The 130,791-nt window shown below is 40.8% G+C and overlaps 1 protein-coding gene across 3 annotated transcripts; it reads left to right on the forward strand.

Moving 5' to 3' along the window:
- The first annotated feature begins 48,591 nt into the window (after window positions 1-48,591).
- On the forward strand, window positions 48,592-117,896 carry DCBLD2 (discoidin, CUB and LCCL domain containing 2). 3 transcript variants are annotated; one of them, XM_050987638.1, is made up of 15 exons: window positions 48,592-48,841; window positions 80,790-81,017; window positions 86,266-86,403; window positions 87,567-87,618; window positions 88,971-89,043; window positions 91,800-91,933; window positions 92,601-92,641; window positions 94,741-94,956; window positions 96,169-96,293; window positions 100,090-100,237; window positions 100,648-100,818; window positions 101,820-101,913; window positions 102,292-102,341; window positions 103,214-103,306; window positions 104,361-107,078. In XM_050987638.1, exons 1-15 carry the CDS (start codon window positions 48,730-48,732, stop codon window positions 104,801-104,803), a joined length of 2,118 nt encoding a protein of 705 aa, XP_050843595.1. In that variant the 5' UTR covers window positions 48,592-48,729; the 3' UTR covers window positions 104,804-107,078. The 3 variants fall into 3 exon arrangements, with proteins under 3 accessions (XP_050843595.1, XP_050843596.1, XP_050843594.1); XM_050987639.1 differs by lacking the exon at window positions 104,361-107,078 and adding an exon at window positions 117,312-117,896 and having other exon boundaries at window positions 48,593-48,841; window positions 103,169-103,306; XM_050987637.1 differs by having other exon boundaries at window positions 48,593-48,841; window positions 103,169-103,306.
- Window positions 117,897-130,791: the final 12,895 nt, after the last annotated feature.

The raw sequence follows: 130,791 nt of genomic DNA on the forward strand, positions 1-130,791 counted from the left end.
TCACGCAATCTTAACCTGGCCTTCCAGATCAGCTGAGCTATCAGCTCCTGTGGCTGTGTGATGGTTTTGGATCTATGATGGGAGAGGAAAACCCACTCTATGATTAGAAGTGGATCTTTTTGTACTTCAAACCACTGGAATATCAATCCGTGTATGTGTGGTAACTTCCCTAAAACAATGAATTCGAAAGGCAGCTCGGGCTTATAACGATGAGCCTGCCTCTCGGCCAAAGCCTTCTGAACTTTTTGGAGGGTGGTTTTTGCCTCTGGGGTTAGTTCCCTGGGAGAGACTAGCTCTCTCTCTCCCTTCAGTAAATTGAGAAGGGGAGCTAGGTCCCTGTTAGTGAGACCCAGCCAAGGCCTGACCCAGTTTAAAGACCCACACAAGGAATGGAGATCTGCTAGGGTTTTGGGATCACTCTTAATTTCCAATTTCTGCGGAACAATGGTCTGCGCAGTGATTTGCAAGCCCAGGTAGTTCCAAGGTGGCATCCTCTGAACCTTGTTTTCCTGCAATTGAAATCCAGCAGAGGTTAAAACTTTAACCACTAGGTCAAGTGTGTCTTGGAGTATTATGTCATCGGGGGCACACACAAGCACATCATCCATGTAGTGTAGGATGATTGCCTCTTTTTTCTGGGCGCGCACTGGGGACAGCAATGAAGCCACGTACCACTGGCAGATGGATGGACTGCATTTCATTCCCTGTGGCAATACTTTCCAGTGGTAGCGCTTCATTGGGGCTTTTCGATTGGTGGTAGGAACAGAAAAGGCAAACCTTTGAGCATCTTCTATGTGTAGAGGGATATGGAAGAAACAGTCCTTGATGTCTAGGACAGCCAATTGCCAATTTTGGGGAAGCATCGCTGGGGAGGGCATCCCTGGTTGGAGAGACCCCATGTCCACAATTTTTTTGTTTATTTCTCTTAAATCTTGGAGGAGCCGCCACTTATCCTTCCCTGGCTTTTTTATTACAAAGACTGGGGAATTCCAGCAGCTAGATGTCTCTTCAATGTGTCCTTTAGCCAATTGTTCTTCCACTAGCTCCTCGAGCGCCTTTATCTTTTCATTACTGAGTGGCCACTGTTTTACCCAGACTGGATCATCATTCAGCCATGTTAACTTGTGGGCGAGGCGCTCCACAGTGGCCGCTTTTAAAAATCCTGGGGTGTCTTAGGAATGACCAGTTTGACTCCCCACTGGGACATGGTGTCTCTACCCCACAAGGGAGCTTTGTAATTAGTAACAAATGGACGGACACTGGCCAATTTTCCGTCTGGTCCTTCAATTTGTACTATTTGTACTATATCTAATCCTTCAATTTGCTTTTTGATATCTTTGCCAATGTGACTCCTCCTACACCTTGGATTTGGCCAGCCACAGGCTGCAAATCCCAATGTGACGGCCACAACCTTTCGGGTATGATTGTCACATCTGCCCCTGTGTCAAGCAACCCTTCCACGTGGAGATGTTCTGTTCCACGCATCAGGTTGCATCCCATGATGGGTTTGTCCTCGCCAACCACTTCTGCCCAGTATACACTAGGTGCCTTGTCATCTACCGAAATGTCTGCTGGGACAGGAATGGCCTGGGCGATGATTTGCCCCTTGGCCAAATAGAAGGGTGGCTGTGGACAGCGCGCCAGGAGAATGAGGTTAGGTATCTCCCCTTTGATTGTCATGGGAGCCACCTCAATCTCCATGGGTGTGTGTGCAGTGTCCCCAGTAACAAAGTACTCACTGTCCAATTTTGTGCAATCTTTTGTCAAGTTCTGCGAGTCCTCAGGTGGGCCCACTCCAATGACCATCCACTGGGTAGACCTGAAAGCAAAAGCTTTGGTGGTCACGAGCTTGAAACGCTTGTGAGACCACCAGATTTTATCCTGTAAATGGCAATGTTGTTTTCCCACATCCCACTTCCCTTCCTCCCCCCTTTCTGTTTTGAGGGAGGCTTTCCCTTCAGGGAAGCCCGCCGCATTTATGTCGTGGCGCTGGATGGGTTGGCGCTGACTTCGGAGTTTTTTGGTGTGAAGGGTGTCTTTTGTTGCTGGTTTTGAGGGCTGTCCTGGGCAAAGTGTCCTGCTTTTTTGCATATGAAGCAAATGACATGTTGAAGTTGTTCTGGTGACATCTGTCGCCTCCTGACTCCCGGAGATACAGCTGCCACCGTCTCTGGGTTTGTTGGCCTTGACCACGCCTCCCGTGCAGCAAACAGTTCCGCCTTCCTAGCACAGGCTTCGATCATCTCTGCCAGTGTAGGCGGGGGGTTGAGAGGCAGTCCCAGGAGCACCCTGGTGCAGACTTCATTGGCATTCCTCTGTGCCATCTCTTTCACTATTTCCATTTGTGTCTTGGGGTCCCGTACTTGTCGCTCAACCTGTGCACGGAGTCGGTCGACAAACTGCAAGAAACTTTCTGAAGGAGACTGTTTAATGTCAAGAAAACTACCAGTAGGTTCAACAGTTGGTAGGTGGTTAAAAGCCTTGTATGCAGCTTTTGAAACCTTATCTAGAATGAATTTGGACAACACCCGAGCTTGGTCCTCAGGCTTATCCCACTCCCCCTCGCCGCATAAATGTTCATAGGTAATGTTATTGTTTTCTAAATCTTTGGCACCCTGAGGGGTTTGTTTGAGTTCCTTCACGAGATCTCTGAGAGATCTCTTCCAAGAGTTTTCCCATAGATCAAACTCTGACTGTGTAAGCAGGCACCGGAAAAGATCCACTATATCAGTAGGAACAAATTCAAGGGATGATAATGTAGCTCTCATCATGCTTCTAAAAATTTCACTACTTCTCCCAAATTCTAATTGACTTTTGCATAACTCACGCTTTGTATGATATGAGAAGGGCTGATACGTTCTAGGACCAGCCCTACCACCTGTGTATTGAACTGGGACTACTAAGGGGATTGCTTCTTCCTCTCGGCTTTTAACTCCAGGGTTTCCCTTTTCAGCCCCACCCCCGTGGGACCCAGCAGGGAAACCACCCTGTCCCCAAGCCCCACTCCCATGAGAACTGGAAAGGGGCCCACCCTCTCCCTCAGCCCTACTGTCTTGGTAAGCAGGCAGGGAAACACCCTTCACCCCACCCCCATGGGGAATGGGAGAGGGTGCACCCCCTGCCCCCCCCACCCCGGTGCCTTGGTAACTAGGAGGGGGACATCCCCTCCCCCTGCCCCACCCTCGTGGGAAACAGGCAAGGGCCCACCCCCCCAGCCCTCAGCCCCACCCCCCCAGCCCTCGGCCCCACCCTCTTGGGACCCAGGCAAGGGGGCGTGGGAAACAGGCGGGGTCACCAGTTGACGTAATGGGGGGCGGGGAGACAAAAGGAGGGGGAGGAGCGTCCGAGGGAAGGAAAGGGTTGTGAGACCGGAAGGGGTTGGGGACAGGTGGGCGAAAGGGATTGTGGGGAGAAGAAGTGGAGGGCTGAAACACGTGGGTGCCGCCATTTTGGGCTCCGGCCATGCGGTCAGCAGTATCCTGAATGCCAACCATGCGGTCGCAGCCATTTTTGGAAGTGGGGGGGTGAGAACGCGAGCTCGGGATAACAGAAGTTTGGTTAGACGGGTGCACTGAAGGTACACTGTCAGCCTGTGCACAACTGCCAGGGTACTGAGAGAGAGGTGGGAGGCCAGCGAAGCAGTGACAGTGCCAGTTACCCTGAAATTGCCGGTTAGCCTCGCTTGAAGTTCTCAGTTCAGGGGCAGAGGGAGTGGGAGGAGCTGCGGGAGGGGAGACTTGTGCTGGCCGTCCTTTAGAATCCCTCTTTAGGACTGCTTTCCGAATCACCAGGAACACAGGAAAAAACTGAGACACTGTTCCATCTCCCTCTTCCGCTTTGGCTGTTAACAAGTTTCCTATTTTGTCCCAGGCAGAAACTGAATGAACATTCTGCTGGGTAAACTGAGGGAAATGCAAAGAAATCCACCGAACGAACCGTTTCAAAACTGCTTTGGAAACTGTAACGTTTCCACTTCTCAGGGTGTCTAAAACTTGGGTATAAATGCCTCTCTGTGTAGCAGAAAGCTTACCACCCATTTTTGCTTTCTGCAGCACTCAATCTACCTTTTATACAGCTAGAGCAAACAAAACTGAAAGCACTGAGTCCACAGCCAATCCGGGAAAGAAGCCGGGCAGCCCCCCCCCACCCCCCTCCGGGGGAGAGACGAACTGCTTACGTACAAACCGCGCGGCTTTTAAAATGGCGGGCGCCCGCTGCCGACTCCCCCGCGCCACGTGACCGCCACGCGGGCGTTCGGAGCCGCCCGTCCCGGTTCGCCGCCGCTTGCTGGGGTCTGCCGCTGCCCGGGCGCGACCGCTCACGGCAAAAACGCAAACCGCGGCTTTCCTGCCGCCGCCGCGCCGCCGCCGCTTTTGGGAGCCGCGCGCCGCGGAAACCCGACCGACGGAACCCCGCTGCCGCCGAGACGGCACACAGACAACGCCGGACTCGCTGCACCCGCGCAAACCGCCCGGAGTCCGCAACCCTCCTCGGGACCGGGCTTTCCCTTTACCGGGAGCTCACCCCCACCCTCTGGGGGCTTCCCCAGAGTCCCACTAACACTCGCGGGGAATACTCACCCCGCCTGGGGACTGTGACTGGCTGTGAGAGCCGTATAGAAGTCCTCGTCTAGAATCGATCCGCCGTGGGTGCGGCGGGTTCTCGATCCCACCCTCTAAACTTCTTGCCGACAAAAACGTGACGAAGAAATCAGAGGCAGATGATAGTCCCAAAAGCTAACGTAATCCACTAGTGGAATTACCAGCTGCTCCGTGGCCGTCGTGGGAGACGAACACGTGGGGCGCCACCTGCGGTAATCCGTGTTTTTCCTGGGCCTTATATGAGTCCAAATCCGGCTAGCATAAGACTCTAGCCCACATGGATCCGCATAGACAAAGGTAAAAGACGAGAGGCGCTCTTCTCCACGTGGGTGCAAGTATCCTGTTTATTGGCTTGGGGCAGGACACAGGTGATGGGTCACCCAGGTACAAAAGAGGGGTTGGAGCTCTCACACAGGAGGTTTTATACCCTAGGGGATTGGGGGCGGGGGAGAGAGAACCAGAGCCAATGGGATACCTCTGGGGAGGGGCGAAGCACCTGAGGGACAGACCAGGTGTGCAGGGGGGAAACCCTGAGATAAGGGAGGGGGAACCCACCACCAGTGCAACAACCAAATAAACTATTTACTGCAATACAACATTTGGAGACTGTGCCTTCAAAACATTTTTTAAGAGACTGACAAAGAGTTTGTAATAATCAAGGCATTTTGACTGAAATGCAGACAAACTCAAAGAACTGCCTTTTAGTGATTGTCTCTGATGATACTTGAAAAGACCTGGAACAAATATAAGCATTTATCCATGCCATGCTTTTATTCCTCTACACAATGTGGAAAAGTTAACAGTTCCAGATTGACTACAGGGAGGTTTTCTTAAGGATAGATGGAATCATATGAACAGCATTATGCAAAACATATACTGAAAACTGCTTTAGAATCATGCACCTAATTACCAGAGAGTGAGCTCAGAAGCAATCCTACAACTAGGAATATTGATTAAGAAGGTATATACATTTTTTTTAATGATACCACCAAAAAAAAATGAGAGTAGTACACAAATAGCAAACTAGATAAAAGACAAGTTTTTTCAATCTATTTCCACTGAGGAAGTAAAGGTAAAGGACAGGGTATGTAGATAATTTTTTAAATCAGAGTTGAACTATTTTTTTGCAGAAACACATGTTTCCAATAAACTCTCGCCTTTCAATCTGTGGACACAATCCATCAATGGAATTAACTGCTCACAGAATAGATTCAAGCACAGATTCAAAAAGTATATCTACTTCATTATTATTAAGTGGATTTTTCATATTAATACCACTTTGTCCTGCCCTTTCAAGCATATGAGAACCCTCTTTTTAAAATTACCTTTTCAAAAATTCTCCTGTGTAAGCTATTCACATAGATTTAATTTCCTAAAACTTCCTCTAATTATTTCTAGGTATTTTGTCCTCTCTACCTCTCTACATTGACAATATTTTTCTTGGTCATAAACAGAAATGGACATTTCTGGATTTTATTTTATTCCAGTCAAGACAAGAAGAGCACAGAAGCTCCAATAAATTGTAACTCTGAATAATGCTAGTTATAAAGGAATGGCAAAACTTCTTGGCGACACATTTGCGAGCCTGAGCCAGAGAACCAGAAACTAATGTCTAGTAAAACATGTCAGATTCAATTCTTGTTGCAAATGTCTGGTGAAACAAACCCCTGCTCAATACATGATTTACCTCATATGACCCAGGTGGCCCTCAGGGAAATGTTGCCTAATCATCATAAAGATAGTGCAGGTAAATTGTAAGGAAGGCGTGTAGTACTTCCCATACATTCCACTTCTTGCAAATTGTTGTTCTCTGGATTTTAAAACTGGACATTCATACATTACAGTATTGTCAGGGGATTGTAGGAACCTCAGTCTGCTGAAAATAGTGAAATGTTTGGGATTTGAAGCATTGCTGTCAGTGGGTGCTTGCCCATTAGATTCAAGAGAGCTTCTGCATTTCTTCACTGATGCTCTATCTCTTTGACCTCATTTTCATAAGGGAGGGAAATCACAAAGTCCTTGTGTTTCTGTGAAGAGAGTAACTTCCTTTCCCTTTGGCTTCCCCCAATGGCATCAAAGCCATATATTGAATTGTACAATGGTATATTAAGGGACAGAACACATGATATCTGTCAAACACATGAAACAGAGCTAGACAGGTTTCAGCTCTTGTTCCATAAAGTTGGGATACTGTGTGCAGGATTTTGGTGGCCTATTGGAGCTCAGCCCAGGAGCATCCATGGAAAGGCACTCACCAGTACTAACTGTGATGGAGTGGCATGAGAGCAAAAATAGCTAAGGTGTTTATCCAGTTAGGGGCAAATTGGCAGTAACAGGAGCTCATATCCCAGAACAGTGACACCAGGTCCAAAGTGACATTTCTGCATGTATGCCTTAGATTGTCCAATAAATTAGAGATGTTGTTTTTAAAATGTGATTTTTCTCATGCTGTATAGGAGTTATTCTCTCTACAGTAAGCTCAGCACCCACAAACTTTGACAGCCTGGCAAAGGCATGCTGCCCAAAAAAGTCTGAAAACAGTAAGTCCCACCTTCACTAACTTCTCCTGAAAGGGCGTCCACCAGGCAGTCCATTACTTTGACAGGTTGATCCTAGCAAGGCCAATCAAATGTCTATTTCTAAAAATCAGGTACCAGCACATCTGCCTTGCCCTCCTTGACAAAAGAAGGAAGATAAAGTGCAAAGAAAAATTCCTGGTCAAGGACAAAACAAGCAGGTTGAAATTTATGCCATTTACCATAGAAATTTCAAATAACGTGAATACCACCTGAATTCCCTGAATAGCTTTTTAATAATGTGACAACACAGCTCTACAAAGCCAAAAGATAAAATCAAAGCAAGGAAAAATCGTCCAAAATGAAGTAGTACTAAAGCTTGACCAATTAACACTGACTGGCAAAATGTTAATCAAGAACAAGTTGCTCAGGGGTTGCATCGGTCAGCAGTTTACCATTCAACAGATTATTTCTCTTTGTGCTCTGCTTGAGCAGCAGCAGTTTCTGGGTCATCAGGGAGACCAGTCCCCATTAGGACTGCCAAGGATGTTTAGTCCAGCTGTTTGGGGACATGCCCTTAAAAAAAACCCAAACAAACAGAAACCCCCCACATTGTTTTTGATGCTGCTTGGAGTATTCATTCCTGACAAGATTTGTGACTGACTGTGTGACTCCCACATAGCAAAGACACAAAGTTTTCAGTATATAAAATCTGATGAATAAGCTGTCCCCTGGGGTTTGGCAGGACTTAGTAACTGCCTGAGTTCTGCTGTAACTTTCTCCACTTGGCCTAAACTCTCTGATATGGGATGCCTGAAAGTTACAGAACTAAAAGGCATCTTTAACCACTCAAAAAAGCAGGCTTGTTTAGGGACTCTGAAAACTACAATTTCAGCAGAAGCATATGGGAACGCTTGCTGTGAAAATCAGGCCATTGTCATAAATGACTGCTTTAAACACACACATCTGGAATAGAAAGGCCAATAAGCTGAACAGTATCATTAGTGAATGACCCACCAGTTGCATTTACTCAAAAGCTTGGAGATAGCAAGTTTAGATTTCATTCATTAAGATTAGCAGTAAACTCATTTTCCCAGTTGCTATTTAAAGAACATTATAGAGCAACAGTGAGAACTTGGAGGTTTTTTCAGTTTGAGTTCTGTGCTTTGAGTGCTTATTTTATGAAGCATATGTTTGGCTAATGGTTGAAATTTCATCTCAGTGGCCTCTTTCATGACATGCATTTTTGTCATAGATACTTGTACTGATGGAGTGACATGTTCCAGGGTTAAGTGGGTCCTCCAAGACATAGCTCTGACTGCATGCTACTGGGGTCACCAAACTACTTCTGTGGGTTTATTTTAGCTCCCTGAAGGACATCCCTTTTGATGGCTTTAACTCTTAGCAACATTCTTTTGCTTCCTAAAGATACTTTCTAACTTCACCATGTTACAGATTACAGCGTTCTAGCAATTCAATCCTGACTAGTTTTCATTTTGTTCAGAGGCTTGTAATTAACCATATCCATGGGTTACATGTTGGTTCATCTCCCAAAAACCAATACACAGCAGCAAGTGAATATTGTTAATTAAATTTCTAAAAGCCAGGGTGGTCTCCTAGTTTGCATCCATCTCATGAAGAGATGCACACATCTCCATTCAACATTGGAAAAAGTTTGCAAGAGAAGAGCAGTCCAGCTGCCCACTCTAAGTCTCCAGGGACTGGTGTTCAACTCACAGTTTATCCATGCCATATTCTTACGTTTCTCTCTTTGTCATTTGATCTCACAGTGTTTCAGATCCCTCTGTGTCTAATGAAAATACTAGAGCTTCTCATATCTTACAATCAGTTGTTTTAAGTTATAACTTTTTAAGGACTTCTGTCTATGAAATGGTCTATCTATGTTTGTGTATCTCCTACATTTAAGGAAATTTGTTCCTAAGCAGTCAAAATTCTCATTCAGAATCAGCACTTGTCTCTCTTTAAGGATGCAAGGAAACCTTACTATTTTTGCCCTCTAGGTGTTTGTCTACTTCCCTTCAAGTTCAACTCCTCAAGTTCAGGTTGTGATGTGTGAGAATAAGATAAGAGCAGATCCATGTAAATCTGAGATGCTCATCATTGTCCTCTTTGTCACAGTGTACAAGTACTTCATAGTCCCTAGGACAGCTCCCCTTCCTTCACTGAAGTGTGAGCTATCTGTTCACTGGTAACAATCTTTCCTAAGGTGGGTTCTGGCAGTAGATCTAGAGGAGCACTATGAAACGGTTTCCCTGTTTTCCAATGGAAACAAAGAGAAGAGTGCAGACCAAGTGCATAATGTCCTTAGCTCTGAAGTGAGATTTAAATGGAGTTTAGATGCCAAGTCCAGGTGTGGAATCTGACTCTGTTAAGCACTCACATCCTCTAGCCTTGCCAAGAAAGGATCTCCCAAGCACTAAACCTGTGTTTCTGCATATGCTCAGAAGACCTTCTGATTTGGCAAGACTCATCCACTCCTAGATCTGCTGTTCAAGAGTTTAATCTGATGTCTTTGGTAATTTCCATCCCAGCCTTCTACTACAGTTTGAGTAGAATTTGCAAACTGACATTGGGTATTGGAGATCAAATCAATTTTTAGTGTTAATAATGTTCCTGTAGGAACATTAGGAGATGTCTAGCATTTCCTCCTCAATACTTAATCTAGTTTATGTGAAATTATTGAAAAAATATGTATTTCTTTTACTCATACTTGATGCTCAGATATAATTTTGGCTAAAGAAAAGCATCTGGATATCCTGAGGGCGTTTACATTATATTCTCACTAGACAGGCATTACTTCCTGTAGGGCAAAAATGCTCAAGAATAATTTGTCCTTATGCAAGTCAACAAGTATTTACTGAACCAGAAAGCACCCATCTACACAAGAGAAGATATGGAAGAGAAGGAACATACAGCTATAGAAATGGCAGGTTCTTCAATCTAGGATGCACAGAGCTATGTTTCAGGACCTGAAAATGAGGGGTCAGAAAATAAATGGAAGCATTATATTCCCATTTCCTATCAGATGCAATAAATAAATAAATAAATAAATAATATATGACATTCCTTTTGCCCTGTATTTGTTGAGAATGGGGACTAATAAACTAAATCTACAGATTAAAGATTCTGGCAGTTTGAAATACACTCCATTAATTGAGAGAATGGATGGAAAATATTCTTAGTCCCAACACCTGCTGTTGAATTTCCCTGCTTTTCTGTGGTTTTACTATAACACTTTCCAATTTTAAAAAAGTGAAGCAGACTAGACAGAAGATATTGTCAAATGCCCAAGGCAAATAAACTGGAAAAATATTAAGAAATTTTTATATGAATTTCTGTAATAGCAAAGGGAATATTAAGTGAATAATGTTAAATTAAGAGACAATTCTGAAAAGTAAAAAGTGTAATGGCCTCCCTTTTAAACAAATATCCAAAATGACCACTGAATCCTAAGGGGTGAAGTCTTTGTGTGTTGCTTCAACACAAAGTATGGAATATGAATCAATCTTAATTTATGGAGTAGATTAATTACACATTTTTAATGTGAATCAGATCTCTTGGTTTCTGCATTTATAAAAGTCACCCTTACTGGCCCCATGTGAGAATTCAGTGCCAAGACCACCCACTGACTTTACTATGAAGGATGCAGGAAACTGTAGAGTCTTAAATTCTCATGCAAACGCTGATTCTCAAATTCCTAACTTTAAAAATAGGAAGATGGAAATGCATAGCACATTGCAATAGAAACACTCTTTGCACCTAGAAGAGAAAAAGTCACTAGTGAGGTTTCCTTCTGTTTTCCCTGTGTTTCTCTAGGATGTCCCAAAAAGTGAACAAAAGACCTTTTATCTTAAAGACAAAATGACAAATCCAACTCAGGGCATTAGGTTTGCTCCTGAGAAACTGCATCATTAAATCCCTTCTGTGCTTTAGGAAGGGAAAGACCTAAATTGGAAAAGAAGGCCAGTACCATGTTAAACTACTTAAGAGGTCAAATAAAATCTGACTGCAGCCAGCAATATTTGGATTTTTCCTTTGGCTCAGTGTCATCGTTTGAGCCTGGTACAATGCCAGTGCCCCCACGAGAATACCTCTTTCCCTGGTATCTACTGTGAGATGTGATCAGAGACAGAGCAGAGCAGGCTCCAACTTAAGATTGAAAGAAAAAAAGAACTTTATTAACCTAAAACTACAAAGAAAAACACACAGAACACACAGAACACAGGATGAAAACCTTCCAAATTTCTTCCTTCTCCCCCCAATAAATTTCCAATTCCATTACCACCCTTTAGATAATCAATTCTCAATTCCTCGAGAAGAGAGGAGTCCCTCTTGCACTACAGACGTCCTCAGGAAACAGTTGAAACTTCTCGTGTTTCCGTGTCATGTGTGGCACCGCCCGGAGAACATTTGCCATCGTGACTTCTTCCTTCCATGCCTAGTGCTCTCACCACTGCACATGGACCAGAGCTGCTTCTAGGGTTTTTTCCTTTAAGGATGCTTTGTCCAGTTCCAAAAAAAAAGAGCACAGTCTGTTTCCTTTTGGGACACCTGTCCCCCCCAAATTTCACCCCCTGAGGCTGAGGGGTCTCTTGAACAGAGATCATCTTCTTCTTCTTCTTCTTCGAAGATGGAGGGCACCACCACCACCCTCCTCACCCATCGTCTCTGTTCACACACTTTTGCATCACCGCACTCTCCTGGCTCTGAGCCATTGCCTTCCCCTAGAAGGCAGTCGCTGTGTCACAGGAACTCAAGGGTTCTGTCATGGCTATTTAAGAAAAGTCTAGCCAAAGGCCACTCCATCATCTCCTCCCACCTAGGATTCTTCTCAACTTCTCTTGATCTCATTAACTTCAGGAGGAATCAGCATTTGCAAGGTTTCCATCATCCCAAGAAGGGTTAAAAGTCTCAGGCTCTGCCGGTTTGGTTCATGAACTCCCATGGCTGGCTGCTCTGCTGGGCACCCCCCCCCCCTTCTCCTTCACGCCAGCCATGCTATCACAGGCACAGGCTGCTTTCTCTCTCTCTCTCTCTCTCTCTCTCTCTCCCCCCGGGAGAGAGGAATGGGGGATGGCTGCCGAAGCCCTAGCACTGTTCTCCTCTACCCTTTGGCCCAGGCCTGGCCTACCTCCCTCCGGCAGCATGGCTCCCCTCCCCCCCTGCCCAGCTCGGAGCTGGGCAGGGGACAGTCCGCTCCGTTCCAAACCGGAACCCAAAAGGAAATTCTTGTGGGAGTTCACAGCTTTTAACCCCCTGTGTTCTCAGAGGCGTATCCATGCCCTCAGTGCCAATATTAAAATCTGAACACCGATTGGCGTGACCAGACCATCACAAAAACTTCATTTCCTCTCAAACCACAACACTCAGAAACAAGCTGTACATCATCCAGTAAATTTACAAGGGGTTAGAGGAAAAAACACGTCCCCATACTGGGCAGCTGCTCCAGTCCCCTCTTGTTGTCAAATTCCTAAAAGTGCCCAGAAGCATCTAGGCTGACGCATCAGGTCTCCTGCCTCTTCTTGGGCTGCTGGGTTCATGTCCACCCAGACCCTTGTGCATTAAATGTAACATGTAATATGCAGAGAGAAGGGGCAAAGCACTCATTAAATATTTGTTTGTCTTTCCCCTGACAAGGCCACAACTTTTAAGTTTTCTATCCCAATTGGATGTGGATTGTAGAAACTGTGGAGAGGGAGACAAAGCTCCTCATCCCTTTGCTTGTTGCCTCAAGTCCACACACTTAAAAATCAAATACATTCCAGCCTCACCCTGAAGAGAATTTGTCTACTTGCAAGAAAGGAGATAAAATTCTCATCTCAATGGAGAAAATAAAGCCACCTTTTTCAGTAGAAAAGCCGGCAGAGCAGGAGGTGGTGAAACCTTCCTGGAGAACATGGCAGCATAGGAAACTTACATGGCAATGGGAGGGGTAGTTGCATTAACTCTTCCTGACCCATGTTCTTTCAGTAAATCTATATTAAAATATCTACATAGATTTGTGTCTGTTTATTTGTTGCTCAACAAAGCCACAAAAAATTACAACGTTTTACAGTAACAACAGGGGTGGACTTTCAACAAAATCAGCTGTTCTGAGACAACAAAATCAGCTGTTCTGAGACAATCTGGAAAGGAGAATCATATTGTAAGTATGGGGAAAACCTTTTTCACTTTCATATACTTGTAGTTCTACTGCACCTGGGGCTTATTTCTGGGAGGGTAATACAAACAAATATAAAGAAGAATCCTGTGATGTATTAAGCATGCTGAACTTTATAACAACCTGCACTCATGACATTCTTAGTGTTTCACTATGGTGTGGGGTAGAAGTAATCTGCGAAAAGGATGGAGATAATGTCTCAATTTTTATTTCTTTTGAATGTCCTATCTACCAGCCTGACCTTACTAAAAAAATTTAGATTGGAGGTGGCCTAAGTATTTGGTTAAAACACTGGCTTCCTGCCTTCACCTTGAGCTTTTTTCTTTCCTGTAGACTTAGAAAAACTCAGCACTCTGCTTAAAAATGAAGGTGTCATGACACCTAGTGGTGAATTAAACACCAATCATTTCTATTTCCTTCAGGATTCATGAGTGTTTTCCACAGGCATGTTGTTCTTGGTCAGACTGCAGACTGTGAGACGGCTCTGGACATCCAAGCAGCTCCTCATTTCTGCTACAGTCCCTGGCAACGTGTGTGTGTGTGTGCCTTGTTGCATCAGACTTCCACATGTCTCCACAGAAGGTGGCATTGTCAAAGCCCCTGTGCAGCCCCAGGTCATGGTCCTTATTGAACGGGATATTTTGAATAGTTATTTATACTGAGATCACTTCAAGTGCCTTGACTTTGGAGACAAAGGGAGCATGCCAGAATCCTGGCATAAGACTAGCTGGGAATTTCAGACTCATTTTCTTCAAGTACTTATTCATCAAGGGTGTTTTCAGATGGTGACTCAAAAATGTATTGTATGGCATGCTACAAATTCCTGGTAGGCTCCTAAAACTGACTCAGTTACTGGCAAATTCTTTTGCTTTTGAAAACTTGTCAGAGTTTGCCTTTGTCAGCAGCAGTCAAAAAGTACATACTGGTTGTTACCAGCTGGCTGATACCACTGATACCATGACAAGAAGTCACACTGAAAAGCAGTAAACCAGTCTAGACATGTGCAAAAAAATTATAGGTTCTTTCCAAACAGTGGCAAGCCTTGGGGATTTTTTAAATTTTTTTTTTTAGGGAAGCAGAACAATGTACAGTTGTGCTCATCGTAACTAGGCTGCAATCTCCAAGTGGCCAGATTTCTTGGCTTGTTTAGCCAACTGGCTGGGGAGTGACCATTTTTTATCACACGAATGAGCTTTAATGCAAAAAATTTCAAGTGAAAACATCATTGTAGGTTGTTCAGGAATCTGAGTGAATGCTTCTTTGCATCTGTAAGGGCTGTTAGCAGTGCAGCCTCACAACTTCATGTCCATATTTGTGCATGCTATATCAAGCATACTTTCCACTGCCTTCAATAAGACAAACTCCTTCCTCCTCCTCTGTCGTGCAGAAGAGATGCATGACAAAAGTGCATGTTGTAACTGAGAAATGGAAACTAAATTACTTGAATATGCAAGGTTTGCTTCATCTAAATATTTGTTTTACCACATGCATTAGTACCTGTAACTTCCCCACTTTGCTGTCTTGGGTATAAGTAACACTTATATCGCCAGAGTGTCAGAATATAAGGCAAGTGAATATAAAAACATCAGTTCTGTCCAACATGTTCCAGTTTCTATCCCTTGAATCATCAGCATGTGATCTATTCTGTGCCGATATTAATAACCATTGCTCATGTCTTTCAAATAACTTAAACTATTTAAAAATTAATTCTGTTTACAGTGCCTTCTAGAGGAAGTATTTTGTAGAAGTGAATAACTCAAACTGACTAGTGGCTACCCACAAAATATGACTATCCAGTAACAAAATGAATAATTTAGAACTTAGTTGGCAAGGAATGGACATATTGTTGAACAAAATATAAAGTGGAGATCAGCTAGAGAAACAGGGACCCCTAGGTTCTTTTTCCACTGTACCATACATTTCCTATGCTGCTCTGACAAAAGCAGGCCCAGCCTTTGTCATCCTAAATCCCACTGTTGGCTTTTTTAGTATAGAGCTGCAACCTGTCACCTGTGGGGGTGACATTCAGCTGTCACTCCTAGAAACACTTGTAGCCATGAGTTGGAGGCCATAGATTATATTTTGACTTCGGTTTCCGTCTATAAAATGGAGATGGCCACCACCTGGTGCGTGACAAAGTTGTTTGAAGTCCCTGGTGTGGGCCAAGGGCTAGTCTTCACAAAAGAGAAACAACATATAATAGAAAGACAACACTAATGCTGGCAGCTCTGTAACCTGAAATAGGTAATGCAGTCATGGACAGAACCAGTGAAGGCAGAGTTTTTGAAGTGCCAAATTGAAAACATGACTTTGGTTTGTAGATCCGGCAACAATGATGTGTTGGAACATTCTTATGCCAGGCAGGACAACCTGCTGCAGTCTGTGTTATATGCGTACATATCCTAGAACCTCTTCTATCTCTTGCTCTTGCATTTTCACAATTCTCCTACTGACAGATAGGACACAAGAACTGTAAGGTAGAAAGCAGCTGCCAGAGACACAGTGAGGAGTAAATTTGTAGGTGATATTCACTCACATAGGAGTTTGAATGCGCAGCTAGGATGTGATTTTTAAGCTAGTATCTGTATTGAGTGCAGCTGAGATGTGAACAATGAATCCCTAGTGTATCACGCTCACTTGCATGGCTAAGCCTGCAATTGCAGAATCACACAATGGTTAGGGTGAAAAGGAATCTCTAGAGATTGTTTAGTCTAAATCCCTTGGTTAAAGCAGGCTCAACTATAGCAGATTGCTCAGGACCATACTCAATTTGGTTTGAACATCTTCAAGGACAGAGACTCACAACCACACTGGGCAACCTGTGAAAATCCTGAACCATTCTTCAGTTAAAAAAAAGGTTTCTGATGTTCAAATGAAATTTCTTGTATTTCGGTTTGCGCTCATTGCCTCTTTTCCTTCCACTAGATACCACTGAGAAGAGTCTGGGTCTATTTTCTTTACACCCACTATATCAGGTATTTTTCTTCTTCTAATCCTACTCTTACCGAAGTCAAACAATCCCTGCCCTCAGCCTTTCCTACTATGTCAGATGCTCCAATCCACTTGTAATTTCTGTGGAGCTTCCCTGGACTAGCTGAATTATGCCCATGTCCCTCTTGCAGTGAGGAGTCCAGCACGGCGCCCAGTGCTCCAGGTGTGGCCTCACCAGGCTCAGTGAGGAATCACCTTCTTTAAATTACTGGCCATGCTCTTCCCTATCACAGCAACAATAGCTACCTTTGCTGCAAAAGCACATCTCTAGTTCAGATTCAACTTTTCGTCTACCAGGACATCCATCTGATGTCCAGTTCCATATTAATGGCTAGTTCCAGCTGTAGCTTTCTTTAGCTTCCTTGATTTAACGGCTTGAGTTGCTCTTTAATACAAAGGTAAACCTGCCTGGTCTGTTGCGGATCATGGACTGTTTCTGCATAGCACTGGGAGCTCTAATAAGGCTTGACCAATTTCGCAGAATGGAATCAACCACCTAGAGCTGACAGAACTAGCAGCACATTACTGTGCTTTCTGGTGAACCTGGGTAATACCAAACCTCTTGCTGTGCCATAAGCTTTATTGGCATCCTAACACTGCAGAATCGCTTGAATTGAGGGAGGAGTTGCTTTTGCTAGTAATCTCATTGTTGTCCTTGTGGATAAAACAATTCTGTGATCTCTACATGCATCCTTGGAGCACGTCTCAGGCCTACATTTCTTTGCCCTACAGCAGGAAGGAAAATTCACCCTTTCCCTAGTAACTGAGTGAAATTCTTCTACAAAAAACCCAGCTGCGTTCTTCAAAAGGCAACAAAAATGAACACTGTGTTAACACTTCAAACACAGGAAATAACCCTAACCAACACTCTATGTCATAACGTAACCTAGATTTCAGATGAGAATTTGGGTGAAAATATAACATATGTTCACCCTTAAACTTCTTGAACATTTGTTTGGACAAAAACTATCTCTGATCAACTCACCATTGTAAACAGGTCTATGCTTCAGACTAAGGAGTAAAATGTTATTCCAAGGGCTTGCATTCCAGGGAATCTCTCCTTAACTTTGATGAGATTTATTTAATGACACCCTCAGTATTGGTGTCTGTACTTCAAAGACTTTTATGTTCAGTTTAAATTTCAGAATTTAATAAAAAATCTTGCCTAAAAGGCGAAAAGCACTACCTCTAAAAATCTACCATTTGTCCCTACTCTATTTGCAGTTTCAATATGCAATGCTGTTGCATCTGGTTTGTGAAGAAAGAAAAAGCTCTTTCTTCTTTCATTACCAAATGGCAGATGCATTCTTTGCAGTGGAGCACCCTGGAGAGGCTTCCATTCACCATGTAATTTTTTTACAATATACAATATAGGACCCTATAAAAATTAAAGAAAAAATGAGGAAAATAAGCTTGGCTTATTTAAGGAAAATAAATGATACATCTCAGTTGTGTCAGCTAGTTCTGGGCACAACTGAATGTATTTCATTTATGTTTTAAAATCTAGGCACATAAACTATCAACATTTTTAATTGCAGAATATTGGTGCAGTAAAATAAAATATGCAATTTCCTACAAGCTCTTGCTCTCCACAGTTGGTCTCTTCATATCTTTTTGTTTCATACCAAAATAAGAACATACAAACAGCTTCAGTCCGGCCTGTCCAAAGGCAGTGTGTGAATGGGGAGCAAGGCTCTCCTGGAGTTGTGATCATTGCAGCTTCTTACTGACTATGAATCTTGCCCAAACTTTTCTGTCTTCCTCTCTGCATTTGTAAAATGTAAAATATATCTAAAAACCATCCAAGAGACATATACTTACTCATGTCTGGGGAAGTTAGCTCTTCACAATCAAAAAGAGTTAATGCATTGATTGTTTGAAGGTTAATCCAAGGCTTTAAACTGTTTGATAGGAATTCATGTCCAGATAGAAGGAACCCCAAGTTTGCAATAAACATAGCCATTAGAAATATTTATCATTGAGTCAAAGCATTGAAGAGGATTAGTCCCAGCTGCACCAATGCCAGAAGACAGTATCTTAATTGCGTTATATATTTTGGACACTGTCCTGAAATGCTTCTGAAGATCATAGAGATAAAGAACTTTTGAGATATGGGTTTGTTTTGCTCTTAAATCTGTAATTCAGTTTACCCAGGATGATAATTTTAAGGATTTCTTACAAAGTTCTGCATTCAGTAGCTGTGAAAATGGTACAGAAAAGAGTGTGTTCAGAGACATGCAGAGTAATAAGGAAAGTAGAAAACCTAGAAAGGATAGAGTAAGGGAAATAAAAAACAACTATGCTGGCTCTTAATATTTCAAATCTCTGAAGGAAAAAGAATAGAGTTACTTTTGTAGCCTGCAAAGAGAATTTGGTAGCTTTAGAAAGATGACATCTGGTGTAAATTACATGGTTTCTTCTCTCTGCTTTTGGCAGAAATTTTACCTCGCAGACAAACATGCTGCCATTCCACTGCATTTTGATGTTTTAAAATGCATTTAAAAGCTATATCTGCCATTCTACAGAGCTTGCCATTAAAGAATCAGAAATCCTGACAAATTAAATGACCTGAAGTCAGACCTCCCCTTCCAGTTCCAAAATTATTAATGCCACCCCTTTTTCATTTGGACTTCAGACCTATTATACTGTACTGAATAGTTTTAAGTCTCCAATACACTGTTTTTTTCTGCCAAGTATTACTCTGAAGCTCCTCCATCTATGCAGTTTGGCCCGCCACAATGCTGTCATGACAAAGGTTCCTTCAGAGATATTATATCCCATTATATCTTCAAGTAATTGAGATTCATAGAAGTCTAGATTGGTTGTCTAGAGTTGTTGGAAATTACAAAAATCCATCTTTGCCTGTTATATAATCTTATTTTGAAAGCAAAATGAAATTAGAAGCAGATAGGTTGGCTCATATAAAACAGATAGATTAAATCAATTGTGACAGTGAATACTTACAGCTATTTGGTCATGCAATGATTACAACAAAGAGAAAAATAGGAGGAAATATTTGTAGCTGAAGTCACTAAAATGTACCATAAGTAATGTTCCTGGAATGTGTTTGTCAGCTTTCATGTTGTTTTTCTGAGGGTCACAGAACAGAGGTGGAGGAAAACTGACTGGGGAGAGCTCTTATGATCATGGATGTCATCCTAACATGTCTCAGAGGGATCCATTATCACACTAACACACTTCTAATAGAAGCCTGCTCTGATGCTAAACCTAGATTTTGGCTGCATTTATTTGGTGAGAAAAACTCCCTGGGAGTCATCATTTCCTGAGTCACTGCTATCTGAATAGCTCTGGGGACAGCAATGTTAAAGGTGTAGCATGTGAGGTCTTGAGCAATTATTTTTCAGAATCTGTACAGCTTCAAGGCTCCCTCTTACAATTTGAAAACTCAGGATTCATTCTTTCTAGACTTCTATATGTAGAAGTTTAAGAATGTAAACAGAGCCAAAGACCTCTGAGTCTACATTAAAGGTAATTTTCATTTGATACTGCCAAAATCTAATGTTTAGATTCTGGGTTTTTTTATATTTTCTCTTCCAAAACCATCTTCATATTTCCTATCCTGCCTTCTTAGGTGCTATTGTTTCCTTTGTCCTGTCCAGTCCATCACTCTTCAGTGTCCATCCTAAAGAAAACCATGACTGTGAAAAGCTCCAGAGTTCAGCAACATGGTATCACAGAATCGTAGAATGTCAAGTGTTGGAAGGGACCTTAAAGATCATCCAGTCCCAGCCCTCAACACGGGAAGAGTGGAATCATCACGAGAAGCCCAGTAAGCTGACATTGTAGAAATGCTCTGAAAGAATCTGGATTATTTGGAAATAGGATTTTAGCCATGAAAAAACTTCTCTATAATTGGAGAATTAAGCTGGGCAATGAACAGTTTAAATGTTTTGGGGTTTCTCTTACACGACACATTTTTTTTTGTGTTCTGCTCTGTCATGGATAAAAGTAAAACTACCGCAATCTTCATACCAAACCTACATCTGGAGGATTGTGTAAGTCTTTTGGTTGCTCTGGATGTTAGTGGTTCAATAGGTGAAGACTTACAACAGATTTATTATATATCTGCTAGTTTCTGTGTAATTTATGAGGGAACCAAAAGAATTATATAATTTCAGGCAGGATTTGGATGGGGTATTTACCTAAAGCAGTATGGACTGTTACACAAAAAACTGAGGTGATGTGAAATACAGACTGTGCAAACTGGGCCTGAAACTGTTTACAAACTGCTGCATCTCAGGTTTGAAGTGATCAGTAGTCAAAGTGGTCTTGATATGAAACACACAGTAGGGGAAACAAATTTATTTTCTCTTTTGTTATGGGGGTCATCTGAATTTATTTCAAATTTATTCCATACACAGTACTGGTAGTAAAAATATAAACCCACTTGATGCTGTATCTGAATCCATTGCCCATTTCTGAGTATCTTTGGAGTGTTCAAAGCTGCAATCTGACTACTCATCCATTGCAAACGGGCCTGTCTCTCCAATGGGCCTCTCAGTGATCAAACCCAAAATCCTGACTCCAGCTTTCCCTGGTTTGAGGACATTTCCCTGTTAATATCTGAATTTTGCTGCATGAGCTTGCCATGTCTATCTGCTGCTGATAGCAGGCACCTTTTCATTTTCCAGGAGCTGTGTCTTGCTCAGAGATAGCAGCCAGACTGTTCTCAAACTTTGTTCACGGTCACACTATGGAAACACCCTCCTGGAAGCTGTCTGGCTCCTTGTTCCTTCCATCAATCTAAAATAAATGCCATTGAAAATATCTCATTCCTCTTTGTGTATGCAAAGACCCTGGGAACGCTTACAAATCACTCTCTTTCAGATGCTGCATACAAAATTAGAGGAAACAACAATGTTTAGATCTTGCAAGAAAATCTAAAGTGTCCAGATTTCTTTGGAAGACATTCCCACTTTGTTTTTCCAAGCTGAGAATCATGGAAGTGCCTTTTCCACCTCTTTCTGCCCCCCTGTCACTCATAAGTAAGGCTGATCACACTTGGAATGAGACAAAACTTGAAAGTGATGGAAAAACACATCCAGCTGACCCAAAGAGGAACTGCATCCTCTACCTGCTGCTGTCTTCTACATGTTTTACCTTTTTTCTGCAGGTTGAATCACTACATTCTTCTGTCAATTACTAAACTTCTGTTTTCTCTGTGTGCACAGCAAATCTCTGATGCTCATGAGACTGTTCCAAGTTCAATAAAATTTAATTTTTTGAAGACTATAAGATTCTTCAAACTCCAGTCAAGATCAGCAGCCAGAAGGCCGTCCAGACTGCATAAATACAAAGTTCTGCCGCTGGCAAGTGACACATATATCTCACTAATAAAGTTCTCAATCTGAAAGTGTTATTTTCTATGTGGAAAAAGTCATCCTAACTGATTATAAACTATTGCTGAAATTTTAACTGGAATTATGCACACAGTCCTGGCTGGTGTAGGCAGAAAATATTTACACAGATATCCACCATCCTGACCCACAGACAGAGTTCAAACAAACACTGATGGGAAAATTAAATTAGAAGTACAGGATATTGTCCTTCATTCTCTGCATTCAGCCTACTCAGATGGCAGAATCTGAAATTTATATGGCATTTTAATTGGTCATAAACAAACTCAAAATTCTTCCAAGGTTGGATCTGAACAGATTTCATACATGAATATTTAATATTCATAATGCTTGCCAGGAGGACTATTCTGAATGTTGAAACTTTGCATTCATCTGCAAAAAAAGGAAAACAACAAATGTGAACAGTGGAAGCTTGGGCAGAAAATCCCATTAGCACACTTATTATGCTCCCCTGTGCTGTGCCATAGTGATACATCAAAAACCTGAAGTGTTTACTTTGTCACTAATACTATCAATGTTTATATTTTTCTCTTTAATTTTTCTGTCTGTATCTGTCTCCATACATGAAGTTAAATCTGGTATGGCAAAGGAATTTAGCACTATGAAAGAGGATTTTAGGATATTTAGCCAAATGCAAAAGTTGGGGAGAAATATCTATTTTGGAAAACCTGGCACAAGAATTAAAAAATGACCAATACTAAAAGCAAATGATTTGTCCCAGTCATCAGTATTTAATATAGTATTTAGTTTAAAAAACACTTTTTGACATTTTAACATGTATATGCATTTCAAATAAAATAAAAAGGAAAGAACCTTTAAATTTTCAAATAAAACATGCATGAATGGGATGAAACAATTGCAATGATATTTAGCAGCCTCACAAACAGCTCCAAACTGTGACTTCTTGCTTTCTTGCTTTTCTTTTCAGCACATAATTCTATCCAGTCTCAAAATAATCTATAAAGGAATCATCTTAGCCTTCATCAGACCACTGTTAGCACCTGCCCCTCTCCAAAAATAACCAGAAGGTGTAAATCCAGTGTCCATCCCAAAGTCCAATCCCTATCCTATCCCAAAAGAACTGGCAACATCACATTTCTCCAGATCCTCCTTTCCAGTCATACTGAAATGAATATTAATTAACCTTTCTTGATGTCAAACTTTACCTCAGCTTTATCAAAACTCACGTTGAACATGGAGCAACTATTGAAGACCTAAAGCAAATCCAACTTAAAACCTTGTCCAGAGTTTTATCCATACCCCAACTTCTTTCACAGATTACAATCCTGCTCTTCATGACTTAGATCAACAATGAAATGGGAATTATAGGTCTCAGAGAACCCAGGCACAGAACATGTTTCTCAGGTTTTTTTAATATAAAACACAGCACCAGCTGTTGCACCCCTCTCAGCAGAAGCCTTACTCACCCATGCAGAAAGCACATACCCTTCCTAACCATGGCTTTTATCCTGCCTAGAGAACTGAAGGACTCCAGTAATAAATTGGCCTCTGCTGCTCCTGCTTTCCTGAACTGCAGTTTTAACATTGTCTAAATTTCTCTTTGTTCTAGGTCTCAATGTCCTGCAAGAAACCACACTAATATTTGAAACCATACTATTATTTAAATTTTACTCCACAGATCCCTAGTTTCAAATCCAATCCTATTGGTTATCATATTCAAAACATTGTCAATATTTCCTACCATTCACTACTCACAGGAAGGATCAGCCACAACCTCTCAGGATCCTTTAAGAAAATTTTCTACATTCATTTTTCTTTACCTTAAACATAATGTTAGCCAATAAACAAAATAAAAATCCACCAACCCAGACACCCTAAAAATTAAGTTTTTAGAGAACCATACAGCTCACTACAACTAGTAGCTCATACATGATTCCTACAGAACTTTGTAGGTCCACATATTAACTTGCTCTTGTAGCCTCTCCTTTCCTGGACCATAACATTCAAGATCAGGATGTTTTTTCAAATACAATACCAATAAGTTCTACTGAGTTCATACCACAATGAGTGGCTTATCTCATATCAAAGTTTGCTGGTTTTCCTTAGCTTTTGAAGAAACTAATGTAAAACCAAGACCTTAGCCATCTTGTACTGGACCTGTGATCCTAAGCCACCTAAGAGCATTTCTGACAGTGAATGCTCTTGCATCCTTAGCCCGGTCACTATTTTCTGTCAGAGGATGAATTACACATTATTCATTGCTGAGAGAACTTGTCCTGAAACTGTTGGTCTAACGTTCCTATTGCAACTAGCCAGAAGCTATAAATCCTTGCCATCACCAGTCCTCATCCTAGACACACCACACTGACAAGGTCCTACAGTAAATGTATTTTTCCAGCTCTTTCTCTCCTGAACGCTAACCCCCACTGTAGCCATATAGCTCATCCCTGCCACGCCAGAGCATCAGCCATAATTGTAACCTCAGCTGTAACCAGTCCTCTCCTCCACAGAATTAATCACCTGCAGACTAATCATATCTCCACTGCTAGATGGAAAACTTATGAAATTAGGCTTACAGGGCAGCAAAAATGCCAATACAGGAAAACTGTCTTCCAGTGACATGTTCCTTTTTCTCAATTGTTGCTTGAAAACCATTTTTTAAGGTACTGATGTCAGTTGTAACTGGTTTTGTTTGAAGAAATGAGTTTTAGTTTTAGTGTAGTTTGTCAGTGCTTTTCCAAACTAGGGCTAACAGAAAATCTTTATTTGCAGCTTAATATCAAAAGGAAAAATACATGAAGGCTTCTTCAATATCAGAAACACTATGCAAGGACAAATATACTCTCTCCAGTAAATGTAAAAATGCTTTACCAGATCTAGGAGCTGTATAGAGCTTTGTTGGATGGGATTTTTATCTTTGTCTTTAATTGCATTTGTATGTGTTGGAAGATATTTTCACTTATTGCAAAAAAGATTAAATTATGAAATCATATTCTCTCTTTTCCTCTGTAAAATTCTCACACTTCTAATCCCATGCTAATTTAAAAAGCATGATCTCCGTTAATTTTAATAGGTTCTGGAAGATACTGTAAACCAGTCCCTTATAAAATTACCAGCATAACAAAATAATTTTCCAGAATTAACATGAACACTTCTCTCTATATATAAATTTCTTTGACAGTAATTTGGAGTTTTCTACAAGTTTGCCTAATCATATTTCTTTTTTGATAATGCAAGAAGTCATTCCCCAAGGGCAGTATTTGTTCTTCTTCAAATCAAAGATAAAAATTCTCTTGAGTTTCATGGGAACAAGAGCATTATAAAAATAAAATTCCTTCTCTGATAACCTTTAATTGATTGCGTTTTTTCTCAAAAAGCAAATGCAACAAAGATGACCTTTGCATCAGTTCCATTTCTGTACAGTTCAAGGATCTGTGAAGGCAGGTTATGTCATCTCATGCTCTCTCTGGATTGCCCTGAGGCAAAATTGTCCCTTTCTAGTGGTGGTTTACAGTTGTTTCTGGGCTGTTTCTGGGTATTGGTATAGCACAGGAGCCTCCAGATAAGTAGAGAAAAAGGTTGATTAGTTTTACACTGCATCACAGTAGGGGCAAATCTTTTTTAAACTCTCAGAATTTCTCATCAGCCCTGCTATACTTCCATGATTACTACAGAAGAGGCTGTAAGTCTGCTCTCAATACCTGTGAATCATTATTAAGGATGGGAAGAAATAGGGCTGCTATGGAGGAAGGTAGAACAGAGAGCTAAATTTTATCCCAGCCATCAAGTGTGTAAGTCAAAAAAGAATTAAAATCATTATACAGATTCAGAAATCAGACCATGCTTGAGCCTCTTCAAATAATAAGAATTCATTTGCTATGAATTCTTCAGGTCTGTGCAGAGACCCATAAGAGACTTTGCAACCCAAGCTTTCCAGGAGAGAGGTGGATGTTTAAACTTTCTGGATCTCACTTTAGGTAAAACAATGAGCAATCTGTTGTGATGAATGCTGCCTGTGTGCCATGTCCTTCTCCTTATATGCTGTTTACTCTTGCAGTTAAACAAGGCTCTGCAGGACATTTCCTAATGTCTATCTTGCATACACAGTAATGGCAGAAAGTTTACATTAAACTGATGGAATTACTTGAAGCAACTGCAGTCAGAAGACTGTGCTTTTAGACACACATACACACAAGTTAAGTATTTAATTTCTATACTGACAATATATTAGTTTGTACAGCTATTACACCTTTTGTTTCTTTAAAGGTCTATTAAAATATCTCATAGTATTTGAGCACTGCTTACACAAGTACCATAACGTGTTCTTCACCAGTAGAGGACAGCATGAAGTCAGCTATCATCCCAAAAGTTGCTCCACCTTTTTCCCTCATTTCTTCACCCAACTGCTAAAGTCAGTGGAAGTTTCCTCGCTACCATTTTCTCAAGAGGAATACCTTACTGAATATTTTTCTGTGTAATAAAATTTAAGCATGTGCTTTATCACTGGCAGAAATCTCTAATTATCAATATACTCACAAAACTGCTGTTGCACTCATTTTCTTCCTTCCAGATACCTTTGACCTGGGAGATCCTCTAAAATTTCTCATGGACACAGAAAATACAGAAGTTAAATCATAGGTGAACCTGACAGGCTGACAGATAAACAAGCTATGTTCTACTGCAGTTTTTAGATGTCACCAGCTTGCAGTCTGCTCTTTTCTTAAGGTTGTTTTCCAAGATGGGAAGCACAGAAACTGAATAAGCTTTGAAAAGCGCAAAGGAAAACAGGGTCTTTGCCCTAAAACATATTTTATCTTACCTTAGACAAATCTGACCCATTCAGGCAGGTAGAAAGGATGCCGCTAAGGGGATAAGCTGCAGATTCTGCACTGCAGCTCACAGTGGATCATCACAGGAGGTGGCAGAATCTTCCTTACTACCTAGGGACTGACAAGGAGAGCTTACACTTTCTGCCTAATTCAAAAGATGCAATGAATTGCTCTAAATCTCTCATTACTTCAGCTTTTGCCTTAGTTCTTGTTTGTGTTCCTTAGGCCTAGCTCATCCCTATGATCTGGGCTCTATGTTGTTTCTGGCTGCCACACCTAGCTGGGTTTACTCCAGTAGCATGGAGCTGACAGCTTCTGCCCTATTTTCCTTGTTATGCTTGGCTTCCAGCTGCTCCCCAGCATTGGAGAACAGCTGGACTTTGGTGTTCCTCACACTCAGCCACCTCAAAGTAGCTCAAAATCTGCAGAAAAAATGACACACAAAAAACATATAAGTTTTTATTTGAATATTACCTGGGTAGTACTTCTATATCCCTGCTTGTGTAAGTCCTACTTGTCTAAGCTTGTAGTTTCTTTTTTAAAAGTGAGTGACAAGAATTTTTCCAAGTCAGGCTGCTTTGATGAAAATATTGTTTTGAAAATAATTCTTTCTTTCAAATGGACTCTTTTGTGACTTGAAAAAATCCTACTCCCACTCTTTATATCCAAAAATTCAAAACTGAATGTCACCTTGATTTTTTAAGATTTTCTAAACCTTCTGGTGCTGACATTCTTGTAGAGAACTTTCTCACACACTTTCAATGTGTAACACATTGTTTTTTATTCTTTTATGGAGGAGGAGAAATTTGATGGACTGTTGGTTTGTCTAGTGTCATTGGAGAGGTGGTACTGTCACCCTCCAATCCACTGTCACATTTGGAAAACTATAAATGTTAGAGTCAGAAAATAAACTCTTTTGCTCTTTGCCTTGAGAGCAGCAGTGTGCGCCTGTGTTCTTTCATGTTCCATAGCAACAACTGAACTCAACATCTTCTAGGAAATGCAGGTTTGGAGTTGCACATATGCACTATGTTTAGGTATAAATAATCACATAGGTATTGTTAGGGAATTATTGAGGTATTTTACTTAAGCTGCTTAACTATGAATATTTAAGATGAAATTGCAGGATGATTTCTAACCACTCAAGCTTTAAATTTGTCAGATGCTCTCCTGTTAGCTGTAGTGGGCAAGTTGCTGGCAACAAATTAGACTTTGGCAAAGCTTTGAAGTTTTTGTGTGGTTGAGGGCAACTAAGTCTAAATGAGATGAGTGAAAGCCAGGTTAGAATGCGACACAGAAAATGGCAAGTTTTATTATACATTTATTTCAGCTTTACCTTCTGTATTTTGGGTTTCTGTTGTGAGCTTCGACAAGGGTATGAAGCACAACATTGCCAACTTGGCAAGAAATTATCAAACCCTAAATCTCTTTTGGTTCATAAGAGAATTTCTGTTGTTTCTTGAAAAAAAATGTATTTGGTAATAGGACATTTAGGGGAACCCCTTCTGATGGTGCATTGGATTGTCTTGTGTTCATTCAACAAGCAGAGTTGGGGTCATTCAAGCAGAGCCAAGAGCCTGTAGTGCTGTTTGCCTGTGCCTGTATTTCTGTCTTTCAGTTTTATATCTACAGCATTTGCCACATATGCTCCTGCTTCTCTGCCGGCACTCACTGTAAGGCACTGAGTCTGGTCACCCTCAGCTCTCGCGGGGAATTCAGGGTTTGTCCCTACTAGAATTTGATTTGTAATGTTTGTCCGTGCCATGTTGAGTACACATGTAACACTCACAGCCACTTTTCCTCAGAGCAGTAAAATCGCTATCCATTAAGCAGCCTTTGAAAAATGGTTTTGCAGTTGTAGGGAACAGCTATAATTAGGTATCTCTAATTCACATCCCAAGTCTCTACTACAAAGTATCTCTTAGTTAACTTCAGAAAAGCCATGTCTATTTTCAAGCTCATCTGACTCTTCCCTACAGAAGACTACAGAAACCCTACAGAAACACTTCCTTCACAGAAATGCTGTTTCATGCTTGTCTTGTCTCTAGGCAAATGCCCATTTGCTTAGTGAACATTGATGAGCCCTGGACAGTGCAGTGACAGACAGTTTACACAGAATATCTCATTAGCTCTGGGGGAAAAAACAAAAAACTTGTGTCAGTTTTGATGTGAAGCTAAATTATGTGTGGCCACGTCTTGCCATCCAAAGTTCAGACAACTTGTGGTGTTACTTCAATTGAGGTGCAACAATTTCTAAGAGCTAATTTGTGTATGGATATTGCTTACTAAATAAAAAGTTCTGCTTAACCTGACTTACAAGTTCTCCCTGAGTTCCTACAGGGGAATCTCAATAGACCAAGACTTTGCCTTTTAATTCTCCTTTTTCATGATCTCTAAAGCATCCCAAGTGTTGCCCCAGCATTGATGATATGGGCAGCAGTAACCCTGAAGACTTCTTTTCAAATGCCCCATATCTTCTCACATTTTAAGCTGTGTCAGGTGTAGGCCTACCTTACACTTTCTGTAGCCCTTACCTCCTAAAGGTAATCCTAAGAAGCCATGATGCATAGTACACTGTAAGTTATTAATCATCTCAGGCCCACTGAGTCCTGTGACTATTTCTCTTCCTAGAGAAATAATAAAGAGCTGGGAAAAGCTCTAGATAACTTTAAGGAAGTTAGTGAAACCATTAGCAGCTAATACACATTCTAAGGTCTCTTTGGGTTTTGTGAAGATAAAGCAGTACTGACTCAGTAATTTCCAGTGCACTGATTAGTCTGCAATGCTAGCAATTCCTTCTGCTCTGTTAAAATAACACAGTGTCCTTTATTTTGAAAATATGTTGTCTGTGTTCAAAAAGAGTCTGACTCAATATGAATATTTTTAGCAACAATGTTTCTTGCATTCAGACTCTAGTTTGGGTGGTATGTTTCGGAGGAGATTCCTTTCTTAGCTTTATGTTACTTCCTTCCCAAAAGATGGGAGATAGCTTCTTTAAACCATGAGGGATGATATTACATTTTTATTACAATACATCCCTCTGCCTGGTGATGGAATCTAGCCGAGAGAAGTGTCTGGAAAGTGCATAGCCTCTCCCAGCTTTGGTTGTCTCAAGCAAACTCTGGGGTATATTGTCATTCTTATCTGATGTTTCATAAGGTTTCTAAATTCTTTTGTCTGAAAGTAATAGTATTTAATGTTCTCTTTCATGACAGATATGCATAATATAATGTTTGGTTTGTTTGGTTGGTTTTTTTTTCCTAGAAAGGAAGACTGCCACAAATTCAATGCTAGGCAAGTAATCATGCATCTATAATGAGCAAGGACACGTACTCAGCAAGTTTTTTTGGCTTTATTCTTTTTGTAGGAATACCTCTGGTCCTGCTTGAGGCCACCAGACAGAGCAGAATTGAGAAGTCTGTAATATTTCTTGGAGATAGCATTCTTGCACAGAAAGGAAAATTTCTTATACAGTAGATGCTAATCTAAATGTTCTGATCACTTGATCAAATGCCCCAAAAAGCAAATATTTTTATGGGCTATTTGATCAGACTTGACAACAACATCTTCAGCTTGAATGAATAATGCTAATAGTAACTTTTTAAATTCAAAGCCATATAACTTCCTATATAATAAATAAGAATAGATATCAACTCTTATTATCAATGCTGCCCAACATGGTTACCCCAACTGCCAAGCTACAATCTCTTTTACCACGGCAGTCATCTTTTTTGTTTCCCTTTAATATTAACAGAGTGTTTATTCCTTTACCGTCTTTAAATTCTGCCCAATCACATAGCTCTTCCCCTAAAGGAAATTACAGGCTGCAGGGAAATCTGGAAAAATATGTGTGCTTTAATAGTATCTTTATGTCATCCAGGATCCCACTGGAGATGACATTATTAATTTTCAATGGCAAGAGCTGGTCACATGGGAGGTGATGTTTTTATTATAATCAGCTGCAGAGAACTGGTGAGGGTGAGCTCATCTGCAGCTGAGTATGTTTGAACTTTTGCACCTTTCAGTACCTTTCTGTCAGCAGTGAAAACTCTCTCCAAGTGGATGTGTTAGGGAGTTAGGTTTCCTGTAAATCTGAGATCTTAGAAAACGGCCACAGGAAATGAACATTGCAAAATAAAATAGAACTGAAGAATTATGATGTTGATTATTGAAGCAATTTCATCTGGGTTCTGTAGGAAAGGATTATAATGGTTTAAATATCTGATTTGATTTGAGTCTCCCCTTCACAGAATTACTCAAAAGACTTCTGGAATCTAGGTCATATTACTCAAAGTAGATTCCACTTACGCTGGCCGGCCATTATGCTGTGAGTCTCCTGGGAGATGCTGAGCACCCTTAACTCCTGTCTGAAGCTTAAAAAAATGGTCTTTTGTCAAAGCTTTGAGAAACATATCACATCTGCTTCCCTGGGACAATTTCCAGACAATATGCATTTAACTGACTTTTGGTGAGGAATAAATGGAAATCTAGTGGCACATCTGGTGCTGCCTTCAAATTAATTTACAGTGGTTAAATAGATTTGAACTGGCACTCACTCACATGAAGAACCTTTCATGCAACTCTTTGTTCACCCCACTAACTAGGCTATTAAACAGTATCTTTTGCCTTAATGCAGATTTTGCTGAAAAAAACCATGACATTTTGCACATGGCTGGGCTTTAAGGCAGTTAATGAAATTAAAGCAAAGAACTCCCAGCACAGTAGGAAACCCAGATAACAGGAACAATTGTTTAGTCAGCACATTTCTGCTCCCACAGGAGCTGAGGCTAATTATCAGGGCCAAGGCATCCAGCATCCAGAGGGGTGAGGAGATGACAGCACAACAGCATTTCTCTGCACAACTGCCTTAGTAAAATTTATTTACACATTCTGAAGAAACAATGCTTTTGAAACACATTTTCCCAGTGCGGATGGGGAAGTGTAGATAATGGATCCATGTAGCTGTTCTACTAAGTTTTCACAACAATTTGCAGTTTGGAAAGCAGCTGAGGCAGTTTATACAGTGCCATCCGTATGGGTTGACCCTGGGTAATTTTGGAAAAGATGTATCAAAGGAAAAAAGGAGTTTACAGAGGGAAAGTATTCAAGTCTGGAAAATGTCTCTATGCAAAACAGACACTTCCCCCCACTACCTTCCCCCAAATTTAACAAAAAGTCAAATAACATTCCACAGTCATCAAAGCATGTTCTCTTGTCAACAAGCTGGCTTTGAGTTAACAGCATACTTATTGATCTTTCTCTATTTTCTTTACTAAACCAGATCATAAAAGGTGAGAAAGAACAGTTTTGTCTGAGCACTTTTATGAGTTAAAAGCATTATTTTGTGCTTAAGGCGCTGGGCCAGATCTTCGAACATGTGGTTCAGATCCTGCTTTTTCCTGTGTGACAAAATATATTTGCATTTCAATTCCCCATCTACAAGGTGAGGATCATGTTGTTTTCTTGTTTTACAGAGGTGGTCAGTTCATGGAGTTTATGTGAGTGCCTGCATGGCCCAGTTCAATGAAAAAGTGACTTTTAGCTGTGTACAGCAGTTGATTATTTAATGTTTTGATTATCCAGTCCCAGCTCTATCACTGTTTTCTGTGCCTTCAAATTATTTTTTCCAATATTGCCATTCATAATATGAGAAAAATGTTGCTTTCTTACTTCCAATGGCAGTTGTATGAATAAGTTGTTTACAGTGCTTCCAAAAATGTGCTGTAAAGATGGAGATTATTTCAGTCACATTAACTCTATCCACTAAGCTATCTTTTGCAAATAGAGTCCTTCCAGTGTTTTTTGCTGCTCCTGCTCATAGAGCTTCTTCCCTGTTGTTTCCTATACATGAAAAAGTCCATTCAGGCTTCACAAATTACTATCCCCCAATTTTCAGATGTATAAATTTAGCTACAACATCGTGAAAGATGAGGAATGAGTAAATGATGCTTGCAGTCTGATGTTGGCCAGAATTCATTTAAGATCTTTTCTCATTTAAGAGAAAGACCTGTGGGCCCTCTTCCAGCTCATGCCTAATTGGAGTGGTGGCCCTTGGCCAACAGCCCAGCAGAAAGTCAAATCATGAAAAAGGAGAAGTCTTTGAGTCAGCTCCTGAAATAGGTGCAGCAGTCACTGGCACTGAAGTCTTTTTACTATCCACTCTGAGATACATCTTTCCTTCCAAAGATTTCATTGTTTCCATAGCTCCCTGACAGTTTCCCAGCAAGATTGCAATTTCAGTCTACAAAGCACCAGGAGACTGATTCTAGCTGAAAATGGTCTGTGATAAACAGACAAGTTTCTGAGGACTCTACTTTTCTGTAAGGGAGCAGATTTTTTGGAACAAATTCTGGAGACATCTCCTTTAGGCTGATCATTTCTGTTGAGAGTTAGTTGAGGGAAACCTACTAAATTGCTACACAGGACCACAACTTTCCCCAAATGTAAATATGCCAATTATCTGGTCCTGCTCTTACATCCTAAAATTTTTCCCTTCAATCTTTCACTGAAAATCACAGAGTTATATTCTCAAAATTATAGATTCAAATGTTTTACAATCTGTTTATAATGCAGTATTTTTGTAAACTGTGTGCTGGTTCTTTCACTGCCTCCAAACTGAAGGAGTGTTTTTTTCTGTGATGAGGGAATTTTTTTCACAGTAATGCAAGAAGGCTCAGCAAATTGTGTCAATATCCTTCTTGAGCCAAAAAAAAACCCACAAAAGGAAAGCAAGCAAGCAGGCTTTTGAGGAAGGATTCAGCTTTTCATTACAGGATTCTTACTCAGAGCAATACACATTCTACAATTCCAGCTTGTTCTTGACAAACACAGAGCACATTGCTTTCTCATGAACAAACAAATTATCTAGTAATTTATGCATGTCTGTTTGGGTTGATTGAAATTATAAACTAGATATTTTGAAAAATGCCTGGGATATCAAGAAATTGTATGCAGATCTGGTCATACATTCTCTAGAAGAACACAAGATTCCTCAGGATCCCACCCAAGGATAACCCAAAGTTTGTTCTGAGACAAGAAATGCTGAGGAATTTTTTCAGGTTTCCCCTTATCCCTGGGGGAATAATTGCTAATAATTTTTTTGAGGTGAGTTTTTAAAGAGGATGATCATATAATACAACGCAACTGCCTATGTAAAGCAGAATATAAATAAAAGATAACAGGGTGCAGCAGGGATTGGGAATGTGTGAATAAGTGCAAAGCATATTCAATGGGAGACAAAACTTCTTTCTCACCAGTCTAGAAATGTTTAGTAAACAATCAAATGAGCAGTGTGGGGTGGGTCTAGGAAAAAACATTGCTTAGGAGCTGCTCTTAAGTACCACAGATTGTTTTTAGAAAGTCATGCCTTTCATCAAACTCTCCAGAGGAAAAGGTTTGTAATATGCAAACCAGTTTGGATTTTGCTAATTCTACCAAAATTTTGGTCTAGAAAAAGGTCACTTCCTTTGTAGCCTATAGTAGCTACAGCAACACTGCTACATTTTAATGCTGTTGGGTACTCCTGAATTAATAAGGGTATAAAGGACCGGCCTGTGAAATCTATGGATCTCCAGCAACTTCAGTAGAGTTTCTTTTTATTTACATGAAGTAAATCAGGCCTGGGTCCTTCTTTGAGAGCATTGTTAAAGAGAGTTTCAGGAAGTTGTTTCAGAACATTGATCCAGATCGTTACATAGATTTGAATGCATAAGAGTTGTGTGAAAGTATAATTAAAAACTACCACAGTATCTAGAAAGCTGATAAAAAGTTGATCAAGTGATGAAGTGTGGTGACAAATATTGTGAGCAGGCAGGATTTTTACATCAGAAATTCAATGCAGAGAAGTTCATTCTAAAACACAGGTCAAATTTCAAGATGCTTCCTGATAACATGGGAGGCAATCTGTGCCTGCATGCAATTCTTCACTTAGATAATGCATAGGAAACACAATGATTTAAACTCCCAAGGCATCTGACCCTGTGTGCAGTTGTCTAGAAACAAAATTATATACAAAATACTCAGATATTATCAGAGCCTTGAGTATATCATGATTCCATAGCAATGGAATTTGCTGAAGATTTGTGGTCTTGACTCTTGCTTTTTATTAGTCACTATATAAAAGGGAATGGGAAGGAATTTGGAAGTTGTCAGGGAAGTCTCTGTAGTGGGAACTTTGCAGACATCTAGTAAATGAAGACAGATTCTAGAACAGGAAACTGCACCAGAAGGTGTAAATCACAACACTAGTTGCAATAGCTGTGATTAAAAGATAAAAAACCAAACCAACAAACAAATACACACACCCCAGAAAAGAAAAGAAAAGAAAAGAAAAGAAAAGAAAAGAAAAGAAAAGAAAAGAAAAGAAAAGAAAAGAAAAGAAAAGAAAAGAAAAGAAAAGAAAAGAAAAGAAAAGAAAAGAAAAGACCCCCCCCCAAAAAAAAAAAAAAACCAACCAAAAAACAACCAAGAAAATGGGAGGTAATAGCTTACAGAACGAGTAACATTCAAGTGTGTATGAGTATCAAAATACCTTTAACAGTGCCAGCCAAGCATCATCAGTGTACTGAACTATGCTTTAGTGTTAACTGTGAGAAGGATGAGCTCTGATCATCTGGAGGGAATAGAAGGCAAATTTGGAAAGGAAAAGTTTCTCTTTATAAATGGAACAATTAACCATCTCACTGCAGAGTAATCCTCTAACTCTGATTTCTAGTCATATCATCCCATAAGACCAGGCTGCCCCTCCAACCATTACAGAAGTTTGTCATGCAAATGTAACTGCCAATAGCTGAATATGAAAAAAAATATAATGAGTATGAAACTGAAGAGCTTCTTTGGACTTTTTGAGTCAATGCTCAAAAGATTTTTTTAGAAACTCTTACTCATCAAAATATAAATGAAAGGGTTGCAAGATTTCTAATATTCCAGAATCTTTCATACTGAGTTCTTAGGTACACATGTAACACGATGATTTTTAATTAATCAGATCTTATGTTCTATTTAAATCTGACTTCTTTTAAAAGATTTATTTTAAATTTCAATTTGCAACTCTCATTTAGGAGGTCTGAGATACATTCACACTCCCTTCTGACAATATTTTGTGGTGATAACAGAAGTCCAGATTGTTCTTTTCTCATTTTATTTTCATTTTGACATCTATTTGTTGGTTACCTTTTCATTGTGCTTCCTCAGCTTGGGAACAGACTATAGAAACAGCAGCCACAGCATCACACCAGGACACCTGTGCAAAGCCTGTGGGGCCCAAGGAGGGGACGATGAAACCAACAGAGTGGAAGTAATCACTGTTAATCAAGCAGTGTTAATCGCCAGCAGTCCAGTTCAGTGAGCTTGGCACTGCAGTTTACAAGGGCATGTCTTTGAATTACTTTCCCCATCTCTGCTGGAGCTTTTCTAAGAGTCAGTTTGTGATGTGAAAGCAAATTTATGGATATGTCTCTATTCTTCTAACCATGATTTTAGGAATCCCAAATTTGACTGATGGCATTCCAGACTAGCACAGCTCCACTGGAGGAGCCGTCATTGTCCGACCATGACAATTAGTGGGTTAGTGGGTGTTTGGGGGACACTTGGAAGCTCTCAGAGTGCATACAGTTAGGTCAAGAAAGCTAAAACAGGGACCTGTTGCCTTGGGAAGGGAAAAGCCAAGGGGGCATCTGATATCATCAGTAGACCATGTTCAGACATAGTCAGAAGATGTTGCAGAATTTCCAAACTCACTCAAAATTGTGCCTAAACACACCCTAGACAAGAACTATTTGAGCCTCACCAGAAAAAGCTGAACTTAGATGAGCACTATAACAAGGAGTGAGAGTTCTACAGAACAATGCAGAGGTATTGAGGAGTCAAGGAACAAGAAGTGAATTCACTAGAGCCTGAGGGGAAGCTAAACACTACTTACAGCTTTTTTGAGGCCATAGGAAGTGTTTCAAACTGTCTATTTAAGTAGGCTCCTCAGTCCTAAACAGCAGTGCCAGCTTTAAAAGTCTTTCTTCCTCTTTGCTTTTTTTGCTTTCCATTGGAAGAAATTGCAGGGAAAAAAGGTTGTGAGGTTCTGTATAAAATACCTTGAGGTCCACAATGTGCAATCAGCTGCTATAGTAATAAGATTTATAAACAATATAAATATAAACCTTATTTTATAATAAGATTTTATAAAAATCTACTTGCAAACTGTTGACAGACCTTTAAAACATAATTAATCTTCTTGCACCTCTAATATCAGAAATCCAGTTTGGTAAATGCCTGCTCTGCTCTTTAGAAATCTTTAGAAATGCTTTACCTCTGCTTTTGCAAGTACCATCTTGTGCAGTGAAGAACAAATTCCTCTGATCTATGACCTTACATATTTGCTCATTTGAACATCACTCATTTTGGTACTTTATCCAGATAGGTTCTTCATGAATGTAGAATCCAGTCTCCTGAGCAGCCTAGGACCCCATCTCTGAGGGTGTTCTCTGTGAACCCAATTCAGATCAAGTTAATTCCTTTAATAATGGCGACCCATTCCAGGAGACTTTTTCTTATTTTAAGTAAAATTAACTTCTTCATCTCTGTTAAAATATCTCTTAGCTGAGCAATACATTAGTCTTTTTCATATCTTCCTGTCAGTCATATCTCATAGTAAGGCCATTAACCAAGCAAGCAGGTCATTGTCCCTGCCTTCAAATGATAAATTGTCAACTTAAATGAGAAATTCTTATTAGTCTTTTTAATTGTAGTTCATCACATTTCTATTACTCCTGACTTATAAAGCAATCTTTCTTGTATGATAATCTTTTCCTGCTCCTTATACAATTTTATCACTATACTGAAAATTCTTCCCTCTGTATCATCAGCAGATTTCATTAATTTCCTCCTATTCTTTGTTCCAAGGCCATCTATGAGAGTATTTTATAATAATGAGTTCCATAAACAGTCCTGGAGGATGTCTCTGCAATCCTCCTTGAACTCTCAGTGATAAATCCTCATTCTCTCTTTCCCCTACTCTCCTTGCCAAATCCTCTTGCTATTACCATACTCATTTGTATTCACATAGTCAGGTGATTCCTATGCTATTTCATATCTTTTCCACTTTAATTTATGAACTGTATGAGAATTCTTTACAGAAGTCATGATAAATTCACTGTATTTTCTTTCCCTAAAAAAAGCTGTTTTCTGTCTAAAACAATGGCAGCAGAATCTGTTTCTTTTATAAACCCAAACTCTATTTTATTATATTTTTGCTACCTTTATGCCTTGTAGAGTATTTTCCTTTGCAACATGTTCTAAAGCCTTGTATACTATACTAAGATTACAAGTGCATCAACATGTTCTTTCTGTATTGTTAAATACAGAAGTTTGTTTCCTATACAAGATGGAAAAAACATAGCCCCCATTTTCTTTTGGTGTCTTTGGCAGATAATTATTTATTTCTGATTTACTAACATTTCACAGTGATCCATTTTTTAAACAAATAAAGTCTCCTGCCACCTCAGGTTTTTTTTGTTTTGTTTTGTTTTGTTTTTCTTTTGTTAATTCATACTTTGTGGCTATTTTTTCTCATCTCCAGGGCAGATTTTTTCCTAAGTTTTTGTTTATTTCTAACATATTTTTTTCAAGTAGCTGCTCATCCAGTTACAGTAAGATTCATTCTCTAAGAGTTATTGAGTGTTTTTAAATCTCCTATTTACCAATCCTCCCAAACTTTCTCAACATTCAGGACTCCAAACCTGTTCACCCTACTTCTCCAAATGGTTCTGTTTCTTTTATAAAATTTCTTCCTTTTTTTTCTAATGCTTCTTTTTGGTTATTTACAATAATTTAATTTATATTGATCTGATGTAACTCATAATCCTCAGACCCAAAATTATTTTATGCTACTGTTGTCCTTTAGCCAGTTGGAGCAAAGACACATTCCTTACTCAGTGCATTTTTTCAGTAAATTCTCAAGTTTTTTCCTTCCTCAGCTAAATGAAAAACAATAGAACAGAAAAGGAATAGATTTCTTCTAATAGAACAGCACATCTTTCAGTTCATCTGATGGGCACTCTCTTTACCCAGTCTCTGATTTATAGTGGTTAAGAGACTGATGTATTCAATATATAGTCTTTTCTCCACAATGAAAAAACATTTGTCTTAGTTTTCTTAAAGACACATTTTACCTATTCCAGTAATGCCCACTTTATGCTTTGAGGCTAGAGCCCTGCCACTTGAATAATCCTGATAATTTCCAATGGAGCAAGTTTTAGGCATGATATTCTGAGAGGACCTAAGAGAATCAGGTCCTAAAAAAAGGCGGTGATATGAATCACTGAGGGATATGAATTTTTAGTGTATTCCAAAGGAGTGTGCTAGTAATTATGGAAAGAAATTCAGGTTAAAAAAAAGGATATCAGCAAAAAATATACTGAGAGCAAAATGCACTACTGTCTGGAGACATGTTCCAAACGGAATCTTGGAAGCAGAAAAGTCTTGGACTTTTAAAAGCAGGTTTGACAAAGCAATAGAATAGGGCCTACATTTTTAAGCTGGCTAGCAGAGACTTTTTCCATCTGTAGCTTCCCTTTGTAGCTTCCATGTGTCTGTGTTTCCAACCTTCTCTTTCCCTGACAGATGTTCTACTCCTCATTAAATAAGGAAGTATCAGATCCCTTTACTGACTTTTCCTCAGTTTTCACTCATAATATAGCCCCAGATTTAAATTGCTGCTGCACTGCTTTGATCTATTCCACTGAAATTAATCCCAGGTAATTTTTCTCTTTGAGGTACAGTTCCTCTCCATGGCCCAGCAAAGGAGGGAAAGGAAGAAAAAAAATGCTACTTGCATTTTAACAGTTCTGTGAATGAAAAAAACATACATTTAATCACAGCTTGCAGCCTGTGGATAGGACTCAAAACAAGGTGTTTTGTGTTTAATATCACGCACTGAAGTTTGAGGCACCAATGGCAGGTGATCAACTTTTGTAAAACTACTTCCCATATCTCTAATTTCTTTACAATCTTTCTCTGTACATTGTCAGATTTACAGGCATTGCCCCGTCAAACATAGGGCTGGAGTCATTCTTCATCTCTCAGGGTTAACTAATCCATCATTAGATGGACATACAGATCCACATGAAATGTTTGCTTTAAAAGCCAAGCTTTTACATCAGCTTTTGAAATTTTATTCACTTAGACAAGCTGATTAATGGTGTCAGCATTGTTCATTTGCTTTACAACGCAGATGATATATTGGCTTGTTGGCCCACACTGAGTATGAAAGGGTAAATCCTTCGACACCTTGCTTTTGTTACTAGGTCACTTACCAAAAGATCAATAAGTCTGTTTTATACATAAATATGATGTTGATTAAGCTGAGATATTTTGATTCAATTCTTCTGGGAGGGCTTTATATTGGAAGCACAGGGTCAAAACCTGACATGTCAGACTAGGCAAAACATTGGCTCACTCTAAGTGTAATCTTTTCTGTGAGGGTTTCCTTGTTGAGCCAGTTGTGGGTCAACTGTCATTACAGCTTGCATTTTTTTCTCTCAGGAGGCATGCAGGCAAGTGTTGTAGGGAGAGGTAATGTCTCTTCATCAAGGCAATAAGATGTAAAAAAGAATGTTTTAGGCATGCAAATCTCTCTTCAGGTGTGAAATGGAAACCACAAACTTCAAGCTCAATAGAGAGTGAGAAGGAAAATGTTCTTAAAAAAACCCTGGGTAGTAGACCTAGGAAGAAAACTAAATGTTAGCAAGAAAAGGAATAAGAAGCCATACATAAGCATTTTTCTCCAACATAGGCTAAACTTTAGAAATTAATCCACTGAAGGAGGACTACAGCTGGCAGAAGAGAATCAAGAGCATTGATACAAATGTCATAAACATTTTGCCATGAATTTTAAGTCACGTATGAAGTTTCCCAAAGCTCAGGATGTATTCAGAACCAGAGTTTTTACATTAAAAAATTGAGGCTGCAAGCTTACCTTATTTGCTGTCCTGGGTAAAAGATTTTGAATGTGCTACTCTCACAGATAGAAATAAAATTATTATCTCCTTATCTCCCTACTTTCTGAAAATTCAACTGAGTTATTAATTTTATTTAATTTACTAATGTATTAATTTTATATGTATATATACAAATATCAATACATCAATCTGTCAATTTACACGTGGGGTGTTTGTTTTTGTTTGTTTTTCCCCAGAATATTTTCTTCATCGTCGCCAAAAAGAAGAAAGAAAATCAAAAATGCATGCATTAATCACATGCAGGGAAAACTGAATCTATTTCAGTGTATATGATTATTCACAATGCTTTCAGATCTTACAGCCTAAGGCTCTGGGCTTGTCTCCCAAGTGAATCTCTAGGACCCAGTATTAAATCTTCAAAACAGATTTTATAAAATAATTTTTAGCATTTGTAATATTTAAATATCAGAAGTATTATACTATCATTTTTATGGCATACAATGTTTGAATGTAAACTACATCAGCAAGAATGACACAATTATATTGACTCATGTCTGCTGGTGGGGAAAAACTTACTTCACAACTGTTCTTGTCTCACAAGTGCCTGAGAGCTATTTAGCTTATGCTGAAGAGAATGGATTCAGCCCTGGAGGTCCACAGTCACTGTCTGCTTTTGAAGGGTATGACTAATATTTAGTTCAATATTTCATTCATATCTCTAGAAAGACAAATGTAAAACAACAATGACATATAAATATAACTAAACTATAGCCTGTATTAAGTATATTTCCTGTTAATTACATGGAGATTGTATTTCTTTCCCTAAGCATAGGTATCCAATTTACTTGCATGTTATTAAAATAAGCCTCTGTCTTAACAACCAATTCATTGCCACCTGTTTACTTAAAATATTGAGAGTTTAGATCCACTAAAAGCCTAAAAGTAACAAGGCCTTTAGTTACTGGACACCTTTACTATCAGTCTCAGTTGTGACATGAAGTGGTTTCTAAGAGGACTCATCACCTTCCAACTGACAGCATCCTTTCCCTTGAACAAGAATTTGCAGGCAAAATAGCTACTGAAAGGTCAAGGGACGAAGTAAAGCAGCCCCATGAACAGAATTGCATTAGTTCCTTCTGCCAGTTCAAGTTGAGGTCTTCCTTTCTTCCTTGCTTCTGTGCTTCCATTTGCATAACAGAGTTGATCATCTGGCCTTTATTACAGCAGATTGGACATAAATCATTACTGAAACAGAAAACACATCCTAGAGAACACCACTCACTGACATAAGAATGTAGGTGCTATTGCTGCCTAAGGATACTGGAGGTGATAAAAGAAGCACTTCAATGTTGCTGATTGATTCTCATTGTTACAGCTTGAAGGAGAGGCTGCAGGAGGTTTTCATGGTCATGCTGAAAGAAGGGCTTCTTTTAGTTCACCTCCTTTCTCCCATTGTTGTGAAGGTGTTTAAAAGACTGAACCTCATATCTCATTATATAACTTACCACCAAAGCCACCCCCATTTTTGATACCCTCGTGGACGGAACTGGGCTCCAAACAGGAAGATTTCATCTTACACTGAGATGTAATCATGATGTACTTAATGGTCACCAACCTAATGAAAAGACCCTCCTGATCTACAATATTTTGCTGAGCCATTCTGCTTAAAATATATTTATATATTATATTTATGTATTTATTTTATATTTATTTTATAGATGTATGTATATGTATATAAAATTATACCTATTATTTTATATAATGTAAAAGATACATTGCATACATTATGTATATATTTTATATATTTATTTATATTTATATCTGGAAAGACACTCTTTTCCTTCTCAACTTACAAGCAGCTGGAGGCTTTAATCCCTAACATTTAGAAATATACCGAGAAGTATATGTTCCATACTTACTCAACCTTTTTGACAAGGATTCCCTAACTTTTATTTTTGCTAGACCAAGCTGGGTTGCCATGCTTCCTCTACCTGTGCGTTAACAGAATTATTGCAGATACACACTTGGTCCAGGACTTCTCAGGAAAACATTGCCCATTTGTGTTGCTGGGCCTCATCTCAGGACACCTGTGAGTTACTGCTCCAACCTTCTGGTACTCAACATGGTAACTCCTCCCCTTTACATTTGCCCATGAGCTATGATAGAGTGAAACATTTCCTTCCCATCTGCTGCAACTGACTGTCCAAGTTCTTCAGGAGTCTCTCCAAATCCCTTTTCACTAACATTTGTATTACTCCTATCTCATTCACAGGAGAGACTGACACCATGAGGTTGCAATCTCATCCAATAACTCACATCTTTCTCACAGAGTCTTGCCCAAAGAACATTTCAGGGCCTGTGCTGGCACAGAAGTTGTGGTGTTGCACCTCAAGACGAGTGGGTGTCATTTGCCCTTATGTCTGAAAATGCAAAGAGACTGAGGAACTGAGTATTACCAGTCACAAATTTAAAAAAAAAAAACCAAACCAACTAGGCTTGAAAAGACAATACTACTGAAAGAAGATGCAGGGCCAGGGAGTCTTTCTTCCATCTTTGTTTTTATCAAACTTTGTGGTTGATTTTGGAATCTTTTAAAATCATTTTACCAATCAAAAGGGCTAGAAACCCACCCTTTCGTAGCATCATTTGTCTGTATCTATCTCTCTTATTTTTTAATTTGGATTTTGACTCTTGAAATCCTTGCAGAGTCATTGCTTGCCAGCATCCAAGTGGTTGCAATAGCAGAAAAAACCTCCCAAGTTTGTGGGTTTTTCAGTAACTGGCCATGTGGTTCTCCAGAGAGAAGAATTAGCCCTGTGCAGAAAACTTGGATCTCACATAAAACAGTTGTATTTCTTCTTTACATTTGATGAAAAGCTCTAATATTTTTGTATGCTTTTATTAGCAAGATGTAATATTTCCTTTAAAGCTTTTAATATTTTCAGGCTTTCTTCCATTTAGCATTATAATTCCCTGCTATTTCAGTTAAATGCAACACAAATTTGTTTGAAGTTGAGTCATTTTTGCCTGCAGTTCTAGCTCTGAGTTTCACCAGCACCAGTTAGGGCTGTCCATCAGCAGCACATTACTTAAATTTGCACAAAAGATATCAAGATTTCTGTCATTAATCTGGTCTTTCTAGAATATACTTTTACATTTTGATTCTCTTCTTTTCAAACTGCAGTTTGTTTTACTCTTCACTGTGCTGATATGGTTGCAGCTCAGCTCAGCTCAGTTTGTGTTGGTGGGACTGCAACAAAAGATCAGACAAAATCAAGCTGCTCTCCAGTTTCTTTATCTGCAAGAGAAAGAGCTGATATTAACAATTTCAGACCCCAAGTCACAATTTTAGGAACAGGCAAAGTACAAATTCTTGAAACAAATTAATTTATTTGCTAAGGAAATTACCAATCTGATTTGCATCTATTTTTGAAACAGAAAATTTGTTTGAAGCTCTTCCTTTCGGACCTCAGCTTCCAGGTCCCAGGTTGTTACATTATAGTCTCACCTCAAGGTTCTGTTGACATCTGAGGCCCCCCTGTAGACAGCATTAGGCAGAAATATATTACAACAAAACATTACATTGGTCTCTGACAGTGATGTATGGACATAGTATTTTCTTTAGACTGGATACAAAGCCCTGAAACATACCACACTTAATTCCTGTCTTTCACCTTCAAAAGGACAATGGAAAGGGTGCTCTTAATTATTTTCCTCATCATAAATGTGATCTGTTCTCCTCAAGCATGTAAATGTATCAGTAAAAAGCTGCAGCATTTGAAGAGCCTGAAATCTTAAGTTTTTCTAGTTGCCACTGATCAATGAGGTTGGAAGCAGAAATCATTGTTAACCAGATAATGATTAAACCTGTTATAGTGACTAAATCAATTCAGAGCTAATAACAAATAAGAATGCAGGCAGAGAAGAGAACTAGAACAATAAAGACAAGCTACAGAATTTGGAGCAGGTAATGAAAGATTGTTTTAAACTGGGCTTTGCATGCAAGAAGAAAAGCTAAAAGACAAAACTAAATCTTGACAAAATTCAATGCATTGAAGAGAATTTGGAGAGCATTATCTTAACTATGAAATAGAGAGGAAATGAATGGAAATAATTGAAGTTGAAAATTCATAGTTCCTGATTAAGCAAAATAGATACAGACTTAAGTATGCTCTTAATTCCCACAGAAACTACAGCCATGATTAAAATTTTACCTGTGCTTAAGTGCTTAATTAATCCTATAGTAATCATGGGCTCCTCCTTCAGTTTTCACTGAGCCACAGGATTCACTGTAGCCCGAGAGTTTAAATTGCCCAATGCTTTGAAATAGTGCTTTTGCATGCAAACCCCATAGTTGTAAGATATAATTAGTCTTTCATATTCTTTTAACTGTTCTTGCTTGAAGGATCTTAGTAGTACTGGCCATTGATCTGTTAAACATGAACTTGTTTGAGAGTAGAAGACAGTAAGAGGTCCTCCCTAATACGTCTCTTTTTACAGTGTTTAAATAAGAAAAAAGAGCTTTTTTTCTTATCACCAGCATCCCTGAATTGTTTCATATATACAGTGTAGCAAAAATGTGAAAAAAAAAATTATTCTTGGCATTTATGCTACTGTTTTCCCCAGATAATGACTTTCAGCACAGTAAAATTAAGATGTTTCTTACTAAAATAATCCAGAACTAAATGTTAAGTGTTTATTCCCTTTCAATAACACAAACCACTCAGCAACCAAATAACTCTAGAGTGTCAAATAAATGTGTTTTATGTACAGTCATAAGGCTCCTATCTGAAGTGAATTAATAATGAACCTCAGGTAAATATATAATGGTGGCTTTATAATTGTGTTTCTGAGGATGAGACTAATTACGTACATTGATGTGAATCATATATAATCAATACCCATTTTCCTTTCTAAAAGGATGAATTTAAACCCATTCTGCAACTAAGACTTTGTTGTTAATCTTAAAAAATAATCAGCATAATAGGCAATAAAAACTGGAGCAAAGAAAAAATGAGAGCAAAGAGAGGAGTAGAATGATTTTTACTGAAAGCTATAACAAAACCTAGAAATTCCAAATGAGATGAAAAAAAGTTGCCAAAAGCAACAAAAGCTAGGTTATAGAACATCTAGACCTGGAACTATAGTTGGTGCCTTAGAATCACACAGTCATAACAGGTCAGAAGGGACCTTCAGGGGTTATCTAGTTAACTCCTTGCTCAAACAGGTCTCATCAGATCAAGTTGATCAGCGCTAAGGGAGTCCTGAACATCTCTAAATATGTAGGTTCTACAACATCTTTGAGCAACCCAGTCCAGTGTTAGACCATCCTCATGGTATACTTTTTCCTTTTTACCTAGAATATGTAATTTACTGTGCTGCAATTTGTGTCTGTTGGCTCTTGTGCCATCATGGTGCACCTAAGAGAAGAGGCTGGTTCCATTTTCCAGTCCTGTCCTGCAGTCAGGTAAGAAGCAAGAAGGTCTCCTTTCTCCAACCTGAAAATACCCAGTTCTATCAGCCTCTTCACATGCATCATGTTCTCCAACCCCTGACTGTTTTGGAGGCCTTTTGATTGACTTTGTTCCATGTGTCAATACTGCTCTTGTACTGGAGGGAGCCTCAAACCAGTGACAGTAATGAGATGAGGTGTTATGAAAGATCATTCCCCTGGCCCTCTTGTTAATACAGCTCAAGATGATGTTGGCCACCTTGTCTGCAAGGGCACAGTCCTGACACACATTCAAACTATTCTCTAGGAGGTCTTTTTCTGCTTCCAAACAGCTCCCAGCCTGTACTACTGCATGGGGCCATTCCTTCCCAGATGCAAGACCTTGGAATTGCTCTGGTGGAGCTCTCTCGGAATAGCAGCCCTGCCCTCCAGCTGACTTCAACTTTTGAAATGCAACAAAAGAATGTAAAATCTATAGAGCTCTGGTGGGAAAAAAGCCCAGCACTCAGAAGTTTCTCGAGGGAAAAGAGAGAACCAAATGGAGATGATAGTTTCAGTTATCTCTAAAAGTTACTTACAATGGGAAGGAAACATTACAGAAATGCTTAGTTGGCTAAACATTCTTCTATCAGCACTAAGGAGTTGGTTTGGTCTTCTGTCTTACCATATTAAAAAACAGTATTTGTCCTGATTTCATAAGAGGTATTGGCAATTTGCCTTATGAGATTGGTATTATATGTCATTATATTTGTGTTTGCTTCCAACAACATTTTAATTTTTTATCCATTTTGATTTGATGAGAATGACAGTTCTAAGTCACAAACTAAAATCATGTCTATCTTACACAATTTTTTGCCCCAGAGGAGCTGGCTGTGAACTCTCATAGACCAAAATATGCAGTACTTTGCAGCTGGTGTACCTAAATTCATTTTGTGCTGGAATCTTCTCAGAAGGAAGATTCTGAAATCTGTATTTATCATCTGGGCTTATCTAATTCTTCAGATTGCTCTATTACATGAAAACCATGTAATAAGACAAGTCTTTCAAAATGTTGCATTGGTAATCCTTGGGCCCTGTAGATTCTATAAATCTTTGAGTCTTTTAAAGTGTATAACCTTTAATAGTTTATCATTGCTTCTGTCAGGATGGTGGTGCTCCCTTTGCAAAACATGTAAGCTAGGGTTCACAAAAACCATTTGTAGTCAGGGAATGTAGCTTTGGGATAAACTTCTAAGAATGATTAGGCAAATTTGGCCTAAATTTAGAACAGTTAAATCAAGTTCACAAAATACCTTGACAAAAGAACATAACACAGGAGGAAACCTCTGTCAGGTCCACCTGAATTACATGTAGCATGTTCAGATGCTCCTCTTAATGCACGGCACCATTAAGCTATAAATTTTTTAAGGAGTGATTTTTCCAGTACACAGCAAATATCAATGACTGGTGATCTTAGGAATGTGGTCCCTGAAGTACAGAAAGGATGTTATTATAGTGATATAACTGCTTCAGGTGACCTATGGCATGAACTTCTGTGTCTGAATGAAAGACAAAGTGACATATGTAAGTTATTTTGGATTCACCTTCCATTATGTGTTGCAGGATGTCTTGGTGGCTATTACGTCTTACAAGATGACTAAAAAGATTCATCTGTAATACATTTCCTTGACTTTGCTTTCATTCCCATGTCATTAAAAGGTTTCAAAAGGGGAAAAATATGAAATGTTCTAAAATGCTCATGTTTATCATTCCCTAATTATATGAGAAGCCACCTTCTAGTAGCTGTGGCACAAGTTTGGGCCAAACAAAAAACTTGTAAAAAATTCTTCTGTCTTTAGTCTGAGCATCCGTATCTATTCTGGAATCCTCTGAGATTTGGCACAAGTGGTATGGATGATATGCTCAAGGAAGGAAAGGTCATGCCCTCCATGTTTCTTTGCCAACAGGCTATAACAGTCCTTATACAAAGCCCTAAATAAGCTATAGGCATTGAATTGGACATAGTTCAGTTTTCAGCATCTTAATAAGGAATAGTGATGTTAAAACAATTACTAAACATAATCGAAATACTTTTTCAAGTAACTCTGTGGATTGGGTAAGACTGGCTCCTGAGCCGGTTTTCCTGCCATTTTGGTGGGGCCAGCACTGGACACTCCTGGCCAGGAACCAGTATCTGTGATGTAGAGCTGTTTGGGAGGAGAACATTTTCTTCCTAATGACAAGTTTTAGAGTGCAACTGCTGGAAAGCTCTCCAGTCACACATGGTGCATGTTCAAAAGCTGGGGGACAATGGCTAATGCTGCAATGGCTTGGGACCTCATTGCCAAGCCCTCCCAGGTCTAGATCTGAATTCACATTTGCGTGTGGACCACTATGCCACCAGATTATCCTTTCTATTAACAACAGCAATACTCCTGTTTCCAAGGGCTTTTGTATGAGTTTTTCCCAAAATTTTGTCTTAATCTCTACTATGAGAGGGGAGAAAAGCTCAAAAAAGTGAAATATTCGTAGCCAGCTCGCAGAGGAGGTCGGAAGCGGAACTGAGTCTCCGCTGGGTCCCGGGGACTCAGTCTGGGACCCTGAGCTCCGCGCAGGCGGCCCAGCTCGGGGCTGGAGCGGAGGAGGCCCCACGCTCGGCGGGGCCGTGCCGTCGCTGCCGTCGCCGGGGGCTCCGCGGCGCCTGGGGACCGCCGTGCGGGGCGGAGAGGGCGGCAGGAAGCGGGACGGCCCCGCGCGCCCCCGGAAGAGGTTGGGCGGCCGCGAGGGACGGGTGGATTGGCGGGGGCGCAGCGCTCAGACGCGGCCCAGCGCGGCCGCCCCGCAGCCCGCGATGCCCCGGGACCACCGGGCGCGCCTGCCACGCCGCGGGGCATGGTGAGCCCGGGGCAGCCGCTCCCCGCAGGGACCCGGCGGGCGGCCTCGCTGCTCCGCCCTAACCTCCTCCTTCTCCTGCTGCTGCTGCGGGGCACCGAGGCGCAGAAAGGTGGGTGCGAGAGCGGCGGTGTCCGAGCCCCTCAGCTCCGGTGGCCGGGGAAGGGAAACCAACCCCCCGGGGCTTTGCTGCTGGGAGGGGGCGCTCCTCGGCATATGGCCCTTCACGCCGAATCTGTCCCCGGCCTGGCCCTCAAAGGGCGAGAGAAGAGCCCTGTTTAAAAAAAAAAAAACCAAAAACAACAAAACCAAAGACTAAACAAACATTTTTTTCCTACCTGTTCCCGTCCTCCTACGGGGAGCTGGCAGCAGGAGGGCTTCACCCGGGCGGGGCGCGACGACGGCTCGGCGGGGAGCCGGGGCTGTGGGGGCAGCTCGGGGCACTGGGGCAGGGCAGGGGTTGTGGGAGGTTCGGCGTGCCCGGCCCGCGGGTGATCCCCTCTGCAGGCTGTGAAGTGTTCGGTGTGAGCCAGGAGGCGGATTAAGGGGACATTCTGTTTGCTGTAAAAATAAACTTACACTCGCCCGAGAGTATGCAAAGTGTATATAGGGCTGAGTCCGGAACGTGTGACAGAGTAGTAGGCGTTGTTGGGTTTTGATGTTTTGGTTTGGTTTTGGGTTTTTTTTTTTTTTTTTTTTTTTTTTGTGGGGGTTTTGTGGGGTTTTTTTATGGGTTTTTTGGGAATTTTTTGTTTGGGGGGAGTTGTGGTTTTTTGATTTGGTTTGGGGTTTTTTTGTTTAGAGAAATCGACGAGATTTCTCCTCCTCGGTTGGAATTAATGAGCAGGCTTTAGCACTTGGAAAATTACAAGGCGCAATTTGGTCACTTCATGGCAGAAGATCAGAGGATACCACTGTGACTGTCACTTCGATCATGTGCTTGGGACAAAGTGGTGGGAGTGAGTGTTTTAACAGCATCTTGAAACACACTTCGGCGTTTGGGAAGATTAATTTTGTGCTTTTCAATTACACTTGCTTCTTGCACTGCTTTTGTATCGGTTCAGAAGGATCTCCTCAGAAACTGTTTTAAGTTGTCACATAACTTTTTCTTTCTATCTCAGAGATGGAAATATGGTTGAATTTCAGAAATGCTGCATTTAGATGCATAAAGGAAATAGGAACTATATGCACTTTACTGTTTATGCATCTAAATTAAACATTTAATTAAAATTAATTAATTGAATGGGAGAAGCTCAGTGTTGCAGCCATAGAGCAAGGTTGTTGTGTGGGCCTTTTCCTATTATTTCCAGCTAATTGCTTTTATGTTCCTATACACCTCCAAAACAAATGCTAATAAGCATTTGACACAGCTGGGTTTGTTTTCTTGTAATTTATAATGGAGCTGGGGAAGACCATTTTTTTTTTGAGAGGAATTGAGCTGTTTTAATAACCTGTCTTTTGAAGGTAGCTGCTGGATGAGACAGTCAGCAGCAAAGTGTTAGTTCATGCTGTAGGAGCATCATGCTTGTGCTGACCTGACACTTGTGTGACCTTTTGGTGAGCAGACTGAGTTTGTTATTGTAGAAGAAGACTGAAATAACTGTGGGGGTAGGGGAGAGTTATAATTTATGTGCAGATGATTGAGTCAAACTGGTTCACTGAGTAGTCAGGGGTGTGTTGTAGGTGGTGGGACCATGCAGCAAGAAGAGGAGCTTGCAAGGACAGCAGGCTTTTAGGTATGTGTCAGACTTCATCTTTCTGTACTTAGGGTAACTGCTAAAGAGCTTCTACCCAGAATTTCAATTTGCAGTGGTAATGCCTAAAGTTAGCTCTGAAGTTTCACTTTCGAGCAGGAGGGGAACCTTTCTATTGACAAGCTTCATTTTATTTGCTAACAAAAGCAGAGCTTGTTGTAAGATAGGGGACTCTGGTATTGTTGAATACATACTTCAAAGGAGAAACTGCTAGAGCTTCTAAAAACAGTTCTGCTAGTGAGGGACTGTTTCCTTGCCAAAATATTTTCATTTATCTTATTCTAGAGAAGGTTGGGAGCTGATGTCTTGTATCTCTAAATGCTGGCATAATTCCAATTTGGGTAAGGAATCCCATATAGAAATGAAGCTGCTGTCTAGTTCTTGAAGGTCTGCACAAAGTTACTACTCAATTAGGGCATTAAATATGTGATCAGGCTTCTAAGAGAATATCTTGATTGACAATGAAAGTAACCAAGTCTTGGGGAATTCCACAATTAAAGTTGCTTTTAAGCTCTTTTATAAAAGTACAGTGAGTGATACTATATAGGAACCTAGCCTCATTCATTACCTAAGAGAGGTTGATCCTCTAAGTAATTGTTCATTTTCTTTTCCACTGTTCAGCAGCTCTAAGCCTCACATTAAACATGTTATTTAAATCTTTTTCTGAAGATAGTGTTTTCATTTCTCACGTGCTTTTCTGTAGAACACCTTACTGGTATGAACTGATTTAAAAATTGCATTATTTTGGTCCACGTGAAGCTTGTTTTTAGTGTTGGGTCAAATCGTGCTCCTCTCCTTCCAGACAGCAGTGAACTGAAAAATGAAAAAGTGCAGGTATTGCTGTGGTGAATATATTTTTCACAGTAGCCCGCTGTATTATCTTGTAGGATTCAAGTGAATTTTTTTTCAGTCTATCATATTTAAAATGATTCTGCATATGTAATTCAGAATTCCTTGTTTAAGGACTTGAACTTAAGTGTGTTGCTGTCTTCGAAAATGGAGCATTTTGTATTAGCCCTAACACCTTCAGAAGTGCCTTGTGCTGCATTTCATAATCTTGTGCCTTGGGGATTGTTTAGCTGATGGCTGTGAAAGTAAGCTCTTGAGATTTTTGAAACACTTGTATAGTGAGTGATTCTAGATCCTAGTTGCAAGGACATTGATATTCGAAAAGTACTTAGAGTATTTTTTTTGTTTTTCTTGTAATTAAGTAGGTGTGAATGAAAGGAAGTCAGCAGCGAAGCTTGCTGCTCTTTGTGGATTGCATTTTGAGACACAGTGTTCTTAGCAGATGTTTAGGTATTGCCATAAATTTGGTATGGTCTGTTCATTAACTTTTTTTTTCATTTAGAAAAACACAGAGGAGGAATGGTTGCTTAGCTTTCATCAAAGTAGAAGTTGAATAATGAGTCACTAATTCTGAAGGTATGAAGCTTGTAGGGTCTGTAGAGTAAAAACTTTGTTACCACACAAACTAGTTTGGTAGCCATCTGTTGGGATTCCTAGTGGATACCAATGTACCTGTAAAACTGGGAAAAAGTGCCTTAAGTTAAAAGGAACCTTTTATTCTGAAGCTGATTCCCCAGTGACTCGAAGCAGATTTATTTGCAGGGTTTTTTTTAAAAAAATTGGCATTGGATGCTTGTTTTTGAATGAGATTCCCATATTTTGTTCTAAACAAATAGCAGCCCATCAGGATGCTGTTATATCCTCAAGCCTTGTTGAAGAAAGTGCAAAGAACTGATTCACCACTGTAGCTTAAAAATGTTTGCTGCAGTGTAGCAGAGAAAAATAATTTCTGAATGTCTGGCGCTGAGTTGTAGTCATCTGAAAAATTAAGTGGAAGAACTAATGTCCCTGTGCACACTGAGCTCGTGAAATGATTTTCCAGGGCCTTGTGTTCAGGGACTCAGCCACAGTATTTGTGGATCATTTGTGTTTTCCTTGTTTCTCATAGGTTCCTTGGTGTGCTCTCCTCTCCACAGCATTCCTGGTCTCACCTCTGCCTGTCCCTCCCACAGGGAGTAAGCAGTGGTGGCTCTGGCTGTGGCTAGTCCAGAACTTGGCAGGTGCTGATCTGTCAGCCTTGTTTGGGGAGAAGGAATCAGGCAAAGAGAAGACAGCTCTAGCTACATATCCAGCAGCTGAGCAAGATGGAGGGAGACTGCAGCTTCTCCCTCAGGGTCCTGGAAGAGATGATCTCCTGCAATGCCAGGGTCTGACAAGGGTTCCAGCTGCTGAAGTAACCCACCGCAGGTGTGTCTTTTTCTGCTGCAGAGAGCTCTAGGCATGTGAATACAAAGCACTGCCGCAAAGCTGTCTGTCACATGAGGGATTGCCATGTGCTGCCTTGCACACAACTGCCTGTTTCTATTCTTGCTAAATTAGATTGGGTGGTGTCTCATTGCTCTTTGTATCTGTTGTCCTTGGCTGGGCTCAACTGGAAGAAAGGGAGTCACAGCCGAACCCAAAAGGAATTATTTTGATTAAAAAGACTCTTAAGATCTTTTCATAAGAGATTTATTGTCTCTCAAATTAATATCAGATTAAGTGTTTTATGAGGAGGAGGGCAGTGCTCTAATGAACTGTTTTGCTTTTTTAATGGGACAGTTTTACTTAAGAGTGCAAAATGTTTTGAAGATGCAGTTGTACAGCTTGAGGATTTAGGGATTGGTTGCATTTAGGCAGGACTGCTGAGCCAAATCCCTTTCATCCCTGTGTTGAGAAGCATGGGAGAATTTTTCAAGACCAGGGCTCAAAGTTACAGTAGTCTTTTTCAGGTTTTCTGATGCTCTTTTTAAATTCCCAGCATTGCACCTTGAAAATGGATTTAGAGAGGAGGAACAGCGCTGTAAAGAATTTTGTGGAGGAATGCTGTTCCTGAAGGGAAGTGAGCTGGTACTGGAAGTATAGACCTAACAAGAGTGGATATTCTTTGCTTTTGAAAACAAGAATCTCAGCAACGTTATTTTTTCCCCTCCAGTTAATGAGCCTTATTTGAAGTGGGTGTGGGAATCTGGTGGGCAAAACGTACACCCATGTGTTCTGCAGAGCATTATTTCTGGGAGGATGCCTCCCAGTACTGGCTTCGTTTTGCCCAGTTCATCTAGGAGCCTGTTGAGGTCGTGCTAACCTCATCAGCTCCTGTAAAGAATGCAGGAATCAGCCTTTTGTGTAAATATCCTTTGTAGCTCTCATGCGCATGAGAGCAGTTTGGATATAAGCAGTACAGTGCTAGTTGGTTTTATATATATAACTATATGTCCGTGGCTATAAAAATCAAGCGTCTGAGGTGGTGTTAAAAAAGCAGTGTAAATATTCTTTCAGAAGCTTGTATGCTGTTACTGTATGCATCTCAAGCCAGTGACCTTCTAGCATATTAGTACAATCTTTGGGAAAATTATTTTCCTGCTACTGTATGGAGATGTTCAGCTTTCAAGGTTTTCAGGAGTGTTTTCTTACGTTATTAATATAAGAGAAAAATAAATGTCTTGTTTCTCTGCAATTCTGCCAGCCTGCTTTATGCTGTGGGAAATGATCCATTAGGTTTTTAATGCGATCAATGCTGCTCTGAGTAGTTGAAGTCATCAGCTGGTTAAGGGCTTCCTTGAATGCATCAGCTTTCATAGGTCAGATAGTCAGCAGTTCAAATGGAATCCTTGTTGGAATTGCTGCTCTGCATATTGTGAAACGTTTCTATATTGGTTATTTTATTCATATTCTGAAAGGCTTTTAAAAAAGCTGTGGATTGTCTTCCTCTCTTTTATAACTTCACTCTGTGCTTTGGGAAAACCTGTAATTTGTCTTGTAGTCAAAGTATTTCCTCCCCTCCTGCTTTTTCTGGCTGAGTTGATGTTAGATTAATTTATCTAAATTAAATATTACAGAACATTCAGCATCCTTTTATTTAAAACAGTGCAGTTGAAACCATTGTCCAAGCATAGAGTCTGAATTTGTTACTAAACTGAAGTTCGGGGAGGTGGAGAGGGAGAGAGAGAGTAATACTGATGTAGAAGGCCATGTGGTAACTTGTATTAAAATAGAATTTTCCATCCTGAGTATTTTAATACAGAATGGTGGGTTGTTATCTATGAAGTTTATTAATGCAATAATGAAATGTAAAATTTTGCTAAACTGCATCCTTTGCCGTCCATTGCTGGAGGCAGACAGCTGGAGTTGTGCTATTTATAGTCTGTTTGAGCTTGTTGCTTTATAACTGAACACTTTGTTATTTGAAACAAAAAATATACCTGAAATGTATATTGAAAATTGCTTCTGGTTAATGCATTTTTTGTCTAGTGGATGAAGAAAATAATCAAAAACATGAACAGGTATGTTTACCTTGAACAGGTAAAAAGTGTTTAACCTGTGCTTTCTTTTCTAGTGTGTAACTTGTGGTGTTTCCCTGCAGGACCACTTAGTTTCATTTGGTGAAGATTTGAAAGAGTATAACATTTCTCTCTGGCTGCTAACTGTGCAAAAATGAAATTAAAGCAGATAGTTTGTACTTGTTTAGCTATCTCACTATTTCAATCAATTGGATCATGGAATTGTCAGTCATTTGGTACTGCTTATGGCATTTGCATGCTTCCTGTTGGCATTTCTTCAGAATCTCTGTGTTTGGAGTTGTCACTTCTGTTTGGGTTATATGCTTTTTTCTCTGCCAATATCAAAATAAAAATAATTTTCAGTTAGCAGAGTTAGCAGTCTGTAAGGTTTGGACCAGCACAGCTGGTGGATCCTCAAGGTCAGTGATTAGCTGTCTCTTTGATTTTGGTGAATTTAGTTGCATCCTGAAAATCAAGCATATAAGTGTTTATCTTTGCAGTAAGTGACAACTTATACCTCTGAATGTTTTGTTGCAAGTTTGCGGTGAGACTGATTTGAGGTGACCTCTCTAGCTGTAAAACAACTGGAATATATTTTTAGTAGCAATGTGAAATGCAAGTCCATGAACCATTAGAAGTGCAAGGATTCTTAGCAGCCTTTGGCAGTTGCTTCTAAAAAAGTACATTCTTTAGAAGAAATGGATTGCTGGAAGCAGAAAATGTGTAAATGAGGGCTGACTATGTACATGTCAGGCATGCTTGTTTTTAGTGTTTGCTGACGTGAGGAGGATGCATTGGCCTGGTCACTAGTCTCTGTACAAGAGATGTTGTGCATTGTGACTCAGGTAATCATTATTTTCCTACAGTTAATTGACTGCTGATATTAATATATATATATACTCTGTTATATACTCTATCTTTGGATAGATAGATAGATAGATAGATAGATAGATAGATAGATAGATAGATAGATAGACAGACAGACAGATAGATAGATAGATGCTCTGTTCTCAGTACCTTACTGAAAATGCTAACTTCTGTCCTATGAGTATCCAACGCCTCTTGTTTTTGAGTGGTGTCACAGTTAGGAGGTCCCAGTTCTGCACCATGGCTGTGATGGTTGTGTGTCACCGACATGTTTTATGAAAAATCCTTTCCTTAGGATTTTTCCCCTCCTGAGAAACTGAGAGGCCTCAGGAACAAACTGTAAACAATTCTTATCTGCTGCTGTGGAATGCAACAGGGGGAATCTGTGATTGGCCTCATCAGGCTGTTTCCAATTACGGGCCAATCACAGTTCACCTGTCCGGCCAGTCTCGGTCTGAGAGAAGACCTTTGTTATTCATTCCTTTTCTATTCTTAGCTTAGCCTGCTAGTGAAATCTTTTCCTCTATTCTTTTAGTACAGTTTTAATATATTATCTATCATATAATAATAAATCAAGCTTCTGATACATGGAGTCAACTTTCTCGTCTCTTCCCTCATCTTGGAACCCCTGTGAACAAGACCACAGTTGTGTACATTGCTATTACATTAGTAAATGTCGTGGAAGCCAAACCAAGGTGTTGAACTCAGTTGAGTCATTCCTGGCAATACCAGTTGGTGTGGTTTTAAGAATGTCTTAGAAACAGATGGGGTGGGGATGGGGGGTTGTTTTTGAAAATTTTATTTGTTTTCTTCTCCAGGTGTTTAAAGCATGATAGCTTTAAAAATAGTTAAAAAGTCTCTTTCAGTATGCCTTTGCTCAAGTCTGAAAACTTTATGGAGAGAAATTTAATGCAACTTCCTGAATTCCCCTTAGTTAGAATAGTGACTAGCCAACTCTGAATAGTCAAAGTGTACAAGAAACCATACTTTCAAGGGTCTTTCTGCGCTTCAGTACACTGTGAAACCATCACTGTGTAAAATGACTTATAAATTAGGATCACAGAGGCTCAAACTTGATACTTTTTTCTTTTTGAGAGTGTCTAGAGGTTTTTTATTTGTGTAGTTTTTCAGTACTTTTTTTTTCAATATTTCTCTGGTATTTTCTTTATGCCAGAGTTTCTCTTTCATTGACAAAACTATTACAGTGGTTTTGTTAATTGTAATAATAAAGAAAAAACCAAACATTTTTATTTTCTATGTGGGAATATTTGATTTTTTTAACATTTTCCATTGTTCAGTAAAAGTTTTAAATTAGTATATAATGTTTTAACATTCTTCATTATGTGAAAACTCAGTTCAACTAATAACAGGAGATTGCCTTATTAACCATATTCCATAGATCATTCATCATTTGTGAGCTGAAAAGTGGAAATAAAATCAATGGTCAGACCATCTATATGCTTTATTAAATACTCCCTTTCTCACTTCACTTTTTCACTAGTTAATCCCCCCTCTAAATCTTCCTCCTAGACGTTCAAGTTTTCTAAGTATACTTTTAGCTCTGGGAAGAGGTTTTGTTATCTAGAATTGGAATATTGTCCATCAGAATGACAATCCTTGCCAGCTACTCATTTTTGGATTGTGTTGTGGTCTGATGTCATAGTTTGTCTCAGGTATCCCAGTCCTTTCCCAGGTGCCAGTCACCTCTCCTTCCCCCCCACCCTGACCCCTGCTGAGTGCTGTCTGTCAATCCTGGCATTCCAGAAGGGCTTCAAGTGATTGGCAGAGTTCAAAAGATGCTCTGCATCCCTGGGAGCCATTGGCCTATCCAGGTGTCCCTTTCACCTTGGACCTGCCTGCCCTGCAGCTGGTTGGTGGGATCCCTACCCCTTCCCTCCCCTTCTCCCTGGGGTTAAAAGAGCCAGCAACCACTCTGTTCGGGAAGTTCTGTTAGAGCTGTAATGGGATTCAGAGGCATGTGGGCCGGAATAAAGCTCTGGATCGAAACGCTATAGCAGAACCCGACTCCTTCTCCTTCACCTCGCCTTAAAGCTTCACCAGCAGAGGTAAACCGGAGCTCCTGCATGTCTGGACTTGCTGCCCAGCTGCAGCATGCAGCTTAGCCAAAGGTTTCTCTGAGGGGAAAACACCACAGTTGCCTCCTTCTCATCAAGCAGCAGAGGCCCGCCAAGCCCAGACACGTCTCATCCAGCTATATTGGTAATTATTCCAATAGGATTGTCAATCTTGCTGGAATTTGATGGATTGTGCATGAGGTCACGTGGATTCTCTTTTAAATTTTTTTCCCCAAAATGCTTTTTCTGATAGAACCACTTCTTAAAAGCAACCCCTCTCATTTTCTTGTTTCTTTACTTTAATTATTGTCAGAGGTGATAGTTTGATGCATCTTTGTGAATACTGCTAATGGTGGAAAAGGGAACTTGAAAAGCTTGACATGGTTCTGAGAATGGTTGGTTGTGAGCAGATAATTCTTCTGTCATGGTTTCTAAACAGGAGAATGGTGTAAACGCTTCCCAGAGTGATGCTGTCAGTCATCACACTAATACTGTTTATTGTGACCTGGCATTTAATCAAGATTTGTATATAAATGTTCTATAAAATTATTCCAGATTTGCAAAAGGATAATTATTTTTCATCCCTGTGTATCCTTCTCTCCTCCTCTTCAGTGATCCATTTGTGATTTTCCAGATCACTTAGATTAGGCCATCATAAGACCTCAAATGTTGCTTAACTGTGAAGGGGAAATCTTTTCAGGTCTCTTAATTGCAAATTTTTGCAATTTGGAGTAGAAGGAGAACCTGTTTCAGTGCCCAGTTGCTGTTTTCGATGTTGAAGGATAACAATGAACTGTTTTAGCAGTTGTGCCACAGTTCTCTTTAGTTTTACCCCAATATAAAATTAAAAATGCAAAAATAGGATGTGTCAAGTATTGTAATTAGACTTGGCAAGACAAGCCACTTGTACAGCTACTTACATGTAAACATGGAGGTTTTTCTGGAGAGAAACCTCACAGGAATGAGGCAGGTGGAAGATGCCTCAGGATCTTGAGTGGAAAGATGAAGTAGTGGTGCAATTTTGCATGATTATTCCTCAGAGTGCAGAGCTTTAGCCTCTGAAAGGATAGTGCACTACAGAGCCGTAGCATGTGTGCTGAGTATGTTGTGCATGTATGATTGCCTTCAGGACCACACAGGGTTTTGCAGCTGGCAGCTGCTGCATCTTCAGCAGGACTGTAGCCAGTTAAAGCCCATATCTGGTTATTTTAACTTGGCTCCAGAGTGGTTAAGATATGAAGAAAAACATCTTGCCTTGTTCAGTATGGTGGAAAGAAGCCACTGGTGCTTAATTTTTCTTTTGCAAATCTATGAGTTTTGTGATAAACCAAGAACTCTTAAACCACACTATCTGTTAAATTCTATCTTTATGCAGTTGTGTAGAGGTGTCAAAGTACATCTCATTATCACAAGGGTAGAAAGAAGAATGCATTAAAGTGAATGCTTTTGAACACTTGTGTGCTAGGTCTAGTGATGACCAGTTTTTGTCTTTTTCCTAAGTATATTTGAAAATTTCAAATAACACATTTCTGTTACTTTATATCTTCATTTTTAAAGAGATGTTTTCAAGTTCTCCAGTCCTCCTACACAAGGCATCATTTCCTTCTTGCTACGAAGAAGGTACAGTAAAGCTGATGGACAAGCTTAAATTTCACAGATAGTTTTTACTGAGTTTTCACACATTGACTTCCTACGTGCTTTCACTATACTTTTTTTGATAAATTTGGCACTTAAAAATGGTGACTTAAACATTTAAATTTACTGTAATCTTCCTAGTTCATCATCTTGTTATTCAGTAATATATAATGCTTATTTTATTGGTTGTATTCATAGAGGATCAAAAGTGTGGCAACGTCTTTGTTTTAAGGGAATATCTACAGGGCAAAATTAGAAATTTTGCCTTTTAGAAAGGCCTTTTAGATCAGATTGTGTATTAAATTTTATGATGCTAGAATGAAGCCAAGTCATTCAAAATGGGGAAACTCCAAATAGTCCCTGTTGTAATTTTGAAATTAGATTAGAAAATGAATGTTAGAAATCAAGATGATGCTGTATGCCATCTACACTAGGAGAAGAAACTGCTAGTACACAGATGTGGATTGGGACTGTTTCATCAGTTGGATGACAACCTTTAAAGATGGTTAGAAATATATGTAAAGTCTCTCTTCTTGGTGCAGCTGTGGGGGACAAATAATGACAACTGTGTTCTGAGGTTTTCAGTGACAACTGTGTTTTCAGAATTTGTTTTGTTTTGTTTGTGTTTTTTTTTTTTTTTTTTTTTTTTTTGTTTTGTTTTGTTTTGGTTTTGTTCAGGTACCCAAACCAGGAGCTCTGGCATTGTGTATTTGTAGAATCGGTTATTCCTTTTGTAAATCAGTAATGGTTCGGTCCTTGTTTTCCCCCCACGTACTTCCCTCACAATGGTTTCTCCCTATTTCCTCCCTTTTGGAGCTTCCCCCCCCCACTCCCCTGCCTGTCATGGTAACCACCCCCCTTATCTGGAGAATTCTCCGTGTCAGTCATTCCTTAATTCAATGTACGATTTGCCCCTGGGGTTTTTCCCCTCCCCTCTGTGATCCTCAGTGGCTTAGCTGTAACCCACGCTCCTCCCTGGGTCCTCGTTTTTGGTAAGCTTTGTGTCTCCTCCTGTCACACCCACTCCCTTTATCAGTGTCCCCCTGAGACCCCGTTTTTGTCACCCATCCCTAGCACTGCCGGGAAGATTAAAAGATCATTGGTACCTATATCGGTGTCCACTCCTCCTTCCTTTGCTTCGGTACCTCGTAGCCAAGATCCCGCCTGCGCCACCCACGCGGCAGATGGTAACCACTACCCAGGGTTCCGGAGGGAATCCGCACAGCCCCTGTGGCTGCAGGAGAGAGGCTACAAGGAGCTTCCTCCCTGACAGATTCTGTTGATTCCATGGTACCAGAAACTCCTCCTCTGTGGCTCCTGCTGTCTTCTCCCTGTCCCTACCTTGCATCCTCTGCATTGCTCAGGCTCCCCTGGCTGGTGGGCCATGCCCATCCTTCACCCAGCAGAGGGAAGCTGGGATAGGAACCTGGGCTGAGAACTGGGCTGCAGCCCAACAGGGTTACAGTGAGCACTGGCAGTGGGTGGGGCAGGGAAGGGGCAGCTGCTTCTGAGAGGCAAGATGGTGCTGCCACCGTGGATCTGCAGGTTAGGCTGTGCAGTCTCATTTATGAACTGGAAAAGGAAGGAGGAAGTGTTGAGTATAGTGTTAATTTAGCATGTGAATTATTGGTATGATTTGACAACTTTTTTGCCTCTTAGTTGACGTATGTGAGGCTTGTGAAATTTCATGGGGTCCTAGAGTTTTAAAAAGTTCCAGGAGGTTTGAAGCTCATTCTGACCATGACCATTGCTTATTGTCATAGTGTTTTGCATGACTGTGTGTTATTTTTCATTTATTCACCATCTGTGTTTCTGTTGTGTAGCACTTAAACACTGTTGTGCTTCAGTGCTTTATTTTTAAGAACATGTTGGTGCAGATTGTAAAGTAAATGCTGTGTCTTGGGAAGCAGGCAAGCTGCTTCCACAAAGACAGCCAGCCACACAAAGACACAGAGCATGAGCTGTCGCTGTGAGTCAGCCTAGCCAGCAGATCAGAGGGGCTTCTGCATTATGTACCACTTAGCACACAGTCCTCTCACAGACTCCTCATGTAAATCACTTTTCGCCATGCCTAGCCTGTCCTTGTAGGCTCCTTTTGCCAGCATACTATTTAAGCAAGTCATAGCTGTCCCTGGGGACTTACTCACATAGTTTCCATGGCATCAGTAACTGAAAGCCTTGCAGCAGTCTTACACAGCTGATGTCTCTTCTGTTTTTTTAGTAGTAGTCAGTTTTGTTAGTACAGCACAGGAAGCAGATATCTTACCTGCTCGGACAACTTAATAATTTTAGATCATTATTTTAAAATGGTATCATATTTTGGATGCTAAATTTAGGATTCTTAAGTGTTATTCTTTTGTGTAAAATTCAGTGGCTGAAAGCTAAGACTAGAGTTCCAGAGAGGATGATTGTAAAGCTGCATGCACAGATTGAAATAATAAAGTGCTAATTATCACTAGCCCAGCACATGGCCCGTATTGTAAATAAAAACAGTAAAATTTTGTTGTAATGGCATATTAAATTTTGTACTTTTGCTGTAAGAACAAGAATCAGCCTCTGTCTCCTCTCACCTTCTCCTGTCACCCCACGAAGTTGCCAACATTATAAAAAGCAAAATGCTTACTGTGCTTTTGTCCTGTTCCTGTCTTTGTTAAACCTCATCCCATAATTTCATTAACTAAGGGTGCCCCACAGCAGGTAAATCAGTACAAGCTGAGGGAATCATAATCCCACCTACCCTCCACTCCTTGCCCTGCCATCGGCAGTGGCACCAAGAGGTGCCTCAGAGAGCTGGGTTGATGCAACCCAGCACTCTGTGGTGGCAGTGGGTTGGGGGACACCCTGCAGCCAGCTTGTTCCTCGAGCCAGTCCACCACTCTTGTGTGACTGCGGTGGCAGTGGGTTGGGGGACACCCTGCAGCCAGCTTGTTCCTCGAGCCAGTGCACCACTCTTGTGTGACTGCTCTTCTCAGGGTTGGTATGGTTTCCACCTCTCTGACTGGCATTCAAGATGGTTTAAAATGCAAACGTGTTGGCAGTGCTGATGAAAGAAGCAGTTGCTGGTGTTCCTCTACTGTCTTATCCCTCTGTCAAGGAAGGCACTGCTACATATGCATACTCAAATAAATTTGGGGATTGCTCTAGGTTAAAACCAACAGCTATTTTTATGCCAAGTCCCTGTTCTGGTTGGCCATGTGGTTTCATAAATGTTTGCATCCAGTACCAGGAAGGGTGTGAGAACATGTGGCCAAAAGTGAGAGCAGACAAGGCTTGCTTTTGTCTGTGGCTAATTTAAAGTGCCTTCAAGTGTTTATTGAGCTGTGACCTTGCTTGTGGCAGTGTGGGGTATTTTACGTTCTGAAATGTCAGTAGTGGGATGAAATGGCCAAACCAGTGTGTTACTGAGGCAAGTAAATGGCATTAAGATCAAAGTGAACTGTGTGCTTGCTAGCTTGTTAAGAAAATTAATTCTGACAGTGGAACAGATTCCTTCCTGAAGAACATCACTGTGGAATTTGATGGAAACAGCAATGAGGTTGGAAGACACAAATAAGGGCATTTGAAAATATATGAAAAAGCGAGTTAGAATTTGATGTCTCTGTGATGTAATTCCTCACTGTTTCTTATTAATGGAATTATTTTGGTTTTTATGTAAACTTTATTGCCCACACTGAGGAAAGCAAAAAGCAGATGCGGTATCTTTTAGTGGTTTGCTGAGAAAAAGTAAGGAAACGCAGAGCACAAGAGCTGAACAGAGGAGGAGAAATTTTAGTCATGCATTGAATCAGAAAGAGTTGTGTATTTGAAGTTAAAATGAATGTCTTTAAATACCCTTTTTTGCTTACATGACTCTTATAGATTTGGTTCTACCTTTGTTTAGTTGAAAAAGTTTCAATTACATCCAATATTTAGTCACAAACATACAGAAAATAATAGCTTCTATATGTAAAATCTTCTCAGGAAACCCCCTGGTTAAATTGAATCTGTTCAAAAGGCATTGCCACGTGTTAAAATTGAGATTGGTGTTTTGATATGCATCAGCTATGCTTTATAGGTTATAATATTGAACTGTCTAATGTCTTTATCATTCAGTCTTCTCCAAGTAAGGAAAGGGAAAGTATTCACTGGTCTAAAAAATTATTTTAAACATACTGAGAACAAGTTTAGCGGTCACTAACAGCAACTGTTTTCCAGGGGAAAAAGCTCTGATTGACTTCCACAACTACAAAGTATAGTTAATTTTTTTTTTTGTGGGTATTAACAACTTACCACCCATTCCTGCATTTTCAGTATTCTTTCATTTTAATAAATTCCACATTTTCTTCAAGTATCAAAAGCCTTAGGATTTGGTATGCTTGTGTTGGTCTGAGTCCTGTATTTTGTTGATGTAAAGAACTTGGCTCTAAGAAATTGTTTTCTATCATCAGCATGATTGCATCAGACATCAGTGTGCCATGGCCCAGGGCTCATATAAACTCTGTCAGGAGGGTTCATTCATGCTGCATACAGAGGTGCCTGCAGAGGAGATGGGTCCTTGTCCTGATGGCAGCAGTCTGCCTTCCTCTGCCAGCTGCTTTAAGAGATGCCCATGTTTCTAACACAAGTTTTGGTGATGAGCTGAATTTTTCCTCTTTGCTGTGAACTTGGTCCCCAGGACATGTGACATTGGATGCATATCTGCACCCCCTCCACAAGTCAGGTGTGATGTGTGCACACCAGTGACCTGGTGCTTCTGCAAAGGGCTTTATCTATTCTGCAAGTGTGGGAGGCCTGTGGTGTGACAGAGAAGTCTGAAAGAAAGCAGGAAACTTGTTCAGCTGTGTACTGACAACAGAGGTTGTCAGCCCATCCAGGAATAATTGATTAGGGGATTGATGTCTGTCTTTTCTGTGTTCTTAGATATTCTAGTCTTGCAGGTTAACAAAAGCAAAAGATTCTGTGGCACTTAATGACTTGCAAATGAAAGCAGTGACTACTGTCCTATATATGCTGCCGTAGTGAAAAGAATTACACTTTTTCTTGGAGAAATTGCTGAGTATTGCAGATTGCTCCCTTGATGCTGGATGTGTGTATGTGTCTCTGGAATTCATCAATGATATTTAAAGAGGTGTGGTAGAAATGATGAAGCACCACGTTACATAGAGAGGCTCAGGAATGGCCTTTTTATTGTACCAATATAGCAAGATCTGGGTTCATGGATCTGCAAGTTTCACTAAAAATGTGATTTTTAAAATTTTCCAAATAGCTCATGAGTGATGCTGCTGCCCTTGGCAGACTGTATATGCCATGGTAATCTTCAGATTCTTCAGGCATGAAGTGTCTGGCATTTCTGTTATCACTAACCTAAGTGAAATGCAATAAAAAAGATCTAAAGTGTCCATTCAGAATAAGCTACTTTTAAAAATCAACTTCAGAGCAAGATGCTGCAGTTTTGGCACAACTCTTTTTCCTTTCCCTGCCTTTCTAGTATGATTGGACAGCAGGTTTTTTAACATGCATAGAGGAGTATTTTTCCTTTCATGTTTTTAAGAAAGCCTGCAACAAAAGGTAGGTTTGAGATTGACATTTCCATTAAATTGTGTGAAGGAGACTAGAAAGTTTTTTTCTCTAGCCATGGGAAACAAGACATTGTTCCAAACTACAAGAGGTAATGTTGTCGTTTTTTAGTGACGTGTCTTTAAAAGAAAAGTCCCAATTTTTAAAACTTAAAATATTTTATTTGCATTTTCTCACCTAAATGTGTTGAGTTGTTTTGGAGTTCTTTTGCTTTTCTCATCAGAAAGCTGTGTGCTGTTCATCATGCACAGTGAAGGTATTGTTTCATGCTTGAGACAAATTTACAGCTTAAATACATTTTGGGTCAAAGAGGAGACACAGGCTTTCCTTTGTCTTTGATTTCCAGCAGCATAGGCTTAAGATGCAAGAAGGTGGGGAGGAATCAAAGATACAGAATCATGTGCATTATTGGTATTCTTGGTTTTAAGAAATACTATTTGTGTGGTGACTTCATTGCAATAACAGGCCTATTGAAATGAGAAATAATTAACTTCTGAGCATTGTAGTTCATGCACGGATTTTTATTTTCCTTAAAATGCATTCAGAACAGTGTATCTGCCCATACAGGTGAATGCTAGTATGATTTCATATTTAAAAGGCCACTGTGTCAGTGTATTTGCAGAGTATTTTCAACCTGTGAATGAATAAGCAATTGCTTATCCCATCACAGGAAAGGAAAAGCAGAGAACTGGTTAATGTCTCATTGCTTTTGTTTAGGATGAAGCCTAAAACTGACTGCTGCTTGTGTTGGTAATTATTTTTATATCTGCAGTATAAAGAGTTTTGATATGCTAACTCCATGTATCACCTTGAATATATTTGTTGGGTTTTGTTGTTAATGTAATAAATTCCATGCATTTAGTAGTGTGTCTATTTGCTTGTGAAAAGCCATTTTACTAGAAAAGGAGTCTTTTATTGTAAAGTGGTAGCATATTAAGGCTAATTAGAAATCTTACTTTTGAATGCATAGTAGCTAATAAATCAAAGCCAAACAGACTCTGCATAATAAAGCTTTCACTTTTCTTTGGTTTATAACATGCCTGTTGAAAGAAACCAGGATTATAGTGACACATAAAACGTGCAGTTCAGGTTACCTCTTTGTAATGTTGAACAATGGTGTCTTGTGTTAGAAAAACTCTAAGTTAGAGTAATTGATTAGCTGTCATCCAAATAGAAATAATATTTGCCATGGGATAGAACAAAGTGTTTTAAAGCAAATTGCATTAATGAAAACATGGCTGAAAAACAGCTTCACAAATACAAGTTTTGATTTTACTAAGCAGATATTCCAGTTAACTTTTCCAAGGATGTATCATTTTCATCCCAGACTGCTAGCAAGATAAACAACTGCAGTTTGCATCCGCATCCATTTATGATTCTGTGTATACTAGCAGTACTTTAGCTTTTGTAACATGCAGCTATCTTTCAATGTTCTCAGATTATAAGGAGAATAGTTTTTGTTGGCAAAAATTAGTTGTGTTTACAAACAGGTTGTTATAAAAGAACAAATCGGCAGCCAAATTTATAAAAAAATTTTATAAATTTATTAGATCCACAACCAAAAATAGAATATTATAAAACCGCCACAGCCAAGACAGCGTCAACCCCAGACATTGACGCTGGGTGAACTTGGGTCAGACCAACGTAGTGTCAGCGTCTCCCCAGAGTGTCACACCAATTGCTCCAGGTATCCAGCTTATATACAGTTTCTTCCGCTTGGAGCAGAAATGACTTAAGATTTCTATAAGTTCCTACATATGTATAATGGGAACTATATAAATTCAGTCCAGTACAAAAGTCAGTCCATAGGCTTGGATGGCTGTCTGGGATCTTTGGGTCTTCCTTTCAGCTGTAATTAGGACACCACTGCTATCTGATGTAATCTCTCCCAGGTGTTGTTTGGTGAATGTTCTGGACATTCTTGGGAAATGGTCACTGATTGCCCAGGAAAGACTCATTCACTCGTTAATGGTCATGATTTTATCTGGGTGAGTCCGGGAAATCTTTTGGAAATGAAAAGCTCTGCTTCTGGCCATGGGGGTCAGATGCATGGTTGGATCTTTATAATTTTTATACCATTTCCAAAGCATGAATTATCTACATCATATATTATAATCCCTCCCCATTTATTTTCCTCATTTAATTCATGCTTCTACTTTATTAATTTTCTGTTTCTACTCACTACTATTGAGGGTTCCTCACAAGCGGAGTACTCTTTACACTATTCAGTATTCTCCTTGTGGGATGCCTTGATATACTATACTATTTCTTTTGTGTTTTGTCTTTCAAACTTTGCTAATGTTTCTACAGCATTGCTGGCATACTTTCTCTCTTCAAGCTTCATGATCTTAGATGCATCACTTTTGGAAGGTCCCTCTGAGTCTATGGGGACTATAGCAGTCTGCATTCTCCTGACTACAGAGTGGATCAGTCTGATAAAACATGGAATCAGATAGGGTAGGAATAGGATCTCAGCTACTGAACAGAGAACGAGAAATATTACTTTGTTCTACTATGCTCCATCAAATAAATTGTCCCACTACGAGGACTGCAAGATCAAAGTCCATTTTTAGACGGGGACATAGCCCAGCTTTTTAATTTTGGCCACTAAATTTCTTATGGTTTCTTTATAATCATCAATTTCAATTCAACATTTTGATTCATTAAATTTTCTACACACCCCTCCCTCTTTGGCTAACAAATAGTCTAATGCTATTTGATTTTGGTACACAAAGGCTCTCACCTGAGTGTGCTACCGACTTAGTAAGTCCAGAGCTTCTGAGGTGTGATTCGATACAAATTCTATAACTGTTTGCGATTTGATTAGCTTGTTCAGTAGGTAGATTGGGGTCTTATATCTCTACCTTCTATTTTGTGCTCACGTGGCCGGCCCATAATAATCGATTGTTCTTGCCGCTGGCCACTCTTCTTCTCTCTAGGCTTGCCTCCCACTTATCACCTGTATCATCTTCTTCAGACTCCTCCTCTCCCTTTTCAAGGTATCATACAATGTAGCCCCTAACAGATTGCTTTTTGTCCTCAGGAGAGTGAAGAAAACTGGCTTGATCATACTTAGAGTGCAAGACTTTTTCTACCTCGGGGGTAATTCACTGTATGCCTTCCTTATACAAATCTAATAAATCTCATTTGGTGCTTTCCATTTAATGTCTATTTTCTTTAGGTCTCCCCAGAATTCTCGTACACTTTCCAAGGATTGGAAAGGGTTGGCTCTTGGACTTTGGACTTAGCATAATCTTGTTTTCTCATCCCACTCACAATTTGTATTATTTTTTAGACTCTAATACCCCAAGGGAGGGGCAGGGAGCCATATCTTTCTTTTTGAATCAGAATTTATTGTCAAAATAGACACACAGGGAGTGTATCTTACTATTTCAGTGTATTCTCTTCTCGATTGACACAAATTGAGCTAATCACTCTTTGGTCTAAAACTCACCTCTCAGGCCTCTGGATCAATTTTGACATCTTCGGGCTATCCCATTTCAGAAGTTGCTCAGGAGCCAAATCTTCTCCTTTCTAAAGCAATTTCTCAGCAGATTTTAGCCCCCCCCCCCCCCCCCCCCCCCCAAATCTAACAGTTTGATAAACTCAATTCTGTTGCTATTTCTTGGATCAGATCAATGAATAAGTTCTTGTCTGGGAAAGGTAATTCCCCATCAGCATATTGTTTTTCTAAGGCTTCATACTGTTCACTAAGTATTTTCAACTTTTCTTGTTCAATCTTCTGCTTCTTCAATTCTGACTCTCTTATTCTCATTTCTTGAATAATTTCTTTCATTTTCTCTTTAGGATCTTCATTATCTTTGTTGTTTGCAAAACAAATCACCCTATCATATTGCAGGCACACCCTATCATCCTTTGTTTTTTCCAGATCTAATATGACTGGGTTCTTTTCCTTGGTAACTTTATTATCAAATTTCATATTCTTTGTTACTCAATACATTTTCTCATTCATCGTGCATATCCCCAACTTTGCGCTATCATAACCCAAAGGGTTCACCTGGTGATATGCAATAAAGATTGATTCCGTCTTTTGTCACCAACATGTTTTATGAAAAATCCTTTCCTTAGGATTTTTCCCCTGCTGAGAGGCCTCAGGAACAAACTGTAAACAATTCTTATCTGCTGCTGTGGAATGCAACAGGGGGAATCTGTGATTGGCCTCATCAGGAGGTTTCCAATTAAGGGCCAATCACAGATCACCTGTCCGGATGGTCTTGGTCAGAGACAAGCCTTTGTTATTCATTCCTTTTCTATTCTTAGCTTAGCCTTCTAGTGAAATCCTTTCCTCTATTCTTTTAGTATAGTTTTAATATATTATCTATCATTAAAATAATAAATCAAGCTTCTGATACATGGAGTCAACTTTCTCGTCTCTTCCCTCATCCTGGGACCCTTGTGGACAATACCACAAATGGTGATCCCCAAGTGAAAAAAGGGACATCACCACAAAAGGTGAACACCGAGGACAGAACTGACAGATGGTGCCTTGAGTGAAGAAATCACCACAATTGGACCCTGAGGGAATAAGAATTCTTCATTTGGTAAGCCCAGAGGAGCATTGCTACATTTGGGTAAACCCCGAGTGTTTGGCATTGATGGTCACCTACACAAGTGACCACAGGAGTGGCTTCTAGCCAGGAGCTGAAGAACTGAAGATCCTGAAATTGGACAGAGTTCACAGCCAAGGCTGGCCACAGAGAGAACCTTTTGAAAAGTCTCTGAGACAAGATGTCCGGGAGTCTTCGTGGCACAAAGCAGCCTGCTGAAGCCCAGAGGACACTGTCACAAGGTACTGTTTACTCTTCCCTTCCTGAAAATGCTGCCCTTCGTGCTAGGTGGGCTAGGATGTGGAAGAGGGTGCCTATGGAGGTGGAGGTTCCATTCTCTTTTGGAGATGAAATAATTATTGACGGCTGGCAAAAATGGGGTCATGAATATAGAGTTCCTATGGTGAAGAGACATTTCTATGAGTTTTTCAGATGGACAAAATACTATGGCTTTTTCCCTGATCTGTTGTATTCCCTTGATTCCTACATATGGGACTGCATGGCATTGGTTTTCGAGGATGCTGTGCACCAAGAAGGATTTGGAACTCCTCACTGTTATCCAGCATTCAAAACTCTCTTCTCGATTTTGAAATTGAAAGAATATTCATTCGAGAAGTTTGCGAAATAAAGAGGTTTTTCGCTGGAGCTGGCAAGAGTGGAATTTGTGCAAAACCACAGCCTGCAGCTTCCCAGCCCCCCCCGAATGGTGGCGGGGGGGCGAAGCTTTGCCCGCAGCAGAAGAAAAGTTTTTTTCTGCGCCTTTGGAGCATGCTCTGACGGAACCGCCTGTGTCCCCTCGCTGCTCTCTGGGGGGAGGTGAGTTGGCTCTGTCACCCGAGCCAGAGCCGTGGGCCCCACCCCTGCCCGCCCCGCAGGAAGTGCCAGTCCCCGCGGCCCCTCCTGTGGCACCGCCTCAGCCCGGACCGGACCCATCGATGCCAGAAGAGTTTGTCGGCGTTCCCGTGTCAGAAGCACCGCCTCCCACGGCTTCACCCGAGTTGCTAGGCAACACATTTGACAGCAGCGATGATCAACGGCAGCCCGTCCCGGAGTCGGGACCTGCAGCCCCTGTCCCTTCTTCTGCATTGCAGCCAGCAATTGCGTTCACTGCGGTGGCGGCGGAGGTCGATCCCACGCCGCCCGCGCCAGTCCCACCCGCGTCCGACCCTCCAGCAGAGCCATCTGAGGGCTGCGACCGCGGCGGCCTCGCCTTCGCCTGCCATGCTGGTGGAGGAGGCTGAGGTTGAGAACCACCAAGCGGAACCATCATCGAAGCCATCCGTGGTCCCGCCGCCTCTCGCGGCAGCGGCCGCAGCCCGTGCGATCAGCTTGGATTCCCCCCCGAGCTTTTCGGGATGTCCCGAGGCTGCCTCTGCGGGCGGAGCTGGGACAGGGGAATGGGATTCCGGCCTGCCCCTCCGTTGGGGGGGTGTGGCTCGACAGCTGATTGCGGGCTCAGCCCGACTGCCTGCCTTCAAACTCAGTGTTTCTCGCGGGCCGATTCGGGTTTGTTTCGGAGGTTCCCGCTGGGGGTTGGAATGCCTGACTCCCCCTGCACGCCCCAGCGGCGTTCGGGAGGTGGCTCGTGGGCCTTCTGCCTCTGGTCCCCAGCCCGCAGGGGGTGGTACGGAGGGGCAGAAAGAGGGAACACCTTTTGCGTTTGCATTGCAGAGGCAGAAGAAACAGTGGAAAGTGAGCATCGTTCACTTGCTCTGGGGACAAAGCACCCCCAGATCTGGGGTGATGATCCCTGGGAAAGCTTCTCTTTCCCAGCTGCTGGTCTGCACCGGTTCAGAGGGGATGAAGCGTTTGGTCACTTGTGCTGCCCAGGCATTGGCAGCAGTGTGCTGGGTTGAGAACACAGAGCCCGCTCCGCGCCCGGGTCTGGGCCGTTTGGCTCGGTTTCCTGGGCCAGGGCCTCCACTCGGCCAGCACCTGTTGGGTTTGGGAGCTTTGCTTTCCCCGCAAGGACCTGGGCCACCGTTCTGTGAGCCAGGTCTGGGGTCCCTGTTCCTTCCACAAGGGCCTGGGCCACCACAGGGTCTCAGTGGCCCCTCTCTGCTGCTGCTCCTTCAAAAAAAAAAAAATTAAATAAAAAGAGTTGAAAGAGCTAGCAGCTCAAAAATTTTTGCAAGCCTGTTTCGGGACCAAAAGAGACTTTCAGCGATGTCAAAGAGGAACATCTTCAGTTTGGACTTTTTCCTGAAACTCAGCTGTTTGGACTTGAAGCAATGAACTTTCTTTGCATTGTTTTTGCATTTTCTTCTATCTTAAGATTGTTTTGGTGATGTGGTGGGAATTTGGTGTTTTGCAGGTGAAGAATTTCCCTGATGGTTCCACACCAGCATTTGACTGATGTTTTGATTGGCAACACTAAGCCTCTCAGGTGCTTGCTCTTTCCTCGGCATGGGCCAGCAGATGAAATTGCAAACATTTTTCTTTTTAATTTATTTAAAATAAAAAGGGTGAGATGTCACTGACATGTTTTACGAAAAATCATTTCTTTAGGATTTTTCCCCTCCTGAGAAGCTGAGAGGCCTCAGGAACAAACTGTAAACAATTCTTATCTGCTGCTGTGGAATGCAACAGGGGGAATCTGTGATTGGCCTCATCAGGCTGTTTCCAATTAAGAGCCAATCACAGATGACCTGTCCGGATGGTCTCGGTCAGAAACAAGCCTTTGTTATTCATTCCTTTTCTATTCTTAGCTTAGCCTTCTAGTGAAATCCTTTCCTCTATTCCTTTAAGTATAGTTTTAATATATTATCTATCATTAAAATAATAAATCAAGCTTCTGATACATGGAGTCAACTTTCTCGTCTCTTCCCTCATCCTGGGACCCTTGTGGACAATACCACAGTCTTTCCCCTGGCCCAAATAGTTCGACTGGTAACATAGTTACACTGGTCACAAATGGGGATTGACACTTGTTCTGCATCATGTTTTTTCTTCTGGAACTTATGATTGTTTGACTGCCCGTTCCTTAATTTTGCCTCGGGATTGATGCACCAAGTCCTGATTTCTAATTCACACAATTTCACTCGAGTACCATTTTTCTAACAGTACTTGCTAGTTCCATTCAGGCATTCCTCTGGGGCTTGGTTATGTCAAGAATCTCTCGTCCCCGGCGACTGGGACTACTTGAGTGCAATTTCCACACTCAACCACGGAGCTTCTGTTGTTCCTGGGGATCTCAGTGCTCAGACTCTGCATCTCGCACATGGCTAGGCTCAGGCCAATCAGGGTTCTCACTAGGCGTACTCCTCTGCTTTTGCCTCCGCCCCCTGTGGTGCCACCAGCGTGAGGAAGACCATCTTTGTGGCAGCAGGAGTACTCTTCAGGGAAGACGTGCTCTGACTTAGCCACATACCGCCTCTTAAAGGCACCCCACCGAGACACCCTGATTGCATCAGAACTGCAAGGGACCCTGATGGATTTTCTGCTCTCTACATTTAGAATTTCTGCTTGGGACCTAAGCTTTCTACGCACCCCGTTTTGAAAAATGCGAAACTACTCTTGAGAATCTAATTCAACTTGTGGCTAAGGTCAGGATACAGTCAGTCAACTTGAGTTCTTCTTTTAAATACTGAGTACACAGTCTTTTCGGTCTCTGTCCCCTTCTGCCATGGATCACAAAAACTCTGACATACTTAATATTCATACTTTAAGTGCACAAACCGATAGCATACACAGTCTGACAGTATACACCTTATCTGCCTGTTGTTTGTTATTTATGAGGATGTTGGAGTCGGATTTTCAAATCGCTGGGGGAAGAAGTCACCCTCCAGTCAGGTTCTTCTTCTTGCTGCTTGGCTTTCTTCACCCTGGACGCATGTGTTCAGCCCTTCTTCGCTGTCTGAATGGCCGTGTCTGTTGTCAGGAGCACAAGAAAACGACTTTCTCAGTGAGGAGAGAGCGGTGCCTCTTTGATAAATTTTACAAGCACCTTATCCCTAGGCTGAATTTTGTGAATAGCGAACCCCAGAGGAGCACTCTGTGTCACTATTCCCTGTTTTCGAAATTCATGTAAGTTTCTGTTGATTGCAACCAGATATGGTTGAATCTGACCATCCTCAAATCTGGGGTGCCCCAACAGCATTCCATGATTGTATGGCATCCCATACAGCATTTTGAACGGTGAGAGCCTCATCTCTGAATGAGGCATGGTTCAGATATTAAGCAAATCCAAGGGCAGACACTTCAACCAAGACATCTTTGTCTCCAAAATCAATTTTGATAATTGTGCCTTCAAAGTTTGATTCATTCTTTCCACTTGTCTTGAACTCTGGGGGTGCCACGGAGTGTGGTACTCCCACCAAATGCCCAAAGCATCAGCCATTTGCTTAATAATCTTTGATGTAAAAAGTGTTCTCTGACCTGAATCAATGTAATTCACTACCCCATATCGGGGTACAATCTCTTCTAACAATTTTCTGGCCACCATCTGGGCCGTTGCTTGAGAGCTGGAGAATGCTTCTACACAATGAGTCAATTTATCCACAATCACCAATACAAATTTTAATTTTCCAATTTTGGCAATTCAGTCAGATCAACTTGAATTCTTTTAAATGGTTGGTACGCAATGGAGCGACTTCCCAGGGCAGCCTTCCTGGCTCTTGATTTGTTTATCTTTTGACAAATCAAACACCCTTGTACCTCTTGTTTCGCCACTTCATAAATTCTCTTGCACTTGAAAAATTTTAGAAATTGCTCTGCCAGGGCCTGTGCCCCACAGTGTGTTTTCTGGTGCAACTTTCGCAAAATCTTCTGAGTAAATCTTCTGGAGACTAATTCTCTCATCAGGTAACTTCCACTTACCTTCTTTCAATTCACTTCTGATCTTTTCATAGCATTCAATTTCTTTTGAGTAGGGCTGAGGGGAATCCTCAGGGGTTTCTTCTCTTTCAAGCTCTGGGGTACTTACCACTAAAAGTGACGCGGTTTTGGCCTCCTGATCCGCCAAATTGTTCCTTCTGGTTCGAAACTGAATTCCTGTCTGATGCCCTTTCACATGGACCACCGCAATTTCTTCTGGCCCTCTCAGAGCTTCCAGAATCTGTTGGATCAATTCTCCATGCATTAGTTCTTTTCCCCTCGTATTGATCAGCCCCCTCTCTTCTTAAATCTTTCCAAATGTATGAACTACCCCGAAGGCATACTTTGAATCGGTGAAAATTGTTCTTTTTCTCTCTTTCAGTCTTTCCAGTGCTCTCAAAACTGCATACAATTCGCATGCCTGTGCAGATTAGCTTGTATTTAGCGGACCTGCCTCTATCACTTTCTCTGTCAATCTGTCCACAACTGCGTATCTTGATTTTCTTTTCTCTTAAACCACTCTGCTTGACTCGTCTACAAACCACTTTTCACCTTCATCAAGTTCTTCTTTTAAATCCTCCCTGATCTTGGTTTGCAGCTGGACTGTTTCCACGCAGTCATGAACTAGTTTCTCTGCCACTTCTCCAAACAGAAACTGTGCAGGAACTGTTGTTCTCAGTTCCAAATCCTGTGAATGAATCAAAATGGCCTCATACTCAGCAACCTTGCATCTGTGAGCCACTTGTCCGCTTTCTGTTGTAGTATGCCCCGCATGTTGTGCGGAGCAAATACTACCAGAGGTGCTCCAAAAGTCACCTTTTTCGCTTCCTCCACTAGCAAAGCCACAGCTACAATAGCCTGCAAACACGTGGGCCAGCCTCGGCTGACCAGGTCTAAAAGCCGGGACAAGTACCCTACAGGTTTCTTGATCCCCACCCAGTCTTGCGTTAGCACCCCATGTGCTGTGTGGTTGCTAGCGTCCACAAACAACTGAAAAGGTTTCCTGACGTCAGGGAGGCTCAACACTGGCGCTGCCTTGAGTGCCTCCTTGACTCCCTTAAACTCTTCTTCATCTTTTTGTGTCCATTTGATCTTGTCTGTGGTGAGCTTCTCACAGAGAAACTTCACCTTGTCACTATAACTTTCAATTCACTTCTGACAATACCCCAGCAATCCTAAAAGCTGCTGGACCTCTCTTTTCGTCTGCGGGGGTGGTAAGGCAATAATCCTTGCCACCCTCTCTGGGTCCAATTTCTTTTTTCCCCTTTGTTAACTAATGTCCCAGATATCTGACCTCCGGTTCCGTGAACTGCAATTTGAATTTTGAAACTTTCAATCTCTTTTCTCCCAAAAAATTCAAAAGCCCAATTGTGTTTGTCCTTACCTCCTCCTCCCCTTTCCCTGCAACCAGCAAGCCATCTACGTATTGTAGAAGCTTTGTTCTTTCTGCGGCTACAAACTCACTCCAAACCTGCTCAAGTGCCTGCCCAAATAAATTTGGAGAATCTACGAAGCTCTGAGGCAATGAAGTCCACCTGAGCTGCTGCTTCCTATTTGTCTCCGGATCTTCCCATTGAAATGCGAAATAATCACGATTGCCGTCATCCAGAGGACATGTCCAGAAAGCATCTTTTAAATCAATCACGCTGTACCACGTGTCTTTAGGGGAGAGATTGTTTAACAAAGTGTAAGGATTTGACACAGTGGGAAACAGAGTTGTAGTTCTCTGATTCACAGCTCGTAAATCTTGCACCAGCCTAAAGCTGCCGTCCAGTTTTCTCACTGCCAAAATCAGGGTATTGTGTCGTGACATGCAAGGTTCTAATTTCCTTTCTTTATTACTTCGTCAGTCACTGGTTTCAAACCCCTCCTCCCTTCCATGGAGAGGGGGTATTGTTTGACCCTTATAGGGTCTTCAGGTCTTTCAATTTCCACCTGAATCGGTTCTATGTCCAACCTCCCAGCTTCTCCTGGGACATACCACACCCTCGGGTCTGTTTTCTCCTCTTTAGGGGCAGTGAGGCTGTAAAGTCTCACTTTGAGCTGAGCTTTCTCCACCGCTAGCCCAACCCGTAGAGCAACCATCATGTCCCGCCCCAACAAGTTAAAATCTGCACCTTTAGCTACTAAAATGTTACCAATGTGTCTTCTGTTTTCCGTGCTTATTTCAAAGTTCTTTATGGTCGGTACCTCAAAAGGGTCCCGTTTTGCTCCTGTCGCCACCATGGAATCATCGCTCAAAGAGCATCCCTTCGATATTTGTAACACGGTTGTCCATTCTGCTCCTGAATCCACCATAAACTGTAATTCTTCTTTCTAGGGTCCCACTTTTAATTTTATCAAGGGCTCTTTAGATGTTCTGGGACTCAAATTGAAAAGCTTCTGACACTTCTAATCTTTCTGAAACATTGCCTGATCCTTGGCTCTGTTGGGGCAATTTCACTTAAGGTGCCCCTTTTGTTTGCAGTAATAGCATTGAAACTCCCGCTTTTGCTCACCAGAACCTTTGTCTTGAGCCGGAGATGGACCAGTTTTCTTTGTCGACCCCTTTTTCGCTGCATCCTTTCCCCGTTCCTGTTTCTGAGCCTCTCTCAGCACTGCCACAAGGAACTTAGCCTGTATTTTCTGTCTTTTATCCCGGCACATGTAAACTTTCTGAGCTTCACGCAACAATTCTTGCAACCCCTGGTTCTACCAACTATCTATTTTCTCTAAGTTCTCCTGAATATCTTCCCAAGATTTTGCCACAAATTCAGTTTTCAACAACACTATCCGCACCGGGGAATCAGGGTCCGTCCCTGAATACATCCTCAAACCCTTTCGGAGTCTCTCCAACCACTCTGTGGGTGTTTCATCCTTCCCTCGGCATTCCCTGAGCACTTTGCTCATGTTCTGCCCCTTCGGTACCGCCTCCCTGATACCTTGAATCACCATATGTCTCAGATTTATCATCCTCTGCCTCCCCCCTTCCGTCTGGGTTTCCCAAGATGGCTTTTGGTTCGGCCACTGCTCCTCTCTGGACACCCGGTTCGGGTTCCACTTTTCCCAATCCCTGATCACAGCTGACCGGATCATGTCTCTCTCCTCGTTATTAAATAACAACCTGAGGATTGCTTGGAGATCCTCATAAGTGTAAATGCTTGTTCCCAAAAATTCATCCAACCTCTCCACTACTCCGAGCAGGTCATCCATCAGCTTTCCCATCTCCTTTTTGAACGCCCTTACATCGCTGCTGTCAATCAGGGTGTGGACATATCCAATCACCCCTGGAGCCATCAGTACCTCCCGTAAAGGATAGATACCAAGTTTTTCTTCCTCATCCCCACTTTCCCCCACGGTCGATCTCCTCGTTGTCCTCCTAGTTTGGTGTGCCGGGGGAGAGTCATCCCTGGGAACACCCACCCCCTTCTCCTCGACCTTCGGGGATACTTGTAGCTGTGGCTGCGCCGCAGCTGTGTGGCCGTGTGGGGGAGCAGATGCTGCCGCTTGTTCTGATGGCGGCGGTGATGCAGTCGCCTGGACTTGCAGCACCCCCACTTCAGGAGACATTCCTGGCGCCGCTTGTGCCAGCGCAGGACCTGGCTGCTGTGGGGCTACAAGGTAAGGTGGTGGAATATTTTCCAATGGCTCCCACTCCCTCCCTGCTTTCGCTGCACACCAGCAGGCTCTCACTGGGTACAGACTCGGGCGAGCATGCCTCCACATGTCTGCATACTCGATTTCCTCTGGGTCTCACAGACTGCGACCATTCACATGGTCAAACAAAGACTCACAGGTCCAACTTTCTAACGTGCCAAATACCAGCCAAACCACGTACTGTCCAACCTCCCTCCCTCTCCACTTCTTCATACTGAAATGGATCATATTTTCCTTGGCTTTCCCCCACCTCCGTGGATTCTGATTCCAGTGTTCCAGCATCCATTCCAGAGGGCTGTCTCGGGGTATTTCAGGTAACACTCTCCTGGGGACCTGAGGGATTTTCTCCTGGGTTTCCTTTTGTCCCTTGCTTTTTCCCAACCCCATTTTCTAAAAGAAGATTACAAATTTCATTACCTTTTGTTGTTTTCCCGGGACTTTCGTCTCGAGTCCTGATCCTTTCTCCAATGTCGGGTTTCCCGGCTCACAAAAAGTCGCCAGCCTTACCAAGTCGGACAGTTGATCACCCTGTCGACTTGTAGGTAGTCTTTCTTACCTGTTTCCTCCGGTTTTAGAAGGCGTACGAGTTCGTGGACCTTTCCAGGCTCGCTTCCCCCCTTCGGATCCCAAAAGTGACCGGTTTTCCCCCTAGACTCTTCCCGAGCCCCAGATCTTGTGTGTTTCGAACCAGAACCTCTCGCTTCCCCCTTGACTGGCTGCTTTCCTTGCGGGATAGCGGAACCGCAGTCGTGGGGCCCACACTTCCTCTGTGAGAATGCCACGTCTCACACACACATCCGATCACGCTCCACCCAACCACACAATGCTTACGGTCCTTTTCCTGCGTGGAATTCTTCATGCACGTTGATTTTTACGGATGAAAAAAAAACCTTGGATCTCGGAGATCTCTCTAGATCCTTCCAAGTCAAGAACGGGCCCTTATCTCCCCTGGCTGTGGCTCTGTTAGCATGCGGCTCCAATCATCATCCATGGCTCTGGTCTGCGGTTTTTTGTGGATCTGATTGGTTCTGAAATCTGATTCCTGTCCAGGCCGCTAAAAACCAGTGGGGCACCCCCCAGACCCCAATATCAGATCACGTCAGTCTTTCACCAGTTTTTTATAAATGATAAATTGGCAGCCAAATTTATTAAAAAATATTTATAAATTTATTAGATCCACAACCAAAAATAGAATATTATAAAACCACCACAGCCAAGACAGTGTCAACCCCGGACTTTGATGCTGGGTGAACTTGGGTCAGACCAGCGTAGTCTGACCATCAGTGTCTCCCCAGAGTGTCACACCAACTGCTCCAGGTATCCAGCTTATATACAGTTTATTCTGCCTGGAGCAGAAATGACTTAAGATTTCTGTAAGTTCCTACATATGTATAACGGGAGCTATACAGATGAAGTCCAGTACAAAAGTCAGTCCATAGGTTTGGATGGCTGTCTGGGCTCCTCAAAATTGTCTTCCTTTCAGCTGTTGCCAGGACATTGTCCCTGCTTTTTGATGTAATCTCTCCCAGGTGTTGTTTGGTGAATGTTCTGGACATTCTTGGGAAATGGTCGCTGATTGCCCAAGAAAGACACATTCACTCGTTAATGGTCATGATTTTATCTGGGTGAGTCCGGGAAATCTTTTGGAAATGAAAAGCCCTGCTTCTGGCCATGGGGGTCAGATGCATGGTTGGATCTTTATAATTTTTATACAATTTCCAAAGCATTTATTATCTACATTATATACTACACAGGTTAATCAGACCTAGTTAACTTAATCATACGGAGTTGTTTTTTCCACATCTCTTCAGTGCATTGGACTTCTTTTTCCACTCAGTCTTGCATGTAATACATTTAAGATTTTTGAAATTTAGTTAAATTTCTTAAGTATGTATACAGTTTTTTGCCTAAAACTCAGCTTACCTTATCATATTCAGTAGAGGAACTACACATATTATTGTGTAATATAAAACACTTTTAACTGTCAAAACAAATTTCTGTTAATAGGAATCATGGTGATCATTGTTAACGTTACTGTAAGAACATTCACATTTCTAAACCACCACAGAAATTCTTGTACTTTTTGTGCTAAAAACTGGTTGAAATGCATGTCTAGCTGTTGAGTAATCAAATGTATCAGTTCGCTCTTTATAATTTTGTATCGACGATACAAAATTTGTGGTATTGTTTTTCATTTGTTAAACAAATTAGGTTTAGTACTGTTATTGCTGTTTAAAATTAATACTCAAATATTAGGTAGAAGGCTCCAGGTTGGAGTCATAGGAAAATTCTGTAAAATTTAGTATGTACTCCAAATAGGAGCGAATTGCAGGATTGAAATAGTGGTACTGTAGAAAACAATGTGTTTGTAGTTTGGTAGTGGTCAGAGCTTTATTTAATATGCTGTATTTTATTTGCTGTTCAGTGGCTTTCTACTTCTTTTTCATTGTGTTGTGAGTACAGTAACTCAGGAAAACCAATGTGCCTTTGTTTTATTGTCAGGTTTCTCTATCCTTTTCAGCACCTTTTTCCTTCTGTACTGTGTTGAGGAAGTAGTACGAAATAGCAGGGACACTTCCTGTGCTTTCCATACAGTTTCGTAAGTCATTATGGATCACTTTCCATCCCATTGAGGAAGTTGTAGCAGGACTCTTGTTGCCTGTGATCATAAAGCAAAAGGCAATGGTAGTTGAGTGGTATTTGTCACCATTGCTGTGTCATTTGCATGTGAGTTACCTTGGAGTTTTCTCACAAAGGGGTTTGTATGGTGTGATATGAGGCTTTGAAGATGAACAGGGGAGCTGAATTCTGTCTGTTCTTTCCTAGGTGACGGGTGTGGACACACTGTGCTGGGCCCTGAGAGTGGGACCCTGGCCTCCATAAACTACCCCCAGACCTCTCCCAATAGCACTGTGTGTGAGTGGGAAATCATTGTGAAGGCTGGGCAGCGAGTTCAGATCAAGTTTGGTGATATTGATATTGATGACTCCGATTCCTGTCATTCCAGTTACCTGAGAGTTCATAATGGCATTGGACCCAACAGGACAGAAATAGGTAGGAGCTTTAATTGTCACTATTTGAGAACTGTTGTCTTGTATAGAACTCAGGTGTACTGTTGATACTTTTAAGAGCAGCTGCATCATAAATGCAAAACAGATCCTGTAATAATCTTAGATTCTTGAGATTCTCAAAGGAAGCTCCACTGCAGTGTGATTTGTTATAAATGATTAAGTTGGCAGCCAAATTTACAAAAAAATAATTTTATAGATTTATTAGATTGACAACCAGATAGAATATTATAAAACCCCCACAGCCAAGACAGCATCAACCCCGGACTTTGACGCTGGGTGAACCTGGTTCAGACGGACATAGTGTCAGCGTCTCCCCAGTGGTTCACACCAACTGCTTCAGGTAGCCAGTTTATATACAGTTTATTCCGCCTAAAGCAGAAATGACATAAGATTTCTGTATGTCCCTTCATATGTATAACGGGAACTATACAGATTCAGACCTGTACAAAAGTTATTCCATAGGTTCAGGTGGCTGCCTGGGCTCCTCAAGATAGTCTTCTTTTCACTTGTAACCAGAATGTTGCTGGTCCTTGATGTAATCTCTTCCAGGTGCAGTTCCTTGAATGTTTCGGACATTCCTGGGAAATGGCTGCTTATTACCCGAGAAGGACTCATTCATTCATTAACAGGCACAATTTTAGTCCAGGAAATCTTTGAATAGAAAGAAGGCCCTGCTTCTGGCCTTGGGGGTCAGATGCATGGATGGATCTTATAATTTTTATATAGTTACAAAGCATGAATTATCTCTATCATATACTACAGGTTGGTTTTTTTTTTCTCTGACATTTCCTAGTAGCTTGCAAAGTTCTTGTAAGCAGTGAAGAGGGAACTGTAAAACTAGAAGTATCTTAATGAAAAAAAGGTGTAAATATCTATCTGTCATCTATCTGTCCGTCTGTCTGTCTGTTTGTCTATCTATCTATCTATCTATCTATCTATCTATCTATCTATCTATCTATCTATCTATCTATCTATCTATCTATCTTTATTTTACCTGAAATACCTTTCTTTTTATATGGATTTACTTTGATTTGAGCTGTTCATCTCGGTGGTGTTAAAGGATGACAGGCTTCAAAAGGTATATAGTCCAAATATCCTCCATCTTTGGATAATGCTTTTCATTTTTGTTCTCTTCAGGATAATTTCACCACTAGAATCGGTGGGTTTTTTCCAGATAGCAGTGTGATGTTCTCATCTATATCAAGGTGTATGTAGGGTGTTTAGACTAACAGTTATTTTGCATAAAACTCAAAATGAATTGTCAGTCTTCTTGTTCTAAAATTAGCTATTATGCAGATGAACTTTATTTTTTTTTTCCTAAAGCTTTAATTTGGACAGGGAAAAAAATATTTACGTCACTGAGACTGTTTTTGTGCAATTCAAATGCTTATTATAAATGCGGAGCTTGACTAGGCCAATATTCAAGCAACAATCAATTTATTAACTAATATGGTAAAGTATGAGCAATACAGCGCTGGGTACAGTGGGGGAAATTTTCCCTCCAACTGCACACGGATAGTTGGGGCTTACAGGTATTTGTAGGGGTACTCATAAGCTTTCTCAGCAGTTTCTTTTCCAAATTTTTACTCATCAGCAGTTTCTACTCGAAATTTTTACATCACAATTCTATACACTATATTGTGATTTCGTTTTTCTTGGGATGTATCCCAGAAAAGGAGTATCCCAGGTGGTGGTGGTTCGGTATTTGAAAGAAGGAAGAAATCTCCCAGATGGTGAGGTCCAATCTCCAGATGTAGGTCCACCTTTTGATTGCACGACTATAAATCTCATAACAGTGATATCCAGCTTCCCTTGGTCGAAAGAATTAATCCTTGAGTTGATGTTCATCTTGCTCAAGCTGAATGTTGCCTTTTTATATATTCTAAAGCTATAGTTTCGAAGATCCTTACTACATGCAGTATTCTGAAATTATATTTCAAAAGGTTATTATTGCAAAACTCTTTAAGGCTTAACTACAAGCAGAAAGTTCCTGTCCAAAAAACAACATCCTTAAAGCTTTAATTCAAATGCTCCTAAATCAACTTAAGACTTAAAAAAGTTAATTGTAAACAAAGGATAGGTTCAAAGGCCTTCTTCCATGCTTTACTTTTTTCAGTTATTATTAGAATTCGTCTTTATAACACTCCCATGGTCGGACTCCACACATATTATAATCACACGTTGCCTGACACGAAACACAGCTTTGTATTTCACATGCTGATCCCACTAAATTGCGTCTAATTCTAAAGAGGCTAGTGGAGTGTTAGGTTTATTAACCCTCTTTTGCAACTGTTACCTAGGTAAGTGTGTGTGAAAATAAGTATGTTTTTGGAGCTGTTGAGCCAGACTTGGTCTAAGGAAACACTGAATACCTTAAATGGCAAGGAATGTCAAGTTCTGATAAGTCTATTACTCACTTTTACAAGGGACTTCATGGGTTCAAGTAAATTCCTGCTTCATTTGTTTCCCTTGCTTTTTAGCTGTGGCCTGCTGGTGTAGCAGCACAGTGTGTTGGGGAAGTGATTGTGTTGTTCTGCTCTTAATAAATTAAATCACAGGACAAACAGTGATGTTAACAGTGGCAAATACAGATGAGGCAGGGTTTGGGGTCTTTTAATGTTTGAAGCAATAGACACTGGAGAGATTAAACAGTGTCTTGAATTTTCTTGGGAAAATTCTGGACTTATCCTAAGTTTTTCCATTCAGGACTACTGACATGGTCTACCATTAAAATACTTGTTTTACAAAATCTGAAATTCAGTCATACTTTTTTTAACCCAAAATGACTTAAAAGTGGGCTGGTTAGATTTAAAAATAAATTGTTAGTGGGTTCATTGATAAACAGAGAGGGTTTCTAATGAAGCTTTTAAGGGCTAGTGCTTATTCCAAGCCTGTTGAATACTTATGAAGAAATCAAAAGAAGATTCAAATACTCAGTGTTAGGTTGGTCTCTAGTGTGAGATCTAGAGGAGTTTATAAGATTTCAGTACAGTCAAATCACTGTGCATCTTCAGTCAGATGTACTTATTTAAGACATGAGAGCTCCCTCTCCTGCTGTATTGTAGCTTTACAAAAGCACTCAGGATCCTTCAATGCATAAGTGCAGACAAAATAGCAATATTACATCTTCTGCGCACACTTTCTGACAGAGGTGTTGCTGCCATCATGCTTTGTCCATTCCTAGCGCTTGCTTTTTAAAAGATTGTCAAAAATCATGCAAGAGGCCAGGGAAGAGTTAGAAAAATGATTTATAGTCTCAAAAGTATGCCTTGCTATTAATCATGAAGTGCATCACTCTTGTGACACATTTGTCATAGGATGTATGTTCATGGGGCAAGCAGCACTGGAGAGTTTGTCCAAGCTGGATTTGAATGGCTTGCACTGTGTATTTGTATTTGCCGGAAGAAGGGGATAAATGGTGTTTTAAGATGAGTCTCATGATGGTCACTCATGTAACAAGATCCAGTGGCTGAAAACAAAACTTTAAAAAAAAATTTTCTGTTTTTTTATTAGAAGATATCCTTGCTTTGTTAAAAAAAAAATCTGAATAAGAAACATCTAGAAAGCTCTGAATAATGACAGGAATTTGTATTTTAACTTTTAAATTTTTTAAAATTATCTTGATAGTGTTTGGGAGTGCAGCTCACTTTTTAAAGGAAATTGGCATGCATATTATATTTATTTTATATTATATTTGTTAAGAACTATTCCTGCAGGACTGTATTACTCCACTTCCTCTGCATTAGTATGGTAATTTGCCTTTATTTGAGAAAGGAGTCTTGCCTCTTTTTCTGCTATTTCTGCTATATGATAACATACTCATGAGGAAAGCAAGTAGAATGATGAGCTGAAACAAAGGCTGTGTCATTTACTGCTGGTGATGATCCACTTTGCTTATCCACTGCAGAATCTTAAATAGGGTTATAGATGGTTTCTACAATATCGAATGATCATGGTAGCCTGTAGCAGAAAAGATTATTTTTTCTAAACAAGTTAATTAATTGGTCAGTATCTTAACTAAAGCTTCTAGTTAGTAGGACTGGAGAATTCCATGTTGACAGGGGCCTGTTTAACAGCCATTCATCCATTAATGTGGTATCAATTCTAGAGTTTCATAGGGCAAATACTGTCAATATGTGTGGACTCCAGCAGTTGAAATTGTGTTATTTTTGTTTATTTTCTATGGCAAGAGAAGCACCCAGGTACAGAACCTTTGTTATGTATTGTCTCAGGCTGACCCCCAACCAAGGAGTAACATGCATTGACTCCATGATTGCAGAAGGCTGAACAAATGCTTTATTAAGCTATACTATATTATACTACATACTACACTAATACTATGCTATACCATTCTATACTATAGTAAAGAAAAACCCATGACCCTTACAGACAGTCATGACACAGCTTTGACCTAACTGGTCAATCAATCCAAAACACCATCACCAGTGTCTAATTAACAAATCCCTTTTGTAAACAATCTCCACAACACATTCCCCACGTGCCATACAACAGATGCAGCAAGTGAAGATAATTGTTTTTCTTCTTTGTCTGAGCTTTCTCACAGACTTTCAGCTTCCCAGGAAAATCCTGGGAGAGAGAATTATGTCTCTCCCTGTTCAAAGAATATGTGAATACCACAGTTATGGTTTTTAGGTATGACAAAATAGAAAATGAACTAACTGGTAATTTATCTTAATGGTGCTTACCTGTGATATGATGTATGTAGGATACTGCTGAAATGCAGTGAGCTGTGCCTGCTGCTGTCCAGAATTAGGGAAAGTATGTGACAGAAACCATGGAAGAGTCTATGAGGAGGAAGTACTTCAGCGGCTTTGGGAAAAGGAGGGCTTTTTTCTCATTTCCTTCTGTAGATGCTTCTCATTGTCCTAGCTTGATCCTTTGCCTTGTGAGATTCCTCACGATCTTTGAAGCTCTGAGTTTGGAGGTTATGCATGGCTAGAGATAAATGGGATAAGGTCTCATTTATCTGCAGGTATTGGGGTATGCAAGACCTTTGACAGTGACAAAACAAATGTGGAACTCAGTCTGCCATTTGCTTTAAATGACTACTAAACATTATTTAGTGTAATTTTCATGGATTTGCTTTTGAGTATACACCAGAACTAATGTGAGCCTATACTGCAGATGTAATAAGAGGCTGGAAATTGAATAAGATGCTCATTACATGTGTTGTTTTGGGTCAATATTTGTTCTCCTTGTTCTCTCCACAGGAAAATACTGTGGGTTTGGCTTTCAAATGGATGGTTTAATTACTTCAAAAAGTAATGAAGTCACAGTACAGTTCATGAGTGGAATTCACACTTCTGGACGTGGATTTCTTGCAGCTTATTCAACCACTGGCAAATCAGGTATTTATAATTACTTGTTGGTTTTTCTCTTCTGGCAAAACTAGAGCTGTCTAGTAAAAACAGAACCAGTTTATTTACTCTCATATTCTTACAAATTAACTTCTAAAAATTTAGTACACTCTTCATGATACTTCTGCGTCGGAGATTTCACTGCCTACCTAAAAGTTGCTGTAGTTCTAAAGAAATGGTATCAGAGCTTGCCTTGAATAGCAGAGGAAAAATGTCAGTTGTCTGTTATAAATGAAAGGACTGCTTCAGATTCAGGACAAAATGCATGTTTTTAGGTAGTAGTCAAGGTGGCAGATAGCTAACAAGTTTTCTTATCAACTGTTTATATTTTACACAGACTAACCTCATGGAAATTTTTATTTCAGTAGCAGCACCCTGTACTCCTTTAATGTCATTATCTGAAGACTAGTTTTTTTGTCCTTTTCTTGGGTTTTTTCCCCCTTTTTTTGGTTCTTTTAAGCCTCTGAAAGAGGTTGCTGAATTTGTTTTGCATCTCTTCCCACTCATTGTAAAGGTAAGTGCTAACACGTCATCTGCAAGGACATGAAGGAGCAGCCGCAGCTGCGTCAGAAGGCAAAAAACCCTATCTGGAAGTTATTCTAAAAAGAGCAGATAAAGAGTCTCAGTTTTTAATTTTGTAAGGTATTTTCTCTCTGTATTTTGTACTGTAGGTTTTGATACACAGCAGACACAAACAAGAAATTTGTGGTATCAGTCATGGATGCCAATAACACAGCATTCTAACATTTGTTCTCTCTGGTGTTCTCAGTGTTCAGCACTGCAGAACCATTAAATGGTGAAAACACAGGCCTCTTTATCTTATTAATATAATTTTGTGAAAAGAGCATATGTTTCTGTTTCTGATTTATCTCTGAAATATAGTTATAAATTAAAATTAGGCTGCATAGATAATGAATTTTTGTAGTATTATCTAGTGTCATATTCTCAGTAGATTTTTCAGTTACTCAGACAATTAGCAAGGTTCTACTATGATACAAAATCTGTTGCAAGAAAATTTTGTAGGAATGTGGTTTTTTCATTCTGAGACTTTTTGTTAAGCCTCAGAGGCTTAAATGTATGTATTTGTGCACCTTAAAAAACATATTCAGCCTTTTGTCTTTTTCATCCTTTTGACTTACATTTTTTCTTTCCAGACTTAATTACCTGTTTAGACAATGCAAGTCACTTTTCCGAACCAGAATTCAAGTAAGACTGATTTTTACCTGTTTTCCTCCCAGTCTCTTTAAAGAAGTAATTTTAGTGTTTCTTCTTTACTTTGTTACATATTCTGATGCAGCTTGAAATTGGCCATCCAGAGAACTTGAGACACAAACTAATTAGGGTTAGAGCTGAAGAATTTTGACATTTGCATTCCTCCTTCCTCCTCCTGTCTCTCCCATTTGTGTTATTTACATGCAGTATACAGTATAACCTAACACATAGGAGCTAGTATCTCATTTTCATAGAAAGAATATTGCTTTTATAAATATATTTTAGCAGGTACACAACTTAATTACTGAAATTTGTATTACAGTTACCTAAGGAGCACTAAATGATGACATGTATTAGAAATTGCAGACCCATTTCACAGTTTAGTTCTCATTAATGAGGTTCTGTGGAGACACAGAATGCTCTACATTCTGGAGGGGAAAATGTGTCATTTTCCTGTTGTCTCCTTCCCACTTTCCATCTAAAACAAGGCCAGTGTTTAAAGCTGCAGACTACTGTGAAGTGTCAAAGTTTAATTTTTATAGGACTTAAGCCATGGTAACCTGGAACATTTCAAAGTGCAACCTTTGCATTTCTCCTTCATTTTCCCAGGTTCCAAAATAGGGCTCTAGTTGTAGGTTCTGGCATTAGTCCAGAACCTACAACTAGTGTGTGACAAAGTCTCTGAATCTGCCTGTTTTCATGGAAACTACAGCATTGCTTCAGCTGTTGCTGAGTTGTGGTGAAAATGTTGATGCATTTGCTCCACTTTACTTTTAGCTCTTGAAGATGTAATGATTTTCATGTGTGCAATGTGAAATAGTCCTAGAACATGAACACAGGCTTGCTCCAGAGGTGCTGGTGTCTTGCCTCTTGCTTTTTATGAGCTAGTGGTAATATGGCCAGTTTTTATGATCTAAGCATTGCCAAAAGCTGTTACAAAATAGCATTACTTTTCAGATGCTTTATTTAAGGGTGCAATACAAATAGATATGAAAGTCTCTAGTTAATAAAATAAAATTCAGTAATATTTTTAGTTATATGACTGTGAATTTACAGGAGCCACATAATACTCATAATATGAAATGCTGGCTTTACGAGTTCATCATATTGAGACTGGAACTGTACTTTCAGCTGGGACTTATTTTAAACATTTTCAAATGTCTGTCTTCCTGTTGTGTACTTGTGAATATTTTTGGTCTGATTTGATAGATCTTCAGTTAGGAGATATCATTACATAGTGATACGTGAATAGCAGAGTCTCGTAAATCAAAACCATAACTTTATTATAACAGTAAGAGAGTTGTAGGTGCATGCGTATCTTGACTTGATATTTTGTTCTCTTTCAGTAAGTATTGTCCAGCTGGATGTGTGATTCCTTTTGCTGATATTTCAGGCACTATTCCTCATGGATACAGAGATGTAAGTGAAAATACGGGCTCAAGTGAATTTTCATGAAACACATGATGGATAATGCAAGTCAGTTGTAGTTGTTTGCATTAGTTGTGCTTCCTGTATGCTGGTATCTGTACTTCCTAAAAGTGAGTAATATACTACTCATTTTCTAGCACTGATGCTAAATGACGGGTGCTTCAGATGTTGCCATCTCCAAGAAGTCGAGTAGTGTAGTGGAGTCTCAAATACTTGTCTAAGTCCTGCAGAGAAGGATGGATCAATCAAAATATTGGTTTTTTTCTACTTCCTCTTTTCTTTTAGTTGGTTTTCTCAGGCTGGGAAATTGAGATTTATAAAGAAAGAACCAGTTATTTTAATGATGTCTTATTTTTTACAATGTAGTGCCTCTTTCAGCGCTGTCTTAGTGGTGAATTTAATTTTTGTTACACTTTAGAGATGAAATACTGTTTGTGCTCAGCACCTATAAAATAATTTGCAAAACAAATTTAATGCTGTAAGAGTAGTTCTGTAAATTGGTAATGAATATCTTTAATGATGTATTGTTTACTTAAAACACTGTAAAATCCTCTACAGTATTTTTCTAATGTAAGCCTTTGCAGGTCAGTTAATGAATTTGCCATAGCATGGGAGGATGTTTGCTTTGTTTATTTTAAGTTATTATAATTTTGCTAGCAGTCTGCTAAAAATTACATTAAATCCTTGGTTTTAATTTTAAAATACTCTTTTAATAAGCCCTTAGATGTAGCACAGAGGTAAGACAATGTAAAAAATGTTAGTAACCAAAGATTTTAGTATTAAATACAAACTTAAGATGTACCTATTTCTTTTGTTCCCCAAATATTTGCAAATCCCAGGCTGCTTGCTTAAACAATCACCCCCATGTAAAAATGTCACCACAGTGTAAGTGTGTTACATGTTCTGGTCCCCAGTGAGTCCTCACTAAGTGGCTGCAAGGTAATTTTTGTAGCTAGTAACAATATTAAATTGATTTTCTGCCTCACAGATTTGCAGCATCAATAGGAGTTCTGCTTGTTGGGAGTTTTTTTGCAAAATCTGGAATAATTGTTTTCCATGGAGGAAAACAAAACCTTTTCCTAAGGAAACTTAAGGAAATAAATGCCCTGCGACCTTTTTGTACACTTTATCAACGAAAAAAGGCTGTGAATTTCCCAGAAGTCAGGCTGTGTGGAAAAAAATGAAATTGTCTAGCACTTTGGACCAAATTTCAGGTTGAGGTTTCTTATGCATCTCTTTCAAATCTATGGGAACTGTTGCTGCTTTAAAAAGTACCCAAAATCTTGATTCATTTCTGTGTGACCCCAATGTTCAAAGTCCTTGAGGGCTCGGAACTCTCGCTGCTGACATCTGGTGAGCAGGGAGGAGAGAGCTGCATCTCCTACTAAATCCCATGTTCTTACTTTAATGGAGAGGGGAGCCGTGTTGATGCCAGACCTGTTGGATGTGAGCTTACTCTGGGCAAGCCTTATGGACTTGGTGTGATGAGTGCTGCTCACTGTGACACCTGCAGCCTGCAAGCCAGGGAAGTTTCACTGTAACATTTGTTAGTAGATTCTGTCATCCAAGGAGAAAAGGCAAGAACATGATACCTTGTGTCATGGTTTGACGCTGGTGCAATGCCAGTGCCCCCATGAAAATATATTCTCCCCAGTGGCTGATGTGAGATGTGACCAAAAATAGAGCAAAGCAGGCTCCAGCTTAGGAATGAAGGAAAAAACTTTAATAACTTACAATATATAAAAAGGAACACACACAGAACTCAGAATGAAAAACCTTCCCAAAACATTCCTCCTCCTCCTCCCCTCAGTTTCCACCACAGCACAATGAGATAAAAATTTATATTCTCAATCCAGTTACCACCCCTCAGATAATCAACTCTCAGTTCATCACCACCCCTCAGCCAGGCCGCATGACTTCCCCCTCCCCTACCCAGCTACAGGCTGGGGGCAAGGTGAGACTTCTTCACCACCGGAACCAAGAGGAGAAAGTTCCCCTGGGAGTGCTCTGCTTTAACCCCTCTGTTGTCAGAGGCAGTCCATGTCTTCAATGGCCACATCAGGTGCCAATATTCACATCTGACCACTGATTGGTTTAGCCACAACCTCTCTGTCAAAAACTCACTTCCCTGTTAACCCACAACACCCTGCAAAAACATTTTTTATTACTGGTCTCCACTGACTTGTAAAACATAGATTGTTTAGGATGAGTTGTGTGGATGTATTACTGTGGCTTTACGTGGATCAGTGCTGGATGGTTAAATCACGTTTAACCACAAGATATGATAAAAAAACCCTTGGCTAAAGCTACAAAATCTGCAGTGCCTCACCCCTTAATTGTGAGAAAATAAACAAACGTTCTTTCAATGTGCTTCCTATTAAAAAGTTTTCTATGTATTTACATGTTTTGTTGCCTAATATAATTTATTATAGGCTGAGCCAGGCTGTCTGGCTTTTTCAGGCTGATGCACCTTGGTGTTGGTTTGAGGTCATTTAATTACAACAGTTACATTCTAAATGCAGCTGGGTGAGGACACAGTAGGGCCTTCTTTTTGTGTTTTTATAAATTTAATAATAAGTAAAGATGAATGGTTTCTAAATAACCGAGATAACAGTTAACTAAGAATAGTATTTTAATGTAATAATAACAAAGACTGTAACTGGACAGTGTAGATTTACAATGTATTGCATGGTGTTTAATTTATTCACTTAGTAGTATGAAATTTTTCTTTCCCTTCCTTCTTCAAGTCATCATCACTTTGTATGGCCGGTGTTCACGCAGGTGTCGTGTCAGATACTCTGGGTGGTCAAATTAATGTTGTAATCAGCAAGGGCATTCCGTACTATGAAGGCTCCCTGGCTAACAATGTCACCTCAAAAGTGTAAGTGTATTTCCTATAATTTCCTTATCTTTAGCACCTTAGGTCTTGGTAGTGTCTCACTGTGGGATTAATTTCAGCTCCTGGAGCTATATGTTCCCTGGACAGATTCTCTTCTCTAAGTTTCTCACACTTTTGCTGTTGTGTAATTTTTTTACCAAATTGTTTTACCAAATACCTTTAATCTTTAGACCAGAAATTTTCATTTACCAAATTCTGCAAAGAGTTTTTACCATCTTGGTTATAATTCCTACTGGTCTGTGGAAAAACAGTAATTTAATTGTAGCTTTTCAGTTTCAGGAAAAGAGTGTCACTTGTCATTGTATCTCAAGACCCAAAAATGAAAGCAATCACAGGAGATTGATTTCTGTTACTGTGATAAGCTTAATTTGAAAAGAAAAGAAAGTTTTTCAATGAACTCTTGCATTTTGCTGGGTAGATGTTTATTTGAAAGTATGTAACCCAGTATCTCTGGACTTGATGTCATTGGAGTAGGTGTTTGTACTGAAAGTGCTGCAACTTGCTGGCAGGATGGGTTAATCATTATGTGCTTGTTCAGGCACATGTGCATAGGTTTCAGTGACAAGCACACAAGAAAAATAAATTGAAGACACATTGGTTCAATATTTCTCACTGGGTACTGCAAAACATCATCTTTTGTTCTCTGCAGGGGACCCTTGTCTACAAGTCTCTTCACCTTTAAGACAAGTGGTAAGCGTTATCACATGTATTACATGTTACTACTTTCATACAAACTTTGTGAATAGAAATAGGTGTGCAGATATTTGATATCTTAATTTTTGTTCTCATTTGTGAGACCTTTTTACTGCATTCTTCAATAATGTATATTTTTGAATTGTTTTACTATCTCAACTTGATGATTAATCATCTCTAATTTATAGGTACAGCAGTGTTTCAAGTAAGCCTTGCTTATGTGCAGAAAGAGATTCTTTCAGTCTAATCAAATAAATTAGCTGTAGTTTTCGAAGTGGAAGCTAGTTTTTTTGTAAGTCACTTTAAATGCCATCTTTGAGTGGATGTTGGAAATAATGTGAAGACAGTGGCCTTTCCTTAGTCTCTTTAACTGTTTTAATAACAATGTAAAAACCATAAAGCCATCACATCTGTTTTTCATAAAATTTAAAAAAGAAAGGGAGGGGGAATCATGCACATACTTCTCAAAATAAATAAATGCTTTTCCTAATACATAAATCAAAGGCACACTGAATTGGGATATAAAGACAGGAATCTGATGTGCAGGAGTGTTTGGTAATGGAAATGTATAAATAAACAAAAATTAGAAAATATAGTGCACATTATATTAAAATTATTTTTCTCTCAGGCATCTGCAGGAGCTGAAAGAAGGAATTACTGGTCTAGTGTCCTTATGCATAAAGAATATTAAACACAGTGATCCAGGCAGGGTTTGCTGGGTTTTTTTTGTCTTTCACAATGGGATCTGATAGTGTGTGTGAAAGTAATTAAATGGCCTGGAAATTGGAAGAGATAGGAAAAAATGCTGATCTAGACTTTGTGAACTTCAGTGACACGAGAGAAATTATTGAATAAGCTTGAGACAAGATGCAGCTCTAGATTGAAATGTCTGTAGTTGGGTTGCCTAGGAGTTAGGTGAGGGGGAAGAGCACTGTAGTATGCTCAAATTAGGTTTAACAGACTGCTGTGAAGGTACTAGTGTGTTTCCTCCTGTTGCAGTTGGTTTTATGACTTGGTATGAAGTAGAGGAGTGTGTTATTATTGCTAGAGGGGTGGTCAGTGCAGAGGAAGATGAGACTACTTATACAGGAAAAACTGTCTAAGACTTGATAGAAATTAACTGAAGCATCACAGAGCAAAGAGTGGAATGTAGCAGGTATTTAGAGACTGAGGCATTTCTGCTGCCAAGTGGCAGCATGTTAGATGGAAAATGACACATGAGGGAAAGAATTCCCTTAGTGTTGTGATCCTGTGCTGCAGCAGGTGACATATGTTCAGCAGAGACAGTAAACTACTAATGCCATCTCACAGGACATGGGCAAGAGTTTCTCTGGGGTCCAGTCACATGTGGGCTCTGCCATCTCTGCCTTCCTTGAGGGGTGAGTGCTCCCCTTGGTCGAGAGGAGGAGTTCACAGGAGAAGGGAAACTAGGCTATGTTGTTCAGCCTGCCTGACTGAAGGCAAAGATTGCTCTCTGCTGATACTTCTGGGGACTGTGCATGGGAGAGGAAAACCATTGGTATTACAGAACAAGAAATTTAGCCCTGAATTTAGGAAATGTTTTTCAGCTACCAGCAGAAGGCAACATGGGAAGAAATATTTAATAAGAATGGTACCCAGAAAAATAGAACTTATTTCAAGGATGTGTTTGAGCTCAAGGCCAGGATTATGACATGACTTCCTACAAGCTTTGGTTTTGTTCAGTTTAACACTGTGATGCTGGGGTTTGTTTGAAAACCCAAGTTATATAGACACAAGAAAGTAACTAATGAACCAATAGCCTGTTTCCCATTCCTGCAGCAACCAGAGGTACTCTTAGACCATGAAGGTTCCCCAGTGCTTCTTGTTGAGTGCTCTGCCTGAGTGGTGACTGAGAGAACATCCACATTACCCTTGGAGCAAGCACAAATCAGGGCATCCTCATGACTAGTTTGGTTCTAGCATCCCTGTTAGAAAGCAAAAGACAGTGTGTTTTGTTCGTATTGTTGTTATGGAATAAATTTAGATGGCAGTTTAATATTTGCATGTAAAGTCTTGAAATCTAAGCAGCATAACTTCAGTTCTCATTTGCAATCCTTGCCTTTTCTGTTGTTCAGGTTGCTATGGGACACTGGGGATGGAGTCTGGGGTGATTCCTGATTCCCACATCACATCATCATCGATTTTCGAGTGGCCTAACCGAACAGGACAAGTAAACGTTTGGAAACCTGAAAATGCCCGACTAAAAAGGATTGGACCTCCTTGGGCTGCTTTTATCAGTGATGAACATCAGTGGTTGCAGATTGACTTGAATAAAGAAAAGAAAGTAACAGGTACTTACCTGCTATCTGATGTGACTTCTCAGCAGCATTCAAAATTTTTGGTTACTGATATCCTTTTTTCCAGTGCTGGGCCTTAGATAAAGCTCAGGTGGCATTTAATTACCATTACACTTAATTTGCTTCCATGTCCTAGCTAATACACTGACGAGCCTGGAGCTGAAGGGGTGTCATTTCATAGTAGAAGACATCTCTTCCATCAGAATTTGTTGAAGTGTTTCCTGTGGTTTTATTGGATCCTTGATTCTTCCCTTTCCCTGCTCATTGTCTCCTTGGAGATGCAGATCAAAATCCAGTCAGTTCAGCCCGCTGCTACCTCCTGGTGCAGGTGTAGTCACTTGTGTTCCTAGGTTTTCCCTAGTGCCTGTCATGTCCACAGTGAATCCAATACCAGCTCTGAGGTGTTGGCATTTTGGGTTTTATCTCCAGGGTAGCTGTGCAGCAGTTGTACCTTCAGTGTCAGTGTTAGTGTTTTTTTAATCCTTCAGAGGTGATTTGCTGTTGTTAATGGACATGTTTGTCATCTGATGTAAATCAAAATTAAATTGGATTTAGGTTGAGTGCTTCATGGAGTCCAGGGCTTTAAGGCTATTGTGAAACATGTTCCACTGATCAATTTGCATTTGTCTCTTTCCAAAATGCCTGAGTTGGTCTCTGTAACCTCAGCTGCACACTCTGAGCTGCATGGCTTGCTGTCATTAAGCAACTTGGATTTACCAGTGGCCTTTATTATCTCTTTGGATTTTGCATTACTCCTCTAATTCTTATGCTAACAAGCCTTTCCAAAACAGCTTTGCTGTGTGAGTTGTGCTGCAGTGCTGCAATGTCAGCTGTAGCGAGCTGCAGTTCTTTCAATAGTGCCTTTAGGTTGGCGGTACAAGAGCAGGGAAAAGCTCTGCCAGCAGCTGGAGACAGGAGTGAGCTGTGGTCAAATGAAGGGGCTGTTTCCGTCAAGAAATGAGGTGTGGGGAGAAGGGCTTAGCAAGGTTATACCATGAAAATTAAAACACAAAGTAAGTAAAATGAGTTTACTAAGTTTCAGTCACTGTGGAAGCTTCACACCCTGGCCCTTTGGATAAACTTCTTGAAGTTAATGGGACCAGTTAAGACTCTTCACTATACAACTCTCGATTCAAAAACCAATCTGTTAATTTTTACAACGTGGTGCCAGTTTCTTGTCCTAACTGTGTGCCTCAATTTTTACAGGTATTATAACTACTGGATCAACTTTATCAGAGCACTACTATTATGTCTCAGCTTACAGAATTTTATACAGTGATGATGCACATAAGTGGACAGTGTACAGAGAACCTGGAATGGGTAAAGATAAGGTAAAAATACCACATACTTTCTAGGTATGTTCTAAGGAGATTTCATAATTGTAAATTTAAGTAATTTCATTATGGTGAAGAATCATTAAGTAACTTTAATTTTCAGTGTTATTTGGAATCATAAAGAGCAGATAAGCAGAAGAAAATATGACAATACGCAAAAATGTAAGGATTTGAACAGTTCTAAAATTCATGATGTTATTTTTATTAATATTTGGGGTGGGAATATTCTATACAAGAAACTTCTGTTGCCACTGGTAGGTTTTCTGGTACTGCATCTCTTCAAGAATAATTTTATTTCTTTTAAAATAGGTTATATGTTTTAAAATAAAGCTTTACTTCCTTATCCTCTTATGGTTACATAATAAATGTAATGGGTTGTATATTTTTTCATGTTTTCTAATGTTTCTGTCAATTTTAATTTTTAAGCAAATACTGTTAAGTTTCTTATATAAGAGAACAGCCCTTGCAGAGGGAGGGGAATGTTCAGATTGCAAATGTTTTGCTGCACAGAAAAAGTCCTTAATGTTAGCACCAAGATAATCTTTCCCTGTGTTTACAGCTCTGCAGTAAAAATGAGAAAATTCATGTCTTCCCAGTGGTTCAGATCAGATTTTCTTAACAAAATTACAAGATTCTTAGTAATTCCTAAGATTCTAGTTCTTAGGAACTAGATTTTCCTTCTTTTTCTTAAAGTCCTTGGATGTCATTTATCTTAGTTCTATAGGCCGGTGGTATTAAGTTCATGTAAGTGTAATTACTAGTCTGGTAGTTTTTTTAGAAACAGGTTTTAAGGATAGTCAGTTTGGCTGTCCTTGGTCTTCTCTTTACTCTGGATTAAGAATGTTTCAAAATAGGATATATCATCCTGTTGAAGTAATAGACTGAAGTTTGTTAAATTAAGAGATTTTTGAGCGCTGAACATAACTGCAGTAGGAAACTCTTGGAAGAGAGGAGGAGAATTTACTGTCGGGTCTAAGCCTACATGTGAACTAAAGTCACTGTTGGTGAGAAGTATTCAAGAAAAAAAGGAAAAAAACAGCATATTTTGCTAGTTTTGAGTGCCATCTTCTGACCATAAAATCAGATCTCAGTTTGGAAACTGCCTAGATTTAGGCTTCAGTGTTAGCTTGACAATTTTCTTTAAAAAGCTTTGCAGTTATTGGCTTGAATTTGAGTGCATTGCCCCTCTTGCCTGCTCATGAAATGAAACAAATTGTGGAGCCTGAAATTACAGGCAACAGACCTGTTTGTCATTAAGGGACAGGGCATGAAGAATCATATGTACCCAGGAACTGGCAGCTGTAGTTAAATAACAGAAAAATATGGTTCAGTTTTTTCAATTTCAAAATAGCAGATTTTCTCTCTGTCTGCCATCACCTCACTTGTTACAGATTTGCTTTTGGATGCATCTTTTAGCATGCCAGACCAGCTGGGAGGTGCTAGTCCCTGTTTTTTTGAAACATGTTTGGAATTCCTAACATTTTTCAGGAGACTAGAAGGCTTTTCTAAGTCTTTCCTGTAGTCTTTTTTGCAAATACCTTTTAGAGATTTGGCAGTACTCAAGAAATTATTTTCTTAATTTTTTATGGATTAAAAAAAGAGTAAATGCTTGAATTTGGGAAAAAGGACACATGAGAGTTGCAGTGTTGGAAAAGCTTTGTTTAACAGCACAAGGGGAAATGGAAAGAGTTTGATAATAAAAAGACTATGAGAGTGATTTCTCATTAAAAAGTTAGTGCTGTATTGAGCTCAGAAGCAAATTATTTTTTAATGCAAAATTTAGGGTAACAAAAAATACAGAGCTGCAGGTAAGGTTAAGTTACTTCTGTAACACTGGATGTCAAAAACTTGACTGATAAAAGCCTGGAGTAAAGATCTTTACTGTTAATCTTTCTTGAAGGTAAGAGTTGGTGTTGATTCTTTTTGCCCTTGCTGTTACATGCTCAGACTCAGAAACCTGACATGAGATTCAGCTTTCAGAGTTGTGTTCCTGCTCTGTAACATCTGTGTATGTTGCTTGGGCAGCCAGATGTATCTTCTTTTGATGCTGGCACACACAGCATGAGCAAGGATACAGTACAGGAATTCGGGCTGGGTGCATCCCCTCCGGAAGTCACCTCTCTTATTTTGCTTCTCACTTGCATCCTTACCAAAACAAAAACTTTGTTAGTGAGATCTATAGCTACAAGCCTGTCATTAAAAAAAAAAAAAAAATCAAAAACCAAACCAAAACAGACTAGTAAGGGAAAAGTGGCTGTAATTGGAACCCAGTTTGCTGTGGGCAGATGAACTTCAAGTACTTGGTGTTATTAATTTACTTTCAAAATAACATCATATGCTTGCCCCTCCATCTACTGTGTCTTCATTTGTTGCTGCTGAATATATTTAAGAACAAGAAGCTTAAATTCAGAGCAGTCACTTGTTTTGAATGGTTAGTTTCCTAGAATAATTATTTCAGGCCTCTTGGGATATTCTAGACTTTTTTTTTCAAAAACTCTGCAGTGCAATACAGAAATCTCTTGTGTATCAAGATTGAAACAACAGTAATTTGTACTGATCAGAGATGTGGTAAAAGCTCTTGACTGCTCCCTGTTATGCAGACACATCATCTGTTGCACAGTGCAGTGCTTGTCTTTAAGAATGGCCGGGTACTTTATTCCTTACCAAGTGGTGTGAGTGAGAAGAAAACTCCTTGTAATATTGACTTTTTTCAGGCAAGTGCCATAATTGTGTTTTGCATTGTGTCCACCATGGTTTGCAATGTCTGTGTCAAAAGTGCTTTAAAAGAAAGAACTCATTTGCTGTCATCTCAGTGGTGACCTGTGTTGCAGCAGCACCACAGAGTTGCATGTGCAGGACCAAAGCCCCACTGCTGTGCACGAACATGGAGAGGCAGCTCACTTCCTACCAAAAGACATGGGGCCAAACCAGTCTTCCTGAAGGAGGTGGAGGGTTGGATTACTGGGCCAAGCTGCTGTATTGTTTTAAGCAGCTCGGGAGTGACAAAGTCTTGGTTGGCTGTAAATCTGTCAGAGTGTTTACACTGCATCTCACAGGGACTCCGCTCACTGCTTTTAAACTTCAGTCAGACTCATTGTGTGTTGTCACATTTTGATGAGTTCTTTGTGTGCAAGGATGGCAATGAAGGACCAGCTTGAGCTCATCCTTCACACGAAGTCTGTGCCCTTCTCTTGCAGAACATCATGGCTTAGTGTGAGACTGAGAAGAGCTTTCACATTCTGAACCCCAATTCTTCTATTTTGTTGTGGCTCAGCACTTGCAGACAACAGCCACGAGAAGACAGTGTGGTTACACACTTGAGGGTGCCTCCCAGTACTTTGTAATAAATACCATCCTCAGACAGGCTGTGCTGAACTGCTGGGCTGTGTGAAGGCACCATTTAATTCCAGCATGCACAGTGTGACAAGTCCTTGCTATCCATGTATATTTAAAGACTAAGTGTAAAGAAGGAGTTAGAATAATTTAGTGCCATAAATGTGTGTAACAGCAGGCAGTGTCTGGGGAGCATCAGTATGATATTCCATGGTACCTTTACTCTGAACTGTGTAGCTGTGTGCATACATGTGCACACACCTTTCTTTGTTTTATTTAGTTGTAAATGTAATGGGGCCAAGGGAGTTGACAAGTGCAGGCAGCAGCGCTGTTCCGGGGTGTATTGAATCCTTCACTGTTTATTCTTCCTCAATAAAACATCAAAATTGGTAATACTTATTCAATTACTATTGTATTTGTAGAATGTAATGTTTCTCTCTTTTTTTCCCTTCTTTTCTAGATATTTCAGGGGAATACTGAATTGTACCAGGAAGTTCGCAATAATTTCATTCCACCTATAATTGCACGTTTTTTTAGGATTAACCCCTTAAAATGGCACCAGAAAATTGCAATGAAAGTAGAATTACTAGGATGCCAGTTTAGTATAGGTAAGACAACTAAATCCTTCAATTGTGTAAGACAAGAAGTGAAATTATTAAGGTTGTACATGAAATTACTAAGATTAAGAGTTATATCATGGGTATGTTTTCAGTAAGTCTGAAGTACTTCTTGGCTGTGTAATCCTTCTTTAACTGGTATTTCTGAGTTTATCCAAAAGTTATTACACTTAACAAGAAAATACTGAATTTAGGTGTACACAAGGTAATTTACAAAATAAGTGTGTCAAAAGATGCCAGTCGCTTGCTTTCCATGTCATTGATTCCTGGTGAGTAGTTTCCTCCTTGTATAACATGAGCAAAAGCTTTATAGCAAACTGTTCCAGCTGTCTTCTTCTGAAAAGGAGATATGGAAAACTAGCTCTCAAAGAACTTACCTTATAAATCCTGTTCTCCTGAAGGTCGTGCTCCTAAAATTACTTTGCCACCAACACCTCAGAACAAGAATTACGAGAAGAATGCTGACTTTGTGGATGACTTCCTTCATTCAGTGAAGACTTCACTGCAGACAGATAAAACAACTTTCACACCAGAAATAAAAAACGCTACAGTGACTCCAAGTGTAACCAAAGGTATCCATAGTTAAACAGTAGAAATGTTTGGAACTCCTTATAGTGCTTTGACATATATTAAATGTGCTTTCTGCACTGAAATTTTCTCAAAGCTTAACAAATTAAAGCAGATTATCAATATTTTATTTCTAATATTTACCAGTTATTAAATACACAAATTATAAAAGATGTGCAATTGCATGCTGCCTGAAGAAACAAAACCAATCTGCTAAGTAACATATATATAAGATAAATGTATATTCACTATATATTTTATAGATATATAATAGTTCCATCTTCTAGAGCTTGTTCAAATGGTGTTCAGCTTTTAATCAGTGAACAAACTTTGTCAGAAGGAAAAGTTGTAACTTGGACTTCCCTTCTGAATGAATCGGGTGTAACTGCTTTATTTAATAATTTCTTAGAACAAAACACCTTTGATATAGCAAATCTTCTCTAGAGCAGTTTTTTTTGACATGAAATTTGAAAAATGTCACCTGGCATAATCATTTTGTTTACCAAAGAAAATGGTCAGAAAAGGGAACAAAGTCACTGCAGATGTATGCACTGCTGAAGTGTCCTTTGGATGGCAGGGGACACACAGGATCACACAGGGTGGCAGGATCACACACAGAACCACCACTGACTGACTGGGTTTAACTGTTAAGGTACTGTAGAATTTACTTCTTAAAGGAGGTTTGAACTTACATGGTGACAGAAAAGGGATTTTCTGCATAAATAATAGAATTCATTATTGTAACAGAAAAAACATATTTTAAAACAAACTGATTGATTTTGATGAAAAACCCTAAAACACTACCAACTGTGCATGCATATAGAAGAGACAGATGGTAATTAATATTGCGCTGTGGAAGTATCCAGCAGAGTAGCTTAGCTGGGGGATCTGGTGTGATAGACACTAAACGTGAAAACTGTGTGCTCTACTTAGGTAATTTTCAAATCAAAAGCTGATTTATGAGAAGCTCTTTCTGTCTGACACCACTTAATTTAATGGCTTTCAGATGTGGCATTGGCAGCAGTTCTGGTTCCAGTGCTGGTGATGATCTTCACTACTCTGATTCTTATCTTAGTTTGTGCGTGGCATTGGAGAAACCGGTAAATGAATAGATGGATGAAAGTGCTTTAAATGACTGTGAGCCTGGTATGTAGGAATGAAATGCTGCATGTATTGCTGTGGAAACTCTGTGGTCTGCACTTGTGGAAAGAATTGCATTCTTTCTGAGAAAAACATCACTTGACTAGCAAGGACAAACCAGCTTTTTGTAACTGCTTTCATTGGAAGTGCTTTGACTGAAAACTGGTTTTTCTGGTAGCAGCAGACTGGTGATGGGAAGCCAGGTTACTGGTGCTAATACATTAAATTTGAGGACCAGTTACAGCCAAGGTGATAGTTGCTGAGCATTACTTAATGCATCTTTTGATAAGCAGACTAGTTAAAATAACACTTTTTTCCTTTTTTTTTTTCCCTTACAGCAAGAAAAAAACTGAGGACACATATGATCTATCTTACTGGGATCGTGCAGGTAACAAAATGGTTTTATCAAACCATATGCTCACTGGTTCAATGTTTATTTCAGATTGCAGTTACAGTTTCCACTAGCAGAAGCTTCTCTGATGCTAACTGAGGGAGGCAGAGCAAACTGAATTTCTTTTGTGGACCAACTTAATTGTACTGCTTCTTTCTTTGATTTCCTTTTTTTCAGAAATAGTAAATGTCATGTCTCCTGTTAGATCTGACCCCTTCAGGGTTTTTGTGAACAAAGTAGAAAACCTTTTAATTATACAACACAAGGAGAAATTTTTTAAAGAATGTCTCTATATATTTGATAACCGTCTTTCATCTTAGCGTAGAAGTTGGGTCAAAAATTTTGTTTTCATTGCCCTAGTAAGCATGTGGGATTTAGGTATATCTTCCATCCAGCTGTCTTGTGCCTCATAAACTTAAGATCAGACAATTGCACCAGACAGTTCTTTGCAATGGTCCTGAAACCACCTGTGCCCCACATGCAAAGGGCAGCTGCAGCAGTTGGGTTGGTACTGCTGTGTGACTGTGCTTTACTTCCCTGGGCTCTGTTGAAAACTTGCACACCCATGTGTCTGCTCACTGGCAGTCTTAAGTACGTCTTATGCTTTAAACAAGGAACCTTTTAATCACTTTCATTTGCCACATATCTTTCTGATAACTCACAGCTCTGATGTCTTAGGGTATTACTCAATATAGTGATAATTGAGTTATTTACCTGTTTCAACAAAATACAAGCTGTGCTGAAAAGTATTTTAGTAGCTTAAAACACAGTATATATGCAATCTTGGGTGGGTTTTTTTTGCTTTTTTTTAAATTCATATGAAGGATGGTGGAAGGGGATGAAGCAGTTTTTCCCGATCAAATCAGCAGAACATGAAGAAACTCCTGTATGCTACAGCAGCAGTGAAATCAGTCACCTGAGACCAAGAGAAGTCCCAACAATGTTGCAAACAGAGTCTGCAGGTGGGCCATGTTTTATATATATATATGTATGTATGTGAATGACATGCCAAAAATGTCAGGAATCTGGCTGCATTTAGTTATTTCCTCGTTTTGGAGGGGAACAGATGAGAAATGAGTCATTCTGTGGGTAAGCATATCTCTTAAAATTCAGGCTTTTTCATGTCTGTTCTCTCATTTCATGTGCTATAGATAGACACTTGCCCAAGTAAATGCAGTAACTGAAAGGTTCCTTACTTGTTTTTAAACCTCATAAAGGGGGAAAGAATTCTTTTGGTTATATTTTCATGCACTGGAAATAATTTCATCACAATATTTTCATGCACAAATTTGAAATATGGCACTTGATTCTCTACCTTCACTGTATGGGTTAAATCAAACTTGGGATGTGGAAAAGGAGAGTTTATGGATAGTTCCACATGCCCTTTCCCTGGTGAGCCAGGCATAGGAGGAGGATGATTGACTGTGCCTTTGGTTCTGTGTTTACCTGCTGATGGCAGAATTGGGCAGATGTACAGGAACTACAGCTTCACTGCAGGCAGAATTAGCTTTCTTGTTTGGCTGCTTGTCTGTTTTTACCCAGCTAGTCAGGCTTTTCACCTCCAGCTTTTGTAACTCAGATTATCTGTTGAGCTAAAATATCTCAGACTACATGCAGGCTTCCCCTCAAAGGGCAAACTCTCCACTGCAAGGACCACTTTTTATCAAGATCCAGGCAGAACAATTTTATTTAAATCTAATGTTAATAGAAGAATATTTCAGTCAGCTTCATTTTCAGGCAGATTTGCAGCATGGGAAGTTGCAGCTCACTTGGGAAGAAGTATAAACCTGAGAAGTGGGGATGTTTTGGTTTTGGCTACCTCAATGGCTTTACCTATTGGGTGGAAAGGAATCCTTTTCCAAAGCGATTGGCATTGGTGGACAGAGATGGACCACTGGTTTGATGTAGGATAGTGATCTCTGGCAGACTATTGACAAGCTGTATTTAATGTGATGCCACGGTAAAACAACCCAGTGAGTGTATTTATGTTCTGTTTTGTTGGGACTTGCAACACAGAATATGCTCAGCCTCTGGTAGGGGGAATTGTGGGCACGCTTCACCAGAGATCAACCTTCAAACCAGAGGAAGGAAAAGAAGCCAGTTACGCTGACTTGGACCCTTACAATTCCCCTATCCAAGAAGTTTACCACGCCTATGCTGAGCCACTGCCCGTAAGCGGACCTGAGTATGCGACTCCAATAATCATGGACATGTCCAGCCATCCCAGCACCCCTCTTGGGGCTCCTTCCATTTCCACCTTCAAAGCTGCAGGGAATCAAGCTCCTCCACTGGTTGGAATGTGCAGTAAACTGCTATCCAGGACAGACAGTGCATCCTCAGCACAGGCACTGTACGATATACCAAAGGGGCAGCCTGGGCTGGGCAATGCCAACCAACTCGTGTACCAGGTACCGCAGAGCGTAGCCCATCCCGCTGTGAGTAAGGATGAACAAAGTTAGCTCATGAGTAAGGTAGAATGATGGCTTGTTTCTAAAAGCCAGTTCCATAAAGCTCACAATTTCACTTTTTTAATTCCATTGTTTTGGTATTGTTAGTCTTAAATAATACAACTCTGAACCAAAAGACTTGGTATGGGAGGTCAGGGAAAGCTCTAATTCTGCTTTTCCTGAAGCTGTATGGAAAATTAACAGCTTGTCTTCTGCAAAACAGTGGACTTTTTAATTACTGCTGTACAATTGTCTGTCAGACATGAGAGAAGAACTCTTCATGATTAGCTCCAGTAATTCATAGATGTGAGTGATAAATTAGGGGAAACAGTTTAAGTGCAAAAGCCAGTTATTTCTTCCTAATGGTACTATTTCGGGGGTGGGGAAAGCCCACCTCAGTACCCAAAGCTCTTAGTTTCTGTGCAAGCACTACAGCTTCTAAAATTCCTCTTTTCATTGTAAAATGTCTGTCCAACTTTTGACTTAACAAGCTGCTATCAGGACTGATGGCAAAAATCCCTTTAGCTTCATGGCATAAAATAGTTTTGATTCTGAATTACATTATTTCAGCTTTTGTTAACAGAATTGGCAATTTTCAGCTAGCTGTGTGTTCCTCAGAACGTTCCTGCTTTTTTGGTTAGGTTAGCCTTCCAAACCTAGAGGCTGCTTTCTTGTATAATCTCTTTTCTGCCTCTTCACCTTAAGCCTCTCAGTCATATTTCTTCCTAGGGATCCAGGAAGCCCAGACTGAGAAAGCAAACTAACTGGGAACTGCTTTTCCTTTTTTCCCTTGTGCTTGTGAGGGCCACTTGAATATCATCTGCCTCCAAGTCAGACTTCCCTGATGGTCAGTGCAAGAAGCATTCAGGTCTTGGAGGTGACTTGAACTGAGAAAGGCCCTGCCCTGTCCTCCCCCGGAGTGTCCATTATTCTGTGTTCAGGTGTGAGCTTAAAAACAAAAGATCTGTACATACTTCTGTGAGTGCGTAAGGAAGCACACAAATATTCTAATGGTGCACAGTTTGTGTTAGACGTGCATTTAGCACATATGGTATGTTTTAGCACATATGGTATGTTTTAGCACAAATGCCAATTTTTTTTATGATCATTCTTATTAGAAACATGAAAGATTCCAAAACCTTTGCAAATGAATGTGTACTATTCCAAAGAGTGTCCATTTCAAACTTATTTATTGGAATTTGTATCCTTTGAATGTTCCAGTGTTCCGTACTCTGAAAACATTGTAGTCAGTCATTTACTGGGGTAATGTAGACTCATTTTAGCTAGGTAATCACAAGATAAAAACAGTCTAAATGGCGTATTTGCCATTTTTTATCTTGTTAAAGGAAAACCCCACAGCTTTCTCACCTAAGTAGGTGAACACCCCACTATAAAAATTTTTATTCTAACAGCACAATTGGAAGGATGCTGAATCAACCCATACATGTGGACCCCCTCCCTACACAGCAGGAAGTCCAGTTTTATGGACTTCAGGTGTTACTGTTTGTTTGTGATGAAATTCAAAGCCTTGTTTACTGCCCAGGTCCTTAAATGCTGTGGACAACGTCTGAATGGAAGCTGCAATGCTGTTCAAGGGGCTGCCACCATGCTTTATCACCAGTAAAGTTTCCTCACTTACCCCTGAAAATCTGTTTGTAGAGGGGCTGTATATAAACTCTGGAGTCAACAATCACTTGTGGCCTGTTCAGCATCTAAAATAGATTCTACACACCTGGATTTGATTTTTACTGCAGACCAAGAATGGTAGAACTGTGGATAGCTGAAGGCTAAGGTGGTGTAAGAATTATGCAGTTTCTCTACAGTGGGTTATTTTTTAAGCCAATATAATGCAGTTTCATTATCTGAGGAGCATAAGCTGTTAAAGAAATCGATGTTTTTAACATTTAAGCCCCTTTTTGGAAGGAATTTGGTCCCAGGCTTTGCTCCTGCTTCAGACTTTGAACATGTTATCTGCTAGGGCTAAGATACATTTTAATATGTAACAGTTGGGTTTAAATTGCATGGCACACTAAGACTAGAATTTCCCTGTGTATAATAACGCAAAGGTACATTTCATGGGTCTCTTATATGTGAAGTCGTGTATATCAAACGTATTTCAATCTTGTTTGGCTTGAGTATTCTCCCAGAATGTATGTTCTTACCTCAGCATGTATTGTAGTTGCTCAGTATTTGTATATGTTGCTAGGACTTAGACTGTATAAATAGTGAGGGGGTTTTATATGTTAAAAAGTATTTTAAATAAATTGTACATACATATTACTCAGTATGTTTGCAGTTAACGCCTACCTTGTGTCTAATTCATCTGCAGTCTGGAAATGCCAGGGTTATTTGTGAGTTACATGGGATCATGCCCAGTCTCCAACAGTTTCCTGGCAGCAGATGGGCTGGTCCCTGTCCCCAGTCAGCCCAACCCCTCTGCACTGCTGAAGAAAGCTGCTGGTTCAGTCTTCAACCAGACCATGGCTATTGCCAGTTACTGAGTAAAACTGATGGTGCTTGTGCTTTTTCCTCTTCTTCATGTGAATTCCAGCACTGCAGTGCCTCAGAGAAAGAACTCAGTCATAATTACTCTTTGATGAGTAAATGTAGTGTGAGTTCACAATGTCTCATCTTGTCTTCTGCACCACCTGTGGCCAGTGAATGCACAGGAGCCACCTAAGATAAAGAAAACAATGACAGCAAGTAGTAGCCCCCCAGTGAGTGGAGATTCTAAAGGAGGGATGCCCATACAGATTATTTCAGCAGACAGTCTGTGGGTAAGTACACGTGGCTTGCCCTGATGTCTGCGCACTGGCTGCTGCTCCAGATCACTCCTGTGGAGTGGTCTGTCAGTCAGAGCCTGCTGTCCTTCTTTTCCAGTTTAGATGTCCAAATCTCTGGGCCCTTAGAGACCTTAGAGACCTTGACCTTAGAGTGTGATGGCTCCATCTGTGTTCAGCTGTCTTGACAGCTGTTTCTGTGGTTGGATGTTATGAACAGCCAAAGTCCAAAGGCAGGGGCTGTGCCAGCTGAGCTTCCTGTTGAAGGGATTTCACAAGAGACAGTATCCTGGCTGCATATTGTTTTAAATTAGCATCACTTATCTCTACATCCCACTAGGTTGAGAATTACCAGGGTGAGGAATTCCAAACAGTAATTCAAAAGAAGATAACTGATTCTCTTCTGGGTCTGGCCTTTATTCTTGCCAAAGCCAATGGCAAAAGCCCTACCTACCCATGGCATCTTGGTGGCTATTACCAGCTTCAAAAGGTGTTTCTTTATTTCACTCTTCATTTTTTTCTACCTGACACAAACTCTGGGGGTGCCAGGGGGTATGGAGGATCCACTGTTTTTCTAAAGAAGCCATAACCCCTTGCAGGATCTTTCCTGTAAAATGAGTTCCCCTAAGTCTGTTGCTTCTACAGTTCTGTATCTTGGAATAATTTGTTCCAAAAATACCTTAATGATGTTATGCTGTAGCTGCTGAAGCAGTTGGGAATGCTTCTGGCCACCTTGTTAGCTGATATACTATTACTAGAAGATATTTAAGCCTTCCCACTTGGGACATCTCAGTAAAATCCAATTGACATTTTTAGAAAGAACATGCAGCCCAAGGCCTCCCTTCCCTGGCAGCTTTCTTTGTAACCATGTTATTGGCTTAAGCACAAATCAAGCAAACTTCAACAGCTGTGTTTGCCAGACTAAAAAGACCCACAGCAAAATACATCTTGAGGAAGGCTTCTGCCAATCCTCGAGAACTCCAATGATTCCTTTAGTGGAGTTGTTCTAATACTTCTAGGGCCAGAGCTTCTGTTCTCCATTGTTTGCCATCCCTTGTAAACTAATTCTCTCTGTCTTTTTCTCTCTGCCTCACTATTTTTATTTATCTCCAGCTCCTCTGGTGGAAAAGACAGTTTCTTTGGCAGTGATTAAGTCACTGGGAGCAAAGGGAGGGTCTTTGAGAGTCCTGGCAAAAGTATTCCTTTCTGAGCTTCTTCATCTGACAGTCAATTGCCTGTTGCCTCCTCCGAGTACCTTGCCTGATGTCCCCTAATGTACATCATTGCCCCCCTTTTTGGTAAATTCACTACCTGCAAGAGAGGAGTAATTAAGCTCTCATGTGCTAATGGTTTTTCCCCTGCAGATTAATAAATCTCTTTCCTCTGACAGTTTTCTAAACATGTGTACCACTCCACATGCATGCTTAGAATCAATATGAGTGTTAATTCACAGGCTCTTAGAAGCACATACAACTCCGCAGTCTGAGCTGACCATGTGGGCAGCAACATCCTTCCTTCTAATTCCCTTCCCTTAATAATAGCATCTCCTGTAACTCGCTTCCCTTCTACTACCTTTGAAGGCTCATTAGTGAACACATTCCCTCCCTTAAGCCAGGGGGGGTCTCCTAAATTTTCCATAACCCAGGTCTGGAGATCTGTCACTTGAATGCAGTCATGGGTTTCTTCCCAGCCCCCCCTCTCCAGGACTGTTCAAAGTCTTTGTTTAACAGGAGACTGGGTTAAACCCTTCCCCAGTTCTAAATCCTAAATCTTTTTGTTCCATTAAATAAATTTTAGAGTGTAATAACCAAGCCCTGTCCATCCACTCAGAGGCTTTGTCACTTCACAAAACTTTATTTGATGTGAGACTTTCTTAAGTCTCATAAAACATTCTCTTGCATCAGTTTTCAGGCTTCGGTTACTACTAAAGCCACAACTGCACAATTCTGCAATGAGGCCAGCCTCCTGGTCTCTGGATTTAACACCTTAGAAAAGTAGGCAACAGGCTGCCGTGTAATCCAGTGTTCCCACAGTAAAATTATTTTAGTATGGTCCTGTTGACATCCACATAGAATTCAAATTCTTTTTCCCTGTCCAGAAGGGCTATGGCACAAGCTTCAGTTTATCTGCTTTTTTTATTTTTTTTCCCTAATGCTTTAAAATTCTGCATTCCTTCTGGTGTCCACTCATGCAGTTTCTTAACTGGCAGGACAGGAGTATTATAGGGAGACATGTATGGCTCCAAAAGACCTGCTTTTAACAGGGACTCAGTAATATAGGCTGCAACCCCTTCTTTTCCTGCCTTGGAAAGAGGGTATTGCTTTTTAGACACCACTTATCCTGGTTGCTTCAAGTAGTTTGGAGAGGCCCCATAGCTAATTTTCCAGATTTCCCTGGGACTGCCCACGCTTAGGGGTTTACTGCAGCATAGGCTCTCTCAGACATTTGACACTAAGGTACAATAGGGTTAGTTTCTTTATCACTTTTTACAGAATTATTTTGCATTCCCAATGTAGCCAGCAAATCCCTTCCCAGTAACTTATAATTACAAATAGGAACAAACAGAAATTCATGCATTTCAAATCTAACCCCCAGATGTACTAATCATGGCTGAAAGAAACTTCCACTTTCCACTTACCCCCTGAAGAATTAAAGAACTTCTTGACAAGTTTTTCCCTTTAAGGCATAAAATTCAAAGTGGATTGAGAGGCCCCTGTGTCTATCACAAAAGCATCTCCCCCCATTCCAGACCCACCCTAAATGTTATCAAGGGCTCCAGTGTGGTGGGTCCCTGGTATAATGGGAACCCCTGACACCCCTAACAATCCATCTCCATTCATAGCTGGGCTTGATCCTCCTGAGGATGTAGTTGTTTCTACGGGCAATCTTGCTTTCAGTTCTTGCAGACAATACACTGATTCCTTCCAAGATGCTCTTGGGTGGGCTCTCCCCTGCTGAGGAGGTAATGCCTCTGCCCCCTCCTTGTGGCCAAACTCGTCCCTTCTGTCCTGGGGGCCCCCTTGGGCCCTGCAGTTTTCCCCACTGCAGCAGTAAGAACACTGCCATCACCTTTACCTTCACCTTTTCCTCAGCCCTTCTTACATACACTTGCTGTATCTTTCTAACCAGTTCATCCAGGAACTTTATTCTGCCCTTTCTTCAGCCCCCCACCGGCTACTGCCTGTGTGTGCTCATTCTCTCTTGCACAGCTCAAAATCATTTGTTTCTCCAGTGACCCAAATAAAATCCTTAAAAGAAAATCCTAATCCTACCATGTATAATTTGCATTTCCCAGATATTCTTTGCTCCTCCTCTTTGTGCTCACCCTCTTTGCCATACACCACGAACTAGAGCCAGTCCCCATGCTGTCACAATGTCCAAACGCAGCCCCTGTTTGGCACTCCCAGTGGGCACAGCCAGCAAGACCACAGGCAGCTGGGGTGTCCAGCAGCCTCATGGAGGCTGGACGTCTAGCAGCCTCATGAGGCTCAGGGGCCACTGCCATCCCTGCCCGGGTCAGGGCAATGGGGTCAGGTACTGCCTGGCACTGAGCGCTGGCTGCCCCACTGCCCCAGCCCGGGCCCGCATCTCCCCACAAGCCCCAAGCCCATACTCGCAGGCACTTCCATGCCTTGTCCTACCACTTCCCGCCATAAACACCCCTTCATCCTGACTTGTTTGTTTCCCTGTCCTGGAAGCTGGCAATACAAAGAACCTGCAGCTGAATCAGCTGGCAAATTTTGATGATAAATGCCTTCTGCTGCTACGTGCCATAACCATATTCCTTCACATTCCACTTCAACCAATCCTTTCCCAACATACCAACACCATCTGTCCCCTGTTGCTGAGACCCCTTCTCAACTCCCCTTATTGTGCCTTGGGCATGGATTGTCCTTAATTACCTCTGGGAAAAGGTGCAAACTACCTGAGCATTCTCCCAAGGGATTCTTCGGAGATCTCTCTGGATCTTCATCCCTTTTGCCAGGACCTGTTGCAGGCTTTACCTGTGCTACTTTCTGTGGGTGCCCTCTCAGGTTTACTCCCCAAAAAATCCCATTGATTGGTGACATTTTTAGTGGTCCTTCTCTGTGGACTCTTCCTAGACCCTCTAGTCCACAACTCATCTGTCTCGAGTGGACACTATTGGGTAGTCAACCAATTGCCCAGTGCCAGCTGCCACCAACGGGAGCTGATCACCAAAGCTAGCTGAGGGGTGCCTTGAGCTCCCACTCACTGCCATGGGTTGGCAGAAGGATCCCATATCAGTGCTCATTTTCTTAGGAAAATTAATCCCTGATGCCAGAGACTTTTGTCCAAAAAGAGACAGAGGAGTCTCATAACTTTATTGGAATAAAGGGGGATGCCATGGGCCATTTCCCATGGGGTCTTTCAGGTGGTTGGGGGATGCAGCCCCCTTTTTATCCAAAGTTTCCCACTGCATCACCCTCTTCTGTGCCCCATTTTAAAATGTACTCTCCCTTTTGCTATGTAAAAGAAAGAAAAATAAACTCTTCCTAATTCTGTGAAGTCTCTGTTCTCTTGCTCTGGCTTCAGGAATTTTACACAGTTTTGGCTGAGCAACAGTCTGTGTTGATTAGTAATGGTTTCTAGAGCTAAGAATTTCTTCTATTACTTCACTAGCCATAAGTGAAAAAAAACTGCAACAGGTGTGACAAGTTCGGGCATCGGACCAGCGAATTTAAATCAAAATTTATGGAGAGAATGACCGCCCCCCTTGGGAAACACAAAACTAAGCGCAAAGCGCACAAATGCTCCTGCACCAGGCGGCTGCCTGGATGTTCTCCACTCAGCAACACCAGGATCTGCAGGAGTGAACATGGAGACAGCAGTAGACATCACTTTGACAAACACCTATGTAGAGGTCATACCATCAACAGCAAATGGACTGTTGAGCTATGGACTTAGTGCTCTGCTGATAGGAAGATCATCCACATAAAAACAAGGCTTTTATTTTTTACCTAGACTGATTGATACAGATTATTTAGGCAATATTGGGATAATGGTGCAGACTTGGAGGCCACCTATCCATATTCCAAAAGGCACTAGTTAGTTCCATTTGAGGCCAAGGTTCTGAAACACGGGGTCATGCATAGAGGGGATGGAGGTTTTGGGTCAACAGGAACCCCTCAGGTAATGTTTACGTTACCATTATCAGGAGCAAAACCAACTAAACCCATTACTTTTCAGCACCCTGATGGAGGAGCTCTCACGAGAAAAGCTGCATTTCTGGACGCAGGTTCAGGTGTCACCACTGTTCCCTTGTTTGCATAGCCTGCAAAATGACCTCTGGACACCTTTTATGGTTGTGCGAGGTATGCAAATGACTAGAATCAGTAAAACACTCTTAACAGTATGGGTTGATAAGGATGCACATGTTTGGGCTCAGATGAGATCTTATGTGATGACTACAACAATCTGGCTGCTGGGACGAGATGCATTGAGCCAGAGGGGTTTCTCTCTCACCAATGAGGGTTTTTAGCAGTGGTCATTAAGGGGCTGCCAACCATAAATGAAAATGGTTAACAGCAACACCAATCTGAATTGATCAATGGCTGCTGTCTAAAGAAAAGCTTGCCCATGTTAATGAACTGGTTGATGAGCAGTTGGAAAGGGAGCGTATCATACCTTCTCCAAGCCCCTGGAACACACCCATTTCTACAATTCCTAAAAAATCAGGAAAATTGAGGTTATTACATGACCTTTGAGCGATTAATGCTGTAATGCAGGATATTGGACCCTTGCAGCCTCACCTTCCTTCGCCATCAAAGTTACCTGTCAATTGGCAGTTGTTGATTATTGATTTAAAAGATTGCTTTTTCACAATCTCTCTGCATGAGAATGGCGGTGAGAAGTTTGCCTTGTCAGTGTCATCCATTAACAAAGCAGAGGCAGCAAAAAGGTATCGGTGGGTTGTATTGCCACAAGGGATGTGAAATTCTCCCATGATGTGCCAACTGTATGTTTGTTGCCTGGGCACTAGCCCCACTGAGAAAACAGTACTCACAGTATCTTACCTATATTATATCTTACCTATATTACATGTCTAATATTATTATAGCAGGAGAATGCCTGGATACAGCAACCCTGCTACCTGCCTTACAACAATTGCAGAAGGCAGGCCTTCAGATTGCCCTGGAAAAAGTGCAACAACAAGCCCTATGGAAATATTTTGGTATGCTTATCACTGAAGCCCAAATTCAGCCTCAAAAATTAACTATTTGTACAGAAATCCGGACCTTCATGGATGATCCCCAAAAAGTTAACTGGGGACATACAGTGGGTTTGTAGCACCTGTGGCATTACTAATTAAGACCGTGAGCCCCTAATGCCATTATTGAAAGGGAGAGATCAGACCAATTTGCTGCATGAACTAACTGAAAAACAACAGAAGACTTTGACTCAAATTGCCATTAAACTGGGCAATTCCTTTGCAGATTGTTGGTCCCCTAATTTACCATTGTCTGTGGGCGTGCTGAATAGAGAAAAGCACATGATGGGTATCCTACTGCAGTGGGATAGCCAGGCTAATCAGACACTAAATATCCTAGAATGGCTGTTTTTACCATGTAATTTGAATGAATCCTTGACCACAAAAATGGAAGCTATAGCCAAAATCGTGATCAAGGAACAAAAGCAGACACTGGAAAATGCAGGAATGGAACCCTAAAATATTCTTCCACTAGCAAAAGACTTTTTACAATGGTCATTTTAGAATTCAGACACCTTACAATAGGCATTGTTAAACTTTCCAGATATTATTAGCACTCCTTTTGCCCCTCATAAGCTTTTTTCTTTGCATCAACAGGTGGAAGAACTTCCTTGGCTATCAAAACAACCTGTAGAAGGCCTCACAGTTTTTACTGATACCAGTTGAAAAACTTTTAAAGCAGGTCTTACTTGGCAGGACAGAGGCAAATGGCTCAGTGAAATCCTTGAGGGACCAGGAGAATCTTTACAGCATCTCTAGTTATTTGCTGTTATTATAGTGTTTGAAAAATGGCCCAATGATCCCATTAACATTGTTTCTGATTCTCTCTGTGTAGTAGGTATTGTTGATTGCATGGAGAAAACATTGCTCAAGGAAATTCAAAACCGGCAGCGGTGGCAAATCTTTTTGCAACTATGGCATTTACTTAATTCTCGCAAACAGGATTATTTTATTATGTATATACAGAGTCACTCTGTATTGACAGAAGGCCTGGCCTTAGGAAACGAGAAGGCTGACCAATTAGTGGCACCACTTTGGGCCTCTGCTTCTCTTAATATCAATAAGTTTGGCCAAGCCAGAAGGGCTCATGAGTTTTTTCACCAAAGTGCAAACGTTTTACCCAAATATTTGGGAATATTGCTGCAGGATGCCTGTTCATGATGCCAGATTGCGTCCTGGAGTCAACCCTCATGGCCTAGAGCCCTTGCAAATGGATATAAATATCTGTGCCTTTTTTGGTCATTTTAAACACATTTGTGTAACCATAGACACCTTTTCTGCCATGGTTTGGGCCACTCCTATGACAAGTGAAGGGTCTCATTTTGTCATTTAACACTTGGAAGGCTGCTGGCCATCATGAGTTTGCCTCAGAAAATTAAAACAGATATATAGCCCAACAGACCCAGGTGGTTGCAGGGTAGAGCATAGCACAGGTATTCCAGGGAACTCCACAGGATGAGCTATCATTGAAAGGACACATCATGTACTGAAAGGACTGGTGGATAAACAAAAAACTGGGGACAATGGGCTGAGCCCACAGGATAGAGTGCTGAAAGCAGTCTGTGTTATGAATCATCTATGGTAAGTAGGTAGTCATAGTGAACCACCAGTAATAACACATTCCTCTGGCTTGCAGCAAGATTCTGAATTGGTACAGCACCAACGAAAAGTTTGTTCTAAAAATCCTCTGACAGGGTTATGGGAAGGACCTGCAGATTTACTGGTGTGGGGAAGGGGTTATGTCTGTATCATTACAGACAAAAAGCTCTAATGGATACTAGTGAAACAGGTTCATCCCTGGCTTGAGAAGGACACTCTGATCCCTAATATCAACAATGAACCAACAACCAGCGCTACCTGAAAACATCAATTGCCCTCAGAATTGTGAACGCTTTGGTTATCCTTGGGTGAGATTAGAATATGTGGGGTGTAGATCAGATAGGTGGTGTGAGTTTAAAGGAAGGAGCTTCCCCAGGTGGATAGAGTGCAGACATCAGCACTCCCAAAAATTTAATACCTGGGTGGTGTTATCCCAAATGACAGGACTAACGGTTAATTCCCCTGAAACCTGTCAAGAAGCACTGAATTTGTTTGAGTCTTGGGAGCAATTGGGATGGGCTATTCAGTGGTATCATAACAAACTTTGGAAGCTCAAAAAAAAGGAGAGAGAGAATAAGATCAAGGCCATTGAATGAGGAAAAAGAATATTTATTCCTGGGACTTGGGGAGTTAGACCTGAGCAGTGAGAACAAACGAAGCAAAGGTGGGAGGAGAAGAACCAAAGGAGACAGAATAGGAAAAGATGACAAAGAGCAAGAGGCACCATCAGTTTGGATTTTATCCCTAATCTCATAGGGGAAAGGTTCTTTGCCAATATTAAGGATGAAGAATAGTCTTAGAGTAGATGTGCAGGTTTTTGGATGTTTCTCTGTGTTACTTGTGATATGTGGCAACATCTGTAGTGCAGAAGACATTAACCCACCGGGATGGCATGTGACTTACTTGGGCCAGTGCTACTAGGATGGATTTCTTTTGTTTATCCTTAGCCATGCCAGGAGATCCTTTCTGCACATTTAATTGGTATCCCGATAAGCAACTTTACTGGTTTTGCAAAATGAGTAGGAGTTGGAGGAAAACCATATGTGGAAGCAAATAAACCAAGCACAAAGGATCACTGGTGTTACATAGCCAGCAGTGGTACAAAATTGGACATATGGTAAAGGTTGGGGATTAAGCCAAACGGCAAGGGCTTCCAAGCAGGTATAATAACCCAGTCACAGAATGAAAGCAGACTAGAGTCCAAGAATTAGATTTGTTAGGATCAGTACCTGGAAATTATTTTTAAATTACTTTTTAAACCCAAAATCAACTTATATGAGCAATGTCCTAGTCCCATGACCCAAAAATAATAGTAATCTTTAATACCAGTTCTCCATGGTATCAGAATGTGACCAAATATTGCCACAATTGGTCTTATACTGGAAGTGCTGGTGCAAATGCGACTGTAAGAAAGCTTTGACCAGGTGTCTTTTTAATCTGTGGGGATAGGGCATGGCCCACAATGCCGCATAGTTAGTTTGGTGGTCCTTGTTACTTAGGAAAACTAAGCATGTTTGCTGCTAGTATGCGCCTAATGCTGAATCAGACTATTTGGAGAGTGGGACAGAGCAAGAGAACTGAAAGAGCAATCACAAGTTTAAGACCTGATTGTGACAATCATGTAGAGTTTTGGGGAACTCCAGCATGAATAATAGCATCATTCCTTACTCCAGGTGTTGCTGCTGATCAAGCTTTGGCTGTGCTTAATAAGTTGGGATGCTGGACAGTCAAACAACTAAATGTGACTTCAGCTATTTTAAATCAGATGCTCACTGACGTAGATACTATTAGACATGGCACACTACAAAATAGAGCTGCTCTAGGTTTTTTGTTGTTAGCACATAAGCACGAGTGTGAGGAGTTTGAAGGAATGTGTTGTATGAACTTCTGACCATTCTGCATCCATTCACAGGAAACTCAAACAATGACAAGATAACATGAAGAAATTGACTGCGAATGACTGGGGTTTGGATGAATGGTTTGAGGGGTGGAGAATAATGTGATGGTTGAAAGATGTCATAAAGGAAACTTTGTTATTACTAGTAGTCATTATTATATTGCTTTGTGTTATTCCATGCATCATGAAATTGGTGAGCTGCTTGGTAGAAAATATGGTGGAAAGGGTCTGGCTGGTGCAAGAAGAAGAAGGGGGAACTGTAGCAATGTATCTCAACCACTCAGACTACAGGGTGCACCAGCCGTCCAGCTTGGAACTGTTCTTATCACAATTTTCTCAGGCCCCTCTGGAATTCATCAAGGTTACTAAGACAATAGGCTGTGCTAAAATAAGAAAGAAGAAACTGAGAAACCAAATTCCAAGACCACAAAAACTCGATAATGGGGGGCAGCAAAGTGACTGGACACATATTTTGAGAGGTGCACGCAGAATGCGTGGACAGGACAAAAGCACCAATAAGAAACGTGTGACTAGTGTGTGCAGAGAGTTAGAGTGTATAAGTGTATCATGTAAACAATAAACAGCTTCTGCTTAATCATATTGGTCCATTGTCCAGGAGTCCTGAATTTCTCACGACTGATACTTACAAAAAGGGCTTCCATTTTAATGATAGAGTTACTGTTTATATGATAATTAATTGGGATAGTTCTTTAAAATCCTTCCCTTGCTGACATCAGTCAGTTTCATCTTTTCCTGATTGTACTTGTGGCTATACATTAGTTATGAATATAAGGGAATGAGTTTTAGGGATATGTTGCAATAAACCAGATTGGTAGCTCTGCTTCCATTTCCATTGTCTAAGAAGAACTCCGATTATTTTTGGTCCTTTCATAGACCTCTGACTAGATTAGCATTTGTCTTTGATTGACTCCGTAAATTTTAGGTTACTAGGCTTGACCAGTGAATGCAAAGGAAAAAGTCACAGAGCTTATGTGGTTCCCGTGTCAGCAACTTCTCAGTAGTAGGGAGATTTCTGTCCTCAAATTTGTTATTTCAGCTAGCAGATTATGCTCACTCCAAAAGAAGGTGAGAAAGTTGCTTCCCTAAATGGTCAAATCATTCTTCCTGCTATTTATGACTCTTTTTTATTACTGGAATTTTTATTAATGGAGTTTGTTACAGAAAGTTTTATTAAATTGCATGCATCCAATCTTGGGGGAAACAGTATTCTTTAGCCAATAGCATGTAGGCTTTTATCAACCTGAGATTGTCTTAACGGACCGGAGGCTTAAAACACAGTAATTCCTGCTAATTCCGATTCCGGTTTTAGGCTCAACAAACCAAATGGTAAACCTGCACTAGTAAGGAGGGAAATTTAATTGGTTTTTCTCCTTTTTAGAGAGAAGCTAATGAAAAAGTTTCACCAGAATCAGAGCAGTCTGTAAAACAAGAGCATAATGAAAAAGGGTCAATCCTATCCTCTTAGTATTGCTAGTTGTGGATGGACTTCAATGAAATGTGTCAACTCTGTGTTCCTGGATATCACATCCATAATAGGTACTTCAGCTGCTGTACTTCTCTCCTAAAGCTAAGAACAGAATCCCAAGTAATCTTGATTCCAAGGTCACAATTCACCCTGTGATGCTGACAGGTGAAAAAGGAGTGGAAGGTGCACCAGTAAATTAACTTGAATGGGCTATCTAAATCAGCGGTCACTGATTCCCTGAAGGCTTAAATAGGTAAGTTGCTCATATCTTTTAGAACTTCTGGTCATGTTTTTCTTGGGATTTTTTAAATCTTTCCCCATTAGTTCAGACTCTGCTCTCAAATCCTTTGCTGTCATTTAAAGTACCTTGATAGCCTGGAAATGCATTGGTATTATTTATCACATCATTATTTCTTTCAAAGAGTTGAAGTCTAATTTTTGCCGATTTTCTGCTAGTTCAGATGGCAACAGGTGTTTTGTAATAGCAAGTACACAATCCTATAGCTTGCTTTTCTTTTTATTTGGTCTGTCTAGAAAGTGGAATGACTGACATCTCCAACAGGATTTTCTCTCCACAGTATGTTTCACTTGAAGGGCAGATGCAAATTGTCTACCTAAACTTTGGCGCTGAAGAAACTAGTGGTTTGCTGTTGCATATAGGTAGAACCTTCCAAAAGGAAGGCCTTGTAAAACCATGGCTGAGGCCCATTACTTTGGTTAAGTAGAAAAGGACTATGGGAAAGTGAGGCAGCTGAATTAGAGGTAGATCAACAAGTTCTAGAACCATTGCGTGTTCACAGGGTGGTGTATGGTGCTTGATTAATTGTTTGTTATGGTTTAAAGCTATGCAACTGATAAAGGCCTGACTGCTTCAAGAGCCTGGCTTTTGCAAGAAAGCGGCTCTCCTTTGCACCTGCCTGGGGATTCTATAGTCACTAGGGACCCTCACTCCCAATTTGCCAAGGAGATGATGAGTAGGAATGTTGCAGAGCTGCTGTGCGCATACTAATGGAATGGCAGAGAGTGAAGCAGGTGATATTTCTGGAGTTTAGTACAATGCTGCTGCATTGCTGCCAGTTTAGTCGGTTTTCCATCAGTGTCATTTCTGTCTAGAAGTACACTGCCCAGAGTCTTTCAGGCATTTGATGCCATTTCCTTACTGCCGTTTTAATACCTTCCTTCAGTTTAAAGGATGATACAATCTTTACATTTGGAAGATCCCTCTTAGGAAACACTATGCCAGAGGAGTCATCGCTCCCTTTTCTTTTGCCTCGTTTGTAATTTTCATAGATTCATTTCAAATCTGCTAATGTCAATAAGAATACTGAGACTACTTAGCGGGGTTGATGCTCTCAGCTGCTTTCCTCTTTCATACTGCTTCATACTGTATGTGACCTAATATACCAGCATGTACTAAATTCTCTGCAAGCCCTGTCTTCCCAAAGGACCATTTAAAAAGATTGCTTTTCCCCTCTGACTAATCTGCCAGTATTTCAATGGAGAATTTGGTTCCTTAAGTGAACCTCTTAGAAGGGACCTCATCACGGGCAATATCTCAGGCTTTCTTGAAATATTCTCTCCTTTGGATCCTAATTCCATTCGGAGTACGTTTAAGATTTTTTTTCACTGAAGTCATTCAACAATGCCTCTTCTCTTATAAAATGTGATGTGTGTGACAAAGATGGATCCCCATGAAAGGTTATACACATGTAAAGTTTTATCATAAGAATGGTGGCTCCCTCCTGCAGTTCCATTTGTAACTGAGTTGATATTCCAAAGCTAAATATTCCAGGCCTGGGAACACAAAAGGAAGTCTTTTTGTCTTTTCCAAGAATTGCCCCTAGGAGGATTTGTGTTAATTTTGATTTCTACAGTGTTAGTTTGCCCTGTTGCAGAATAAAACTAGATTGCACTCTCTTCTTGTGTACTCTCTTCTTGTGCTCTCATTCCCCCCCACTCTGCTTTGCATGCCCTAGTTAATCTACTGGTGAGACTCTTTGGTATATCATCTCATAGTAGTTTCATGTACTTAAAAATGCCAGTTGCCAAGGAGCATAACCATTCAAGGGGCAAAGAATTGTAGGGCTGGGCAACTTCAGGTGCTGAAACTGTAAGTGGTTAAGTCATACCATATTAAAGTGACAGAGCAAATCAGTTGATATGGGACTTTCATCTGGACACCTCTGAGAATAGCAGCTCGTCAGCAATGACACAGCAATCTTCCAAGCTGTATTCCAGAAAGAGAAAAGGGACACCTTCAGTGGTTAAGATGTCTGGCATGAGAAAACAGCGAGAAATTAGCTACAAAATACTTGAGCCAGAAAAAGTGCATTTTCCTAGTGAGAATTTTCAGTTGTTCTTTCTTGTCTGTGCCTTTACTTTTCGCAGAAAACAGTGGGGGTTTTAATGATTGTTTTGTTGGCCTCCCTCTTTCCACCTGCAATTAACAATTTTGCCTTTCTTTTCTGGCTTCTCTTTCTTTACTTATAGAAGGTTGCATGAGGTCATCTAATCTTGTCATGAACATTCTCATACTGTGGAAAGAAGTAGAAGGTACATTTAAAGGGAGAAAACAAACCCACAAAAATAGAGGTTTTATACAGTCATCAGTGAGTACATTAGGACACAAGATATCTTTGACCTATGTTATGCTATATTGATATAACTTTCAGTCCACTCATTAGTATTATTACAAGTGTTTGGCCTTTAGTATATAGCCTTTGAAATCATTCAGCCCAATATTCAGGCTAATTTATTTTTTTTATTTCTAGCGAGGGCTTTGTTTCTTATGGAGTATTACAGAGTAAGAGTGTCCACAGTAGAATGATGGTGTCATAATCAAAAGCATCATAAATTCTGGTACAGTTTGTGCTGGTAATATGTCTAGAAATGAACATGTTTTGATCTTTTTTTTACTTTTAAATGTAACCATTTGAAATATTTAAGAGTTGGGGCTTTCCTCCCCCTCAAAATACTTCTCTCTGAAATGTTACTCAGGGTTTTCACACAAAAGCCCATCCTGTAAAATATGTTGTGGATACTCTGCAGTAACTGCAGCTTAGCAGCTAATGACAATAACATGCGTTAAATCACATTACTTCTGCAGTGATGGAAACTCTGTCTACACAGACATACTCAACAGAGTTTACGATGGCTTAGCTCCCATCCTTAAGTTAGTGTGCACTTCCCAGGAAGTGAATTCAAGCTCCTTCATTGTTTTACACTGGAGTCCAAGGACAATTTCAGTGTACTTTTTGTCATTTACAGCTGTCATTACTTAACTCTTGAACATGAGACCTCCCTCATGACTGATGAAACTTGTCTAATTAAGAGTGGGTCAAAGACGTGGTACTGCTCTAGAAGGAGATGAGAAGGTTTTCTCAGTCTGTCATCTCTCCTGCTTGTGATTTCTATACCAAACCAGTGGGAAGTTTTCTGAAGGCAATCCAGAAGCTGGCAATATGGACAGCTTAGAACTGAACACTTGCTGCAGTGCTACCATGGTGATAACAGAAAGAACTTAAAAAAATAAAAAGGGCAAACAAAACAGTTGGAAGGAAAAGAACTTTAACTATTATTCCATTCTTCGAATATATCCTTCTTTAAATTATCATTTTCATGCAGTTTCGTGGCTTGAGTTAGTATCACTGGAAAGGAATCTGAGACAGAGAAAGCTTTTAAATGGAGTAAATGTGAACAAACGCAGGCCAAGTTAGCTACCCTAAGCTTTCAATAAATTCTTAGCTCACATTAAGAATTTTACTCATGATTGAGCAAATTTTACTGTCCTTTAGAATTTTACTGTCATGATTGTCACTGAAACTTTTCAAGGAAAGCTCTGAATAGCAATGTTTATGTAAAACTAGTATTTTATCTCCTGTATTTGTGTGAAGCAGTTAAGCCTTTTGCTGACATCAGTGTTGCTTAACCTTTTATGTCATATCCCTCTTCATATCCATATTGGGCTTAAGGATTATTAATATATTTTAGAATTGGCATGTGGAATAAGACTACTTCTTCTTTTTGAAAGCAAATGTCATTTGACCTACTTAAAGCAAATAATTCATTATTTGTAAGTCCCCAGTTAGCATCTTTTACGCACATTCTAACCTTCTAAACAAATAACAAAAGCAATGTCCAATACTTTACTTTTTTAAGCACACAAAATGCTTCCCTCATTTGCAGTTGACAACTCTAAAATGAACGACATGTATGTGGTATTTTAATGTGCGCCATATTTAGCTAAGTAATGATGAGGTATTTTGCTAGCATTTCTTTGACAGAAAGCGATAGCAAAGCAAGCAAAATGGAACAGCAGAAGAAGATAGCAGCAAAATGTACATTATCCCCTCTGTTATTTATCATTATCCTAACAAATTTTTCTCGCCATGTTACATAAAATACCTTAGTAGAAGTAAAGACTAGAAAAATGCAACTTTGTTCTGGATTCATAAAAACAAAAGCTATCTGTGACAGAACTGTCCAGCGTAATGCTGGGAACTCCTAGCTGGTTTCAGTGAGCTGCCCATTTTCAGTGGGCTTTACTTGCATATCTGTAAGGTGGGGAGTTTCTGTGGGCCTTGAGCCCTGAGAGTGCCATGGGCACAGAGACCCATCATGTAGCTCCCTGACCAGCCACAGCACACTGAGGCATGATGGATTGCTCCCAGAGTTCATGTGGTAGAAAGGTTTTCTGCCCCCGTGAAGAAGGACACTTCTATTTTCCTGCACAGAGCCATTCTTTATTTTACAATGGTACCTTGAATTAATCAAGTGCTATTTGCACAATGGCCAATGAGTTTGGATTATTAAGCTTCTCATGTTTAATCTGTTTCCTGTTTCAGTAAATAGCAAAACTTCCAAGTACTGCAACTACAGTAAGTTAAAGCTGCTACCATATTTCAAATGTTTGCATAATAAAATGTGAATCTTGCAAATATTCGCACTGGTAATTTCAGGTACTGAAACACCAGCTCTGTGCAGGGCAATTCTGAAATTGACTTGAGCTGTTTTCCATGTTTCTTAGCGGGTGAACTGAGACACTTCTAGCTTTCAAGGCAAGCCGTTTGACAGTATCCTCAAAAAGGCTCAGGCTGCTGGATGAAAAGGTGAAAAAACTGGGGTGAATAGGGGAAAATCTCATTTCTGATTCATGTCATAGATTCAGCCAGATGATTAACAATCATTAGTTTAATGAGGTATAAGTGTAGTCTTTCACTCTTGCAGATCCCCAAAAGTTTAAAACATCCAGCAGCTTCTTCCTTGCAACAAGTACCACAGCCAAAAGCCAGGCCTGGCCATCACCTTCTCCTCACAGCCTACAAACTCTGCCAAATGTACCAGTGATTCTCACTTTCCTTTTCTGCTACATGGACAAGCACATCCTCTCTGTGTCGCTGAGTCCTTAGTGAAACCGAACAGTGGTTCAGCTTCAAACAGCTCAGTGTGCCAGGACAAAAAGCTTTCACTGATCTGTCCCCTTGCCTTTTCCTTGAAGCTTTTTATTTTCAGAGCATGCACTGAGACATTGAACTTTGCTTCTCAGCTGAGTGTATTGTCATATTGCTAGAGTCCCACACATGCATCTCCTCACACAAACTGCTCCTGTTGAAACATACTGATGTTCTGTGCTTTCCTGCTCAGCTATTCACACCGTCACATTCTGTGTCCTGCTTGCAGTCTGAATCTAAACAGAGAAGTTTCTGGTGATGTCTCACACACACAGATGTGCCAGGATGAAAATGTTGCTTGGACCTTGCCACTTAGATTCAAAAACATCCGTTCACTCCACAGTCAAGAGAAAGCTTTCTTTGCTTTACATACTGTAAACTTCTCACACACACACACAAGAGAGTTATGCACTTTCTTCCTTTCTCAACTGCACTCACCTATCCCGCACCTTGGCCTCTCTACCACTTTTCTCTTGGCCTTGCTGGGCATAGACATTTCCTCTTAAGATACCCCTTGTGTTGCCTACCCCTCCCCTACATTGCCTTTCCTTTCCTACCCAACCTGGCATTTCCTTGTCATTCTTGACCATTCCTTTTCTTTCCTTTACCTTCCTGACCCATGTGTGTCCTTCCCTTGCCCTTCCTACCAACCCAGTGCCTTGCATTGACTTGCTCACCTATCCTTCTTTTCCTTGCCATTTGTCCAGCTCCAATCTTTCATTTTCTTCTCCTTCTAGGACTCTTATTGCCTTACCTCCCTCTCCTTTGTGTTGCCTGGCAAAGCCACCATTTTTCTTGCCTTGCCCTTGAACCCCTCCCTTGCCTTGCATTACCTTGCTCACCAGTCCCCCACCTGGAATTCAACACCTCTCTTTTTGTGTAATTTCTTCCACTTGCCTTTCCCTGCCTGCTTCTCCTAGGATTCTCCAGGTTTCCACTGGCTTTTTTTCTCAAGGCCCCAGTGTTTCAGGAGCATGTGAGAGCAAGCCTGAAGGAGGTCATGTGCAAGAACACCTATATGTCCTGACAGCTTTTTTCTGACATCTATCCTTATATGTCTTGAATTTTGGACACAAAATTAATGTTTCACTCTTGGGCTTCAGGACCAGAAAATGACAGTTCTTTTGTGTACAAAGGAAAGCAGGCAACTCAAGTGTCTTAGGTGCAGATTAGAGATGGCAAGAGATGGCCCACGCAAGACCAAGGCTGGACAGAGCAGTCTGTCCTGGCCACTTTTGTGTACCAGCAATCTTTGAATGTACCTGCCACTTGCCTTGCTTTGGCAACCCAACAGTTTCCTTGCCTTGCCCTGCAAGGAATTGCTTTGCATTCCCTTGCATGCCCATGCCCCACATTTGACCTGCCAACAGTTTTCCTACAGGGCTTTGCCTTGCCTGGCCCTTCCTGTTACCATTACTTCCTATGCCCAGCCTTGCCTTTAATTTCTGGGACTTCTCTCACCTACCACTCCATTTGCTTTCCCCTCATGGCTCCAGCCTTGCCAACCTCTCCCTTGACTTGCCTACAATTGCCTACACTTGCTTTGCCTTACCTTCATGGAAGGTGAGGCAAAGAGCAGTAGGCAAGGCAAAGCAAAGCCAGGAAGTTATTTGTAGGGCTAGGCAAGGCAGACATAAGCAAGAAAAGCAAGGGTGGGCTAGGAAAACTAGCCATGGTACTGGAGGCAAGGCCAAGCCAAGTGACTTGGAGTGCCTTTCTTTGGGAAGTAAAAGATGTGGTGGCAATGTTGGTAGGGCAGCTGATAAGGAATTGTAGGGAGCTAGAGTCCAGCAAGACATTTCTGTCCTGGCCCCTTCTGTGTAGGAGCCATTGTTGGACAGAGTCAGTACAAGACATGGTATGCAACTTTTTCTTGGTAAGTTCCTGAACGAGAACAGCAATGCTTTCTCATGGGAAGGAAAGAACCCCAGTGTTGGAGGTGCAGATAAGAAGCTGTGTCGTGCAGCTTAAGGGTGGCAGCAACCTTCTATCCTGGCATATTTGGTTTGGAAGCACTGACTCAATTTGTACAATCATGGAGTCGGTATCCATCTTTGGAAGGCAGTCTCCCATCTGAAAGAATCCATTTGGCATGTGTTTTCCACTTCCTTGAGGCAGACTTCTTGAAATTCTGCCAGCACACTTCTTTTGGACAAGGTAAACAGCTGCGCTGGGTCTTGGTGTGCAGCAGATTTTGTGCCCCACACTGGTAATGCCTAATACTAGTATTCTGACACCTTTATATAGGATCAGGCCCTGGATGTTTTGGATTTTGGAGGAGGGGATGCCATTTCTTTTGAGATGGGCTTCTAGTTCCTCTCTTTGGCAAAGTTTGGATGGGCACTTTGGGTGGTGTCAGTGAATTGACAGGCTTTTCCCAATAGACAGTTGTCTGGGTTAGAGTTGTTGAACTGTCAGTGGGAATGCAGAGGCCAAGTCTCTGCAGGACAAGTTTTTGTCCCTTTTAGCTTTAGTGTGTGAGCGGTCCCTGGTGCCATCCCATTTGGATCCTGACTCTGTGAGATTGAAGGCTTACAGAGAGGTACCTAGAGCTGAGAAGGAAAGTAGCAATAGCAGGGTGTGTGCTTGTAGTTTGATGGGTGCAACTGAAATCGTAGGCAGCAAAGAGCTTTCTCCACCAACAGTTTTGCGAGCTCTGAGTTTTCAAGTTTGTTACCGGACTCTACAAGAGTGAAAAAGTTTGTTAGGGCAGAAGAGCTGGTGTTGGCCTTTGAGCGTGGTGCAAAGTAGAGTATCCACTCGGAAGGGGAAGATGGGTGAAGTCTTTTTGTCCCGACACAGTTGATTGAGAGTAGGGACATTTCTGACTTGGCTGCGTCCTGGGGGTGGTTTCGATCCGGGCTCGGTGTGTGTCCTTGTTTTGTGAGTCGACAATGCCATGGTGTGGTTATTTAGATGAGTGCTGACAGTGTCCAGGAAAAAGACAAGAGCTTTTCTAGGCCAGCCCTGTTTGTGTGGGAGCAGTGTGGAGGCAAGAGCTCTTGGGCTATGACAGAATGTGATCCTGCATGTAGCAGAGAAGGAAGAGGAATCATTTCATTGCTGGCTATGCAGTTGTATAGGCTTCAAATTAAAAGGCAATTGCAGCACGACCTCTTCCTTTTAGAATGTTTTCTGTGCCATCAGCTGCTCAACATGTAACTCACACCCACTGAACTGCATACAGCTCCCTGGAGATATGCACTTTCCCTCAAGATCTATATACTGATTTGCGGAAACCAAAGGTGAAATTACACCAACAGTCTTGGTTCTTGATTCGCTTGGGCTATCACAAACTTTCTGGTGCTTGTATACAGGAGAGGCTGAGACACTTATTGCATCTAAACTTTTATAAGCCGTCTCATTGACCACCCGGCACTCTACCTTGACTTCTTCACTTCTGATCCCTTGAAGTGTCCACAGTTCTCATTCCTGCCACTCCTGCTCCTCATATACCTGATCCCTGTGAATTACTTCAGTGGATAGGTTTAAATCTTTTATCTCAGAAGGTTCTCTCATGGATCCAGTATACTGATAAAAAGCCTGGGACTAAGGCCATTCAGCATCGCTTTGAATAGAGGTACTCTCTAATTCTAAGACTCCAGTTAAAATTATATACAAAACAATTCTGTAAGTTAAAGTATGAACTACTCCCGGCCGCAATATACTCATTTTGCTCAATTAAGTTTTAGTCTCAGTTCATTGTGTCCTGGTGTCACTCTCCAAGGGGAGTGTGGGGCCTTCTTCACTTGAGAGTGATGGATCCAGGCATTCTGCTCCTTGATCTTGATTGCAGTGAAGGTGGTGAGAAGCACCTGGAACAGTCCCTCCCACTGTGGTTCCAGAGACTTTTCTGTAAGAGACTTAAGATATACATAATCTCCAGGCTATATGTTATGTACTGGTCTATCTAGCTACTTGCTCTGAGTTCTAGTCATATGTTTTCTATTTTCTCTGAGCTGTCTACTTAAAGCCCCCATATAGGTATTGTGGCTGGAACTCTGAAAGTGGTACTGTTTACTCTGGTCACTTCTCAAGCTTTGACAGTTCTGGTGAGGAACGCTTCTGTCTACCCTGAAAATGTATTTGTCAATACTCATAAATACTGACAACCCCCTTTCCATGGGAGTTCTGAAAATCAATTTGCTACCGCTGTCTAGATTCATGACCTTTCTCAATCTGACTTAGTTTTGGTCAGGGGGTATTCTTGAGGTTAGTCTGGAGGCAAGGAATCTTACTGTAGGTTTGCCTGAGTAATAGTGACATAAAAATTCTTGGCACATATCTTTTCAGATATGTGTTCTAGAAAACCTGTGGAAACTACTGCTTAAAAGTCAACACTTCATTTCTATGCACTCTGTAACACTGGCAGCCTTGGTCATTCTGGGAAAGGAGTTACACTTTATAAAAGCTTTTAAGCAGTTAGGCTCCAGTGGGTTTCCTCTTTTATTGTGACTACACAAATGGGAAGGGATTACCAGCTCTTTTTTAATGGTTGCCTGTAGTACATGATGTAGATAATTCATGCTTTGGAAATTGTATAAAAATTATAAAGATCCAACCATGCATCTGACCCCCATGGCCAGAAGCAGGGCTTTTCATTTCCAAAAGATTTCCGGACTCACCCAGATAAAATCATGACCATTAACGAGTGAATAAGTCTTTCCTGGGCAATCAGTGACCATTTCCCAAGAATGTCCAGAATATTCATCAAACAACACCTGGGAGAGATTACATCGAAAAGCAGGGACAATGTCCTGGCAACAGCTGAAAGGAAGAGAATTTTGAGGAGCCCAGACAGCCATCCAAACCTATGGACTGACTTTTGTACTGGACTTCATCTGTATAGCTCCCGTTATACATATGTAGGAACTTACAGAAATCTTAAGTCATTTCTGCTCCAGGCAGAATAAACTGTATATAAGCTGGATACCTGGAGCAGTTGGTGTGACACTCTGGGGAGACACTGATGGTCAGACTACGTTGGTCTGACCCAAGTTCACCCATCATCAAAGTCCGGGGTTGACACTGTCTTGGCTGTGGTGGTTTTATAATATTCTATTTTTTGTTGTGGATCTAATAAATTTATAAATATTTTTTAATAAATTTGGCTGCCAATTTATCATTTATAAAAAACTGGTGAAAGACTGACGTGATCTGATATTGGGGTCTGGGGGGTGCCCCACTGGTTTTTAGCGGCCTGGACAGGAATCAGATTTCAGAACCAATCAGATCCACAAAAAACCGCAGACCAGAGCCATGGATGATGATTGGAGCCGCATGCTAACAGAGCCACAGCCAGGGGAGATAAGGGCCCGTTCTTGACTTGGAAGGATCTAGAGAGATCTCCGAGATCCAAGGTTTTTTTTTCATCCTAAAAATCAACGTGCATGAAGAATTCCACGCAGGAAAAGGACCGTAAGCATTGTGTGGTTGGGTGGAGCGTGATCGGATGTGTGTGTGAGACGTGGCATTGTCACAGAGGAAGTGTGGGCCCCACGACTGCGGTTCCGCTATCCCGCAAGGAAAGCAGCCAGTCAAGGGGGAAGCGAGAGGTTCTGGTTCGAAACACACAAGATCTGGGGCTCGGGAAGAGTCTAGGGGGAAAACCGGTCACTTTTGGGATCCGAAGGGGGGAAGCGAGCCTGGAAAGGTCCACGAACTCGAGTTGTACGCCTTCTAAAACCGGAGGAAACAGGTAAGAAAGACTACCTACAAGTCGACAGGGTGATCAACTGTCCGACTTGGTAAGGCTGGCGACTTTTTGTGAGCCGGGAAACCCGACATTGGAGAAAGGATCAGGACTCGAGACGAAAGTCCCGGGAAAACAACAAAAGGTAATGAAATTTGTAATCTTCTTTTAGAAAATGGGGTTGGGAAAAAGCAAGGGACAAAAGGAAACCCAGGAGAAAATCCCTCAGGTCCCCAGGAGAGTGTTACCTGAAATACCCCGAGACAGCCCTCTGGAATGGATGCTGGAACACTGGAATCAGAATCCACGGAGGTGGGGGAAAGCCAAGGAAAATATGATCCATTTCAGTATGAAGAAGTGGAGAGGGAGGGAGGTTGGACAGTACGTGGTTTGGCTGGTATTTGGCACGTTAGAAAGTTGGACCTGTGAGTCTTTGTTTGACCATGTGAATGGTCGCAGTCTGCGAGACCCAGAGGAAATCGAGTATTGCAGACAGGTACAGACAGTCCATGTTCTCAGCAGGATAAGTCAATATCAGCAGTGAGTGGGAGCCATTGTTTCAGGACTTGTTTCTATGGGAAACCAGTCTAGGTCCAGAGAACATATCTGCAGACAACACTTAGCAGGCATCCTGCTTCAGTCAGGCCAGCACCCCTGGATCAGAATTACGGGGTTCTTAGCTTCAGTCCTTGGGAGTGGGGCTTCAATCTCCATCCCTCACAGTGGTAGTGGAGCAGATGAAGGATTTTCCATGGGGTGGCTACCACAGTTGCCCCAGCAAGTTCATCTGGCCAAGAGGTGGGAAAATTCCTGGGCTGGTGTCGCCAAGCAGGTGCAAGCATATAGGGCGCCCCTTGGCAGGCCCTG

This window comes from Serinus canaria, unplaced genomic scaffold, assembly GCF_022539315.1.
Source record: "Serinus canaria isolate serCan28SL12 unplaced genomic scaffold, serCan2020 HiC_scaffold_33, whole genome shotgun sequence".
NCBI lineage: Eukaryota > Metazoa > Chordata > Aves > Passeriformes > Fringillidae > Serinus > Serinus canaria.

Excerpts from the sequence above, each read along its gene's own strand:
- DCBLD2 (XM_050987637.1), top strand. The coding sequence starts at position 48,730 with ATGGTGAGCCCGGGGCAGCCGCTCCCCGCAGGGACCCGGCGGGCGGCC. Across the intron at positions 81,018-86,265 it reads ACCCAACAGGACAGAAATAG|GAAAATACTGTGGGTTTGGC; the intron begins GTAGGAGCTTTA and ends TTCTCTCCACAG. Across the intron at positions 86,404-87,566 it reads TTCAACCACTGGCAAATCAG|ACTTAATTACCTGTTTAGAC; the intron begins GTATTTATAATT and ends TTTTCTTTCCAG.